The sequence below is a fragment of the Neofelis nebulosa genome, chromosome 11 (assembly GCF_028018385.1).
Source record: "Neofelis nebulosa isolate mNeoNeb1 chromosome 11, mNeoNeb1.pri, whole genome shotgun sequence".
In the NCBI taxonomy this organism is placed as follows: domain Eukaryota; kingdom Metazoa; phylum Chordata; class Mammalia; order Carnivora; family Felidae; genus Neofelis; species Neofelis nebulosa.
Genome location: NC_080792.1, coordinates 26,910,585 through 27,054,763, shown reverse-complemented (window position 1 = coordinate 27,054,763; position 144,179 = coordinate 26,910,585). Strand labels below are relative to the sequence as shown.

The 144,179-nt window shown below is 49.2% G+C and overlaps 2 long non-coding RNA genes and 1 other non-coding gene across 4 annotated transcripts; 2 read left to right on the top strand and 1 right to left on the bottom strand.

The window, feature by feature from the left end:
- The first annotated feature begins 12,396 nt into the window (after positions 1–12,396).
- On the top strand, positions 12,397–12,481 carry TRNAQ-UUG (transfer RNA glutamine (anticodon UUG)). The gene has a single exon. It is a non-coding gene; the product is annotated as a tRNA-Gln (tRNA).
- Positions 12,482–79,420: 66,939 nt separating this feature from the next.
- Positions 79,421–123,283, bottom strand: LOC131490112 (uncharacterized). The gene is made up of 3 exons (XR_009250950.1): positions 123,118–123,283; positions 80,880–81,065; positions 79,421–80,758 (listed from the first exon to the last, which is right to left on the bottom strand). It is a non-coding gene; the product is annotated as an uncharacterized LOC131490112 (long non-coding RNA).
- Positions 123,284–131,616: 8,333 nt separating this feature from the next.
- Positions 131,617–137,276, top strand: LOC131490111 (uncharacterized). Of its 2 annotated transcripts, XR_009250949.1 has the most exons (3): positions 131,617–131,975; positions 132,648–132,769; positions 134,365–137,276. It is a non-coding gene; the product is annotated as an uncharacterized LOC131490111 (long non-coding RNA). The 2 variants fall into 2 exon arrangements; XR_009250948.1 differs by having other exon boundaries at positions 132,648–137,276.
- The last annotated feature ends 6,903 nt before the right edge of the window (positions 137,277–144,179 follow it).

Below are 144,179 nucleotides of genomic sequence, written 5' to 3'. Positions count from 1 at the left end.
TACACCCGACATAATAATTTCTTTGACCTCCACCACATGAGTTTCTGAAAAGAACAAAACAGCATCATTCCCTGGCATTTACAGTTTAAACCTTTCCTATTCAAGTTTCTAACAAAAAAAGCCACCAACCCATTCTGGCCGTGATTAAAATTCATAGGCTTGCTGCAGAGAACAGATGCAGAAGCAATTTTAGGCCAGTCATATCCCAGGTCTGCAAAATTAATTTGACAGGTTTGCATTAAAGCACTGATCAATATCCACTTTAGAGCGGCAGAGGCTAACTGAGAAAAAATAAGTGACCGGAGTGTTACCAGACGAGAAAAAATGAATCTTTGAGACTTTTTTCCCTCTAAGCTTGCACCTACATCAGAAGTCCTGACCTCAATCCATTGATCGGCTGCAGTTAACATGACAAAAGGCCCAGCAGATAGACCATCGTGGCCTACCGGGGAACAATCGCCCGGATACACTAAATGTTTGACGGAGTGGCTAGACTCTGGAATTAGTCTTGGCTTTCAGAGGACAGCCCCCAACCTGGCCTTCCTGAGCCCTCCACCTCCCTTCCCTGACAGCCATTTGCACAGACCCAACTTTCCCCGAACTTCCTCCCGCGGATGGCGTGGGGATGCGGTCCCTGGGGAAGAGAGAGGCCGGCTGGAGGCTGTCAGGACCAAACCCTTCTTGAGACAGCACGCAGCAATGGAGGCCTCGAGCCTAAGTCAGCTGGGTCCTCCAAAGGGCGTGATTCAAGGGCAGCCAACTCTGAGAAACAGAAAGGCCCAGATGGACGGTCATTGCCCGCACTCGGAGGAAGAAGGACTCGACAGGCTTTGGTTTAATTTGATCACCTTGCTTCAAGTTCAGGGCATCCTCTGAGTCTAGGGGGTTTTGCTCCCTAGCCTTGGTGGCATACCTGCCTCTTTCTCATCGCCTGGCCAATTCGCATTTCACCAACAATTCAAATTCTCGAACGAGCATCCACTAAGGATGGGCCCGTGTTGGGCTCTGGGTACACAAGAAAGAGCCTCTCCCTGAGGCCCAGGTCAGCCCTCGCCTTCTCCTGAAGGCTGTCCTGGGGGATGCTCGGTGCACTCGTCTGCCGACACTCAGCTCTCTCATTGAGCATTTGGTCAAGTAGAGCCGTGCCTTCTCACAGAAAGATGATGTGAGCCACGAATACAACTACAGACGAAATTTGAGATTTTCTAGTAGCCACATTTAAAGAAGGGGTGAGGAAACAAGTGAACTGGATTTTAATGGCCTATTTAATTCAGCACGTCTGAAATCCTCGGTACCCTACATCGGTAGGGCATGCGACCAGATCTCGGGGTTGTAAGTTCACGCCCCACATTGGGTATAGAGATTACACGATAAAATCCTTAAAACAAATGAAAAAACTATCATGTCAACATGGAATGAATATGGAAAGTTATCAATGAGATCATTTGCATACTTTGGGTTTTGGTTCGAAGTCTTACAGCACATTTCAGCACATTTCAGGGGCCCGATGGCCAAAGCAAGAGAGAGACACTGACATGTACTGTCTGGGGCTCTTTTCTGAACATCCACAGGCAGGGGACCTATCCTCCCCTTCCTCACTCCCATCCTCACTACGTCGAACCCTTGGCATGAAAGTTGTTTAGCAATCAAACACCCCGTAGATAAAGCAGTTGTAATAGTCAAACTTGGGTATCAATAGTCCACCGGAGGCCATGGCCACCCTGCTCAGACAGACACGGGCCAGCGGCTTCCCAAGGGCATGGTGTGTCCCTCTCCTCCATTTAACCGTGCTACCAGGATGGTGTCTGGCCCGTAGAAGGTCCATCAGTATTTAACAAACATTTATCAACCACTTACCAAGTACCAGGCACCCTCCGAAGCATTTGGCAACTATTAACTCAATTAATTCTCCTAACAGCAGTTTACAGTGCTTGCTATTGTGAGTTCCCTTTTGTAGACAGGGAAACAGATGAGGGTAAGTGACGTGGCCGAGGTGTCGCAGCTGGGAGGTGGCAGGGCAGGATTCAGCCCCAGCAGTCGGGTTCAGGCTGCTTGCATTTCATCCCCGTCCGCTCTGCGTCTTGTTGATGTTCTTTGACACTCAGGCCACAGAGAGCCCGAGGACTGCCCAAGAATGGCAGAGCTCCTTTGGGTTCCTTCTGATCCCCGTGACAGCACCCAAGTCTTTGGCATCTCACCAGTTTTGCCCCTGATCAGTGACCTGCGAGGGGATCCGAGTCAGGAGGCCAGATTCCTGCCTGCTATGGCCTTGCCCTTGGAATGAACAGTCGGCAGATGGGTGGCCTGGGGTAGCTGACCTGGAGGCGCGAAGCTGACAGGCCGGGATAAGGGCTCACCTGCAGGTGTTGCGCTCAGAAGGGCTGTGTGTGCAGCAGAAACTCAAAACTCTTCGTCTTAACCCAAGTCACGGCCATGTCTCTGCCATCGTCTGGCCTTCTGCCCTTCTATCGGTCACGTAACATCTCCGTGCAGAGTTTTACCAACTATAAACCCCAAATAACACCTGTTCCACCTTCCACTAGGGGCATTTAGGATCAAACGATGTGACGTCTTTGGAAGAGCTTTAAAAATCATAACATGGTATGCAAATATGATTGTTGGTGTTTGTGCAATTATTGATGGTGGAAACACAAGAGCTGTAGGTCATGATCCCAGGGTCGCCGGGTCTATGTCTTGGCAAATACCCCTCTGGGATCCTCCCCCCAGCCCAACGGAGTACAGCTCCTGTCTTTAGAGCTTTTGATTTCGGGCAACTTTGCAGACATCCCAAATGGTAGAATCGCTTCATCTGATTGGTCTGATACATAAGGGGCGTGTCATCAATAGCCTAAGCAGATGCAGTATAAATAAGCATTCTGACAAGTGAGGGGTCTCTTTATGGGCCTTCCAAGGTCGCCTACAACTAGGTAACAGTGACTCCACTCCCATTTTGGATTTTTAAAAAATTTTATTAATGTTTATTTTTTTTTGAGAGAGAGAGAGCATGAGCAGGGGAGGGGCAGAGAGAGAGGGAGACACAGAATCCGATGCAGGCTCCAGGCTCTGAGCTGCCAGCACGGAGCCCGACGCGGGGCTCGAACTCACAAGCTCTGAGATCATGACTTGAGCCGAAGTCGGACTCTCAACCGACTGAGCCACCCAGGCACGCCTCCCGTTTTGGATTTTAATCTGGAGGCCAACAAGTGCTAATATTTATTAATTGTTTCACTTTTGCCGTAAATCTTCTGGAAGATTGTTCTTGAAGATCTGTCCGGTTGCGCAGAAACCAAATACTTGTCATGAGCGGCGTGACCCAGGCTTGTGACTTCCCTTTCCCTAGCTCAGTTTCCCCGTGTGTCAAATACAGGCATTAGGATCCAGTGCTCTCTGAGGTGTCACTCCGAGAGCCCGGAGAAGGGGCTATGTGCTATCATGAGATTGAAAGAACCTGGAAAATGAGGATGTTGGAACACGGGTGTCAAGTCATTAGCTTCCCAGGGGTGAATCAGCCCCCTTACCAGAGATTTCATGTTTAACTCTTTTACTGAACCTGATAGAGGAGGTATTTTTAGCCCCATTTAATAGACGAGTGAGTGAGGACATTCAGTAGTCTGTGGTGGGGCCGGGATTGAAACCAAGTATGTCTGGCAGCCAAGTCCAGATTCTTTTTCGTGAATCCCCAGTCCCCGGAGCCCCAGGATGCCAAGTTCAGCACACACACAGACTCTTTCATTCTTATCATAAAGACTAGATGATTTCCGCCCCGTCTTTCCTGTTCCACTGTGATGCCTTTGACCCTCCCCAGGAGAAAATGCTGCACGTTTGGTTGGATTGCCCTGAATGGGGGTCTCTTGCAGGCAGAGACTGGTGTAGTAAGGGGGGGGTGTTTGCAAAATTTCGGTTGGGTCCGGTCGGATTTTTCAGTAGTAGAGCTGAGTTTTCATGAGCCACCCTAGCTCTCTGTGTCCACTGTGATCAATGACTTCTGTTTATGTGATTTATTAGCACGTGTTGTCGAGCAGTGGGGGATCCTAGGCCATGGAAAAAGCCCAACTCCTGAGCCTCTGGGGAATGAACCTCTGTCTTCATTTGGTCCTCCCGCTGTTTGCAGACTTCTCCTACGGGCCAAGGTGCAAAGAATGTCAGCCCTGAGCCAGTTTCTGCTTTTTCTTGGTACCGTCTCTCCCTTGCTAGAACCCCAGAGCACAGCGGGCACGTGCCCGGCCCCCTAATTGGTGGGCAGGCAACTTCCTCGACCCACCAGACTCCCTGGGAGGGCACCAAATAGACGCCTTAGTTTTTCAGTGGATGCACATGGCTGCCGTTGGGGATGTATGTTGTGTGATCCTTGTTGAAAATACTGATGCAGCCACGAACTCAATTATTGGTTGTATTTTTCTAAGTGTAGTCACGCGTCCCTCAGCCATTCAGCAGAGGTGTGAATCTCATGGGCTTAAAGAGAAGCAGAATGTGGGGGGGGGGAGGGGTGGTTCAGTAACAGGGTCAGACCAGGGAGGTGTCTACCCATTAACCTCCCATTCTGGCAACCAAACAGTCATACCCAGCACACAAGGTGGGCCCCCGAACTTGTCACTATTAATATCGTCACTGAGGCGAGGCGGCTGGGGTTCATCCAAGCTATTCCGATGACAATATCATGGTTGCTCACACCACAGAAGCAGCCAAATAAGATGTGGAAAGCAAGGGTCTGTTACAGTGAAGAAATGGGGAGGAGAAAAGGGACAGGGCTAGAGTCAAAATACGTGCAGTGGGGGGGTTCTGGACAAAGGAGAGTGAGTTAAACAGCCTTGGGAAAAAGCTTCTTGTGTTTAAGCCATGCATTCCATCAGGCACACATCATTCATTCATTCAGCAAGTATTTATTTGGCTCTCTTAGAACAATCGGATTGGATCAGAGGACAGATTGTTGTTAACACCCGGGCAAAAGCGGGATCCACAGCATGTAGAGAGTGTTCAGAGGACGGAAAAGTCGCTTCCGCAAGAACAAGCCATGGAGGACTTCGGGGAGGAGGAACCTCGTGAGGTGGTGTTCGTGTGAAAGAGCAACCAAATGTGCTCTGCGAAGAGTATTCCATTTTACCTTCCCTGCCTGCAAAAATGCCCGTACCACCTTTTCCCACCGGCACCGATCTTGGCATTTTTGTCAGAAGTACTGGATTTCCCCTTGCAAGACACACGCGCACGCACGCACACGTCAGGGAACCCCCTCTGGGTGGACAAGGGCTCTGTCCGTGAGGATGGGCCCCTCAGAGCGTGTGGCCTCCAGGCTCGGGTGTGGGGGTTTTAGTCCAAGGGCTCTGGAGCCATGACCCCTCTGTTTCCCAGCCACGTGCAGGTTCCAACAGTGGCCAGCTGGGTCCCAGAGCCATGCTGTTGGCCATCAGAGAGAACAGGACTGCAGGGGACCAGTCGGCTGTGTCTTCCCTTTTCAGATGAGAAAACAAAGGCACAGAGAGGTTAAGAAGGGTGCCTGCGATGCTGCGGGTTTAAGCAGTCTCGCTTTGTTTTCTTCTTTGACTCCTACGTCCACCAAAAGATTGGCTGGGCCAGAAATGAGATACCAAAGCCCCTCTCCCCGAAACATCCAGTCTTCCTCCTGCTTCAGCTGCTGAGGGTCCTCACCACCATCTGTGCCAGCCCCCATCAACACCTGCTGTCCGGAAGAGCCCCCGCCAGGGCCAGCAGCTGGGTGCACGGCGGGGAGGTGACCGGGGAGGGAGGAAGTCGCCCTCTTCTCTCTCTTGCAGGGCGGCCGTTGCGCCCATTCCACAGTGCGGTCACTACTTGAGGCTCACGTCGTGGGTCTTGTCTCTGTGACATGTGTTTGATTATTGACGCTATCCGTCTCCTCTGCTAGACTGGAAAGTTCCATGGTGTTCGCCTCCGTTCCCCTGACACAAATGAATGAAAATTCGTGTCTCCTGGTCCAAGCCTTTTCGGCATCCTCAGGGAAGGCCAGGAAGGTGAGGGGACCTTTCCAGAGGCTTTGTCCCTGCTTGTATGCTCTGTGCCGGGGAACAGAGTGCTTCAGGGCCAATTCTCCTCACGGTGGTATAGACAGGCCCTGGCGTGTGCCCTGTTGAGCACAAGGACACAGCTGGATGGGCAGAAGCCCCCTACTGGCTTCTATTTTACTCCGCTAGCCTCACCAAATGTCCCTCCCCCTCTCCCCCCTTCCCTGTTTTCCCCTAGGTGGGATGGGCGGGGGAGGATAGCGAAAGGTGAGGACAGGGGTGAAGGGTGGAGGTTCCTGCCAAAATAAGGAGTCAGTCGGGCTGCTCTGGCTGAGGTCACTTGTAGGATAATCTTTGAAAAGAAGGTTCCAGCTCGTGGAATTATGGGTCGTACAACAGGAAGGGACTTCAGCCCCTGCCTTGCTTTGAGTCAAGGACTATCATTCCATTTTACGACGAGCCAGCTGAGGTGAGGAGGCCAAACCATCCTGACTTCAGGGAACTGAGGAAAATGAGTACTTCAAGGACCATTTCTGGGCCAGCGGCAAGACCACTGGCCAGAGTCACCCAGAATGAGTCCTGTTTATTCGTTAAATTGCCTGCATTTGTGTCCCAATGGGATTTGGAGGCACATTCACTGTAAACCATGAGTGGTTCCAGTGCATTCTTCTCACTCTTTCTGTAAATACAAAATGAATGCCAAATAACCATGTCAGGACCAGTTGTTTGATGGTCCTCTCTCCCGGTGCTTAATTTTATTTCACGACATAAAGTAAGGGGAGTTGGGGGCCGGTGGGGGGAAAGGAGCTGACTTCTGTCAAAGTACAGTCTCATTGGTTAACACCTGAGGGGCAGATGACTGAAAAGAACTTAATTCAAAAAATCCTTTAGGCGCACAGAGGCTTGCTTTCAACCAGTAAGAGTCAGACAGCTATGGAAAGAGAGACATCAATAAATAATCAGCCGGCTTAGACTTTTAAATGGGAATCCCAGCATCACCACCCAAAGGTAAATTGCATCTTTGCTGCTAGCCTCCAAGCAGGGCTTCATGCTTGCGTGGACTGGGGAACTTTGTTGCAAATGCAGCCTGGACCTTCTTTCTAAGAAGATGTATATATCCTATGCATATATACAATATATGTATGTGTATATTACATACGTGTTTCCCACATGTCTCATTCTGTCTCTCCTATCCATCCTATTTCATCTCTAATGCATATAGATATGAAAAAAGAAAGGTGTAAGCCCTCAGAAATCCCAAGTAACGTCTTGGGTTTTTCAGTTTCACTGTGGTTTTGGTGTAAGGCACAAGCCCCCCACCCCCACCCCTTCCGCTGGAACGTCACTCCTTATGAACAGCTGGGATGGGAGAGGGTGGGGTGGGCTCTCGAGCAGGGAGGACAGGTGCTCAGGTCCTGTCTCCTGAGCCCAGAGAAGTGCCTCCCCGGGCTCTGAGGAGTCTCAGTCCTCTCCCAGGAGTGATGCCATATTTCAGACTTGATGGGGATGTTTTTTTTTGACTGTACCCAGAATAACCCAGTCTGGTGGACTTGACTTCTCAGTGCGGAGTGTGGAGGAGGGAGCAGGCCCCTTGCAAGGTGGGTTTGAGCCCCAAGCTGTTAGGCCAGGGGCACCCCGGGGCCTCCATCACCTGCCCACGTGTTTTGTGAGGCCACCTTGGAACCAAGAGCCAGCACGCGGGTTTGTGGAATTGGCCTCTCCACGGGCAAGCAGTGTTTCTTACTGCTTGTAATTTCCTCCCAGACTGTCTACACCTTTGTCCCTTTTGAAAGCGAACTGGCCTGTGGTCTTCCTCGGTGCATAGGGCAGAGGAGCCCTTGAGAAATGGCTGTTTCTCTGCCTGTAGAGAGCACGGTACTTCTTTATTGCCTGGCGTTGGGGAAATTGGCAGCCACATGTCCCCTTGCCTCGGCCCTCTGGTGGGAGTGGGAAGGTGGGCCCCTCCCTGTGAGCGAGGGTCCCCACCCCAGCGCAGAAAGGAGAGGTCAGATGGGGGTGATGGGAGGTTTTTCTGGGGCCATCACGCTTGGTGCAGGGAGCGAGCCTAGCATTCTCAGCCCCTGCCAGCAAGAGGGGACCAAGGACAGCCCAGGGGCTTCCCTGCATGGTTGCACTGGCTAAGTCGCAACTGGAATGTTCATGCAGTAAGTGTAGGATTAATATACGCTGGATTTCCAAGCCCAGTGCCAACAGCAACAAGAACAAAAGGATGTAAACTATCTTATGAGAATTTTTGATGTTGATCACATGTTGAAATAACAGGAAGTTGGACATATCGAGTCAAATAAAATAGAATGTAAAAATACATCTCACCTGCTTTGTTTCACTCTTTAAAATGGGGCTACTAGAAACTTGAAAGTCACATGTGTGGCTTGCATTATACTTCTATCGGACAGCATTTACTGTTCACAGCGGGAGGGCTTCACATTTCTACACTCAAAGCTAAACGTCACTGTTACTATTTGCGATTCCCAAATAGCTTTTATAATGAAGTATTCCATACATACACGAGGCACAGATAAGGTAAAGTGCAAGGGAGGGAATAGTGAACACTGGTGTGCCCACCACCCAGTTTAAGCAGCGGGAACACCTCCACGTTCCCCTCTCTGACTCCCTCTCCCTCTGTCCCCGAGCACAGCCAGGTGCCTGATGAGGCAACTGCCCCGATGACGTGCGCACCGCCTCGATTAAATCATAATTTATACTTTGAGAAATTATTAAAAATGCAGAGAGTACCTATCATCATCTAACAAGCCCATGTACAACCACCATGCATCGATCACTACTACGTAGTTCTATGTGTTTCTTGTTAAATAAAATAAGGAAGGCGTTACAGATGAAGCCCGAGCTATGTCTCCACTGCATTGTACCTCATTCCACTCCCAGGTGCCCCGGTGGTATTTCTTTTTTACTTTTTTTCATGTTTATTTATTTATTTTGAGAAAAAAAAAATTTTAATGTTTTTATTTATTCTTGAAGGAGAGAAAGAGACAGAGCGTAAGCGGGGAGAGGGGCAGAGAGAGAGGGAGACACAGAATCGGAAGCAGGCTCCAGGCTCTGAGCTGTCAGCACGGAGCCCGATGCCGGGCTCAGTCACGCGAACCGTGAGATCATGACCTGAGCCGAAATCAAGAGTCAGACCAAGCCACCCAAGCACCCCATCTGGTGGTATTTCTGCAATATATTTTTAGGGTATCCTCAAAAGACAACAGCAAAGTCAGACATTCAGCTGGCACCAGGCCTAAATGGGTACAAAGAAGATTCTTGCAGGGCATACACATCCAGGGCAGAAATCAGCAGAATTTGTTTGTGTGTTCACGGTGAGAGCACCTGAGACCTACTCTCTTAGCAAATTTCCAGTATACAATGTGATTGACTATAGTCACCGCGCTGTGCATCAGATCTCTAGAACTTATTCATCCTACATAACAGCAACCTTGTACCCTTGACCAACATCTCCCCATGTCCCCACCTCCCCAATCCTGGTAACCACCCATCTACTCTCTCTTTCTCTGGATTTGACTTGTTTACATTCCACATGTGAGATCGTACAGTACTTTTCTCCCCAGGTCTGGCTTATGTCAGATAATACAATGTCCTCTAGGACATCCATGTTGCCGCAAATGGCAGGATCTCTTTTTTCAAAGGCTGAATGCTATTCCATTGTACGTATCTCCCTGCATTTCTCTATCCGTTCATCTATTGACAGACACTTGAGTTGCTTCCATATCTTGGCTAAATTGAATAATCTGCAATTAACAGGGCAGTGCAGATATTTCCGCACTGAGGTACTGAAGAAATCAGCAGATTTTAAAAGTAACTAGGTCTGGGGCGCCTGGGTGGCCCAGTCGGCTAAGCGTCCGACTTCGGCTTGGGTCATGATCTCACGGTTCGTGAGATCGAGCCCCACAGCCGTCTCTGTGCTGACAGCTGGGAGCCTGGAGCCTGCTTCGGATTCTGTGTCTCCCTCTCTCTGCCCTTCCCCCGCTCACACTCTTGTCTCCGTATCAAAAATAAATAAACGTTAAAAATAATAATAAAAAAAAAAGTAACTAGGTCTACTTCGTGGAGTCTGACTCTTACCTGTGGAAAGGCCATTAGAAACCAGTTACAGTGGAGGTCAGACAGGCTGAAGGGCTGGCCCAAGGTTAGGTGATATCAGAGCCTGGACTGGAACCTGGGTTGCCCGTCAACATTGGCTTCAAGAGAAGCTCAGCTGTCACTAGGTGAATCATCTGAACCATAATCCTCCCCACACCAGAATATCCAGGATAGGTGAACGGGATTGTGGGTTGTGTTTTCTAGAAGCTGAAGATAAAGCAGAAAACCCTCTCAGGTTGTGAGAAATAGTTCTTAGATGTCTGGGTCTACTTCCTCTGGCAGAAAGCCCCGACTACTTGGCATCACACAACTTTCTTGGCTGACAGTGGGTTTTTCTGGTCATTTCTCTGAAGACAGGGGTGCTCCCTGTCCAAGCTGTAGCTGGAGGCAAAGGAGATGAGGGGCCTGGATGCAATCCGAGATAAGCTTTGTTTTGTCTTTTTTTTCCCCTCTTTTTACTAGGTGTTCGATAACATTATTTTCTTGTGACTTGCTTCTAACCCAAATTGGAGTCATACCAAAAAAAAAAAAAAAAAAAAAAAAGTATCTACGAGGAATTTTGTTGAGTTCCAGTTAATAGCAGTGGTTTTGGTTTTGGTTTTGGTTTTTTACTATGATGATACCAGTGGCCTGAGTCAGCCATGATAGGATACGCACCACAGGAACATTCGAGCAAGGAAACTGTCACACTCTTTCCCATGAGTAGATAATTGAAAGACCTGATCCATGGGTGGCTTTGAACTACCTGAGGACTCAAAATGGGAGGCTCACTCTGGCTAACAATAACAAAGACAGTGACAGACACCCTGTCCCTCCAAAGTTCTACGGTCCATATGCGAGCTAAGACCAAGTGCTTAATGTGTACAAGCTGTGTCTTCAACACGACTGTAAGTATCTTGGGACAAGGACTGGGGCTCCTGACAGAGCTCGCCGTATCCACCTCAACATTCCGCACACAAGAGATGCTGAGCAAATTTTTGTGAAATAAATCAAAACAGCAGTACAATTAAGACCTACTGTCCTTGCAATGAAAAAGCCTATCCCAAGGCAGAGCAGGCGAGTTCCAAAGTGTATCTTCCTTGTTCTGGATGGAAGAATGCACTGTGAGGCCAAAAAGACCCAAGGAAACATCCACGGTTGTTTGCTCGGGGTGGGGGGGGGGGGCGGGAGCAGGCGGGGTGGACAGGGGAAGGCCAGGGAGAGAGAAAGAGCGCAGGGCACATGTGTTCTGCAGAAACCTCTAAACAATCAAAGCCACAAATGCCTCTTCTTATAAACACACGGTGTGAGGCAGATGTTTACCCGGCACAATCCAGAGAGAAAAATCCAGGAAAAGCCAGAGAGATTCACGCTCCGCAAACAAGGGATTTCCTGGGGGAAGGAGTGGCAGGTAATGGGTTCTGCAAATTTCTCCTCCTGATAACTGCATCACAGACCGAGTCCGAAGAGACTTTTTCTTCCTATTGAAACCTTATTTAAATACTGCCGCCTACTGCAAGCAGAACCGTCTGAATTGTATTGGCTGGCCTTGGCTATTCTCTCAGACCTTTATGAAGCAAGTGGAGGAAGAAAACAGGCAGCCGAGTGGCTGTGGGAGCGGGGGACGCATCTCACAGGGAATTGCCTTCCCCAAATGCTTCGGGAACCTGCCTTTCCTGCTTCTGACTGGTGGGCTTCAACCAAGTTAAGCCTGTGGGGAAAACAAGAGCCATGCCTCTTTAAAAACAGCAAAAACCTTGAGCATCCGCACAGCGTGGAAGGCCTTCTAGAGCCTTCCTCCTTGAATTATTTCCAAAACAACCATCTCAACAGCATGATGGTCTTTGCAAGGAAGTTGCTATGTGGGGCCCTTCTTCATTCTCACTGTCTCTCCTTCGATTCTTTTCAGGCTGAGCAAAGGGCTCAGGGCTGGGCCACAGTTTCCTGTGTGACTCAGATACATTAGTTGCCCATTCTAGAAAGGTTTCCCTTGGTTTCCCCATCTCTCAAGAGATAGAGTTCAATGGCATGATTCCTGACCCGCTGGCCACCTCCGAAGAGCTGAGTGTGCTCTTTCTCCACGAGAGGGCATGCCTCTTCATTCTTCCTCACTGTTTGTTTCGGTTTGGTTTTTGTTTTTTTCAGGAGGCAGGTCAGAATTTACCGTAGGGCCTTAAAACCAAGCCCATGTTCCTCACCCAACAGAGTTGGCCACTCCCGAGCCACGTATGACTGCATGAAACCAGCAACCTCTAGTCCGTGCCTCAAGGCAGCTGGCCAGAGCTGGAGCCTTCTTTAAATTTTTTTTTAATGTTGGGGCGCCTGGGTGGCTCAGTCGGTTGAGCATCCGACTTTGGCTCGGGTCCTGATCTCAAGGTTCGTGGGTTCGAGCCCCGCATCGGGCTCTGTGCTGACAGCTTGGAGCCTGGAGCCTGCTTCGGATTCTGTGTCTCCCTCTCTCTCTGCCCCTCCCTTGCTCATGCTCTCTCTCTCTCTCTCTCTCAAAAATAAATAAACATTAAAAAAAATTTTTTTTTAATTTACCTTCACCAACTTTCTCCGACAGAGAGTTGGTCGGGCATGGCAACAGCCTCCAGGAGAGGTAGGGACACCACCTTTCTGTGGAGCCTGGCTCGCTCTCCTTCCTCTCTCCATGGGGGCCTTTTCACTCTCATTTCAGACCTGGAAGAGTCAGAGGACCTCGCTGTTCGAGTGGTAAAGGCCTGGAGGAAATAGCAGTGGTCTTGATATTTCTGGTGTTTTCCATGTGGTCTGCGGCCAAGTGTGGTGTGTGGTTAGGGTGGGAGGACTGGGGACAGTGAGAGACAGCTCCTGGGGCCAGCACAGTGTTTGGGCTCTGGTATCACCCGCCAGCCGGGGGAAAGCCATCCCTGGGCAGGGCTGGGTCATCGGGGAGGGTGAGGGGGGCGGGGGGGGGGACCCGCCCCAGGACACAGCCCCATTTATTCACTGTCTGGGCTTGGTCTCAGCCAGTCCTTTGCTCAAGCTTGGTAAATCCTCCGGTCCTGTAGTCATTTTTATTAGCAATTGCCTTTTTTTTTTTTTCCTTTGAAAATGTGGTTCAACGAAAATGAAATTTCAGATGTGTGTGTCTCAGCATTGATTTTTCTATTTGTAATAACACACCCTGGCATATCTCCTTTGATATCAAGAGGATAAAATGTCCCTAACACCGTGCTCTCCATTCTGGGGTAATGGATAAAGCCTGTTTATGAGATGTCATTTATTCCACAATAGACAGTAAATAAAAGCCATTTCAAGCTTGGGTTAAATCAAAGCTTGTTCAGGATTTCAGCAGATTTGCAAATCACCTCGGGGACCTTCATCCGCTGCACTTGCTGTTTTCTTCCTTGCTATTGACTCTCGCTGCTCCCTGCCAAGCCTCCTCCTCTCCCCAGCCGCCCCAGCCCCGGACTGGTTTGGAAAGACAACGGGGCTGGCTAAGGACCTAGCCTGACATGAAAAGTTCCTTCCCTCCGCTTGGGGAATAAAAGCTTCGAAAGGCAGCAAGAAATTGAGATTACACCAACAAAAGCTAGAACGGCAAAGGGAAGAGGAAAAAAAAAAAAGTTCGCAGGAAAATAAGATGCAAACCTGAAATGGGGAAAGGATATGAAAGGCAGCGGCGGCTCCTTGTCACGTGCAGATCTTATGAAGGCTGTGTGCTGGGGGGAGGGGCGGTAAAGAAGGAGGGGCCACCTCAGGCATCCCTGCCCTAACCCAGGCCTTTGCCTGCACCCCACCCTCTTGGACTTCAACCCCAGCCCAGCCCCTACGTACCCCTGTCTTTGGCAGCCTTTGAGATCCAGCTGAGATCCCGACGCCTCCAGGAAGCCTTCCGGCCTGTTCCTCCGCCTAACCTCTCACATCATATTATTCTAGGTTTCCAATGAATGTCATCTTACTTACACCCACTTGTTTAGGAATGTGAATACTGTATTGGGGCGCGACTGCACTGTATATTCCTTTGAGATTTATGATAGGTTTTTAAAGCTGGGAGAGTCTGTCCTGGGCATCTTGTCCACTGCAGAAATCTCTCTATGGCATCTCCAAGGACAGTCAGCCCCGGGGCAGAGACCTCACAGCCTCAGCCTTCTGAAAGAGACTCTGGGGACATTTTCTTCTGTGAAGCCAAAGTCTTTATCCTATAGCCCACCCCTTCCTTTGATGCTATCCCTGCTTTCAGAAGGATAGTCTACTTCCCAAACAGCATTTCCACAGGGGAACAGGGTCGTGTCTATCATGTTCTAAACAGAAGCCTCAGTTGGTTTAAGTTTACGGCTGACCGTAAGATTCCTTACCCCACCATTTGTTGGCTAGTTTAGATTTAACAACCATGCCAACATGATGTGTTCAAATATTTCTGTGTTAAGATATTTGGTTCCTCATCCCCATTAGATACTTTACTGAGCAACAAAGAGCTTTGTCGAAAATACCGTTCTGGGTCTGTGAAAGGTTGTATTGCTGTATAATCTTTGGTGCCCCTCCCTGACTTCTTTGGGACGATTCTGTATCCCTGCCCCATGGACCATTTGACCTGCTCTAGCCAATGAAACGTGAATTAGAAGTAGCAAGGTACAGATGGGCAGCCGACCTTCCACAGACATTTAACGCGAGTGAACAAGGGGCCTTTGTCATGAGAAAGACACTCAGATCACCGTAATTAGACTGAACTGGTAAAGCAAGTTCCTCTAGGAAATTTCAAGAAGTTCTAAGCATGTTCTGTGCCCACAGGAGGCTGATAGTCTAATTGAGGAGATAATTACCGTCTCTGTCCTGTGCTAAGTTAAGTGGTAAAAATAGCAAAAGCTCCAGGGGCTCCAAGGAGAGGGGGGAAGGAGTATGAGTATATGAGTTAGGGGGCTTCCAAGAGCTATAGGGAAGAATGGGGTTTTATTCCCATCTGGTCAGGGGCCTGAGAATGAACTCACACTGGACAAGTCTCAGAAACGTCACCCACCTGTTGAAGGACAGGACTTCGGTGAACTTAGTCCTCACATGGAAGAATCTGGAACCTGGGGCCTGGCTCTCCTGGGGGTGATAAATGAGAGCGTGTTCCGTCCACCTGGCGTCACGCTCAGCCCTAGTTGACTTCTGCACGAGGGACTGCTAACAGTGACCTTGATGACCTCAAGGGGGAATATTTGAGCATCCATGTGCTCTTTCTAGTATCAAATCAACCTGTGGGAGTAATTGTCACGGCTAGGTATAAAATCAGCATGCTTGGGGGGGCTGGCCCCCTGGAGGCAGCCAGAAAGGTCCTCAGGGACTCACACCCCTGCTGTCGTTTCCTGCCCTTCACCTCCCTAGACTAGCACCGTTGACCTGGCTTCGTCAGCCTCATTCAACCCTCTCAACACCTTCACAGGGTGGACCCTGTTGCCATCCCCAGTTTACACATATAGGCATTGAGTCTTAGAAAGGTTAACTATCTCACTCAAGGTCATGCCATCACCAAGGGGCCATGCCAGGGCTGGAACGGTGTCCTGTGTGAACCCAGTGCTTTGCCCTTCACCAGCGGCTGCTGCGTGGAGCACAGAAGCCTTTGTATGATTGTTCTCCAACCCCCACCCCCACCCCCGGTCCCATGCAGAGAGCCAGGGAGGGGGTCTGCCTGGGGAGCCAGCACAGGGTCTTGGGGCTTGGCCATGAGGCTGACTCTCAAAGAAGCTGCAATGACGCAGTAGTTACGGATGTCTACAGGAATTATAAAGGAGAAAACGAGCAAGGGAGAGGCGGCTCCTAGATGCCCCGGTCCCTTGAATACTAGCTCTGTGCCACTGATTTCTCACAAGCGAGGCCTCTGTGTGCACTGTTAGAGCGTGTCAGTGGTTTCATCAGAACCCAGGTTTTGATTTGTAACCCTCCCTGCAAAAATGTGCTCCTGGCTGAAAGCTGGCTTCGAGGTCTGGCGATAACGGAGCCGTTTCCACGAGAAACTTCTACAAGGCACGGTCCAGGAGGGAGGACCCTCTCTTGAGTCGGCCTTCCAGGCTGACAAAAAAAAAAAAAAAAAAGAAGTTGGGTAGCAGACTTGGTCAGAATCTTAGAGACTCAGCTTATCTTTCAGAAGGCGTGCTCCAAGGGTCAGTTTCTTCATCAGAGACACACACAGAGTTTTGACGAAATTACGCGAAAACCGTTCCCAGCCATGGCGCTTTGGAGCGGTTCCATCTCTGCCAACTGCATCATGAATAAGAATTAATAATAACGATGGAGATAATGCTCGTGATGCTAATATTCCCTTGTGCAATGATGCTTCAGTCTCCTCACGGGGCTTCCACATACGTGGTCCCCCTGGATCGGCAGGCAGCCGTCGGATGGTCAGGAAGGAATTCTTATCCCCATTGTGTGAATGGCAAAACTGAGACCCCAAAGCCCGAATGTCCTGCGGAGAGGGGCCAAACCGAGTTCAGCGGCCCCCTCGCACACCAGCATGCAATCCGAACCAGGACTCAAAGAAGTCAAGTCAGCCCGCGCGCCCGCCATTCACTTTGATTTTTTTCCTCTGTTGTTTTAGAAGAATACGCATCATTGGAAACGGGTCCCATTTTCAGCCACATGAGGCTTGAGAAAAATAAATGTGAAAATAAAAACGCTATTTAATACAGGCCTCATTATTACTATTATTATTGCAAAGAGCCTATTTGGAACTGCCTAAGACCCTAAAAACTGATTAATATTTTTAGAGCATCAGAACGTAGTTTTTTTTTTCAAATATACATTCCTCTCTCCCAAATGGTTGAATAATCATAATCATAATCATTATCGTCCCCATCATCATCCCTTCATTAATTTCTTGCTTTGTACATAATTTCCCAGGAATTAGTGCCTTTGGTGTTCGAATGTCCCCATTTAACAGATGGAGAGACGGAGGGGCCAGAAGAGCATCTGGCAGAGTGAAAGGTCTGAGACTCACACTCATCTGCTCGAGTGCTCAACCCTGCCCCACTCTGCCCCCCACGGCAGGTGCTTTGCAGGGTTGAGGCTTTGAAGCCCCATGTTGCAGGGGCTCGGAAAGGAGAAAATGATTCGCTGTCAGGGATAAAGTGAATGCAGCAAAACCAGTCGCTGTCAGGACAGACGTTTCAGTGACGGTCCCTCCCGTCTCGCCCCGGCACACTGTGCATGGGGGCCCCGGTCCCTCCTGCAGGAGCCCCGTCCCATAAAGGCCTGGCCCCAGGGGCTGGGAGCCGAGCCGGGCGGAGCTCCATCCCTCCCACCGAGCAAGCCTTGGGCTGTCACTGTGCTGTTATTTATGAGTCCCCCTTTGCCCAATGAGTGGCCTCCAAGGGGCCCAGCCTGGGTCTGCTGTCTGGCCACACTTGTCACACGTCATTAGATGTTTGGTTGCCGCTGACCTCTCTGCCATCTGGCTGAGTGGCCTCGGGGTGAGGGGAGGCCGCCAGCAGCTCCTTACACAGTCCCCGAGTCTTTGTGGTGCTCACAAAATGGAAGGGCTGTGCTAAGCCACTGAGGCGGAGGCAGAGAATTGGAAAACAATCTCCCTGAGAGCGGGGGCCTCACTTGAGCTTTCCCAAATTGTCACCATCGCCATTTGCGGTCAAGTAATTCTTTGTGGTGGAGGCCGTCCTGTGCATGTAGGCTGTTCAGCAGCAACTCTGGCCTCTGCCTTCTAGATGCCTCCTTCTTACGTCGTGACCGCCAAAAATGACTCCAGACGCGACCGAATTGTCTGCCAGGGGGAGAGGCAAAATCACCCCATCTGGGAGGTACGCTGGGCAGCGGGTAATGGAAGCTATCAGCATGGCAGACCGGCAAGTCCCCGGATGACAGCCATTTATGGAGGAGCAGAGATAGACGGCCGGGGTTCTATGAACGACGCTTTGCTCAATCCCCAAGACCATCCGTCGCGTCGTTGGAATTCTTGGCCCCACTTTGTGGATGAGGAGACTGAAGTTCAGAGAAGGGACACGATTTCCTTGAGGCCACTCAGCTGGGAAGTGACAGAGCGGGGTTTGAGATCAGTTTGATGTCTGGTCCGGGGTCTCACTGGGGCTTCGTGGCCTGTCTGCTGTGCATGGGATCCGGAAACCCAGCATGTCGGCCTCTGAAGATTCTAGAATTGTACATCTGGCCTGGGGCGAACGGTGTTTATAGAATGCACTCCCACTGTTTCCACTGTCCCACGCAGACCCTCTTATCCCTGTAGCCCACATTCCCCAGGTCCCCCCCCCACCCAGCCCCTGGAGAGACCCTCCCCCACCTCACAACAGCATCTGATCCAGGACCCAGGGTGCTGGGAAGGGTTCAGTATCACCCCCTCCTAGGGATAGTGGTGCAAGAATCCCTAGGGAGGGGGACCCAGAGCACCTGCCGCTCTGAATGTCACAATTCAGTCACTTCACCAGGTTGGCAGAGAACCCCCGGGCAGGATACCCCAGAGCCCCTTAAATCACAGTGGATAAGCTAGGGGCGTCAGTCACCGTGAAAAGTGAAATATTCACATTAAAAACAAAATAGAGGGGCGCTTGGGTGGCTCAGTTGGTTGAGCGTCCGACTTCGGCTCAGGTCACGATCTCGCGGTCCACGGGTTCGAGCCCCGCGTCGGGCTCTGGGCTGATGGCTCAGAGCCTGGAGCCTGCTTCTGATTCTGTGTTTCCCTCTCTCTCTGCCCCTCCCCTGTTCATGCTGTGTCTCTCTCTGTCTGAAAAATAAATAAACATTTAAAAAAAAATTAAAAAAAAAAAAACAAAATAGAAATTGGGTGAGGTAGTTGCTATCACCATTTCAACAGTGGTAGGTGGAGTCTTTAGTTACGAGTCACATTAAGCTCTCTAAGTAAGTGGCGAAATGTCTGAACACCTTTTGCATTTGTTAGGTGACACAAACCTGTCCCCAGAGTGCCCGTCCCAAGTGTTGGATAGGTTTTGGAGTAAGCGTTAGGTTCTATATAAGCCAGTAAAACTGTCTACGACCTTGAACCCTTCTTGACCCTTCCCTGAATTGCATATCCTGCTTGCTCTCTAGAGGGCAGGAAGTCCCCTGTCGGTCCTGCTCCAGGTATAACTTGTGGTGAAGAACCCGGTTCTCGGACTTGCCCAGACTCTCGACCTTCTTGCCTTTGGCATAGACAGCTAATCTGAGTTTCAGGATGCACCAGTGACTCTTGCTTCTCTGATTTTGATGAACCAATCACCCCGTTTGTCAAATAACTAATCTGTAGGCATTTCTAATTTCTACTGACCCTCCCTACGGGACATACAGACTTCATCTAATGACCCCCCCGTAGTGCAGAGCCACACAGGCCATAACGGTCATATGATGTACAGGTAGGGCCAAAAAGGGACAAACATCTGCATCAGACGGATGCCAAAAAATGCTGGAAGCGGCAGCCCTTGCAGCTTTCCCCAAGCCAGAAGTCTCCAGAAAAGCTTTTACAGAAAAATTCAGGTTTGAGGCAAAAATTATTCACAACTAGGTTCAGAAGTAAGACAGAATGCGCTTGCCAAACAAAGCCACGTAGAAAGGACCAGCGAGTTATCCTGGGGATTGTTGGGGCTGGGGAATGGGGGGCACCTGCCAGGGTGGGGGATGGGCGGAGGTGTGCTCACATAGGGAGAGGGGAGAGAAGGTGCACGGGGCAAGTGTCTTCAGGTCCTCACGGGGAGCTTAGAAGGATAAGGGAGGTTTCAGGGGTAGTATTTGGCCTTTAGAATTGAGCCCTGAACAGCAGGTGAAGCAGGGTGAACTTGATCTGTTTTCCAGGCGGGACAGGCAAAAGGCAAAGTTTCTGAACGCCAGAAAGTTCTCCCTGCCCCTCCTTGTCCCGCGCTTGCCACGGGCTTGCCACAAGACCTCAAGATGCTACAACCACCAGAGGGGCTTCCCGGGTCATCACGTAAACACGCGATGTAATTAAGCAGAGTTTGGGGATTAGCAAATTGTGATACTTTAAAAACATGGAGGCTAATGGCACCATCTTCTTGTGCTGTGTTTTACACGACTCAGCAGGCCTCCATGGACTCACTTATCTGGCCCGCAGCATTGTGAAATGGGATGAGAAGGACGAGTGTGTGTGGATGCAGAAGAAAGTGGGGGTGGGGGCGAACTGAGGTCCGGAGAGGTGATGCCACCTGTCCAAAACCAGAAGGAGAGGCACCTGTGGGTCTCTTGGACCTTGTCATCTGTTACCAGGATGCTGGGTTTAGGAGGATGGTCCCGGGGCCTTGCTGGGACACGATCCAGGAAGTTTCAGGCCCTAGCAACTGTGCACCTGCAGCCTGCAGCCCAGCTCCCCGCCAAACAGGAACCTGTGGGCGCCCACAGAACCGGGATCCGGGGTGGGTCCAAGTGCGGGAACAAGAGGTGGTCACTCAGGGCTGGAGCCCCATCCACAGGAGCAGGCCACATAAACGGGAGCCAGGGCTGCCAATTTCCATTTTCATTGGAGTGGTTGGTGCTTAGTAATCCAGAAGCTTTATTTAAGGGCTGACCTCCGACCGGGCCTGTCACTCCAGTGGCAGGCGCCTGATAGCCACTGGAAATCAATAGCCGGCATGAAGGTCACTTCCTAGAAAAACTGGGGCTATCAACGTGTCAGTTCCAATGAAAGATTATAACCGAGCAGCAGAGAAGTTTATCTGTAGCTGAGAGCCCATCCGAGCCAGGCTCATTGTGGGCTCTACGTGTGCACCTTTGAGTATCTACGTGTGAGTATGCACGCACGCATAAACGTGTGCGTTGGTGAAACAGAGCATGTGTGCGCGTGACAGAACGTGTGCCTATGTGCTTTGGGGTATCTACATCAGCGGGCGTGTGGGTGCGTATGAGCGTGCGTTTGTGTGTGTGTGCATAGGCGTGCAGGGGTGTTTAAGTGCATGCAACAATGTGTTGTCAGGCAGTTGTCCGGACGCACTCTTGTGTATATGTGCGTTTTCATATATGTGTGTACGTGTGTAAGCGGCATCTGGATATATTAAGCATGCGTGTGCATGTGTATACGTGCATCATGCATGGACATGTGTGTGAACACCCGCACTTTTGGCATATGGGAGTAAAAGTGCATTTGACCGTATGCCCATGTCTTACCGTGACTGTAAGGCCTGAAATAACCTGGCCCCTGTCTACCCCCCGGTCTCACGTCAAGTCCCTGCCCTTCTCTCCCCACTCCACGCTGGATTCTTCCTGGCCTCCTTTCCCTCCCTCGCGGGTGCCGACTACCTTCCTCCTCAGGGTGCTAGCACATGCCCTTCCCTGAGGAGTGGCCTCCTACCACTCTTCCCATACCTGGGGCTCTCGATTTAAATGCCAGCCCCTTGGAGATACACCCCTGGCTAGCCTACGTGTGTTTTCTCCATGGCAGTTTTAATAACATTTGAGAATTTCAGTTCCTTGTTTAATCATTGGCCGTCTGCCTTTTTCCAGCCTCCCTTCCAGCTCCGAGGGGCTGAGCCCGTGCTGAGGTCTCCGGGGTGTCCGGCAAATAGCCGACACACCCTTGGCCTGTGTTCAGAGAAGGAGAATCCCATCGGTGGAGGAATCCCACAACGAGTCCTGTGACAACCGTCTGGCCTCAGTTTTCCCGGCTGTCGCATGGCAAAACCTGTTCCATCAACCCTTCAGAGTCAGATGAAACACGTATGGTAAAAACCTCGTGAGAAGCACAAGCTGCCAGAAATATGCATCATAGTTTGTTTGATTAAGAGATGAGAAAGTGATCTACAGGTAGGGCGAGCAAAGATAAGCCAAGACTCCAAACCATGATTCCATAGCGCTTCTCTCCAAGTCATTAATCTGTTTTAGACACACTCCCTAATCCAGAGGCCTCCTCGGGCCTTCATGAGCTAGGATCGCCCTTTCCTGCCTGGATACCTGTTTTCTGGAAAGTGTCCCAGTCTCTTTCATGAATGAGTCCATTTGGGGAGGGTGAAGGGGATATATAAATGTTTTCCCTTAAAGAAAAAAAAAAAGCCATATAGAGAAAGAGTCAACGCTACCCAAAGCATTGGATGGTTTGTGCCACACGGTTGCCATGGGAACCTAGAGACGGTACCAGGGCGGCTGGAGCTCCGCAATTATTCCGCAGCCCTTGACTCCGATTTGGGAGCTGGATTCTTGTCTCCACCCCAGCACCGCGGAGCTGGAGGGCCGTATGCAATCATCACCACCACACTCCTTGGGCCTCAGTGTCCTCGTATGTAACACTAAAGAATCAAGAACGTGCTAAGGGACCACTGCTCCCTTCCTGCTTTGCCTGCGTAAAATTCTAAGTCACAGGTTTTCCAGGCCTCAGGTTTTCGATCTGCTAAGTGGGGTTGCCTGCTGGAAGTGGTTGAAGGGAAGAGGTAGGAAATGGAGGGCCCAGGTGCGATGTCAGTTCCAATCTTCTGGAACCCACAATGGTAACACTTTATTCTTAAGACAGAGCGTCATGTGCAGTTGGAGGCCTGCGGACTGGGCGGCTGTCAGGGAGGACATCTTTCTTCCTAATTCCCAGCGAGATGAGCCAGCATCCGGCAGCTCTCCAATTGTACTCGTAGTGTCACAGAGCGTGCCCAGAGGAACAAACACACATAATTCCTTCCGTTTGCCGGACAAACACAGGTTAGGAAGTTTTGCTCCAATCTGGGCTTAGTCACTTGGGAGCTTTGACCTTATTATAGTTGTTTAAGCTTTCTAAGCCTCAGTTACCTCACTGGGAAAATAAAGATCATGATTAGACCCCAAAATATCAGGCAAGAATCACGTGGGCCTACAGCCTAGTCTCTGACCGATGACAGGTGTCTAAAAACACACGTCAGTTCCTTTGGAAAGAGGCACGTTGCCATGATGGAGATCTCAGAAGTTGTTCAAGAGCACTGCCTAGTGGGAGGCAGGTGGGAGCCAAGAGCTCAGTAGCCTCTGGTAGAGCTGCAAAGCCCTTCCTTGCAAGAGGACAAGGGCGTTGGCCTTATCCAAAGCCACATGCCCGAGGGAGGGAGCCTGGTACAGGACATGGGCAGTGGGAAGAGGCTGGTGGTCATGTGCTGTGGCCACAGACAATGGCTGCTCTGGGGGTCCCCAGGAAATAGGAGCCTCCCCTCACTGTGGCCAGGCTAGAGACATCAGGGGGGCCTGAGGGAGCCTTTAATGGGGTAGTGAGGGAGACATGTGCCAGGCCAGCTCGTGCAGAGTCTCTCAGCATCACCTGTCCCGGGGGCTGTCAGGGCCAGGCTTTGTGGGGGATGAGCTGGGCTATCCACCACCTGTTCCTGCCGTCAGGCTCAGACCATTGTGCTCTTGGAGTGAGAGGCCACCAAGGGCCCCAGGACCCTGTGCCAGGCTCCAACCTGGGGTGGGGGGTGGGAGGGGACGGCTGGCCTCCTTGGGGGGGAACCATCCCCTCGTAGGCCAAGGAAGCAGTCCTGACACCACCTCGCATCAGCCCTGAAGATGGCTTTTCTCCGTCGTGTCGTAAGAGGGTTGGCCTTTAGGGGCGCCTGGGTGGCTCAGTCGGTTACACGTTTTGACTTCGGCTCAGGTCATGATCTCGCGGTTCGGGAGTTGAAGCCCCGTGTTGGGCTCTGTGCTGACAGCTCGGAGCCTGGAGCCTGCTTCAGATTCTGTGTTTCCCGCCCCCGCCCCTCTCTCTCTCTCTGCCCCTCCCCTGCTCATGTTCTGTCTCTCTGTCTCTCTCTGTCTCTGTGTGTCAAAAATAAATAAACATTAAAAAAAAAAAAAAAGAGGGTTGGCCTTTGAAAGGGACGTTGCCGTTGCCCGGAAAGACTCCTTGGATGAACTCAAAGTTTATATTTGCTTTTTTATGCACTAGGTTTGCAAAAAAAGGGAGCCCTGTTGCTTTTCTTATAGAAATCAGGGCTGAGGATGCCTGGCAGAACAAAGAAATTTCCTGCATTATGCGAGGAACACAGGGTCCCCTGCAAAGCAGGCGGCAATAGGTGAAAGGGCGAATATTCCAATCGTGCGTAGTGGCACTGCCTCCAAGGCCTGAGACACTCTGTGTATTTTCTTCTATCGTCCTAGCATCCATGTTTGCCATTGTAGGCTGAGTTTGTTTCTGCCTTTTTCCCTCATGCATAAACATTTTCCATGCTATTATAATCTCTTTACACATTTCCTTCATCTATTCTTTTTTTTTCCCCCAACATTTTACTATGAAAAATTTAAAACTTACAACAAAGATGAAAATACTTTACGGGCAACGCCATATGTCACCACCTTCCAGACTTGGCTGTTATCACCTCTTCTCTCGATGGGTATTTATCAAGGCCCCAGCATATGGGAGTCCCTTGTTAAGCCTAGGGACTCGGCAGTAGATAAAACAGAAGCCCGGCCTTCAGTGATCAGAGCATCTGGGAGGGGGGGGGGGGCAGGCAGCCAGCCAGCCCCACATTTTCTTTGTTAAGGTGGAGCAATACATGGGGTCGTGGGGCCTGGGGGAAGGGCTGTCTCAGGCTGACAGGTGAGGACGAGGCCTGACAGGTGACGATGAGGCCTGGACACCTCTTTGCTGGCAGGTAGGTTTTCTCTCCCCTGCATTAAAATGATACTATCTAGACTACCTTGATGATACTTGGTCTGGTATGTTTTCCCAAAAGGATTGGGCCAGGTGTTGTGTTCTGTCTGCAGGGTGATTGGAGGAGGCACAAGTCCCCATGTTAGGTCTCCCGCCACCAGGAGCTCCATGCTGGAGCCAGACTGCCCTGTGCTGGGTTCTGACTTGTCCCGCCTACTACCTGGGTAACCCTGGGGGAGGGACAGGAGCTCTGGGCTTCGGTTTCCCCATCTGTAAAATGGGGATTAGACAGTTCCCCTTACAGGGTTGTCTTGAAATGAGATGAGGTGTTTAGAGCTTGGAACCAAGGCAGGCCAAAGCAGTGCCCTCTGTTTTTCTCCTGGCCATTTTCTCCTGTAGAATGAAAGCTTTGTGAGGACAGGGGTGTGTGTCCATCAATCCGTCTTCCACGGAGCTGGCTTAGATGACAAACGCCTCAACGATGGGACATACCTGCCTCCCTGGGAGGCAGCTTCCTGTGAGAGCTGGGAGAGCTGCTTCCTGTGAAATAGAAATTGAACTTTTGGGGGTACCTGGGAGGCTCAGTTAGTTAAGCAACTGGCTGTTTATTTCAGCTCAGGTCATGACCTCAAGGTTTGTGAGTTTCAGCCCAGGTTGTTTAATTTCAGCTCAGGTCATGACCTTGAGGTTGGTGAGTTTCAGCCCCCCCACATTGGGCTCTGTGCTGACAGCCGGGAGTATGCTTGGGATTCTCTCTCTGCCTCTCTCTCTCTCTCTCTCTCTCTGACGCTCCCCTGCTCGCTCTCTACCTCTCTTTCTCTCTCTCAAAATAAATAAACTTTAAAAAATTAAAAAAAAAGGAATTGAGCTTTTGATTACTGAAAGTGAGGAGCCCATGTGTCTACACAGACCACGCACAGAGCCGTCCCTAGGGGGCACGAGACACACATGTTACCAGATCATGACCATGGAGGTGGCGGGGGCAGCAACCTGAGCCCCGTGCTTACCTCAATGCTCCCCCCTCTCCCTTCCTCCATCCCAGCCGTGGCTGAAGTGACAGTAGGAAGGGTGGGGACAGGGAGGGAGGGTTTACTGAACGTTTTCCCTGAGCCAGCGCCTTACACGTATGTTTTCTGTTATGGAATTCCCTCCTAGGGGCGCCTGGCTGGCTCAGTTGGGAGAGCGTGCAACTCTTGATCTCGAGGTTGTGAGTTCGAGCCCCACGTTGCGTGTAGGCATTACTTAAAAATAAAATCTTTAAAAAAGAATAAAGAATTCTCTCTCAGATCCTATGAGGAATGTAATAACAGATGAGGAACCTGAGGCTCAGGGTTAACGTGATCTCAAGCCCTGAGCTGGTCGTGAAGTGCTCCCCTATGCAGACAGCAGAGAAGAGGAGAGAAGAAGCACTCATCCTGCCCTGTGGGGAGCTACGCCCACATCGGGACATCCAGCAGACCAAGGGAGATGCTTGGAAAACTGTTGAAGGAGAACTCCTACCAGAGGCAGAGCAGAAACCCTGCAGGCACTTACAACACCCACAGGAGAGGATGTAGCACTTGCCCGGAAACCCAAGGCGTGGGCAAACACCAGGGCAAGAGGAACGAGAGGCTGCCCCTGGTAGACCTTGGCACTGAGAATCCTGATACCCTGGAGAAGTGTGCAGGCAGACTGCAGAGACATGCCTTGGCCGAGCCAGATTATCTGGCAAAGCAAGTCCTATCGTGGTGAGCAACTTCCATATGAGGAGAGGTCTCCTCCTCCAGACAAGTGTCCCAAATGCAGCCCTCAAGGGCTTGACATACCTCTCTGGACTGAGCCTCAGATTCAGATGCACATCTTACATTGTGATGCAACACACACACACACACACACACACACACAGAGTTTCCTGAAACTCTACTTCACTATATGCGTGATGCATCCCAGCATTTTCTACTGTTTGCTTCTAGTTCTCTGCCCCTCCTGGTCGCAGCGCCCCCTAGACTGGTTTCACAGCCTGCAGTTTGACGGAGAAAACAGGTGCCGCCAGGAGAGAACTGGGCGCTCCGTGATGCGTTGCAGGTTGTGTGAGCTGCACAGGGCTCAGAGAAGAGAGACTAGAGAGGGTTTGGAGCAACCTAGGAAGGTTTCCTGCCGAGGAAGCAACGAGAGCTAGACCCAGAGGCATGGCTGGTTCTGTTCAGTTTAACAGACCTTTACAGACCTGTTACCGAGCCAGGCTGAGCACTTGGCCTTGGGGTGGGTGCAAACCCGGGGAGCATGAGTAAAGTATAGGGTGGATGGGAATGCCCATTGTGCAGAAGGCAGGCAGTAAGGCTACTTTCAACCAACAGTCACGCCACATATGTAGTAACATCATTCCGTTTGCTGGTCTAGGGACCTGCTGACTTGGCCAAGGGCACACCACTGGTACAAGGCAGAGTCAGGCCTGTAGGCTACATCTCCTGACTCCAAGCTTTATGTTCTTTAAAAAAAATTGTTTAATGTTTATTTATTTTTGAAAGAGAGAGAGTGCATGAGCATGGGAGAGGCAGAGAGAGGGAGACACAGAATGTGAAGCAGGCTCCAGGCTCTGAGCCGTCAGCACAGAGCCCGACACAGGGCTCGAACTCACAAACTGCGAGATCATAACCTGAACCAAAGTCGGACGCTCAACTGACTGAGCCACCCAGGTGCCCCTCTTTAGGCTCTTTTCAGATCTGACATCCAGACTGTCTGGATTCGAATCCTGCCTCCCCCATGTCAACTTAATTTCCTTCCTGAGGTGTCCGTTTCCTCATTTGTAAAGTAGAGATAATAATAGTACCCATCATATAAACTTGTGAGGTTTCATGAGTAACATTTGTTTTGTTTTGTTTTGTTTTAAATTTTTTTTAATGTTTATTTATTTTTGAGACAGAGAGAGACAGAGCATGAACAGGGGAGGGGCAGAGAGAGAGAGAGGGAGACACAGAATCTGAAACAGGCTCCAGGCTCTGAGCTGTCAGCACAGAGCCCGACACGGGGCTTGAACTCACGGACCGTGAGATCATGACCTGAGCCGAAGTCGGACGCTTAACCGACTGAGCCACCCAGGCGCCCCTCATGAGTAACATTTGTAAACCACTTAGAGTGGCACCCGGCACATAGACAGTGTCATTTAAATGTGAGTTATTGTTATTGGACACATATTTATCGAGGGCCGAATACAGACAGACCAGGGGTAGGGGTGGGGAAGGAGAGGTATTGAACACATAATTACACACATAATTGTACTTGTGGCATAATACTTATGGTATAAGTAACGAAGAGAAGTACAGGATGTTATGAAATAGAATAACAAGGGGTCCTAATGTAATCTCAGAGACCAGAGAAGGCTTCCTGGAGGAAGCGACATTTGAGCTGCCGTCCAAAGGACAAGTAGGAGGGAGTCAGAACCAAAAGAAGGAGATGAGCTTTCTGGGTTGAGGGACCAGCATGTTAAGGGGACTGTTACAGGAGATGAGCAGCATTCAGAGAACCGTTGACCTCCGTTCTGCTAAAGCAGTCAAAATGCGCCTTCCTGTCTCCTGTCTCCCCAGTCTATACCTGGCCAGTGCTCGTTCACAGGATTTGTTGAATCCATCATTTTTCAGACACAGGCGGAGACTCCCTGCTCACATACAGAGAATAAACCCAGGGGTGGATCCAGCTGGCGATCGGAGCGGCTGGGTCTGAAGGTGTGCCCCTGGCACAGCGTTCACCAATTCTCGGTTGCCTGGGTGGGGTGACCCTGACACCTGGTGTGCTCCCGACCATCCCACTGTCCTCCACAGGCCCCAGCAAGACTGTTCAGTGTGCCTCCTCTCACTTCCAAAAGTATCCCAGTTTGGATGATAAATTCGATGTTCATCTTGACTCTGGGACACATAGGAATATCCTGGTACCCTGACAGGTGCACCCAAGAATGCCACTTTGTAAACTGACTCTCTATTGAAAAACTTCCCAGTTCCTGGGGGTTTTCACCCTCTCAGTCCCTGCCATAAAGTCCTCACCATTTCCACAGTTGTTCCTGTCCCTTTTAAGGACAACTCACACTTAACTCTACGGTGGGACACTCCAGCCTGGCTACAAGACACTACTGTCCAGTGCCCCGTGGGCAGTAGGGTGGAGTGGGAAGAAGAGAGAAGGGCGCCACGGTGACCCAACTTCCTGTGAGCCCTGGCTCTGCCACAGCTGGCTTGCTGGCCCTAGGCATGTCACTTGGAATGCCCAGACCCCGAGCTTCCTTTTGTCGCAGGGGGATAATGAACACCTCGCCCATTCCCCTCGTGATGAGGGTTTGCTCCAAACAAAGATGAGGAGGAAGCTCCCCGTGTCCCAGAGTGGGACCCCGGGTTATGGTTTGGAGATACTGACAATGAAATAGCACACTGATCAGGCTAATAATAACAGTGTTTTAAAACACCAGGACTGCCCCCGCAAGGACGTTCTAGGAGAGAAGCCTGCACTTTCCTGCTACCCAGGCCGGTGACTGCCACAGCCTGGAATAAACCAAACTGTCAGCAAAGAAGGATGAAGAGAAACTCCTGAGTGGGGATGGACAGGAGGCTGTGTGGGCAGAGGCCACACAATGCCACTCTAGCTGCTGCAGAAGGCATCAAACGGATTCACCATCCTGGTTGCCTCTGATAATTTTTTTTTTTCCTTTTTGGAAGCTGGAGATCCCCGTGCCAAGCCCTCAAAGCAGCCTGCCTTTCCATGCAATAAAGCAGCAGTGAGAAAGGCTCAGAGTAATTAAGTGGCTGACGCACAGAAGAAGCCGTTACAAAGAATTGACTAAATTGCCCATTCATTAGCAGCTCGGCATGGAAGGAGAATTACAAATAGGCGGCGGAGCCCGCAGTAATTCAATCTAACCTTGTACTTACAGAAAACAATGAGATAATGAACAGAAAAATTACCAGGCACATATTGTATTTTGTTAAAGGGGCGGGAGGGGGGCGGGGGAGGTTGGGGGCGGGGGAGCGCAGGGCCGGACTGGCACATGCAAAGCTAATGGCCTCGCTCAAGCTGAGCAAACGTTTCTCCAACACAATCATACTTCTCAGTCTAAGGGCCTCTGGGGAGCTGAGATGAGGCAAGATCGCGCACAAAAAAATGTAATTTATAAGGCGTCTGTGGACTGGAATTTATCATCGGATCCGCTCGCCGCCGCTCAATTGATATGTAGTTGATTTCAAACAACACCCCCCGGGCGCCCAGAGGGAACATTTTTTAGATTTTACGCTTGGATATATCTGTTTAACTCGCCATTTACCAAAACAACGGCTGATGACAGCACAAACCAGTCACTCTGGAGAAAACACGCACACGCTCTCATACACACGCGCGCACACACACTGGCGTCCAAGAGCAGCAGCCGACATAATAACAGCAGACAAACCTGCTCAGCCCGGAGAACACTGCTGTGAATCTGGAAAGGGAGAAGGGAGGAAGAAAAATATAAATCCGAGAGACCTAGTCTTTCTCTGTGGCTTTGCAGGACTTAGTGCTTGGAGTTGGTGTTTAGAGCTCACGCGCTGGTTTTCACAGCTGACATCTTCCCCCGCTTTCTGGTTGAGCAGCTTGGAAAGGCTCCAAGCCATGCCAGCTCACCTCTTCCACGTCTCTAGGCACTGCCAGTCCCTGTCTGGGACCAGATCTGGTCTCACCTGGGATCCCCAAGACCCTGGACCTCAGTGGGTAGGAAAGAGTGGGGTCTCCATAGGGGGATGTGGGAAGGGACAAATGGGTTGCAGACTGGAGCACGGATGGACTCTTCCTGGGGCTCCCAGGGCCTCCAGATGTGGCGATGTTGGCAAAGAGCAGTTTAGAAGAATGTAGATGAGTTACACATCACTCCAAGGGATGAGAGTTCAGAGGCTGGGTCTACAATCACTTGAGGACAACAACCTGCCCAGGTTGGACACAGAAGGAAGAGCATCAAGTATGTTTCTGGTGTTAAAAAAAAAAATAATTCACTGCACACTTGCCAAAAATAGCAAGATCCATTTTATTCAAGACTATTGCAAAAGGGAAGAGACTAAACGCTCAACTCTGAATACAACAGCCCTGGTGGAGATTGATAGCCAGGGGGCAGGGGGTAGAAGAAGAGGGAAAATTACTAATGAGGAATTTGGCTAGGTGTCAGGGGTCTGCATATCAGGGGTGGAACATTCTAAGCAGGCATGGAGAGTTTCTTTGCTAAAACTGGGGTCTGCACACTAAGCAGAGGAGGGTTCGTGGCAGAGAGCGCTCTAAGGAGCCAACTGAATTTGATCAAGGGACTGCTTGTCACTGGGTCCAGGGAAGCTATGTGGATAAAAATCTAGCCATAGCCTGAGGACGTTGTCTTCCCACGGGGAGCCTGTGCCTTAGACCAAGTACCTAACCCAGTGCTTAGTGAGAGAGGAGGGACAGCTTGGAACAGTTTCCACCTGCAGAATCTGATAAACTCTGTGGCTGCAGAAGTGGGAACTCATTCCTGGACCACACACCCTCCATCAAAACAGACAGATCCCTCACAGCATCAGCTGTCAGAAAATGCTGGAAACACGGAACTCTGTGGGTAGCCTTGCAACTTGTCACCAGCCCGACCTCCAGCGGGGCTAGCGACCGTGACTGACCTGCCAGTAGGGGGCAGTCCAGCCCCAGGGGAAGGACACTGAGCTGGACATCCAGAAAAACCATGATTTTATCCCCATCGGACCACTGATTCACTGTGAGCCTCTCAGTACATCATCGCTTCCGGTCTCTTGGCCCTGTTCTGTGCATTTGTAAAATATCCCTAATACTGCCTGACCTTATGTCCATTTCACAGGGATGCTGTGATATATCTGGGAAGCAATCAGGTTACGAAAAGTCCACATGGATATTAAGCACGTCAAAGAATGAGACCAATAGTTCTCAAAGCCGTAGTTCTTGAAGTGTCGTCTAGGAATGGTAATGACAGCAGCACCTGGGAACTTAGAAATGTAAATTCTCAGGACCCACCCTAGACCTACTGAATCGGGAGGACAGATCCCAGCCTTCCGTTTTAACAAGCCCTCAAGATTCTAATGCAAGCTCAAGTTTGAGAACCACTGGTCTAGAGGATACAGACCTTTGCTGAGAGTATAAAGGGCAGCTGAGAATAATCAGGGGAACTGATCAAGCTTTTGTCTCCAATTGGATTATAACTTGTGCTATTAATCAAATTTTTTTTTAATTTCTTATTTAAAAAAATTTTTTTTAAGTTTACTCATTTTTGAGAGAGAGGGAGACAGAGCACAAGCAGGGGAGGGGGAGAGAGAGAGAGAGAGAGAGAGGGAGACACAGAATCCGAAGCCGGCTCCAGGCTCTGAGCTGTCAGCATGGAGCCCGATGTGGGGCTTGAACTCGTGAACGATGAGGTCATGACTCGAGCTGAAGTCGGACGAGCAACCAATGTAGTGCTGTGTACTTTTCAAAGCACTTTCCAATACTCAATTTCATTTGATACTTTAATTTATTCCCTGAGGTAGGCAGCAGGCAGCTCACATAATATTATCCAAGGAAGCAAAATGATTCAACAAGTTACCCAGTAACAGTCGGGGACGTGGTAATGAGGCAAATAAATGCAGGACTTTGCAATGCCCCACACTGCCTTTTAATCACAACATCATAGATCTTTTGATCTAGAAGGAATGTTACAACTGATACATCCTCATACAGAAACGTTTCTCATTTTTCCTATTGCTTAAGCACATTCCCATTTTGACCACGTTTCGGGTCACATCAAGTGTCTATGTGAATCCTTGACCCACGTGGACTCTGGAGAGCTGGGGAGGGTAAGTGGGCTTTGTCCTTAACTTCAAAGGAACCATGACCCCAGCAATCTAGCAAATACTAGAGGTTCCATTGTTACTTCCATTTTAAAGAGGAGCAAACCGAGGATCTGGTGATGAAGAAATTCGTCTAAGGTAACGTGGCTACTTAGGGCTGAGACCGGAAGTCAGGAATCCTGACTCTTGGGTGCAACTACCTGCTGGGAAGTAGAAGCAGGCTGGAAACACCTTCGACGTTGACTGTTAAATAACGCCTTCGTGTCCAGAGACTTTAGGTATTGACTCAATCTCCACTTACCTCTCTGATACTTGACCACACTCATGCTCGTGATATACCACTGTAGCAGGATTCTCGCACTCCGAGGCTTTCAGTTTCCAGGCAGCAACTTTTATTCGTGCCCGCACCGCTCAGCTGGGTTTGGACCCAAAGCACTGAGCGCCGAACATCGCACGCCATAGTTCTTTTTTTATATATATATTTTCTATTTCTTTGTCCCCATGTATGGTAACAGATAAACATGCAGTCTATTAAGTAGTCTCAGTTTACAAGGTCATGAGGGATGTTGTCATGTAGGTGCATAGCCACGTTACCTTGAAGTTTTCTCTCCCTTTTTTCTCTCTCCTTAGGGAGGGGACCCTACCACACCATGAGCCATGGAGTCTTGAAGATCATGTGGCCAATGGGTAATTTGGCTTAGGAAATCTTCCTGTACATTCCTTGTGGGCCATTCTGCCTCTTCTTGAATATCTGCTGTGATGGGGATCTCACTGTGGCACAAGGCATTTGGGAAGTGCTGTACTGAGTCATGATGGGGCTCTCAGAAAAAACTTTGGGGGTCTGGTGCCAATTATTCCCACCCCTCACCTCTACTCCCATGTGTTTCCTTTCTCCAGAAGCCCTTTTGAGATTGCAGAACCCTTGGGAAGTGTCAACTTAAGTCACCATTGGCTGGATGCCAGCCCACACTTCATGACAGAACCCAGAGAATTCCATGCATGGAGTTAGTAAGTGGTTAGCACGAGCCCTGTGTGGGAAGAAAACCTGTCATGGTCAGGGTCAGTGGAAGCTTCCTGTGACTTTGACATTGAATATCCTAAGTTGTCAGCTGTCTGCATACCTTGCAGGAACTCCCGCTCACCATCCCTAAAGTTGTCAGTGAGGAAGATGGTTCCATAAGCCTTAAGTAATCAGTAATGAGAGGCAAAGGAAGCTCTTGAAATCTTCCTAGGAAGGCATAGGGGTCCATCCTGAACCATGAACCTCTCTTGTTTTCTTAATCTTTCAATCAACCTTTTTTTTAAGGTTTTTTTTTTTTTTAAGGTTTATTTATTATTGAGGGACACAGAGAGGCAGAGCATGAGCAGGGGAGGGGCAGAAAGGGAGAGACACAGAATCCTAAGAAGGCGTCAGGCTCTGAGGCTGTCAGCACAGAGCCCGATGCGGGGCTCGAACTCGTGAACTGCGAGATCATGACCTGAGCCGAAGTCGGGTGCCCAACCGACTGAGCCACCCAGGCGCCCCTCATTCAACCTTATAATCTCCATTTGCCAGCTCTCACAATGGGACTAGATGTGGAGTACACAACAATTCATCCTGGGCAAAGGGCCAGCAATTAGTGGGATTATCAGTGAGTGACCATTCCCGGGATCATCTCGCCCCCCAAAAGCCCAAATCAGCCCTGTTCTGACTCAAAAAAAAAAAGCGTACACACAGAATTAATTGGATTGTATTTTTAATGAAGCTCTCATCCCATGCTAGGATTACTGAGTTACCCTTGATAGGGAGTTAAAGACACATTTTTATCGAGGGAAGATACATGATCCCGCTCTGACCTCCTCATCAGGCAGCTTCCTTGCACTTTCTCCGTTTCTGTCCACGTGTCCACATAAGCTGTGGAGGCCAGGAGGTGACGAAGGGAGCTTATGAGCCCACCCTGTGTGACCTGAGCCCCTGATGGGCAGGTTGCTTCACAGAAGGATAGCGCCAGGACAACTGTATACGCTAGTCAGTATCATTTTCCAGAGTAAAGAGGCCCAGATGGTGTGTGGGGACAGGTCTCACTCAATCGGCAGTGCCTCATTTCTTCAGTCTCTCCAAAACCAGTGCAGCCCCATAAATGGGTTTGTTAGACAACTGATATTTCAGCTCTGATATATTTTCCAATAATCATTGATGAATATCTTTTCGAAGTTTATTACATATTTCCACATCGTACAAATAACACTTGCCAAGCATAATGGAACCTTTTCTTCCCACCGTTACCACCAATATGATTGTGCATTAATATTCTGGCTCAGAAAAAAATGATATTTAGGTACTGAGGCTGTTTATCCCTGTACCGAATGGCCCCAGATACTAATATTTGGTATTTTGGAGTCTGAGCTTAATAATCCTGTCTCTTGCTGTCAGAGTTTCACCTGATATTTTTTGCTGTGATGAAGAGATATCGTGGCATGACAAGAAGGGTAGGCAAAGAGTCCCTAAGGCTAGAATGTGAGCTCAAGGAACATCTTGTCTTGCTAACCAGTTTCTAGAGATTGCAACAGAGTAGGTGATCAATAATTAGCGGATGCATAAATGAATACAATGACTTCGTTTCCAATTCTGGCTTCACTGCTTACTAGCAGCATCACCTTGGGCAAACCCTTAGTCTCAGTTTCCAAGTCTGAAAAATGGCAATAATGGTAATACCTTATTTTCAGGACCCTCACCAAGATCAAATTAATTAAATGAAAGCAGTGAGGGGCGTGGCCCGCTCCTCTGGTGTCAGTGACATTTGCGGCCCCGGCAACATTAATCAATGAGCCAAGAAACTTCATCACAGATGCAGTGTGTGTTACATCAGCCGGCTGTCTCCCAATCGGCTCACCTGGGCAGGTGACACGTATGCCAGGACCCGCACACTCCCTCCCTGAGGCCTGACCTCACCTCATCACTGCTCCCTGCCCCCAGGTCCCCCATGTGTCCCATCCTTGTGATCTTACCAGATGTGAGGAAGTCATCCATGTAAAGCTGGATGGGACTTACTCTGCAGCCCTTTCCCTGGAGATCTGGATTGCGATGGCTTAAACTAGAAGACTTGAGACCGTTTTCCCAATCGGAATTGATACAGATTTTGATCAGGGACAGATCCTTTGTTAGGAGCCTCTCAGTATCCTCAATCCCCGTAAAGAATTTTCAAGAATAGGAAATGTGCCTTTCAAAGAGGGAAAATGAAATGCTTAACCACCTAAAATGAGTAGCTGACAGTGGGGTTTTCAGGAAGCATCAGCAGGTAAAGATTATTTGGGCCCCGGGTGGACGGGTGGAGCCAGACTCAGGAGACAGAGGTCTCGTCCATCACTTCTCAAATATCTCAGTGAAAGAGGCTACCTATCTGGGCAGACTTTGTTCACAAAGGACAGGAACCCCGAGTGACACCACATGGAATTACACCCCAATGTCTGTCTAGTTCACCTGGATGCCGGGACAAGCTCAGATATCCCGACTCGTTTCCAGCTCATGGTGAGTTCCCTGCTCACCCCTAGAAGTCAATGCAGAAGTCTAATGCTAACAGTCTGGACACCTTTCAAGGAACTACTTTAAAGTCCTTATTACAGTTGTCACCAGGGGTCTTCTTATAAGGAAGACTCAGACATTAGTTACAACCACTATGGGCACTGGCACCATCCACACCCTCACGACTGCTCATCATCCATCATCCGCCACCACGAACACCACAACCATCACTTTCAATACCAACACCATGATCATCACCACCAACACCGCCACCAACACAATCGACATCACCAACACAGTCAAGATCACCACCAACACAATCAAGATCACCAACACAATCATCACAATCATCACAATCATCACAATCATCACACACATCACAATCATCACAATCATCACCATCACCAACACAATCATCGCCACAAACATCGCCAACAGTACAATCATCACCATCACCAACAAAATCATCACCACCAATAACACAACCATCACCACCAACACAATCATCACCACCAACACGGTCAACACCACCGATACCACCATCACCACCAACACCACAACCAACACAATCATCACCACCAATAACACAGCCATCACCACCAACACAGCCATCACCACCAACACAATCATCACCACCAACACAGTCAACACCACCAACACAGTCATCACCACCAATAACACAACCATCACCACCAACACAATCATCACCACCAATAACACAACCATCACCACCAACACAGCCATCACCACCAACACAATCAACACCACTGACACTACTACCAACACCACAACCAACACAATCATCACCACCAATAACACAACCAGCACCACCAACACAACCAGCACCACCAACACAATCATCACCACCAATACCACCAACAACGCAATCATCACCATTACCAATACAGTTGTCACCACCACAACACCAAAATCACCCTCAGCCTCAGGACTGGATTTGAATGAGTCCAGTCAGTTATGATCCCTGTGACCTTCTGAAATTTATTGAAACTCTCTGAGTCTCAGTGTCCCGACGATAATAACTTCTAGAGTTGTGAGATTTAGAAGATTTAGATTTAGAACCCGCCAGGGTTCTCGAGAACATCAATTAGATTTTCTCAGCTTGGAGAAAAGAATGTAAAGTTCATGTCCGGTCGGGCTGGCTCTTGGTCCTGCCTTGTCCTGCCATAGTGGGCTGCCTGTTTTGTTTCTTCTCTTGGTCTGTTTCCTCCAGCCCTGGAGACACGGTCAGGGAAATAGTGAATTTGCTGGAGGAGATGCATCCATTCTTGCACACTTGTTGTAACAGATACACACAACATGACAGCCAAATCTATCCTGCCAAATTCCTGGAGCCCGGGGCATTTTGAATAGACAAATGCCAAAAGTTAGGTCCCGTCCAGCTTCCTCTGACTCTTGCGCCATCTTGGGAACTTGCCAATTAACACTGACCCGGAAGAGAACATGCCCAATCAAGCACCATTGCTGGGTGGCGCTCTGCCTGCCATCCACCTCCCTCCCTCCTTCCTTCCCTCTCTTTCTTCCTTCTTCCCTTCCTGCCACCCGCTCCTCGCCATTAGTTCACAAACCGCCGCTGTGTGCCCGTGGCCCTGAACCCGAGGGTGCCCGCCCTGTCCGCATGCTCCCTCTTGCTCCGAGGCAGGCACGATGGCACCTCTGTCCCTCTGCCCACCCGCTGTCCTCTGGGAGGTCACAGCTCTTGGCAGACGATCAGTTGTGACCCGCCGGAGGCGCCACCCCGCGTGCATGCTGAACACCATCTTCTCTCCCTCCCGGCATGCCAGGCTCCTCTGATGAGGAAGGGGTAAAGACCCTCCAGGGTTCTCAAGAACATCAATATGTTTTGTATTTAATGTGCTGGCTCTGTTACAGCAAATTAAAGCGAGGGGGCCTGGTAGAAGGGAACACAGCCCGCCGTTCCTCTGTCCCTCGTCGAGCAGGAGGTTCTGGAAATGGCACTCCAGTGCGGGGAAGGAGTGCGCATTACACCCCCCTGCAGAAACAGAGCAGACATTAGACAAAGCCCCGAGTCTTAATGGGACGCATCCGGCAAACATCTGAGCTTGGGCCTTCAATCACAAACGCTGCAGGATTTAAAAATGAATAAACTTCACATTGGGTTTCTCTTATTTATCCTTTATGCAAATTGTCCCTGGGAGGACCCATTACGCGCACTGCATGGGGACAGCAGAGGCCGGCTCCGGGCTTGGAGGACCACTTGCAAGCAATTCCTGGCACGCCGGGCCCGTCCTGACGCTTTACGGAGGGAGAGAAAGTGATCGTAAAAGGGAAATAAACAGATTCAGAGTGTTTGGCTCACGCAGAAAGCACAGGCACGCACGCACACACACACACACACACACACACACACGAGCCACATGTGGACCACATTCAAACAGCCACGGCTGACACCAACAAGGGCTTCTGCACAGAGAGCACTTGTCACCTCCCCAGTTATTTTCTTCCGCTGCCGATGGGAGGAAGGGGGTCTGTTGGTGAGGTCGAAGGAAGAGATGGGCAGGACAGCGAGGGGCACACACGTGGTGGAGACCCCTGGTCTGAGCAGGCGCTGTGAGCCATAGCCCTGTGCAGGTGCCGCGCACCCCCCCCCCCCCCCAGCCCCTGCTGGGGCCCTGGTGGGGCTCCCGGGGAGCTAACAAGCTGGGGTAGAGCCAGGCAGTAGTGAGCGGGTCAGGGAGCTGAGGCTGTGAGCTCGGACTAAGGGAGCCAAGCGTAATCAGCCTGAACGTGGTAAGGCCAAGGGCAGGGACGCGTGGGGCTCTTAGGAGGAGGACAGAACCAATGGAAGATGGAGACATGAAGAAAACAGAAAGTGAAGAGGGGAAGACACAGACCACTCCTTGTTCTAGCGGAGCCGTCCCCTGCTTAGTCCAGGCCCCACGTTCAGGCTCCTGTAAGTGCAAAGAGCTCGCCAGCTGTCAGCTCCTCACTCATACTGGATAGAGGCCCGTGTCTGCCCCAGAGTCAACCCTGTGGCTTTGGGGTCTTCATGGTGTGGCATCCCCTTTTCCTCTGGCACAGAACAGGGACCCTGGTGGGTGTGCAACAGATGCTTGCTGACCGAGCAAATGTCAGGTAAACACTGGCTCTGAAGTGGGTTAAGCCAGCAGAGCAACCCGCTTTTGGAAACTGTCTGCTGGTCAGGCATAACGAGTGACTGAGGGCCCTCGACAGTTCTGAAAACAGAAACACTCGACTCAAACTGAAATCGGTCACCTGGCTCCCTGGGACCTCACCCTGGGGGCACCTTCAGCTGGTCCCCCCTCTGCTCCTCTGCCGGCTCTTGCAGGCTGGGGGTCACTCTCTCCGCTTTATAGAGCATCACGGGGAGATGGGGGCAAGGCCCCTTGCCTCCCCCGTTTCCACTCTCGCTCTCATCCCCAAGCTGTGGCCACCCGCTGTGCCACGGGGTCGGAGGAACCACCACGCTTTCCGGCCTCAGTTTCCCCCACTCCTGCATCCGTTCTGCCGACGCTGTTGCCCAGCTCACCGCTGATTTCCCCCAAGGGTCCTGGGGCTCATGTTTTATCTCCACCATCCCCACCTCCATCACCACAGCCAGCCCGCATCGTCCATGGGGTCCGCAGCAGCCTGGTTCCGGTGCCCCGTTCTGCCCAAGCCCAGCAGGGCTTCCTCAGCGAGGCACCGCTTTGTCCACCCGTCCTTCCTCTTGGCCCTGCTCGCCTCCCCGGGCTTATCACGTCCAGCCAGAACCTTTGGCTGATTCTTGAGGTTCTCTGTGGTGCCCTCTCACCACTGACTTAGACCCGAAGCCAACTGCCTGCTTAATAAATTAAATTCCTCTCCTCACCCAGCAAGCATTTATTGAGAACCTACTAAGTGCCAGGCCCGGTGCTCGACTGAAGAGATTCATAGATGCGGGAACATAGTCTGTCCTCGAGGGGAGCACAGTGCTTGGGGCACCCAGACTGGAGAATCAACTATTAAGACATAAGGTGATCTTTTAAATTCTCAGGATGGTTGGGGCAGGAGTTGAAACAGAAAGAGGGGTAGGTGCAGGGAAAGAATGTCTCCCAGGTGTATACCCCTTGAGGATATTGTTTCTTAAGTTACTAATGCGTACTTTTTGGAAAAGGCAGCGTATCATTTCCTGTCGGGGGTGAATGTACACGGACAAACGGAAAGAAAAGGGAGAGACATTTAAATTCTTTTGACTCACTTGCCTTGTGACAAACACCATGCCGAGAAATGTACACTTTTAATCTCATGTAAATGGTACAGAATTCCAAGACGTTAATGCTAAAAAGGACTTGGCATGATGACTGCAGGATAAGGCAGACAGGACAGTGTCTTAATTAAGATCCCAAGCTCTGGCACCGGATTGCCTGGATTCCAGTCCCATGTTGGCTGTGTGACCATTGGAAAGTGGCCTAACCTCTCTGTTCTTCCATTCCCTCATGGGCTAAATGGGGATAGCAATTGCACCTATCTTTTAGGGTGGCTGTGAGGCTCACGGGAGTTATTCTAAGCACAGCACATGGAACAGTGCCTGCCTCAGAGCTGGTGTTAGCTATTATTACTGTTCTAAGTGCTGTAGGTGTATGAATTCATGTCCTTCTTGCAGGACCCATTGGAGGTAAATCTATACATACTCATTTCCCAGATGGGAACACTGAGGGACAGAGAGGTTCATTAGTCTTTCCGAGGTCACACAGCTGATAAATGGAAGAATGCAGACACTTCAAAGGCCACTATTAAGTTCTCCGGGAGACCATGGGCACCACTAGCTAAGAAACCTCCTGGTTTAATCTTTGTCCTAAAAAAAAAAAAGAGACACAGAGAGAGAGAGAGAGAGAGAGAGATGCATTTATTGCAACAATTTTGAAAGCGCTCCTAAAAGGATTTGGAAGCCATCGATCTCCATCTGTCTCGCTTTGCAGGAAAACAGGGATTGAGTGACAGGAAGCGATCTACTCCAGGTGGCAGACAGAGTGTGACCCGAATCCAGGACTCCTTTTGGTCACCTCTGGTCTTTCCTCTGGGCCACCTCTATCCCTGATGCCTTCACGAGCCCTCAGGCAGATTTAAAACGTCTCCCTAAGTGTCCAAGATGATTAGGACCACGATGGGGAGGGTGGCTGCTGCTGCTGCTGGTCGGGAACCAGGCCTCCCCTAGAGGAGCCAAGAAGAAGGCCAAGGGGCCTGGTTTTGGAGGGAGACTGCCAAGGCTACCAGGGAGGCCGGGCCTCCACCAGTGCATCTCTGCAAATTCAGGGGAGTAATTTGCATAGGGAAAATGTAATTACTCAAATTGGAACAGGGCCAGGACCTCAAGGCCTGGACTGGGGAAGTGCTGGAAGATTCTTCAGAATATAAAAGCTGCCTCGTTTCTCTGCACCCACCCCCAAGCCTCCCCGGGTCAGGTCAGAGCAGCCTCGGAAATGAGAACATTCCTACTGAGACCCCTGCCAAGTGGTGGGGCCTCCTCCTTCCTGTAGCCTTGGGGGCTGGGAGGGCAGGAGCCAGGGAGACGCTTCTGGCTTGGGAGCTTGGATTTCTGTGTCCTCACGCTCCTGCCTGGACGAGACAGTGATGGTGACACTACTTAAGCTCTCAAGTCAACCGGTTTGTTTAGTTGGGTTTTAGAAGTCGTTGTTACACTATTGGCTGTCTGCTGTCCTCACTGGGAAGAGTTTCAAATCAACTGACCTTTGACCAAAAGAAGGAGGTAAGGAGCAACCCTCCCAGCGAGAAAGTCCGGGAGAGGAGTCTCAGACCACCTGGGACATCTCCCTTCACCTTGACGTTCCCCTTCACAAACTACGGGAGCCGAATTTTACTACCCTCACGCTCCAGACCTCTAGAACTCTACTCTTCCACAACCTTCCAGGTATTCCCCCAGGGGACTCACGGACACATGACCCACGTCAATGTCCACATACCACGTGATGAAGACTATCTCAGCCACACCTCCTCCCGCAGAAGACGGACTGGGCATTCAAGAAGACTGTGATACCCCGCCATTCAGTGCCAGCACACGGAACGGCAGGAGTTCATCTCTCCGTCCGTCTGTCCACTCAGCCGTCTGTTCATCCCTCCCTCAAGTAAGAAAGCCAGTGGGAAACACACCTGGCTATCTGGGCGCTCGGCGAGGAGGCAGAGGACCTACAATGCAAAGGTAATTAAGACTCATCTCTCCTTGGGTGTTCACCTTGAGTGGGGCCAGGATGGTTTCCTGCAGCTGCCATTAGCATGACGGTCCGGCAGGTGTTGTCCTGGGGTAACCCAGCCCTTACTTATTCCTTTGCTGGTGAGGGAATGTTTTCTTTAAGGGCTCCTGTTTGATTTCCGAAGCTGGCACAGGCTCTTACGGGAAACAGTGGGGGACTGTTCCACGCATGGAGAAGTGCCTTTGCTCAGGGCAAAATCTGCTGCTTGGTGAACTGCTCTGCCTTCCCTTCATGTCACTATGATTTGAGGGAGCCATTAAGCTTTAACAATGCAGAAAATAAATCCCCATTAAAATATATGCACCTTAAAAAAGCCTAGTTCTCAACCCAACCTGCCCTCCCCATCCCCACCTAGCACTAGCTTGACTATCCTTCAAGGCCAAGGAAGAAAACTTCTGATGCCAAGAAGCCTCCCTTGATCCTTCCTGGCTGCGAGTGATCTCTCAACCACCCATAGATGTTTATTTCTCGAACACTTAGGCTAGCATTTGATTCGGATCGCAACCGAATTGGATGAAAATGTGTGCTCTTCCAGAATGGCTGCCCAGTGGCCTTCAGATTTGTGTTCCTGTTCTTTATTCTCCTGCCCCATTCCTAGAAGGCTTAGGAGTGGCTCCTAAAATGTTTGTTGAACGAAGGAATGCGTGGGGCTGCAGAATTAGACATTTTCTCTCCGGACCCCACCCTTACTGAAATTCACGGCGTTCAAGATCTCTAGCAATGGCAGCATCCCCACGGAGCCCCCAGCAACACTCAGCTGGGCCCAGCTCCAGTCTGCCCTACCCATCGGAAACTTTTCCCTAGACTCTGATCTCATGTGGCTGGGACTTCCATTTGATCCCTCCTTCTGTCTTATTGACCTCTAATGTCATTTACCCTCTGCCGAGCCGCACACTTTTCATCTGGTTATCATTTGCCTCTCCAGCTGGAGAGTCAAGTCACTAAAAACCAGGACTTTCTCCCATTGTTCCCTTCAGAGACTAGAATGTGCTGAGAACACATGGGTGCTCAGGTTTGTCAAAGGCTCCGTCATCCCAGGGCTCACGATTTGGTCTAAACATCTAAGCAACAGATAGGCAGAGACTAACATTTTAGAGCTGAGCCATTTCTCCAGTTGCCCAAAAAAAAAAGGGTCTGGGACCAGCAAGGCTTTGGGGGAGAAATGCAAAATCCGGAAGCAAAGCTGTTTGCTCTATGGAGGATGCCATGTCCCCCGGTCAGCCTGGGGTGGCAAGGCCTGGCGTGGCTCTGTCAGTGCGTTACTATCTCACTTGCCCTCTATTCTTATCGGTCATTCCTTCTTTTCACATTAAGTGCCGGGTCGCTAATAAATAAGTTTCTGGTTCGTGGGAGAGGTAGATACGGAATCAGATAAATTGGTGCAGCCTGGTGCCGCTAAGAGATCTGCAAAAAAATGATACCAGAAGGAAACTTCTGGAGACTACGGCTACTCCCTCTGCCTGTGGGAGTTGATGAAATCTTCCAGAAGAGGTGCATTAAACTGGGCAAAGCAATTAGGGAAAGAGCTTTCCAGGCAGAGTATGGTGAGTGTGTTTGTTTCCTATTATTGTTGTAACAAATCACTTACTCATTAGCAGCTTACAACAACAGCAAACTTATTGTCTCATAGCTCTGGAGGTCAGCGGTCTGACAAGGATCTCACTGGGCCAAAACCAAAGTGCCCACATGGCTGTGTTCCTTTCTGGAGGCTCCACCGGAGACCTTCTAGAAGCTGCCCCAACCCCTTGATTCATGGACCCTTTCTCCACCTTCAAGGCGAAGTCCTTCTCAAATTGCATGGCTCTGACCCTATTCTGGGTTCCTCTCCCAATTTGGAGGACACTTGAGACAACATTGAGCTCACTGGGATGAGCCAAAGTCATCTTTCTATTGGATGGTCAACTGCCTAACAGCCTCGACCGCTCTTTGCCACAGAAGGTGACATAGTCACGGGCTCCAGGCACAGGAGCATGGACATCATGGGACAGCCATTATTCTGCCTGCCACGGCAAGGCCAAAGGCACGGAGATGTGCAAGGACCTGTTCTGTCTGGGGACAGAGAAGTGTTCTGAGGTCGACGTGGAGCGGTTAATGGGGAGAACCTGATTTATAAAGGTCCTCACATACCAAGCACAGTCTTGCTGTGGTCTTTCGCCCAGTGTGACTTTTAAGCAGGCCTTGTCCGTGCCTTGTCTTCTCAACAATCATCCCAGCAGCGGGATGGCAGTGGACTCCTGGCACAAGCCCCACAGGAGGAGACAAGGCCTGAACCAAGGTGGTGGCACGCAGGTGGATAAGAGGGGATAGGCTTGAAGCTATTTTGGAGGAATACTTGCCAGGAGGCCAGCCATAATGGAAGATTGCAAGATGTAGCCCAGCAAGTTTAGGTGCCAGTGGGGCACCCGGGGGAAGGAAACCACCCCCCCCACCCCGGCCAAGGTGGGTCATGAGCTTAGGGGATGGGAAAACTCCCGCTTACTTCACAAGGGCATTGTAAAGACTGATTTAAAAAGTCATTCCTGCCGATGCGAGAACAGCGGTAAACATACCGTCACTCAGCGGCTCATCACAGGCAAGGTGTACATGGTGTCCCCTCTGATGATACCATTGTGTGCTCGTCAACAAACGTTTTACTGGCCCCTAGGCTCCATAGGGAACCAAAGGGATCCCTGAGGAGTTCCTGCCCTTGCCAGGTGCCGAATATCACTGGGAAGCCAGGACACCTACGTCAGGAGAAATACAACAATGTAAGTGCTCAAAGCCTCAATAGTCAGGCCCTGAACCTGGGTGTAGAGAGGTGTCTCCTTGCCTCTCACCCCTCACATCCAGGGATCCTCATCAAGCCCTTTGGATTTTGTCTTCTATACACTTCCTGAGTCTGCTTCCCCTCCTACTTTAAACTCGAGCCTTTGTTATTCCTCATTCCAATTATTAAAAGCCTCTGAACAGGGCCCCCTTTCCTCTAGTCTTGTTCTACTCCCATCTATTCTATACGTGACAGCCCAAGAATGAGTTCTCTAACTTTAATCTGATCGTAACACTCCTCAGTCAGAGATGATTCAAGAAAACACAGGGAGAAAATTCTAAATGTGAGAGCGGGGAAGTCCTTTCTAAACGTGACACACAGCAGGCAGATCAGAAAAGAAAAGAATGATAGGCGTGAATACGTAAATTTAAAATTTTCTGCTTGGTAAAAAAAAAAAAATTGCCGTAAACAAAGTTAAAAGACAAACAGCAAATTAAGAAAAAAAAATTGTTTCAATATAAATGATGAAGCACGGATAGCCTAACTATATAAATTGTGCCTACAAATCAAATCAAGAAGAGAAAAACCTAACAACCCGATGCAACAGTTGGCAAGGGAACATGAACAGAAAATGAAATATAGATGGCTTTTAAACATATGAAAAGGAGCTCAATTCACCCTAAGAAAAAAATGCCAATTTCCTTAAAACCCGACGCCATCAGGAGGGGCCCATCAGAAAGTTCGATAATATGCTACACCGATAAGTTGGAGCAAACAGCCACTCTCAAATGCTATGGGTGGGCATGGCTACCATTTGGAAAGCTGTAAGTATCTACCGATTTTTAAAATAAAATTCTGGGCACCTGCATGGCTCAGTCGGTTAAGCATCTGACTCTTGGTTTCTGCTCAGGTCACGATCTCACGGCTCGTGGGTTTGAGCCCCATGTTGGGCTCTGTGCTGACAGTGCAGAGCCCACTTGGGATTCTCTGTCTTCTTCTCTCTCTGCCCAGCCTCCCCTAGTCTCTCTCTCTCTCTGTCTGTCTCAAAAATAAACATTTAGAAAAATAAAAAGCATATATTCTTTGAAAATTTCCATCTATAAAATGAATTTTGAGCTCAGCTACAGTTATGTATGTACACAGACGCAAATTTATATATTAGGATATTCACTACCAATATCCAAAACGTCTTCAACAGGAGACTGCCTCAATAAATCATGGTATGTATATAATGGAGAATGCTGCACAAAGATTAGGAAGAATGAAGGGGGAGAAAATGAAGGAAGCAGTGCTACATACTTCAGATGGAACTATCTCTAAGATACAGTCATAGCAATAAAAGAAATACATAGCATCGACTTTATGTCAGACAGTATTTAAAAAAATTTTTTTTTAATGTTTATTTTTGAGAGAGACAGAGACAGAATGCGAGTGGGCTAGGGGCAGAGAGAGAGGGAGACACAGAATCGGAAGCAGGCTCCAGGCTCTGAGCTGTCAGCACAGAACCCAACGTGGGGCTCGAACTCACGAGCTGTGAGATCATGACCTGAGTCGAAGTCGGACGCTCAGCCGACTGAGCCACCCAGGTGTCCCTGTCAGGCGCTATTTTAGATTTACATATAGGGGTGCCTGGGTGGCTCTGTGCTGACAGTGTAGAGCCTGCTTGGGATTCTATCTCCCTCTCTCTCTGGCCCTCCCCTTCTCTCTCTCTCTCTCTCTCTCTCTCTCTGTGTCTCCCAAAAATAAATCTTTTAAAATCTTTAAAAAAAGAAGATTTACATATTTATATGTAGTTTTGTATATATAGGTATTTATATATATTTAACTCATGTGATCCTTACAACTCTATAACATTGGTATTATTATTATTATCATTATTATTTTTCCCATCTTATAGATGAGGGAACTGAAGCACGTTTGAATTAAACAATTTGTCCACTATGAAGATGTATATGTATTTCTTTCTGTGAAATTTCTTTTTTCTTTCCGTGCTTCAATGTGGATATTTACATCTAATCTATCTTCCAATTCAATCATTTTTTTCTTCAGTGTGTGTAATTCATTGAATTCTTCCTTCCGGTGAATTTTTTTTTTCAGATTTGGAATTTCCATTTGGTTCTTTGGTTTTCTACTAAAATTATCAATGTTTTCTCTAAATTCTTTCAGCATAGTAGTCACAGTAATTTTTTAAAATTCACTTATTTATTTTTTTAGTAATCTCTAATGTGGAGCTCCAACCCACGACCCTGAGACCAAGAGTCGTGTGCTCTTCCGACTGAGCCAGCTGGGCACTCCTCATAGTGATTTTAAACTCCAGTCTGATAACTGTACCCCTTGGGCCCACTTCTAGTGTCAATCTCAGTCTCTCAGTCATGTCTTCTTATCTTACACACCCGGTTATGTTAGTGAGCGTCAGACTTGTATGTGGAAAAGTATGGACATAATTTGGTCTTCTAGATGATCTTATCTTCTTCCAGAGAGGGTTCATTTTTGCAGGGCAGTTGGGCGAGAAGCTCTAGCAATCGCCAATTAACCTGACTCCAATTGGGAAGTTGGATGACTCAAAGTTGGCCTTCAATCTCTGTGAAAACTGATCTGTTTGTGATTCACCTTTCTCCAAAGGTGGAGTGCATTGGGGTCTCAACCCAAAGCCCGGGTATGTAGCAGACCCCACCTCCTGGATGGGCTCTGAGCGTCCATGTTGATTTCATAGTCCTTTGAGTCTATAGAAAGCTCTGCTCAGCTTCCAGACCCTTAGTCACTAGTTTTGAAAGCATCACTACTCCTGAGGGAGAAACTGCCTTTACCTGTTGGCTTTATCGCTCTGGTCTTGCCCTTATCCCTCTTCTAACTTTTGGCCTTGAAATTCCTCAAGACCTTGAAAACATTCCAATACCTTCTAAGAGGTTTTCTTTCTTTCTTCCTCCCTTCTTTCCTCTCTTTCTTTCTTTCTTTCTTTCTTTCGAGAGCGAGAGAGTGTACACACACATGTGAGCAGGAGAGGGGCAGAGGGAGAGAATCTTAAGCAGATTCCATGCCCATCACAGAGCTCAACACAGGGCTTGATCTCATGACTGTGAGATCATGACCTGAGCAAAAATCAAGAGTCAGATGCTTAACCTACTGAGCCACCCAGGCTCCCCTCTGTCTTTGTTTTTGCTGTTTTTTTAAAAAAAATATTTTGTTTGGGGGCGCCTGGGTGGCTCAGTCAGTTAAGTATCTGACTTCAGTTCAGGTCATGATCTCATGGTTCGTGAGTTCAAGTCTCATGTCAGGCTCTGTGCTGACAGCTCGGAGCCTGGAGCCTGTTTCAGATTCTGTGTCTCCCTCTCTCTCTGCCCCTCCCCTGCTCATACTCTGTCTCTCTCCCTAAAAAAATAAATACACGTTAAAAAAAAATTTTTGTTTGACCTTTCTGGTTGTTTTTAGAAAGAAGGTTGGTTGAAAACAACTCAGTGCCCTTCAGCAGATAGACTTTTAATTGGAAAAAAGGTGAAAAAAGCACAGGGAAAATCTAGTCAAGAAAGCTTCCCAAGTCAGGTAATTGTATAGAGGAAACGTAACCTAGAAAAGTCATTTGGAATTTCTCAAACGAGCTGAATCGCAGACAGGGGACAAGGAAGTGGTGTGGAGATCAAGAACATCAGAGCCTGAGGAACAGAGGAAGAACGAAGTTATCAGAGCTCAGGAGCCAGGGCCGTCCATCCAGAGCCGGGACAATGGCTTGACCAGCAGAAGCCGGGACCACAGAGCCAGGAGCACCAGGCATGCTGCTTAAATGCGGGGAGGAAGAGGGAAGTCAGAGATCTTGATGATCCCCGCCTTCTGCCCTGCTGTCGCCTTCCAGTGCCTCCTATTGACCAAACTTCACAAGACACAATGGCCACAGCAGCCTGGGAAAAGCAGAGGAAAGCATGGGGTGAATCCTAGACCAAGTAGGCAAGCGACTCAGCCCCACGCACGCTTGGAAAGACACCTAAGAGACTAGAAACAGTGATTGTTTCTGGGGCGGGTGGAGGATGAGGTTTGGTAGCCGGGAAAGCTAGAAGACTTATGGTGTGCACGTGGTTACATAGTAACCATACACATACCCGTGAAAGGTCGCATTATACCCTTGCATGGCTCCCACCCGCCACGGCAACATTTTTCCAACCTCAGGGTGATTAAAATTACCCATTACCCTGAAGACAATGCACACTCTGATCGGCGGGTCTGGGGTGTGTTTCGGGAATCTACGTTTTAACAACCGACTCACGTGATTGTGGTGGTCGGTCCAAGTTAAGCACTTCTGAGACATGGTCGCCAGCGGGGCAGAATTCAAACTCCTTCAGAATGACCGCAAGTTCTTTCAGGGCATCCATGACCAGTTCCGCTCCCAACCGTTCCCCGTCACCAAGGCAGAGGCTCGCGCCTGCTCCTTCCTTCCACGATGTCATCCAAATTCTCAGCGCACTCGGTTCTAGTAATTTGTGTGTCTGCATTCCTCATCAGCACCCGAGGGCAGAAGACTCTTCTTCTTATTCATATGAGATCCCAGGAATGCCTAGCCTTGTATCTGGCACATAGGAAGTGCCCAATAAATGCTGGTTACATTGACTGGTGGTTTTCAGAGACGAGAGGAATCAGAGTCAGCCGAAGTGCCCAGAAAGGGTTTCCCAGAGGAGAAGCTGCCTTAGAGCGGAAGGGAAATGCATCCCAGGCTGAGGAAAGGGAATTCACCGAGGTACCAAAGGCAGGCAGGCTCATTTCTATTAGGGAGCAACCCTGGCGATGAATATAAAGTGCTTTGGTGTTGTTGTTGTTGTTGTTGTTGTTGTTTTCTTTAAGGCAAATTCCCTAAAACCACACTCTGTAGGTCGCGTATCCCCCACCCCCCCACCCCCTATCCGGGGCCATAACTTCCCCAGATGTTAATGAGTACTTCCAGCATTGATCGAGGGGAGAGAGACCCCTACGGGTTTATAAAACATGCAGATGACTGGTTTTTAACGAATGCAAAACGTCAAACAAAAGCAGCATCACAGGCTGGTTACTCATGCATAGTAAAGTTCCCAAGGAAAAAGGAGCAAATAAATAGGAAAAAATACCTTGGCTGGAACCATTCTTAATAGGCAATGGACAATTGGGAACAGCAGGGGGATGCAGGGACACGGGAGCAAATAGCAAATACATTTGGAAGATATCAGAAAGAGTGGGATCAAGGCAGCACCAAATGGCCCTCTGGCTTGTGTTTCTATGGGGCCTGTGTTCAGCCCTACCCAACATAAATGGACAGGGCAGGGCTTTTGTTTGTTTGGTGGGTGGCTGGGTGGGGGACATGATGGAAGGGGAAGAGCTGGACATATGCACAGCAAAAAGAAAACAGTTCTAGAAATAGGGTGTTTCGATGGGACTTCTATGTGTCCCATTTGGAGCTAGAAGCCACCAACTTGAACTTTGCCCTTGTTAAATATGGACCGGACTTAGCTGGACCCAGGTATTTGTGTTCTCACACAAATGAGTTAGGCTTTTCACGCTATTTCCAAATGTGGTCACATGTATGGAAAGTCACTCTATTTGTCTATGTAGATATGTGGTTTTTAAAAAAATTTTTTTAATGTTTATTTTTGAGACAGAGAGAGACAGAGCATGAATGGGGGAGGGGCAGAGAGAGAGGGAGACACAGAATCCCAACTTACTAGTTCTGAGAGAGAGAGAGAAAGAGCACAAGCTGGGGAGGGTCAGAGAGAGAGGGAGGGAGACACAGAATCCGAAGAAGGCTCCAGGCTCCGAGCTGTCGGCACAGAGTCTGATGTGGGGCTCAAACCCATGAACTGAGAGATCCTGACCTGAGCTGAAGCTGGACGCTGAACTGACTGAGCCACCCAGGGGCCCCTGTGGAGTTTTCTTAGGGCAGCGTTTCACCAAGTGCTCCCCTTCAGCTGCAAGGAAGGGGGAGCCTGTTCTGCAGTCTGCAGGCTTCCCCAGAGCGGTGAGCATAGGTGGAAAATGTCTATCAAATCTCACGCTGCATCTTAAAGTTTTCTGCAAATGTTGGACTCTGCCTCATCGTCTATCCACATTTGTTTTCATGTGAAGTGGTGTTTACGGTGGACACTTGATGCTTCCTCCAGATTCTCTTTACAGGACAGACACATTCACAATCTGACTGTCAGGAATGTGGGCTGCTGGAGGCCCACGGCCGTGTTGCCCACGGGGCACTGACCTAGGCTACATGGAATTGCCATGCCCAATGTTCTGCCCCATCCCGGGGGCTGGCCTGTGGCTGATGGATGGCGGGTAGGAAATACAAAAGTCCAGCCTCCTTGCCTCGACTTGAGACAGCTCTGAAGGGCCATCTTTGTGGGGTCGGCGGAGACCCTGCTTCATGGCTACCCCGTTAGAAGCCAGACCTTCCCTTCCGCTGGATCCCGCCTTCCTTCCTTACAGGAGTACTTTCTGAGAGCATTCTCCCAAAAAACTTTTTCAGAGCTCATTCTCAGGGAACACACTCACTTACGTTATGTTAGCGCCCCACCCCCACTTCTATCTTGCCACCGTCCCGGTCAGGATCTTGGCAGTGAATGGAGGTATTCAGCTGGGATTTTGAGCACAGTTGAATGATGAGCCGATTAACATATGGCCAGAGTTAAAGCAATCATCAAGGACTGGTGAGGCAACAAGAGACTGGCCATATCAAGGAACCATGACCACCTTTGGGTCTGCAGGGGCAAAGGGGTCGAAATGGTTTAAGTGGAGCCCAGCGAGGTGGGGGCTGCTGTGGATGGGGCACTTCCCATAGGGCCGTAGTTGTAGAGGCCTGAAGCCACGGCCAAATACATACCCCAGGGAACATAAGGAGCAGGGGAGGAGATACCCCACCCTCTCTATCCCCCCTACCCTTGATTTCTCACTGATGTCTCCCATCATTCAAATCCAGCTGGAAACAGGGCAATGTTCTTGATCTTTGAAGGAGAGCCGACCGGGACCCAGAAGAGTGGAAAACGGATGGCTCTGGGGAAAGTGGCAAAAAGGCAAATGCTAATACAAACTCCAAGGGACACAGCATGTTTACCAGTGACGTCACTTCCCCTCTGGCCTACCGCTCCATCCTTCCAAAGAGGGGTCCATCCTTCCAAAGAGCTCCCCGGTGCGGTTACAGGGGAGGGCCCCTGCACCAATTCAGGCCACATGTGCGTGTGGGTTGGGGGGCAGGCAGCCCTGTGGCTTAGGCATTGCTTAGCCAGGAAGACGGATTTAGAAGAAAGAGTTAGGGGGTGTGGCTTGAGCCCCAGTTGCCAAAACAACGTGCTTCTGAGTAGAGGAAATGCTCCTGCACGCATGCTCCCGGGATTTTTCCTCCTCGTTTTGTTAGGCCAACAGGGACACGAAGGCCAGAAGGGCTGAGGCAGAGGAGCTCCCAGGGAGGAAAGCAGCGGAGGGCATGAGGCTGTCAGGTCTTGAGCAGCAGGATTAAAAGGCAGAGACGGGGGCGCCTGGGTGGCGCAGTCGGTTAAGCGTCCGACTTCACCCAGGTCACGATCTCGCAGTCCGTGAGTTCGAGCCCCGCGTCAGGCTCTGGGCTGATGGCTCGGAGCCTGGAGCCTGTTTCCGATTCTGTGTCTCCCTCTCTCTCTGCCCCTCCCCCGTTCATGCTCTGTCTCTCTCTGTCCCAAAAATAAATAAAAAACGTTGAAAACAGCCAAAAAAAAAAAAAAAAAAAAAAAAGGCAGAGACGAAGCTGAGGTCAGTGCTCAGGTGATTAGAGAGAACAGCAGCAGTGTCGAAGGCTTTTGAAGCCAAATTAGGGGTAAAGCAAATGCCACTCCCAAGTGGCATTTTCCCCTCAAAACTGTCACAACCTGGGCCAGGCTTGTAGGCCAGTTTTCTGGTTTGGACCTGGCCATTTAGTAATTATAAGCTCTGGATTCCTGACGTCCACCAGCCCAGCAATGTTTACCAAGCACCTTGCCCAGTGCACTCAGAACGTTGCTGCCTTGACGGACGGACGTACTTGCCATTCCCGGGGGCCCTGCTTTGCTTCTCGAGGGAGGCCGTCCCTCCTCTGGGGCGCTGCTTCCACACCAGAGGACTGCTTAGGGCGAGCTAGGAATGAACACGGGAGGAAAGTCGGCCCCAGCATCCAGCACCTGCAGCCTGTCAGGTCTCACCAGAAGCCGGGTGGGCCCCATCCTGCTCTCCTGGTCTCGTTTCACGGCATCTCACTCTGCCGCCTCCAGGGGGCCTAGTCCTCCCCTCCGTCAACCAACCACATTAATCTCTTAGTAACAGAAAAGCTCCAGGTGCAACTGTCAGCAGAGGTGGGCTGGAGGAAGCGGTGGGCGGTGGGGCGGGGCCCTGGCGCCCGCCAATGTCCATCTTATCCTGGTCATCCTGGGCCTGGGCCACGTTTGCCAGACTCCAGCATCAGGGATGGCCACGCAACTGGTGGCCCTGGCCAGCGGAAGGGGGCAGAAGGCCTTAAACGGCCACTTTCAGGACTTGCCCCTTAGGACCCCTCCCCCACACGATTCCAGCTCTGTTTCCTCTTCCGGCCGTGGAAGAGAGGACGCTGATAACCTCGAGGGGTAAGGAGCCACCACATGGAGGGAGCAGAGTCCGAGAAGGACTGTGCAGGACAGAGAAATGGCCCCTCCTCGGCATTACCCCCTGCTGACCCCCTGTCACCTGAACAACCCAGTTAACTTTTATTGTCTTAAGCCATCAACTTTTGCGCTTGTGAACACAGCGAGCCAGTCCTAACAGAGCATGAAGCTGGAGAAGAAAGAAGCTGATGGGGCGCCTGGGTGGCGCAGTCGGTTAAGCGTCCGACTTCAGCCAGGTCACGATCTCGCGGTCCGTGAGTTCGAGCCCCGCGTCAGGCTCTGGGCCGATGGCTCGGAGCCTGGAGCCTGTTTCCGATTCTGTGTCTCCCTCTCTCTCTGCCCCTCCCCCGTTCATGCTCTGTCTCTCTCTGTCCCAAAAATAAATAAAAAATGTTGAAAAAAAAAATTTAAAAAAAAAAAAAAGAAGCTGAGGCCTGCGTGTTTAGGAGGCCTGCTGAAACGGGTGATCAAGAAATTTGGTATTTTCCTGTAAGAAAAAGGGGCTGTGGAGGTTTCCGAGCAGGGGAGGAGCCTAGTGTCCCAGCCGAAATGCTCTCTGGCCTGTGGGGGGACCAGAGTGGGCAAGGCTGGAGGCAGGGGGTGCTGGAGTGAGAAGCAGCTCCAGTGGTGCAGGGGGGTGGGGAACGAGCCCTGGGCCGAGGCTGGGGCAGGAGAAATGGGCTTGGGGAGGGGTGAGATTGCTAAGAGGCTCAGCAGGAAGGATGCATAGAAGCCAGTATGCGGCAGGATATTGGGCGGGGGCAGGGGAAGCATGGAGGAACATGAGGAGAACTGGGGGGGTTGGGGGAAGCCAGTTTGCGAAAAAGAGGATGGCCTCATGTCGGACATGTGAGCTCGAGCTGCCCGGTGCTACAGAAGGAGAGAGGTCCGGCCCCGTTGCATGTGACCTTGGCCCTGAGGAGAAGAACTGTGAATACTTCTCTCCTCTGGGCTAAAAGCGAGAAAGAAAAGACAGGCCATGTATAAATGTCATTAGCGCTTTCACAGTGATAAAAAAACAAACAAACAAACAAACAAAAAACTTTTAAAATAAATGAGGTGCTACTAAATAAGCGAATCACTTGAAAATGTACATGTGGGATAGCCGAGATAGATTAAAAAGCAGATTAAAGTAACATCTGTATATTAACATCGTCATAAAATGGAATGGTAATGGGGGGAGCGTGCAAGGTATTATAAAACAATAATCAGAAACATTATGTCAATTATTGAAAACCACATCACCAGTTGAGAGGTATTCCTTAGTCTCTGATGCTTCTGCAGCCATTTGTTCCCCGACTGGCTCTACAAGAAAGGCCTGCTCGATTTCTTGATAAACACCCCTAAATTCTATGACGATATATGCCCAGCTCAGGTACGGGGTTTAGTTAATTCTTCTTGTCACCAGTAATAACAGTTCTCATGACACGACAGCTGAATGCTCTCTCCCCGCCTTGAATGGTTAATGGCCCCATCCAACATGGCCGAAACCATCAGGAAGTAACATGGATTCCTTGTAGTATTGATAACAAAAACGGCAGTCATCAGCTTTGCATCTGTAGACCAAACAGATCCGTAGATCTGCTTATTTTTAAACTCTTAACCCACTTTCCCATCTGATCTTCATGGAGACCTGGAAAGCTGTGGTCTCATTTGAAGCCCAAGGAGACTCAGTCCAAAGGGTTGTGTCACTTGCTCAAAGTCACCCCCCAGGATGTTGGTAGGTTCTGCACCAGATCCCATGTCCCTCATCCACCCCCCACCCCGCACCCCTATACTTCTTTCCCTTTGCCCCTCTCAGCCCCTCCCAGCCTCTCCTGCCCCTCGACCTCCACTTGTCCTTGTGAGTCCAGGCCCAAGCAGCAGCTTCACCCCTACCACAGACCTTTCCTGCTGGCCTCAGCTCTTCCCTCAGGGCTAGTCAGCATTTCTCTCTCATTGGTCTTATTAGATGCCCACCCAGGGCCATTTTGTATTCCCTTGCTCACCAATTCCGCCCCTGCGCCCCATCCCCACTAGAAAATCCCCTTTACTAAAGGTAACAGAAAACAGAAGCCAGCAGAGAGCAGTCTCTTGCCTTCACCTCAGGTTTTCTCAAGGTCATTTTCCCACCCACCCCACCTGCCCCCCATTCTCAGACAAGTCCCTCCCCACCCCCCTTAAACCTTCTGCATGGGCCCTTGCTGTTCTGCAAATCGACATCACCAATAACCTTCCTTTCAAGGACCTCCCTCCCCTTTGATGGCTCCATCTTCCGGTCCTGTAAGTCTCCCTTGTCCTGCAAAACCATTTCTTTCAGCCTCACTTGTGCTCTTCTTCGGGCTTCTGCCTTACCTTCTACCACCGCTCATGAGCAAACTTCCATAAAGAGAAGGCAATTCTAGAGGATACACCTCAGTCATTGGGGGAGCTTGTTAAGAATAAAGATTCCTAGTTCCCCTTTAAGAACTAGAACTTCTTATTCTAAAAAGAAACTTCTGGGGGCGCCTGGGTGGCTCAGTTGGTTGAGCGTCCAACTTCTGCTAGGGTCATGATCTCACAGTCCGTGGGTTTGAACCCCACGTTGGGCTCTGTGCTGACAGCTCAGAGCCTGGAGCCTGCTTCAGATTCTGTGTCTCCCTCTCTCTCTGCCCCTCCCCCATTCATGCTCTGTCTCTGTCTCAAAAATGAATACTTAAAAAAATTTAAAAAAAAATACAAGAAACTTCTGCATGGTGAAAAAAAGTCCTGCCCAGTGAAGGAAACCATCAACAAAGCTACAATGCAGCCTTTGGAATGGGAGAAGATATTTGCACATGACATATCCAATAGAAGGCTAGTATCCAGAATCTATAAAGAACTTATCAAACTCAACACCCAAAAAACAAATAATCCAGTTTAAAAACGGGCAGAACACATGAAAAGACGTTTCTCCAAAGAAGACAGTCAGATGGACAATAGACACGTGAAAAGATGCTCAACATCACTTACCATCAAGGAAATGCAGATCAGAACTACAATGAGATATCATCTCACACTCATCAGAATGTCTAAAATCAGCAACACAAGAAACAACAGGTGTTAGCATGGATGTGGAGAGAAAGGCATCCTCCTGCAACTGTTGGTGGGAATGCAAACTGGTGCAGCCACTGTGCAAAACAGTATGGAGGTTCCTCAAAAAAGTTCAAAATAGAACCACCCTACGATTCAGCAATTGTGCTTCTGGGTATTTACCCAATGAATACAAGACCACTAATTCAAAGGGATATACTCATCCCTATGTTGATAGCAGCATTATTTACAAGAGCCAAGATTTGGAAGCAGCCCAAGTGTCCACGGACTCAAGAATGGATAAAGATGTGATAGCCCCGCACAAGCGCGCGTATGCACACACACATACACAGGAATATTATTCAGCCATAAAAAGAATGAAATCTTGCCATTTGCAACCACATAGATGGAATTAGAGAGTATAATGCTAAGTGAAATAAGCCAGTCGGAGAAAGACAAATACCGTATGATTTCACTCATATGGAGAATTTAAGAAACAAAACAAATAAGCAAAGGGGGGAGAAAAAGAGATAGAGAAAAGTCAAGAATAATTCTCTATAATTATAGAGAACACACTGATGGTTACCAGCAGGGAGGTGGGTGGGGGGTGCTGGGTGAAGCAGGTGATGGGGATTTAGGATTGCACTTGTCATGATGAGCACCAGCTGTCGTGTGGCAGTGGTGAAACACCATATTGCACACCTGAAACGGATATGAAACTGGATGTGAACTAACTGGAATTGAAATAAAATTTTTTTAAAGGTAAAAATAAAAGTATGGCGTAATCTGCACACTCGAAGTCCTAATCCAAAGAAAGAGGGAATGGCTATATCAGTATCACAAAAAGAAGACATCAGCGTAAAGAAAATTACTAGGGCTAAGGAGGAATTACAGAATCATAAAAGGGCCGTGTCAAGAAAGCCCCACAATCCTAAATATGTAGGCACCTACCAGCAGAGTTTCCTAATTTCTGCACAAAGTGAAGGCTGACAGAACTGAAAGAGAAGGAGAAAAATCTGTAATCACACCTGGAGACTTTAATATCCCTCCCACAGTTACCTCGAACAAGTAGGTAGAAAAAACACTGAGGATGTAGAAGAACCAAAGAGCTCTAAGAACCACCTTGACCTGGGATTAATAGAACACTCCATCAGAACACAACAGAAAGCACATTCTTTTCGAGTGCACGTGGAATATTCACGAAGAGAGACCGAAGAATGTAATTAGCTTGAACAAATCCAGAAGAATTGGAATCGCACAATGTTCTCTGGTCAGAATGGAATTAAAATTAGAAATCAGTCTTAGAAAGGTATCTGGGAGATCCCCAAATATTTAAAAATGAAGCAACACACTTTGGCATAAGCCATGGGAGTTCAAAGAGGAAATGTCAAGAAAAATGAGAAAAGAAGACATTTTTAAAAAAAAATTTTTTTTCAACGTTTTTTATTTATTTTTGGGACAGAGAGAAACAGAGCATGAACGGGGGAGGGGCAGAGAGAGAGGGAGACACAGAATCGGAAACAGGCTCCAGGCTCCGAGCCATCAGCCCAGAGCCTGACGCGGGGCTCGAACTCACGGACCGCGAGATCGTGACCTGGCTGAAGTCGGACGCTTAACCGACTGCGCCACCCAGGAGCCCCAAGAAGACATTTTTAAATGTGTGGAATGCAGCTAAACAGTGCTGAGAGGAAAATTTATAGCATTAAATGCTAGAAAAGAAGAAGGTGTTCAAGTCAATATTCTGAAGCTAGTGGTGGCAAACGATAGCCCGTGGGCCCCATCTGACCCGCCACCACTTTTTATAAGAAAAGTTATGCTGGAATACAGCCATGCACATTCATTTTCATATTGTCGCTTTCCTTCTAGGAGGCCAGCATTGCCCTAATGCCAAAACAATACCAGGCAAAGAAACTACAAGATAAGAAAACTACAGGCTAACATCTCTTATAAACATAGATGTCAAAATTCGGCGCAGAAGTTTGGTGACTCAAATCCATCAATATATATTACAAAAAGGATGATCCATCATGAATAAGTGGGGTTTAACCCTGCCATGAGGGGCTGAGTCCACATTTGAAAATCAATTAATGTGATTCGTTATATTAACAGACGAAAGAAGAAAAACCACATGATCATCTCAATAGGTACAGGAAAATCATTTGACAAAAGTCAACATCTACTCCATGATAAAAATTCTCAGCAAACTAGAAATGGAAAGAAACTTCCTTAGCTTGCTAAAGGGCACCTGCACAAGGCTGTACCACTGCATACCTTATTGGGATGGCTAACATCAAAGAAGCATGTGAAGATGTGGGCCACCTGGAACTTTCAAACATTGCTGGCAAGAATGCAAATGATACTCCCACTTTGATGCACCCTTTGGCAGTTTTCCGTAAAGTGGACCGTACACTCACCATATGACCCAACAATCCCACACTTAGTTATTTATACAAGAGAAAAGAGCGATTTGGATCGTGGAGAACCCGTATGTAAATGTTGGTAGCGGCTTTGTTCATAATACCCAAACCTGGATACAAACCAAATGCCCTTTAGGGAATGGATAAACAAACTGTGAAACATCTTTATAATGGAATACTACTCAGCAATAAAAGAATAAATTATTGATATAGGAATCAACATGGATGAATTGCAAATGAATTATGCCAAGGAGGAAAGACAGCCTCAAAAGGCTACATATTCTATAATTCCACTTACATGATGTTCTGGAGATAAACAAACCTATAGAGACAGAGAAGATCAGTAGTGCCCAGGTGGTGGGGGTGGGGGTGTGGGGAGAGGAGGTGACGCCAAAGGGAATTTCTGGGGGGCGTGATGGGCCCGTTCTGTATCTTTTTATTTATTTTTATTTTTTTTAATGTTTATTTATTTTTGAGACAGAGAGAGAGCATGAATGGGGGAGGGTCAGAGAGAGAGGAAGATACAGAATCCGAAGCAGGCTCTAGGCTCTGAGCTGTCAGCACAGAGCCCGACGCGGGGCTCAAGCTCACGGACCGTGAGATCATGACCTGAGCCGAAGTCGGACAGTTAACCAACTGAGCCACCCAGGTGCCCCAGGTCTGTTCTGTATCTTGATGGTGTTCACTTAACTCTAGGCATTTGTAAAACCCCATAGAACTATACACCAAAAAGAGAAAATTTTACCTTATGTAAAGTAAAATAAATAAAATTTAAAGTAACATGCAAACAGAATAACATCTAACGTTATGGAAACGTATAAAATTAAAAAAACAAAAATTAAACAAAAAGTTGACTGCATGGGAAGTCAGTGTTTAAATGTAAATGTAGGGGCGCCTGGGTGGCGCAGTCGGTTAAGCGTCCGACTTCAGCCAGGTCACGATCTCGCGGTCCGTGAGTTCGAGCCCCGCGTCAGGCTCTGGGCTGATGGCTCGGAGCCTGGAGCCTGTTTCCGATTCTGTGTCTCCCTCTCTCTCTGCCCCTCCCCCGTTCATGCTCTGTCTCTCTCTGTCCCAAAAATAAATAAAAAACGTTGAAAAAAAATTTTTTTTTAAAAATAAAAAAAAATAATAAATGTAAATGGATATTTGAAAGAGCTATATTCTAATTCATTTATAGCCATTAATTCCGTAGTTCATGACTAGTTAATCATATTATTAGATAGAAGGGCAGGGGCGCCTGGATGGCTCAGTCAGTTCAACCACCGACTCTTGATTTCGGCTCAGGTCATGATCTCATGGATCATGGGTTCAAGCCCTGAGTCAGGCTGGTCGCTGATAGTGCAGAGCCTGCTTGGGATTCTCTGTCTTTCTGCCCCTTCCTTGCTCATGTGCTCTCTCTCTCTCTCAAAATAAATAAATAAACTTAAAAAAGGAAAGAAAGAAGAAAGAAAGAAAGAAAGAAAGAAAGAAAGAAAGAAAGAAAGAAAGGTCTTAAGGCACAGAGACATTATACAGATGAGGTTCAACATGGACAGAGTAAACGTGACACAGTCTGGAATAAGGTACACTTCTGGTTAGAGCAGACCCGGGATATTTTCAAGGCTTCTGAGAACTTAACATTTCACCTTTTATTCCCCTCTAGATCCCGGGCTCATGATTTTTCTTTTTTTTTTTTTTTTTTAACATTTTTTTTTTTAAATTTATTTTTGGGACAGAGAGAGACAGAGCATGAATGGGCGGGAGAGGGGCAGAGAGAGAGGGAGACACAGAATCGGAAACAGGCTCCAGGCTCCGAGCCATCAGCCCAGAGCCTGACGCGGGGCTCGAACTCACGGACCGCGAGATCGTGACCTGGCTGAAGTCGGACGCTTAACCGACTGCGCCACCCAGGCGCCCCTGATTTTTCTTTTTAAGGGGTGGTCAAAGACAAAGGGACCCCAGTGCACATATGTTGTTGGTTCAAACAACATTCCTACAAGGTAGGCATTATTATTCCCATTTCACAGATGGAGAAACTAAGGCCAGAAAGACCAACTGACATAGTCAAGGCCTCAAAGCTAATAAAGGCTAACGTTTGATCACCCTAGTCTGCCAGCACCAAAGTACATGTAGTCGGGCCAGGCAGAAGCAGTTCCAAGCTTGCTTGCTCGTTGATCAGGAGAGCTGCAGGGACAGAGTGAAAATTCCAGCTTCATCAAGGAGGTGGGCCCAGATTATAAGAGGAGCCACGGGAGACAGAGAGGCCATTTTGGCTTTCCCAGAGTTGTTGCGGAGAATCGTTCAGCCTTAGGCGGGCAGGGGATTCAGCCGAAACACAAGGCCCGGCTCACTCATCCGGTTACATTGTTCCCGTCTTCCCCCTTCCCGGAGCCCTTCCTTCCCACTAAGGTGCAGATGAGGATTAATGACAATGGTGGACTTTTAGTCTCTGCCATCAACTAGTGTAGATGTCATATGACATCTCTACAATAAACCATACCTGTCAGAAACATCCAGAACACAGGTGTTCAGTCCCCAAAGGCCCCCATGGGCTGCATCTGACAAGCCTCTCAAGACTTGCATTCATTCACTCATTAGTCAGTCAGTATTTTAGCGGACCCACCAGCAAATTTATTAAGTGCCTACTATGTGCCAGACTCAGCCCAGAGGGCTACAGAAACCAGGCCCCCGCTGTTACCGTGGAAGGGGATCCACTAACAGTGACTCTGGGTGGGAGAAGGCAGTACTTGAACAGTGTATCACCTGCCTCCTTGGTTATTAACAAACTGAGTATTTCTTGAGAAGGAATTCTAATTTTTACCTACCTCGCAGAGATGCCAGAGGATCAATTAGCTGATGTTCATCGGAGACAGAACGCAGAGAAAACTGGAAAATGAGAAGCCCTATAAATGAGCCTCTTCTGTTATTATTGCCATCACCATCATCATCATCATTATTTCTGCCGAATGACTATTTCATCAAACTGTTCCTACACTCCTCGTCTAGTCTAGAGAATAAGCCTGAATGGAGCCTGGAAATTAAGGAGTTAGGAGAGGCACTCCTCCAAGTGCAGGGAGAGAGCTTTTCTCGGTTAGCCATCGAATCACCCTCTAAACTTTCCCTTCCTGCCATGGAGTTTCACACGGAGAGGGGCCTCATGTGGAAGAGAACTCTGGGATGGGGGGAAGCCCCACCCCCAAACCCCCAAGCACCCACATTGAAGCTGTCTTTTCTCCTTCTGTGTCTTTAGATTCCTGCCGTTCCTCTCATTCATGGAATTTGCCACCAAAGCACCAGCTCCGGAGGCTCCAGCTGAAATGGTCAAGGATTAGGTGTTAGCACAAACGTCAGAGCACCAAAGCCTGGGCCAGGAGCATGCTGAGGGAGAGAGGTGACCCCGAGTGCAGTGAGGACAATGCGGTCAGGGGAGAGCTGGGACAGCTGTCGGGCTGGAAGGTGCGCTGGAGGATGGCAGCCGCCGGGAGGAAGGAGCCCGAGCGTCCCTGCGTCATTTTCCCTCTGTCCTGGGACGGTGGCGTCCCGTGACGTTCGCAGTCACGATGCATCAGAAGGGTCCATCCCAGCGTTAGAGGGTTAAGGGGGGGCGCCTGGAGTCCCCCAGGGACACACACAGAGGCCAAGACTCCAAGGGCATTCCCAAGTCCTCCTCTTCACACGCGTAATACTTATTCGGGGCCTATCTTACCCCCAAGTTGGTAAGTTGGGCAGACATGGGATCCATTATATTGCATTTAAGCCTTGTGCCCAAGGTAAGAGGGGACGCTGTGTGTATATGTGCGTGAGCGTGTGTCTGTGTGCTCATGGGCGTGAATAGGGTACCTGTCCTATCCACTCTCATGCATTCACGCCTGGTCTCCCCTCCTGTAAACCACAGAGCCCATCTTCTACCTCTCTTTCCCACCCCCACCATCCTCGGCAGAGTATTTGGTGCAGAGCGAGCATTTCCTCCATACTTGATGACAATTTGTTGATTCCAAAAGAGTTTATAATACAGCAGTGACAGTCGTACCTACGTCGGTCTGGCTTTATTGAATTTTAAATGCCTTTGCGTGAGTGAAAATTAATTGTTCGTTTTTAGCACGTTGCCCACCTCAAAGCTCTTTCAATCCTCTTCACAGTCGGAGAAGGCTTCCGGGAGGAGCCACGACTTCACAAACGCATCCGGATAACGAGAGAGGACCCAGACCTTGGCCTCGTGTGATTCCCCCGGATTCCCTCACCTTCTACGGGTGGGAAGGTGAACGGACACTAAGACCCCCACACCGTCTCATTTGCCCTCTGTCTCGCCCCACCTCTCCCCTTCGAAAGTCTCGAGAAAGAATCACTCCACCCGTCTCCGTTTATGTTTGTTTTTCCAAAACACTTCTTGCTAAATGCAAAGTTTCAATAACAGGCAAATGATCATTTGGCGGATTACAGAGCAGTAAAAGCTAGGTGGGAAGCTGCACAGACACCAAAATATGGGGCGCATTTGGTGCTTACAGTGAGGAAATGAAATATTTAATAAGCCCAAAAATGAGGAGATGGGAAGCAGGTTTCCCTTCCCTTCCTTCTCCAGCAGAAATTAAACAACTTTTACACACCACGTAGTTTTCAGTAGAGGATGCTAATGATGTCCCCGATGCCCTCTTCATCTGATCAAACTGTATTGTCTGTGTCAGGCTGCCAATTAAGGCAGGTTTCTCCTACTCCACACACCTCCCAAGCCACCATAAAGGTTAATTGAATCATGTGCGGGCGATGCTCTGGTGGACAGGAGGCTTTAGGACTCCATTTTCAGACCTTCGGTGAGGAGAACGAATAAAAAATAGTGCGAATGTCGTGCCACCAAGTGGGGACTCCCGGGAGAGAACCAGCCCCTCAGTCCTCCCTCCCCTTGTGTTCAGCTTTCTTGTGTCGCTCCTTTCGCGTTCTTAGGACCTTCTTCCATTTTTGCTCCACTCTACGAAATGCCATTTGCTGAGCAAGACAAGAGTTGTCTGAGGCAGGCCCATCCTGGGGACGGGATCTGACCCAGATGGCCAGCCATAGCCTGGCTCCCCAAGCAAGCCTTCGACCAAAGACCTGCTGTTTCCAATGCACTTCCTTGACTTGAACATCTACTGCTCAGAGGGTCGTCTTTCCAAGACTAGATTTATGGGATTCTGGGTCTTTCTCAAGATGGAAATTATTGACTCAGATGAAGAAGAAACTATGGTTTTCAGAATTTGCCAAATGGGTCGCTAGAGCATAGAATCATGGACTGCTAGAGTCAGCAAGCTCCCTAGATACCCTTTCACTTGGTCTTCTTGGACCGCAGATGAGGACTCTGGGGTCAGAGAGGAACCATAGCTTTCCCAAGGGCACAGGGACATGGAGTAGGAGAAATGGTGGTAGAATCCTGGTCTCTTGAACTAAGAAAATCCACAGACAGAACTGGCATTGTCTGAGCCTGTTTGTGAATACACTCTATACCCACCAACCTCAGGGACACCCATCTGTATAAAAGTGTGGAATGTGCTACAAAGAACTTTATGAATTCATTAAATCAGATCCCCAGGGGCCTCCACTCAAAGGCATCCTAGTCCTGGGTGATGCTTTTAAAATCTGGATGATGGGCACCGAAGAGGGCACCTGTTGGGATGAGTACTGGTTGTTGTATGGAAACCAGTTGGACAATAAATCATAATTTAAAAAATCTATTTGCTCTTTAAAGTCTATTTGCTTTTCTGATTTGGTTCCGATTGCCATTTCCCATAATTCATCCAAGTGGGTGAAGCCCCCTGCTTAACGGGGCTGACTTCTTTGATTTGAGACGAGCCTTAAATTATGGCTGCTTTCAAGAAGACAGTAGACTGGAAAGGAGCCTGGATCCTTGAGTCACCCGTGGCTAGTAACTGTTACTTGAGCAAGAATACACTTCTACTGTGCTTAATATTTTGAAATAGGCACTGCTGCCTGCAAATGCTAAAATACACGGCATTGGCCTAAGGGTCAGATGATGAGCAGCAGGGAAAGAAACACCGGAAGTAGGAAAGAGGGAGCTCCACGTGAAGCAGCCGCCAAACACATGATGGAATTGTCACCTTCGGTAACTTGGAAGCCAGACTGAGATGCTTACAGAACCTGTAACCCTAAGGCAAGATGTTGAAAAAGATCCAGAATGATGAGCTTTGTGTATCTAAGCTATAAAAGAAAGCTGTGAGTTCTGGCATTGAAAAGCAGGGATAGAAGGGAATAGAGAGAGCCCAGAAATTTGAGAGTTCACACGGTTGGGAAGGTAGGCTGCTCCTGAGCCAGAAAGAGCAGGAGATAGGCTTCTCCCGTCCACTCAGACCTGTTGCTTCAGATGTCCTGGGGGGGCGGGGGGGTGGGTAGCTTTCGTTACCTTGGGAGAAAGAGACGTGAAAACATGTCTAAGAAATACGTCCAGAATAGAAGTTTTGTTGTGATTTCTGGTATGTGGAGTTGACCGGACAGGCGTAGACCAGAACTTTCTGAGGGAACTGTATTATAGAAGAGGCCATCAGCCGTAGGGACCCTATAATAGCTCCAGGCCTTCAAACGACCAAGCAGAAAGAGGGCTGTGAGAGCTGGCAGCCCCAGGGAAGGCATGCACGTCCACACACTTCGGCAGTGGCCGTGGAAGGTGACGGACAGAGAGGAACGTCTTAGAAAGTGAATCCAGAGACCATGGAGAACCATGGACAAGCGGGAACCCTGATGCCTGGAACATGGTAAATACTCAAGAAACTACAGTTTTCACCGTATTTCTTCAGCGATTTTTTTGCTTCTTGCTATCGATACTTTCTGCCCTATTTTGCTCTAACAATTCTGGGATAGGGTAAGAAGGGAGGAGGGATTGCTTGCTGACTCTAAGGACTTGAAAATCCAAAAGAGGACTAACAGGAACTGAGTACACTGAGTATTTAAAATGTACGGGGTAGCACTATCACTGATCCTGCAAATCAGGACACTTTCAAGATGGAAAGATGGCCTAATAAAACGGCAGGTGTTAACGGAAGATTGTCCTAGATAAACCGGAATGTGTAATATTTCTAAAATTGTGCCAGGCGCTGTGCTGGGTTCTTAAAATATTTTATTTAATTACTGAACTGACCACATTCAGGTAAGAGTAAATATCATTATTCCTATTTTGCACCTGGGAAAATTAGGTTCAGGAGAGGTTAATTAACTTGCCCCTCAAACCACACCACAGCTGGTGAACAGAAGAGCTGGGATTCAGACACAGGTCTCTGATCGCGAGGCTCCTGCCCGTGCCATTGACCTTCCTGCCGTCGAGCCCTCAGGATTTCTCCCCTTATGAAGCTCCTTTGCGTCTCCGCTTGTCTCTCTTTAAAAAAAAAAGTGTTAATGAAATTTTCCAGGCATCCAACTCAGGCATCCAAACCCAACTCAGGCATCCAAAATATTACTGAGATTTTTGAAGGCCCGTATACCACCACCCTGCTTGAGAAGCAAAACACGACCAGTCTATTTGTACTCCCCCATGTATTGCTTCCCAATCCTGTCTACCTCTTTCCCCCAGAGAAGCAGGAGCTATCCTGAGCTTGGCTTTGTAATTTCCACGTAAATAGTTACACTATCAACTCATGTGGATGTGTGCACAAAAGGCACACGGACTGGTGTTGCAGGTTTTTACGCTTGTGCAAATGGTCATGTGCTACGCCTCGTCTCCCACACCTCCCTTCCGTCATTCAACAGTAGTGAAACACTGGCTTGTCCGCGTTCAGGGCTGTGTAGTATTCCGTTTCGTGAAAACACAACAGCTTATTAATTTGCTCCCCTTCTGATGAATGATTAGGGTAGTTTTGACTGCCCACTATCGCAAACCGTGTTGCTAGGGATCTTCCTGTAACTCTGCCTCACGCATACTCTGCCAAACGTTCCGCAGAGTGTAGGCCTAGGGGCGGGGTGGCCGCGTGTCAGTGTTTGCACATCTCCAACTTTCTTAGATATTGCCAGGTTGTTCTCGAGACTGGTTTAGCAATGGAGCCTCTCACCAGTAGTGGGTGTGAGTCAGGCTTGCTTCACACCCTCACCAAATGTTGGGGTGGTCAGGCCTCTTTTGTTTGGCAATAATATCTTGGGTAATATTCTGAAACAGTGTCACGTGCTTTTAACTTGTATTTCCCTGCGTTTCTTGGATTACTCGGATTGCCCGTGGGACGGACCTTCTTTTCATAGGTTTCCTGGCTGTTTAGTTTTCCTCCTCTGTGTAGTAACAGCTTCCCCCTTTGCCCTGCTGCTCCTCTGTCCCCGGAGCTGGTCTTCTCTTAAGAAGGCTGCCTTTGTAAGAAGAAGTCATTATTCTTCCTCCTGGCTCTGCTGCGAGAGCCAAGTCTCCTGGTGGCTTAATGGTCATACTGTCAATGGCTCCAGAGAGAGTGTCAGGGGATGATATAAATACCATCAGGAGGGTGTTATGAATGTCCCACGATCTCACAGAATTCTTACTTGCAAAATCCACGCTTCGGGAGAAGGTCTCCCATCCTGAGGTCACCGGACCACTCCCACGGATCTCTTCTTGTAAGTGTCTAAAGTCCTCTACAGGAAACACTTTGACGCATGTTTTCATTTTAGCCATACTTTCAAAATTAGAGTAAAATAAACATTTTCCGGGCCATCTTGTTTTGTGGGACTTCTGTGGAATTAGAAGTGCTACGGTTCTGATTATAAACATCTTGGTGCCAAGTGAGGTTGGGCCTAATAGATAAATGGAGGTGGACCTAATAAGTCCATCAGTTAAGATGCTAAGGCTCTAATAATAGAACATCCATCTTTTTAAACATGACACTTAAAAAAGAGACATTTACCCACCTCTAAAGAACCCCCCCCCCCAAAAAAAAAAAACAGACAAACAGAAAACTTTTACTGTCTTCTATTAATAAGCATGGGGATAGGTGGTTCCGTGGCCAGTTCAGAAGTTCGGTCCTATCATCAAGGATCCAGCCTCTTTCTTTCTTCTCTGCCACCCAATTTCATACCAGCTTTCCAGACCCAGGCTTGTTGCCTCATAGTCCCAAAAGAACTGCTCCAAGCCCCAGGCATCCTATCTCCATATAACCAGGTTAAAGGGTGAGAAACCAGGGTGGGACTGTGTGAGTGCTCACCAGAAGAAGAGGAAAATCTGCCCCCTAGAAGTCCACCAACAGACTTGTCTTTGTACTCCAACTGGTCACAGGGCCACTCCTCCTCGCAGAGAACGCTGGAAAGCAACTATCTGGCAGCCTTAGCCTCTAGGGTAGAAGACAAGCTTTGGCAGCTTGAGAGGAAAAGGGGAGGATGGCTTCTGGGCGAGTACATTCTGTATTTGTGCCAAGCTGGAGCTACATGCTGTCACCATGTGCTGTAAAGCCAACAGTGTTGCAGAGGAATAAGTGGAGAAAACTATGAAAGAGATTTAATCATCATCTGGGACCTGCTGCCACAGGCAAACCCAACTCAGAATGCTGCGCATACGTTCAGTAAACCAAAGTCACCTCTTCTTTTTCTGTCCCCCTCCCCACCTCAAAACACCCACCCTTGGCAGCATAAAAGGCCCTGGTGGGCTCATGCAGTCTAAGTTTGTGCTTAAAGAAATAACACTGTTACTGCTTCCTTCCTTCTACCTTTCCTGAGGCCCCGCAGTTAATTCCCTGGCCACTTTGTCCCTGGTTCATTATTGAACACACATATGGATTTCCTTCTAGCAAACCTGGCCTTCCCCTGGCTTTCAGGTGCCGTTAAGGCCTCTCCTCCTGCGGACTTCATATATGGCTTCTCCCAGAGAGACCGCATTTCATTGCAGGAATAGGACTGCGTGGAAGTAAAAGCACAAACTTTGGGGTCAGACAGAATGGTTTTAAAATCCTGGCTCCAAGGGTAGAGACATCAATAGGATCGTAAGGATATAGTAGGAGTAATTTTATGCAAATAAATTCAACAACTTGGATGAGATAGGCAAACTGTTAAGAGGACACAAATGACAAAACTGAAGAAGAAATAGAAAATCTAAAGAGTCCTATATATCTATTGAAGAGATTTAATTAGTAATAATAATAATAATAATAATAAAAAGCTTTCCAGGGCGCCTGGGTGGCTCAGTCGGTTAAGCAGCTGACTTCAGCTCAGATCATGATCTCACAGTCCGTGAGTTTGAGCCCTGCGTCAGGCTCTGTGCTGACAGCTCAGAGCCTGGAGCCCGCTTCGGATTCTGTGTCTCCCTCTCTCTGACCCTCCCCTGTTCATGCTCTGTCTCTCCCTGTCTCAAAAATAAATAAACTTAAAAAAAAAAAAAAAAAAGCTTTCCAGGAAGTTTTACAAATAAATACCAGGAAGAAATAATGCCAATCTTCCACAAACTGTTACAGAAAATAAAGAAGAAAGAACACTTCCCAAGTTATTTTATGAAGATTGAGAGCATTGTCCTGACACCAAAACCAAAGACATTACAAGAAAAGAAATGATATGCTCATGAATACAGTCATAAAGATCCTTAATAAATTATTAGTAAATTGCATACAACAACATATAAGAAAAGGGTGATATACCATGACCAAGTGGGATTTATACCAGAAATGTAAGATTGGTTTAACATTCAAAAGTCAGTCAATGTAATTCATGATAGTAACAGAATAAAGAAGAAATACTATATACTTATTAAAACAGATGCAGAAAATGCATTTGAGAAAACTCAACACTCACTCACGGTTAAAAAAATAAAAACTCTCAATAAACAAGATATGAAAGGGAAATTCCTTAAACTAATAAAGAGTATTTATGAAAAATTAATAGTTAACAGCATACTTAACAGTCAAATACTGAATATTTTTCTCCTACTATTGAAAACATCAAAAATACATCCATTCTCATTACTCCTATTTAATATTGTATTGGAGGTCTTAGCTAGTGCAATAATTCAAGTAAAAAAATAAAAATCTTATAGATTAGAAAGGAAAAAGTAAAAGTGTCTTTATTTGCAGAAATAGGTGCTTAAAAAATCCTAAGAAATCTATGAAAAAGCTACATTTGTTCATACAAAAGCTCGTTAAAAATTATTCATAATAACTATTTCCATAATTGCAAAAAACAGGAAAAAATGCGAATGTCCATCTAGAGACAAGTGGATAAACAAATACTCAACAATAAAAAGAACCAACTGATTTGTGCACAAACATGGATAAAACTTTTTTTTTTTAATATATGAATGGATAAAACTTTTAAAACATGATGCTGGTTGAACAAAAGCCAAATACAAAAGAGTATATAGTGACTTCTGCAAAAAAAAAAAAAAAAAAAAAAAAAAATCTGATCAATGATGAAGAAAACAGATCAGTGTTTGTATGGGAACAGAGTGGGAATTGATGGGGTGGGGGACAAGGAAACCTTTTGGAGTCATGGAAATGTTCCATGTCTTGACTGTGGCAGTACTTACATGGATGTATACATTTGTCAAAACTCATGACACATATCCTTAAAATGTGTGCATTTTACTGTTTGCATATTACACCTCAGTAAAGTCTATTTTAAAAAGTCTTCTGTCCTCATCATTTACAGAGCGGCCTGGGTCAGTTCTTTCAACGTGCAGAGCCTCAATTTCATAAAATGGACACAATATTTACTTTGCAAATGTGTTGTGATGATCTACGTAAGGGTTACGGCGATCGAAATATGGTACTTGGGATAGAGTGAGTGAGCACCTAATAAAAACTAACTTATCATTAGAAAGTTAAAGCTGAAGTCACCAAGAGATGAATCCTTGATGGCAGAGTTTAAGATATCACAAGAAACATGGGAGATATTTTAACTCAGGAACCCTTGGTGTGCCTCCCAATGGTCATTTTTCCTAATTCCTCCAAGCTAAAGCTAGGTCTGGAACTGAAATGATACGATCTTATGTCTTAAAGCAACTTTTTTTCATTTGACTCCCAAAGCCATCTTTGGGAGGAGGTAGATCATGAACATATGACTCTACAAAGTGCGGGGAAGGAAAGGGACTTGCCCAAGGTCGCGCAGCTCAGTCGAGTCTAAAACACAATGATTGGGAGCAGCCTACTATGTTATCTAGAGACAGGTGGGGAGGAGGATGGGGAGGGAGGGTCTGGCAGAGCATCAGAGCAATTGCTCTGATTGAAGCATTTTACTTTAGGGATGAAGTGTCAAGCCCAAAGCCCACAGAGGAAATCAGTGGCAGCATGGGGCACCTCCTGAATCTCAGCCTGGGGAGTTCTTCCTGTATCTCCTGCCTCCCTCTCCATCTTGGAAATGGTGATGGACCTGGTACTTGCTTTTGACCTTCAACAGGGCTTAAGCAGACCAAGACGCCCTCCTCCCTGTGTTTCTCTTGTCTTTCTGGCAGTGTGGTCCTCTGTCTCCCCTACGGACTCCCGCCAGGACAAGCAAGTCGAGATGATGTAGGTCAGTGGCCTGTCGGCCCAGCTGTTCCGGCTGCCAGGGAGGAGTCCTGGCTGCCCCAGTCCTGGCTGCCAGGGAGCAGAAGGGGTGGAGTAATTAATTTCTATGCATATCATTGCCAGGATCACTTACCGATCCAAGGAGGGAGATTGGAGATGTCACCCCGTAAATTGAGTCAGAGCCTTCACCTCGGTGCTTGGCTGGCAATTTTACACAGTGCCTGACACAGTAACAAACACAGGGTACAAAAAGGCAGCAACTCCCCTGGGTGATGGACGGGGGGAATTGGCCCAATAAATTGTTCCCTGTAAAAAGCCATGTTTCCCTCATTAAAAGGCAGTGAATTCTCTATTGCTTTTCATTAGCTCTGGCCTTGCTAGACATGAGGTGTAATTGACAGTGTGGTTACAGGAGGTGGGCCCCGAGGTGAGGAAGACAAAGGAGCCGAAAAGAGATTCTTATTTATTAAGGTGGAGGTGACAGGCGGCTGCTTAATAAGTTTTTGGCGTGGGGGCCAGGAGATGGGAGAGCGGTGGGGTCCTGTGAGGTTTGCTCCAAGGACATTGTACCCAGGAGGCTAAAGCGCTGGCCAGGCCCAGGACAGAGGCATGCCTGGAGCAGTGGGGGCTGAAGGTCATTCGTGGTCATGAGTTGCACCCCCTGCCTGGGAGAGGACCAAGGTCAAAAGACCTGGGGGTCTAGTCCTGGATTTGTCACCGACCGGCCACTAAGCAGTCTTGGGGAAGTGACCACGTCTTCCCAGGTTTCAGTTTCTTCAGCTGACAATGGGAAGAATGGAATCGAGAGAGTTCCTGTCAGTGAAAGCTCCTGGGTTGGGGGTGGGTGGGTGGGGAACGGTGCAGGGGGTTAAAATGCTACAGACACACTTCCGATTTTTATAACCATTTCCTTTCTTAGTATGAGCATGGACCCAAGAATTCTGTTTTTCTTCCATGGGTTATAATTCTACCCTCACTAATCATTGTGGTGCTCACATTGTCCCAGATTTGGCCCCTGGGAGCCTTCAAGCCAGCCCCTGGGTCTCCCGATGTCCCCTCTGTTCCGAGAGCCTTTCTTTACCTTCTGGCACAAGCAGGTGTTTTAGGCTCATCCTTTACATCTTATACTTTCACACCCCAGCGCAGGTTCCTTTTAGTGAGTCCGAAAGCCAAACCAATCGAATAGGGGCGATGCCCCCATCTTTAAAAGTGAGGTATGGACCGCCTGTGAAGTACGTAGCCTCGCACACATCAAGGGTATAAGAAGGCTGAAGTCGAAGCGGCAAAAGGGTGTTTGGGGAGAGTGTGAACTGTGGGTGTGCTGGGAGGCCTGCGTCTCGTGGGAGAGGAAGGTGTGCCTCCCCTTGACCTCAAGTCTAGGGAGAGGGGCTTCCAGGAAGCACTTGGAGAGTGGGCGGGGCCCCCAGAAGTCAGAGGGCACTAGGCCGGTGTTTGACACGTGCCCAGGGTAACGAGGAGGTGAGGAGGCCACATGGTTGCGCTGGAGCTCCTCGCGCAAGGCAAGCCCAGCCAGACTGTGGGGATCCAGTGCCATGAGGAAGGTGTGCATGGCCCCACTCACTGCCCGAGCAAATGCATCACCCCTCACAGGCATTGCTACCCAGACAGTCAGGAGAAGCCAACTAACTGGGCCAAAGGCATATCCTGGTAGTAAAGGGTGTGGCCCTTTCCACCAACACTTCTCCCAGGAGGTTTTACATTCTCCTCCTTTCCCGCCTCTTCCTCCTCCCCAGGGGCGCTCAAGACGGGCCATCCCAGATGCCTGGCACTCCACGCCTAGTTGTCCTCAGAAGAAATACTGGCAAAACGGGAGCCTTAAAATTGAACAGCATGGAGTGTCCGATAATTAATTTGATTTTATACCCATTGTTTATTGAATACAAGTTTAAAACTACATGAAGGAGGCAGAACTGTGCAGCGTAGCATGAAAATGAGCTGGAAGCTTTCCAAGCGGAGGCCAGGAATCAGCAAATTGGTCAGCTGTACAAGATGGCTCCAATGAAGATAAAAGCAAGAAACCATGCTTAGGTTTCATCACCAGAAGATCCTACCTGAAAGCATTTGATGTCCCGAGCCCTGGGCTGTGGAGTGGCGTGGGGCTGCCTGACCGGCCAGAGTGGAGTCAACGTCAGCCATAGATCTGCGAGGAGACTGCACTGGGCATCCCCGAGCCGCAGGCGGGGAGGCAGGAGCCGTGCCACTCGCCCAGGTGGTTGGTTGATGGTTAACTTTACGTGTCAACTTGACTGGGCCATGGTCACCCACGTATCTGCCTAAGCATTATTCCGGGCGTGTCTGTGAAAGTGTTCCCAGAAGAGATCAGCATGTGAATCCGCAGAATGAGTAAAGCAGATGGCCCTCCCCGATGTGGGTGGGCCTCGTCCAACTCGCCGAAGGCCCGAATAGAACAAAAAGTGGAGGAAGAAAGGGTTCCCTCTGGCTGTGTCCGATTGAGCTGAGACAAGAATCTCCTGCTCTCAGCAGTACTGCTTCTCAGGCTTTGGGACTGAGCCTGGAATCTACGCCGTTAGCTCTCTGGCTCTCAGGCCTCTGGCAGCTCTGGCTTTCCTGGGTCTCCCGCTTGCCAATGACTGATCGTGGGACTTCTTGCCTCCACAACTGCATGGGCTAATTTTTTATAATGCATGTCTTACCATTGGTTCTGTTTCTCTGGAGAACCTGACAAACACAGCCTATCCAGATGCCATTTGCTCCAGATTGCTGGAAAGAAGACCTTAGAAAGCCCCTCTGGGCCAGGTCTCTGCCCTTTTGGGTTCTTTGGCTCCCCTGGATTTGAGCATCTTATAAGCTTCATGACCTCCTTCTCACCTGAATCCTAAATATAGACTTTGCTTTCTTCTCCTTTGCCTCCAGGACTTCCTGGGACCCTGACCACAGACTCAGGTCTTAACCTCGTCCTACCCAGTCCCCTTCATATCAGAACATCACCATCACCTTGACCCTTGATGCCCTGTTTACCTCCTGGCACCTTGGACGTGTAGCCTACGGTGGGCTTTAGCACCTAGTGGGACTGCCCAGAATCTGACTCACCACCCACGCATCTGGCTGAAGGCCCTCGGTGCCACCTTGACCACCAGCCTCCCAGCCTCTCCCCAGCCCCACCTCATCCCATCTTGACCTCGTATTGTGGGCTTCCGGCCTTGCCCCATCTCTTTCTTTCCTGGGTCCTTATCAGCCTGCTGCCTTTTTGGCCCGCTGTGGTCAGTGTCTGCCCAGCGCAGCCATATCTTCCAGCTGGGCCACTTGGCAAAACCCCTCCCTCTCCTGCCACACTCGCTCAACCTCAAGCCGGGCTGTCCTCAGTGATAAATGTATTGACTAAGGAGTCCAGACGCCCCTGTCCAGCTTAGCTTGGCTGCCAGTCCCTGTAAGACTTCTGATGCTGGATGACACCTTCTTCCTGAGGCTGTGTCCCACTTTGGGCCCCAGTTTCGGTAACTGGGACCACTGCTTGTTCTCCTGAGCCTCAGTCCTGATAACTGGCCAAACCCCGGCTTGTCTAGCCCTCGGGCCCTGCTTTGGTCCCGTCAGCCCCACCCTGGCTAAGCATTCAGGGGCTGCCATTTGGCAACATGGCGGCCACCACGTCTCTTGTTTAATTCCTGTGCAAGCCAGATCCGAGCCTCCACACCTCCTGCCGGGCTGTCCTGGTGCAGGCTGGCCTATCGCTGTGGACACCACCTTTTCCCATTGGCTGCATCCTGTCGACCCCCAACCCGAGGCCCTCCCCAGGGAAGTGTTGTGGCAACGTCTCAGGCTCCGCCCCATGGAGACCACCATCTGGGCAGTGATATTTAGTCAAACAGACTTTTCTAGTGACTAATTTCTACACCATCAATTCATACGACCACAGTGTTGAACTGAACGGATAGAAAAGTTAATGGCGAACACTCAGTCCATTGGTTTTTCCACGTGCATTCTCATTAGAGAGTAGAAGGCAGCAGATTATCAAAGCCTAGATCGTGTGTTAAGGACCGATTGCAAGAGTTAAGAGGGAGAAGAGTGAAGTCAGTCAGTGCAGGTCGGGTCAGACAGATTTAGTGCTTCCGAGATCTTTGGACCTTCACCTTCATTTTCTGTGCTGTTGGAGATGAGGACCTTGGTCTATAGTCTTCCACACCTAGAATAGGGCTAACATTATTGATTCATGCAAGGATGTGAAAACTCAGGGAATTCTCATACAAATTTTATGTAATAATTTGTCAATCATTCAAACATTCACTGGGTTACCTTCTCTGTCTCAGGCAAGGTGTTGGGCGCCGGGGATCTAAAGATTAACAAGACACGGTTGCTCAAGAAACGTGCAATCTAGAGAGGAAGATGAACTTGGTTGTTTGTGGTCAGCGCAGTGATAGTAATATGCAAAGTGTATTATGGGAACAGCAGGTGGGGGGTCTGGGGAAGAGGCAGAGATGAGGGTAATGACTACGGCCCAAAGATTCAATGTGGCTTCTTCATTAGACAAAAGGGGACAGAAGAGCTTTCCCGATGGAAGGAGCAGCATTAACAGAGGCATTAAGTGGAGCAGCAATTTGGAGGTGTGTGTGTGTGTGTGTGTGTGTGTGTGTGTGTGTGTTCAGGGGCATGGGAGAATTTGAAACCGATCAGGGTTCTTAGAGCACAAGGTTAAGGGCAGAAAATAACATAAAATCAGCCTGGAGAAGTGCAAAGGCCCAAGTCTCCTGTTAAGAAGCCGGGGGGGTGGGGGTGGGGGGGGGGAGTCACCTGCCCATAAGAAATGGGAAATCACTTGATACGGTAAGCTCAGGAGCGACATGGTCAGATTTGGTGTGACAATGCCCGCGAGGCCCAGTGGGTGGAGGAACAGGAGAGAGGCGAGCAAGCCATGAGGCAGAAAGAGCGGCGCAGGGGATTAACTAGCTGGCATCCACCTGAGGGGCCACGAGAAAGTGAACCAGGCGAGGCATGACGGCCCGGTGGCGGGTCAGGACACAGCATGGAAAGACGAAAGGATGGGGAATACGGAGAAGGGCACGGAGGCCATTTGGGACATGGTGACAAAATTAACTTCACCGCAACTGGAGTACGAGAGCAGAGGAAAGCTTTAAAGCAGCGAGAGAAAAAAAGAGAAACATTATCTTCGAAGAGCAGGAGTCAGACTCATAGCTGACTTAGAGCCAACTTCTCGACAGAAATCTCGGAGGCCAGAAGACAGGGAATAATGTATCCAAGGGCCTAAAGAAAACAGCTGCCAACAGAAAATTTCTACAATGCACATATCCTTCAGAAGCGAAGATGGAGAGGTTTCTGCTTCCTGGCGGGATACGGTAGCTCGAGGCAGGCCAGCATCCCCACCAAGAACAAGTAGACGGGCCAGAGAAGCAAGGACATCACTCTCCTCTGAAGGCGGTGGAGGTCTGTGGAGAAGCGGACTCCGGAGGGGCTGAGCTTCTGGATAGGAAGGAAATTTGGAGGTGAGCTGATTTTGCAGCGAGGGGAGTCTGAGAACGGGGGTTTGCATCAATGAAAGGCCACTGGCGGGCACCACAGAAACCAGCGGAGCTTTGGGGGGACATCTGGGGGGGACTCCATCTCATGGTCTGTTTCTCTCTCAGGTAAACTCATAACCCAAACTCCCTGTTGCACCAGCTCTGCAGGACAGATGGGGTGAGGCCTTGTCTCCTTCATCCCTGTCACGATGCCCTCCTGGATCCTGCCAGATGCCTCGGCCCAGATAAGGGTGGGTCTGGAATCTGTCCTCTGTCCTGGCCAGCTTTCCCCGGAGCTCACGGGGGTGGCATTAGTCCAGGAATGCCTTAGAGGTAACAGAGCTATTTCAGTCGAGTTGGGGACTGAGTATCAGGGGCATAGGAGAAGAGCTGGTTTCAGAAATAAACCCCCACGTGCCTGAGCGGCTCAGTAGGCTAAGTGGCCAACCGTTCATTTTCGTTGAGGTCACGATCTCACAGTTCTTGAGTTCGAGCCCTGTGTCGACTCTTTCTCCCTCTTTCTCTGCCCCTTGCCTGCTTTCCCTCGCTCTCAAAATAAATAAATAAACTTCAAATAAATAAATAAATAAATAAATAAGTAAGCAGGCCACCACACCTGAGCTAGGTCTTGGAGGCCATGATTAAGGAAAATCCAGAAACCTGAAACCCTACCTTCTTATCCCTGGACTGCACTTCTTCTCATGGCTTCCCTCATAGGCATGAGATTTTCTACTCTGCTTCTTTGCTTATTATTCTGCTCTTTCTGCCTGGGGTATCCTTCCAAGCCACTCCACCCCTTTCTAGCTACCCGTTATTTCCCTTACCAGCCCTACCACCACCATGAGACCATCCACATCCCGCATGGATGCCCTCTCTCCTCAACACTTTCAGACTACTTAATATCGTATGGTTGGTATTGAAACCCTCCGTGGACAGCTCCCAACTACTTAGCAGCCTGTAAGCTCCTTGAGGGTAGGGGCTCCAGCCCAGGGCTCCTCACATAATATACACTTGATACATGATGCTTTGATGTTTTCGTGCTTTGTGTCTTGTGAAATAGAGAGGGGATTGTCATCAAGGACTGGCTCCCCTCATTTAGAGCATCTGAGCCTACAGATACCTCCAAGGAGGGTTCATCTCAGGCCCATTCAGGTGCCACGTGTGATTTATAAATTCACCGGCCATGTATAATCTTGGACAAGTCACTGGACCTCAGATGGCAAAGTGTAACAAGAGAAAAAATAATTCAATGGCTAAGACAAAAGGGATTTCTACTTGCTTCCATGGATGATTAATTCAAGATCAATGAGATCAATGCCACGTCCTATGCCTCCTATGAGAAATCCCAACATTGAACCCAACAATAATTTCAATGTCAATTGACTGGGCTTATCCCCTCCCTATCCTTAGGTTCTTGTCCAGGAGCTGGCAGAGCCACCTCTTGTTATCCAGTGTGGCAGGCTGGATAATCACCCCCAAAGATTAGAATCACCCTAATCCCCAGAACCTGTGAATGTTACCCTATGTGGCTAAATGGACTTGGCAGGTGTGATTAAGGGTGATTACCACAAACTTAGTGGCTTCAAACAGCACAAATATATTATCTTTCAGTTCTGCAGGTCAGAATTTCAGCACAGGTCTCCCTGGGTAAAATCAAGGTGTTTCCAGGACCAGTTCTTTCTAGAGGTTCCATGGGAGACTCTGTTTCCTTGCCTTTTACGGCGTCCTTTCTAGCTTATAAAGGCCACCTGCCTTCCTTGGCTCATGGCCCCATCCTCCAAAGCCAGCCACGTTGGGGCTCTTTCTCACGCTGCCATCTCTCGGATGCCTCCTTCCAATTCCCCCTGCCACTTTTAAAGATCCGTGTGATTACACGGGGCCCCAAGGGATAATGCAGGATAATCCCTCTATCTTAAGGTCAGCTGATTAGCAACCCTAGTTTCCCTTTACCACATAACCTTACAGATTCACGGGTTCTGGGAATTAGAACGTAGACACGGGGGCAGAGGGTCGGGATGACATTATTCTGCCCGCCACAGAAGGAAGGTAAGGAGAACATTCCAGGAATGATGGAAAAGTATAAGCCTGTAGTAGTTGTTTTGAGGGACAGACAACGAGGGGACCAAAGACACTAGGGTTCCAGAAGGACAGTGGTGAGAATAAGATTAAAGAGGTAGTTTGGAGCCAGATGGAGGGCAGGATGCCAGGATGGTGAAGAGTTCTGCTGTATAAAGAGAGAGCAGGGTTATCTTGCTAGGAGTCTGGTTTAATAGCTACCAAGAGTAGTGAAAGGCAGGACCGCAGCGAGCCTCTGACATTGGCTTCTTTGACTTCATTTCCATCATGGCCCTGGGAGGGGAGGAGAAGGGATAATCCAGGGCACAATGTGGGCATCTGTGGGATAGGTGCAGGGCTATGACCAAAGCAGCAGGACACAGAAAACTGAGAGAAGGTGCCAGGAGGGAAGGAAGAGAGAAGGTGGAGGACAGGGCAGAGTTTAACCCACTCGTAACCGGCTCCCACCTTTTAATTCCCATTGAATAGGCCTGATTCTGTTTTGATAGAAAACATGCCCAGCGCATGGTTCAGAAGGCTATAGAATTGAGAGCTATTAAATACTAAAAAGACAAGGTGAGAAACAATTTGCAAAATCTCCTCTTTTTATAGACTGCAGCGATTGAGAAAAATTGAGTAAATTCCCCAGCTGCCTCAACTGCAGTCTGTTTCAAGATTCCATCAATTTTTTTACGGTACAATCAATATTTATGAATCCCCAAAGAAATGTCGCAAAGAGAAACCCGGCGCAACGTTTTCTCAGTGGTTTGCAGAGATGTAACAGGGGGGCCTAAATAACTTTTAAAATAATCTCAATGACAATCAAAGCCTCTTCCATAGCCAATATGGTTTAATGTCGGTGTTTATATTAGCACTGTTCTGCCCAGGGTGGGGGCAGGGAAGGGAATGCGCTTTGGTTAATCTGTCCAAAGGATGACACTTACCGTAAGATGATACTTAAAAATTCAAAGGAAGTGCTATATTAAAAAGTCCCTGGATTTTTTTTTTAATGCATTAAAATATCCTCCATTGGTTAAGCAATGGATTTTTTCAGTCAGCTGGAAAAAAAGATTTCTGGGGGAAAAAAAAAACAGACAAACAAATCCACATTGCTTTAATGGCTACTTTAGGTTTAATATCTAAACTTATTTAAATAACTCTGAGCCCTCCTGCTGAGAAATATTGAAAGTAATGGATTCCTTTGTGCGTAATCTCCCATTTAAATGTAGAGTTTAATTTCCCTTTCGGCTAAACCTGTGTGAAACTAGTCTTGAAATGTCCCTCTAAAAAAAAGAAAGCCCCATATAGAATATTTAGGGGGTTCCTTTATTTTATTTAAAATTGGTTTTGGGCATTAAAACTAAATAGTCAGCCCACAGTGAGCCCACAGACCCCCTAAGTTTATACCTGGAGCCCAAGCCGGGTGCTGGGGACTTGCTGGTACCCATGGGCCCAGATTGAACACCTTGACCTTGTGTAGATCAAGCACCACCTGTGACCTGGCAGACCTCGCCCTCAGTCCTCAACATTGTCCCCATTCTTCCCATAATGATAACACTGGAAATCCTACCATTGGAGCTTCCGCTCTGTGGCTTATGGTTTTGATTTCTGTTCCGTGCAAACTGCCTCAGGCAGGGTCATACATCTCGTGTGGATGAGGGCCATTTGGGGTACATGATATGCATAGAGTCCTATAATGTCACAATGGGAACTGAGACCTAGAAATTGATCGTGCTGCCCTTTTATTTGGCAGAGGCCCAGAGAGGGCTCAGTCAGTGTCAGAGGTGGGACCCGAGTCCAGGTGTCTTGGTTCCCAGGCCAAGGTGCTTTCTCCGCCAGGCGTATGTTCCACACCAGCAGACTCTGTGCCTGGCTCTTGCACACCCGGGTGTTAATTCATGTGCTTTTCCATCCTCGCTGCATACCTGAGAATTTCGACAGCACGTATGAATGACTATGCCTAAAACTGCGGGTATAGGTCAAAGCACAGTATATTTTTTGTAACTATTCCAGACCGGACAGGCATGAGAACACGAGGGTTATTACCAAAGGGTTCCTTTAGCTGTCTTCTCTGAGTTGCGCAGATAAAACTCAGGTTACAAAGATGCAACTTATAGGTGGCTCTTTCCACGACACCGCACTGCAGAAAACCAGCCATACCTGGGCGGGCTTGTCTCATGATAAGCTTCCACGCTGGCCGGGATAATTCATACGCAGTGGTACGGTTCCCAGCTGAGAGTGAGCACAAGGTAATGATGTCAGTAGATCAAAGACAGGACCTGGAGCAGATATTTGGGGGGATTTGATTCTGAAATCAAGATCTGGTTCTGAAATCAAGATCCGTTTCACAGACTTGTTGTGAAAACACGAGGGGCAAGCATGAGCCACGGGCTAATGTGGTCTGCTGATAGAAAGCTGTAGGCCCATTCTATCTCTCAGCCTCTAACACCACCTGTAGAACGGCCTCATGTGCCAAATGGCTTGGCCCTATAATGCGAAGGACGCCGTGAACTCCATGCTCTAACGCTTTTATCCCCAGCAGCCTAAGTCGAGGGTCATAGTGTCTAGTCGTTTCTACAAACAAAAACATTGAAGACTTCAGTTCAAATGCAGAGTAAGTACCCAGGGGAAACACTGCTGTTGTTAGCCATTAACACTTTAGCTAGAGTCAATTCTTCTGTCACCCAACAGGGCCTTGAAGACTGCAGAAAGTTACACTAGAAGAGGAGAGAGAGCCATAGGACGGATGTCAGCTGCCATCTAGGGAAGGGAGGGCCAGTCAATAGGCGATCCGTAAATCTTGACTACATCTAAAGAAAAACATGGATTTTACTGATGCCACTGACCAGCTTACCTTTGGTTTTTAATTGCTTGCAGTGCGATGAGGTTAAGTTAGCTTGTGTCTTACGTAATTTTAACACCCAAACTCCTCTCTTTCATCTTCTATCTTTCCAGTCTGCTGGCCACAGAGCCTAGAGTCGTCACCGAGAACCCAAAACATGCAGAGGACGCTCAGGGTGAGGGTGAGTGGCTCATGATCCTTGTCATTCTGGCCCAGAGTTAGAATCCCTGCTGGTGGTATTACTTGCCAATATACGGGGCCTGTGTTCACGCTGTTGGAATGTCTCTTAATTAAGAATCTTTTTTTGGTCTTATGCATACATTAATCAAGGTAATTATTGTAGCATTATTATTATTACATTGTACTTATAGAGCACTTACCTCCAAGGTGCTCAAAGTAGTTTATAGATTTTTTTTTTTTTAATCTAATGAACTCTAGTAGCCTCTAGGCAAGATGGAGAGCCGAGCAGGGATTGTTAGAGCCACATTGTAGTTGGAGAAAATGGGTCAGGCCAGAAGTGGGGGCGGCTGTGAGTTGCTGCAAAATAACTCACTCAGATTTGCTTCTATGCTTCCAGCCATGTTCTCTGATGCCCGGGGCAAGTTGGGGGCCAAGAAGAGGGCTGCCTTTGGGACACCATAGGAAATGTTCCTTCTCCATCTACAGAAGCCCACATAGCACCTTTAGGGCCCAGAAAGCCCCTCCAGGAGGGTTTGGACTTAAAAAACAGACCAGAAAGATCTGTTTCGCCTCCCTTTCTTCCTCTCTTTCTACTTGCCTTGAAGTCTGACCGAGTCCCCGAGCCAGCTGCTGCCTGGCGGAGCTGGAAGCGAAGGGTGTCAGAGAGAGGAGGACACTTCCCAGCACTTGTCGCCAGCTCCCCTCAATTTACTCCAACCGCGATGCAAATTGTCACGATTTCATGCATCTCCTCTGATGCTCTAGGTTCCCTGAGAGAGCACGGGGACGGCACGGAGCAGGCACCACCGTGGTCCAGGGCAAATCCCATTGCTGACCGAGATGGGGAGGGGACTTTCCAGCCCTCTGTAGCAGCAGGAGGCAGCAGCACCATGTAAGAGCCTTGAGCTCGAAGTTCCTGCACTTAGTACTGAAATAACTGGAACAACAGTAGGGTTGAGATGACAATCGTATACGCCTATATCCAGGCACAGATGGGTAGACTTTCTCCTCTCACGCGACTGCTGGGGGATGCTGGGCTGTTGACATCCACATTGTCGTAACTCAGCAGACTCTAGTGGTCGCTCGGCAGCCTGTAAGTAAATTGCGGTGCTTGCGGGGGAAACAGGTGTTAACGGACAGTGAGCAAAGAAAATCCAGTGATGTGTTCCGCAGCTCTGGGGTCTCTGCCTCAAGAAGACCCTCATCCATGACATTAAGCAGGCCCGATCCATAGCAACCCGTGTGTTCCCTCAACACAGAAAACCTCTCCCTTCCCCTCTCCCTCTCTGCCTAGCTTAGTCCAGCTGGTCCTTTACGGTGACGCAGCTCTGACATCACTCATTAATTTCACAGTTATTTCTTGCAGTAGTTCCTATAGGAATAGTAAATTATCCTGGAAGTTAGAAAGTTGTAACTTTCCGGGCCTGGAAAAAAAACATTACAGCAGGGGAAAGTGGCTAGGGCACTCTGGTAACGGAGGCGAAATTTTAATAGTGAAGGCCTTTGAGCAAAGACTTAAAGGAGATGGGGGAGGAAGCCACGCATATTGGTGGGAGAATATTCCAAGGAAAAGGAACAGGAAGAGCAAGGCACCAAGACCGGAGGATGGTTGACTCCCTCAAGGAAAAACAAGAAGCAGTTACTCTCCAAAAAGCAAAAGATAACACGTGTTGGCAAGGACGTGAAGAAATCGGGAAGCTTGTGCACCGTTGATGGGGGTGCACAAGGGTGCAGCGGCCGCGGAAAACAGTTTGGATGTTCCTCAAAAAGTCAAGCATAGAATTACCGTATGAGCCAACAATTCCACGCCCAGGTATATACCCGCACGAATTGAAAACGGGGACTTCAACAGATACCGGCATGCCGACGTTTATGGCGGCATCATTCGTTCCAAAAGGTGGAAACAATCCAAGCACCCGTCAATAGACAAGTGAACGAACAAACTGTGGTGTGTCCATACCATGGAGTATTATTCAGCTGACCACCATAAGGACTTGGGCTTGGACTCTGGCATGGAAGTCATAATGGGGGAGAGGGTGGAGTCGAGGAGTGACATGATCTGACTTTAATAGGCTTGTACGTCAAGGGCTAATGAAAGAGGCACAAGGACGGAAGTAGAGACCGATGAAAAGGAGGTGACTGCAATATTCTTTTTTTTTTTTTTTTTAATTTTTTTTTCAACGTTTTTTATTTATTTTTGGGACAGAGAGAGACATAGCATGAACGGGGGAAGGGCAGAGAGAGAGGGAGACACAGAATCGGAAACAGGCTCCAGGCTCCGAGCCATCAGCCCAGAGCCTGACGCGGGGCTCGAACTCACGGACCGCGAGATCGTGACCTGGCTGAAGTCGGACGCTTAACCGACTGCGCCACCCAGGCGCCCCGGCAACTGCAATATTCTAAGCAAGGGATGGCAATGGCTTGGGGGTGGCAGTGGAGGTGGGAAGAAGAGCTCGTGTTCTCGAAGTAATTTTCAGGCAAAGATAAACATAATCACTGATGAATGTGGGGTACGAAAGAAAGAGAAGAATGAAGAAAAAAATCGAAAGGTTTTTGACCCGAGCCACTGGGAGGGAGGTGTCAGTTACCAAAAATGGCAGGCTGGGGGATTAGGAGATCAGTGGGACAATGGGATGTTTGAAATGCTTATTAAACATCCAAGTGGAGGTGTCTGGCAGGCCGTTGAATACGTGAATCTTGAACTGGGAGCAGTTCCGACTAGAGTTACAATTGTTCTTCAGCATACACTTGAGACTAGAGGGGACCACCGAAGGAGTAGGAGGAGACAGAGAAGGAGAGCTCTGGGAACTGAGCCCTGAAGGATCCAATTCCAAGCTGAGAAGCGGCAGCCAGTCCAGCAGGAGGACAAACAGGAGTGTAGGGTGCTCTGGAAGCCAAGAGAAGTGTTTTGGCAGAAAGAGTGATCGACTGTGTTCCATGCTGCCGAGCGTTTAAATAAACTGGGACCGAGTATGGGCTATTAGATCTGGAATAGGATGACAAGAACCATCTCAGTGGAGAAGAGGAGGTGAAAGCTTAAATAGGGCAAGTTCAGGACACCTGGGTGGCTCAGGGGACTGAGCATCTGACTTGGACTCAGTTCATGATCTCGCGGTTCGTGAGTTCGAGCCCCACATCGGGCTCATTCTTGTCAGCTTGTCAGCGCAGAGCCTGCTTCAGATCCTCTGTCTGCCTCTCTCTGTCCCTCCCCCACTTGCGCTCTCCCCAAAAATAAGTGTCAACGACAAAATAATAAAATAAATGGGGCAAGTTCAAGTGAGAAAGGAAGGAGAAATTGGAGGCAGAAGTAAAGAGAAGACTTCTGAAGAGTTTTGCTAAAGAAGAACAAAGGATGGAGTATAGATGGAGGGGAAGCGGATGAGGAGGAGGCTAAGAAGGCTGCCTTTCCCGCTCCTGTCCTTCGTCCAAGTCACCAAGTCTTACAGCAATGTGTCCAAACACACGACATCTCGCAGCAAATGTTTGCTAAACCGAACTAAGTATAGATTTGACAGATAGTCACGTTGATGTACAGAGAAGTGAACATTGGTGGAAAAATAGAAACAGGGAAACACAAATCAAAACCACACTGAGATACCACCTCACGCCAGTCAGAGTGGCTAAAATGAACAAATCAGGTCTGGACCAAGGTCCAATGTCATCAAAGGCTCAATTCATTGGCCAAATTCAAGCCAATTGTCTTGAACTGAATTTGAATTCAAGTGGCAAATAGAGGGCTGCTGATTCTGCTTATTTCTTCACTTTCTGTCCCTTGTACTGAGATGTTTAAACCCTGGGCACTTGGCTCACAATTAATCCGCACCTCCTTTTCTGCCTGATAGTGAGAAGTGAAAAGCTGACCGTATCCTGCATAGAAAACTAAAAGCTAGGTGCGCCTGGGTGGCGCAGTCGGTTAAGCGTCCGACTTCAGCCAGGTCACGATCTCGCGGTCCGTGAGTTCGAGCCCCGCGTCGGGCTCTGGGCTGATGGCTCAGAGCCTGGAGCCTGTTTCCGATTCTGTGTCTCCCTCTCTCTCTGTCCCTCCCCCGTTCATGCTCTGTCTCTCTCTGTCCCAAAAATAAATAAACGTTGAAAAAAAAAAAAAAAACAACTAAAAGCTATAATTCTTAACTCTCCTCTTGGCCAAGTGACGCCTTGCCCTGGCCTCCAAATGTCACGTAAATATATCAAGTTGGACAACCTAACACTTAACTCTGTGCCAAGCGCTGTATTAAAGCCATTTGTATGTATTAACTCATTTCACCCTCTCGACACCTTTATGGAATGAGTTCTGTTACTGGCCCTGTTTTCCAGATGAGAAAATTCAAGCATACAGACATTAGATTACCACTTAATTAATTTGTAAGGATATGTAGATTATGAGGGTCCACCTGGCTCCAGCCAGATCTGAACCCCATCCTGACATTCTCTCGCTCTCCTCTGCAAGAGCATTAGGGTTTTAGGGAAAAGCACCAAAACTCGCTTTTACTCCCATCTAGTGTGCCAACGCTCTCTGTGTAAGGTCTCACTTAGCTGGAAGGAAAGAACCAGCTCTTGACTTCACCTTTGAAACTAGAACACGATTCTTTAAAAGATTAGATAACCATCACATGGGTGTCGCTAGACAAGTCATTAATGCCTAAGTCATAGGTCCCTCCCTCAGGAAATGAAGCCCCCCCTTTCCTGCCCCGTGTAGAGAATAACCATGGACAGTTTCAGACTGTGGGGCAGCAGGAAACAGCACGACCCAGGGCAGGGGAGGAAGGCTCAAGTCTGGCTCTGCCTCTAACTTCACAGATGACTAAGAAACATTCCCAAACCTCATGAACCCTCCAGTCCTTAGCTGGAAAAAAAAAAAAAAAAAAAAAGGAGATAGTTTTCTATACTCCACGTGGGCTACATAGTCCTCTAATAATTTCCTAGTTCTCCCATACTGGCACTCTCCATTTTCTGTGAAATGAAGAAAACAAAGGCTGGTTCGGTTCATTGGGATGCTTCCCCTTACGTTGTGTGTTACGGCTGCCATTGGCCATGGCGTCCCAGACTGTCTCCACCCTGGTCTCATCACTTCGTGCAGCTTGTAGTCTCCTCTAACGGGCAGAGGGCAATGAAGCCGTACCCACGTGTGCCCATGGAGGTACTCTGAACAAGGAACACACCTAGGGGGCCCAGATCATTTTTGAACAAGTAAGTTCGCTGAAGTCTCTTCCAATTTAGAAAACCTATAACTCTGGGAAAAGGCTGGCGTTTGTTGAGACCCAGGAAGGCATAAACAAATCTTTCAGTAAACCCAAAGTGCATTCAATAATCTCGACACTTCAAGAGAATACCATCACCCCCTGGTTTATACTGATTCAAAGCTCTGCAGGTCAAATTATGTCGCCTGGTGTAGCAGTGGTCCTGAGTCACCCTGACATTGAAGGAGGGTTCCCCTATTGGTGGTTCCATATTCACGGGCTGCCGCTTTCTTGATTCCACCAACACTATGGCTAAGGCCTTGACTTTGGGAGGATTGCAGTTCTGGGATGTTCTCACCTGGCTTCTCAGGAGGCTCTGATGTTCCCAACATGTACCTGTCCTCTAATCCCAAGATAGAAACTATATTACCCAGCCTTTATTCCTTCACATCCTTCACAGACGTATATGTTAATGTCTTGTTTCTTGCCTCCCTGGAAAGGTGCCACTCTACTGGGTTGTGCTCCCAGATGAGAACCAACACTGACAAATTATACCCAGCAAGATGAAAATCTTTCTAAAGCAGTTTAGGCTCTCCTGCCTTCTTTACTGAATAAGCTGAATGCAAATTAGGGTTTTTATTTAGTGGCACCTGGAAATACATTCAGAGAATGTAGAATGGCCCGTATGGGCTTTTCACAGAATGCCCAATAAATAATTACAGAATAGTAGGGCTAGAAGACTTTAGATTTTACCCAATATAGTGGCCAGTTTCTTCATTTTGGGCAGCTGTTTGGAACGTAAATGTTCTTTAAGTGTAGGAATAAGTAAATGAATTTGGGCTGAGCCATAACACACGAATTCCCCCCAAAACTAGGAGGGTACTTAGGGTTTGTCTCCTGCCTTTATAACCCTGAGTATATCTTTGAGTTTTTGGCCGCTTTCTGTCAGTGTCTTGTCTTTTCCCTCTTTGGGGGGCTTCACCTGTCATATTTTACTAGGGTCACTGCCTACCTCTGGGAGCAACTTCTCTTCTTAGTTCACTGATCCTAATATATTGATTATCCAGGAGCCAGATAACTGATCTTCGTTCACTGATGGAAAAATTAAGGGTTCCAGGGCTCTGAGATAGAGCTTAACAGCCTCTCCTATTGATAAAGGGCTTGAATTTCTATGCATCAGTAGGTGAAATTTACTTTGGCTGGGGCTTACCGTTTATTCCTTCATTAATCCACTATATATTTGGTTCCGAACATTTAGGACCACTTGGTAGTTGGATTTCCAGACACGTGAAATGTCCCTCCAGAAATAAAATAGATTATGGACTAGTCCATAAGAACCATTTCTATGTGATGTATCTAATGTGATATGAATGGATTTTAAGAGGCCCTCACCATACAAGGCCTTTGTCATATGGACAGCTCTAAAGTCCAAATGCAGAGAGGGAGAAAAAGATGATCATTTTGTCACCCTCAAATTGTATTTTATTAAATTTTTAATCCTTGGGATTTCTTTAATGCTAATTGCTTCTGACAAGTCCATTGAACCTGCCTGTGGGATTCTATTCACCCGGCACATCAAGGTGTTAATATTTCTTCATGTTGACACTTCTAATGAAGGTGCATGTGTGTTCTCCAGAAAAGAATTGCTAACAAGGCCTTGGTTTCTAGGGTTTTCTTCCCAGGGTCTTTCAATATAACCTACCAACAGCAAGTGGCAGCCAGGCCATTACTTAGAATCGGTTGTCCTCTACCTAAGTGCCTGCTGGCTCTTTGACTGCTATATAGTCATATCCTGATGTCTAAATATATAAATGTGCAAAGACAGTTAACTAGGACTTATTTGTGCCTTGGGAATTAAAAAAAAAGTAATTAACTGGTATTTTTAACGCACTTTCTCTTTACAGGATGATCTAGTTAAATGGTTCAGTTATAAGATCAGGGAATTTGGTACCTTTTGAAATAGCCCATCTTAAGTGGTTCCAAAGTTATCTTAATGGGCTGGTGGCTTGTGCTTTGTCTCCTGGAAAAACTAAATGAGAGGACAGAGCTGATCTGAGGAGCAGGTGCACCCAAGTGCACAAGGCAAGAGAGGGTCCCAGTCAACATCCACCATGATCAAGCAAGAAGTAAGCAGTTCACTCCCTGGGCTCAAGAATGTACTTAAAATATTATTTCAGATTTAGGAAAAAAATTCTTCCTCCTAACACCAAAGCAATTAAAATATCCATATTGCAATATTTAAGACATGGAAATACTTCTAATTTTTTTAGACAGCAAACTCCAAATTCTACATTTGGATCTGTTGGTCAGCCCACACTGTTAGATTAAAGGTCAGAAAACTTGAATTCTGGGTAAAGAGTGTTGCCCACTAAAATTTGCTTTGAATAAAGCATGCATGACAACATCACCTTGGCAAAAAAAAAAAAAAAATAATAATAATAATAATAATAATAAAGTACGTGTGGTGGCCCATCTCCAAGATACTCTCCAATGGACCAGGAGGTCAGACATCCTGACAGCAGCCTTATGAGAGACCCTGAGCTACAACCATCCAGCTAAATTGCTTTTAGATTCCTGACCCTCAGAAGCTGTGTGCTGTAATAAATGCTTGTTATGTTAAGCCACTCAAGTTTTGGGGGGCTATGGTCTTACGCAGCAATGTGTAAGTAATTCAGTATGAAAATAGTCTGAATCAGAACCCCAATATATGGATATGTGATTAGGCATAATTGGATGGTCACTGTGGGTCATTTCTGCCCTGTCATTTCCCCGGGTGATAATGCCCTCAGACCTCAACTGCCCTCCTCCATCTGGAAACTCTGCTCAGGACACGGACTTTCCAGGGAGCTTGTCAAAGCTGGTGTCTTTACTCTTCAATGGCTCCATTTATGGGAACCAATCCATTAAGGCTCATAGGAGCACCACCCATTTAGTAGCTTTGGGCCTGGTGCTTTAGGACATTAGTTCTCTGGACAGAAAAGCCCCTGGGTTCTAGAGGATCTTTCATGTCCTAGCATATGGTGCCCGCTGGGACTTCAACTTTGTGTGTACATGTCTGAGCAATTCTAATTGATTGGGACAACAAGGGACAGAAACCATATACTAAAGGAGCAATTGTAATGCAGATCCCACCCCCACCCACTGCCATCTCCTGCTGTTATGTTGGGTCAAATGTGTGGGTCCTGACATGTGCAAGCTGTTAAGATTGAAGAGTAAACACCCTACAGTGGGGGGAAGCAGTCCTCTGAAAATGACAAACATTTGGGAGACGGTGGCCTGACACCAGAAAGCAGGCTTTAGCCAAGTCAACCAAAGGATCAGCCAGAGTTCACGCAGGAAAGGAAGTCATTCCGCTTATATTAAGCCGAAAATGATTTACCCTGAGAAATCGCTGTTCGCAAAATTAGTGGAAGAGCTGAAAGAAGAAGCTGGAGGCTGGCTCTCCAGAATTAACGCCCTGAGCATGCGCAATCAATGCAGCTGACTGACGAGCTCGTGGAAGGTGGGAATTGGGAGCCCACGGTGGATCTATTGAATTTGAGAGCACAGCGTCCTTAGTGCGATCCAGGGGTGACGAGGCAATGCTCTCACACCACAGCTGTCTGTCAACACCCGCAGAGCTAGTGCTCATACCCAAAAGGCTCCTGCAGAAACCCCAGGTGTCCACACCATGCTTTCTTGCAGCGCTCGAGACACCCTCAGGGAAATTGCCCTGGCTTCCAAATGTCATGGAGGTATATCAAGTGGAATGAACTGAATTCTCAAACAGAACCCTAGCTGCGAGGGAGTCTCAGAACTGTAGGTTTTAACTTTCCAAGACTCTAAGATTCAGAAAGGCACATAACCAAGAGGTTGGAAAAAATGCCAGATGCTGATACGCCATTTCTAATGCAGAAAGCGAGCTCCTAAGGCGATTTCTAGATTTCTCTCCCTTCTGGGTGTAAAACCACGGAAATCTAGGCATGCGCTCAGGACATCTCAGAAGGCAGGGGTTGAAGATGGCCTCTTCAAGGGGGGTGCCTAACGGGCAGGCAAGGAGGTGACGGCAGTGATAAGAGCGAAGGCTTCTCAGAGGGAAGTGAGCCTTGCTGAACAAGAGTCGGCCGCATCCAACATGTAGAGATGCTTCCTCTATGTCTGGCTCATAGGACAGAGATTCAGCTTCACAAAGGAAACTGGCGGGCCTCCTGATGGAGGAAGCCCACAGCACGGGCTCTATCCGCCACCCCTATCCAGGTGTATGAAATTAAGCAAGACTCTGGACATCACTGGGCCCTCACTGCCTCATCCCCAAAGCTCAGGGGTTGGACCAAGGTTGCTCTGTGGTTCCTCCCACCTGTAAGGTCCACGAGCCCAGGTCTATGTTAGTGGAATAACCAGTGAGGGGTGGTGGTGGGGGGCACTGATGCCTCTGCCAACCTCCCTTCGAGCCGTGGCAGGGCCAGGACTAGGGCAAGATTAGCGAGGTGTCCAAGGTACAGATTTAGGGAGAAGCTCACTCTGCGGGTCCCACAAATGCTGACCCTGCACTTTTCTTAACTTCTGCACCCTACGTGCCTGACTCACCTCCCCCTGGTCCCAGCTTGGGAAGACAAAATAGGACACGTAGAGCCGCCACGGAGCAGTGGGGCACAGTCTTGGGCTCCTTAGGGGAGTTTTGTGAGATGGGAGAAATTCTGAACGGGAAGGTATTGCAAAGACCAAACATGATGACTTAGCAGTTGGTGCCAGCCTTGGGGGCCAGGTCAATGTTCCCCTCTCCTCGCTGAAGGTTTCCAAGGGAAATGTCCCTGTCTAGGAAGAGGCAACACAAGAAGGCAGATCTCACAGTCAGTGGGAGATCTCCTGACCCCATAACCATAGGCCAAGGCCAGGGGCCTCCAAACAGCCATTTTTCAGGACTGTGTTCACCCTGCAACATCCAACGGAAGTTAAACTCTCTAGAGATTAACCCACTTTACTCTATCTGAGCTCTGTCTCTAGGAACTAACTCAGCCTCTGCGCTCAGAGCATGAGAGCTTACCCAGCGTTCCTCCCACTCTGTCTACAAACACACCCAGTAATGTAGAATATCAAGTTAAGAGAGGAGAAGGGAGAAAGGGAGAAGAGTTAATTTAAGAGGAAAATTATCTCTGCTCTCTGGTAATAGAACCTGTAAATTAGGGCATTTAATTACCAAAGACAATTTGTTCATTTTGGATGCTAATATTTACATTAGCAACTGCTTTGAAAGCATGAAATCTGATGAATTGGCAAAACACTTTTACTCCTTTTCCCCAAATTAATCAAACGAGCTGTGATCAGGCTATTTATAAGTCTAGTTAAGTATATCTCCCTAGTGAGGGATTTTTTTTTTCCTCCCACCTCCTTCACATTTTGTGAGCTCTCACAGATACTCAGCTTTTCACCTAGATACTTGGTACCAGAGGATCTCAGTGGGAAGGTGTTTGATCTATTTCTATATTTAATGACACATTTCATCACAGCGGAACAGAGCATTGTGCCATCTTTGTTGAAATTATATTTCAGTGATAATCCCTTCCATTTGTACAACCCCTGGTGACTTCCGAGGGGCTCTTATGGAGATGAGCTCACCTCCAACGCCCACTGGTGAAAGTTGCAGCCTCAGACTCCGATGCTGATGGCTGATAGGTCTCTGTTGTCCCCCAACCCCACCTCCATCAAGAAAGCCTGGATGAGTAGGAAGGCATTAGCCTGGAAGGGAAAGGGGCCAATGGGTGGACCCAGGATGGACATCTGAGACCACCGTCAGAGCAAGACCTCCTCTGATGCTGGATGTTCTGATCTCGGATGAGCCTCTTGCCCTGATTCTTGACCTTAATACTGACCTACCCGATTCTGGCTGTTGACCTTGATGCTAACCTACCCTACTCTGATTGCCACTCTTGTTTAGTCAATCCTCGCGGGATCTCCTCTCCTCAGCCCAGAGACCTCAAAGGAGATGGCAGAGATATCAGATCCATGGTCCTCTCCCTTCACTAATTCCTCCACCACTATCGACAGAGAGCCCAGACTTATAGTCATAGAGCTGGGAGGATCCTGGAGAGACCACCTGGTCCAGCGCACTGACATGTAAGGATGAAGCAATTGGGACCCAAGATGTTAAGGCTGGATGTAGACCTGAATGGTGCATCATGGAGACACAGTGAAAGAACTTGAGGATGGGCTTGCTTGTTGGACTCTTTGACCTTTATTATTTTATTTTTATTATTATTTTTCCCACAGTCCCCCTCTCACCAAGGCTGACTCTTCAACCTTTAATATCCCTTCTCCCAGCCCTGAGAGGACCCACTCTGATGCAAGACTTCTCCCAGGTCCCCAGCACACAAATGGTGGCTTTGAGAGCAGACGGGATGTTAAGAAGGGTGAGGAGAGATGGAAATGATGTCACCAGAGCCCCTGGCCTGGCCACATGGGATCTCAGTAAAATCATTTTACTGATCAAAAACTCAATAGGTATTCATGTGCTAAGAAACTATTATGTGCCTAGACTGTTCTAGGTGTGTGTTAAGGGTGTAGGGGAAGCAGACGGGTGTAAGACACATGGCTTGCCCTCAAGGCATTGACGGTCCTGTTAAGGAAAGAGAAGTGTGACAAGTTAGCTAACCATTCAGTCCGGACATGCCAGGAGGTACAGAGAGTAAGTGCAGGGTGAGGAGGCCGGGGGTGGGGACAGATTCTTTGGGGATGCATAAGCAGGTGTATCAGTCAGAATAGGGTAAGTTACACTGCGGTAACAAATGTCCAGAACTATCTGTGGCTCACAATAGCAATGGTTTGCATCTATTTATTCTAACTTGCTCTATGTAGATCAGCTGCCTTGTTCTCTTCATTTTAGAACCCAGGCTGAGGCAACAGTCCCTCCTTAAGACATTTCTATTTGTCGCGGTGGCCAGAAAAGAGAGAACTGGCTGGTAATGCTTCCGCTTGGGTGTGTTCCTTGTCATTTCTATTCACATTTCATTGAGCAAGTCCCACATTGAGTGTCATTCCATCTTATGACCAAAACAAGCAACATGGCCAAGCCCACTGTCAATGGAACGGGGACATACAGAACTTATTCTTGAATAATAATACCATCTCCTACAGCAAAGAAAGCTTCCTGGGGAAGAAGTGACATGACATGGGCTTTGAAAGGCAAATACAATTTAAAGAAGAAAGGAAACATGACATTAATTCAGAGAGGCAGCGTATTCTAGAAGTCTAAAGAGTGGGCTCTAGAGGCAGGTTGCCCTGGGTTGAGTTGTGTCTATACCTCAGTTTCCTTATCTGTTTTATGGGAACAGTAATAAAACATACCTGATACTTGTGAATTCATACAAATAACCATTATTTTTGGAATGGTGCCTGGAACATAGTAACTAGATACCAATAAAAATATACTAAATAAACATACTTGATACTTGTGAATATACTAATAAAACATACTTGATACTTGTGAATTCATACAAATAACCATTATTTTTGGAATGGTGCCTGGAACATACTAAATAGATACCAATAAAAATACACTAAATAGATACCAGCCCTTATTATTTCAGATTTTGTGTAAGCCCAAAGGAATGAAGATTCAAGGTATGTTTGGAGGAAAACGAGGTGGAAACCATTTGCATAGAAGTAAAGGAATTATGGTAGACAAGACTAGCCTGAAAAACAGGTAGAATGAAGCCCAACTATGGGGGACTGTGGGTGCCCAGATGGGAACCTTGAACTTGATTCTGACCCATGACTGTATGTGGTCATTTGGAGGAGATGTGATGGTTCCCATTAAGGCCAGACCAGCCCTTCTGCTGCCACAGGGAAATGGCGGTCCCAAGTCACCAGGCACAGGGCAGGGCTGTGTCCCATCTCTTTCTCAGCCTGGCCTGGTGACCTTGCACGAGTTCCTTGACCTGTCTCAGTCCTGAATCTCCTCATCTGTGAAAGAAGAAGTGGCCTTGCAGGTCTGTAAGGGCCCTTCTGGCTCAGCCATCCCTATGAGGCTTCTAATTGCTATTCTCCGCTCTCTCCCAATCCGCATGGGGCCTGGAGTTTTCAAATGCTCCCTGACACCCCTCCCTACCAACCTCTACCCGCTCCCTCCCACCCCCTTTCCCAACAACTCAGGCTTCTTGTTTCCCAGGAAACCCCCCCCCCCGTTTTGCCAACGGCGCCCAGAGCACAAAAATGCAACCCAAGCAGTCCAAGTGAGCCACGGCCCCCCTCCCCACCCAGCGGAGCACAGAGGCGCGGGCCGGTATTTAATTAGTTTGCAATATTACATATCTTTTAAATCTTTTAATCCATTTAATAAAAAAAAAAAAAAGTTAAAACACATACACACAACTAACCAACTAACAATGGCCCCAATTTGTGTTTTGTCTGACGGGGAATAATATTCATGTCTACATGAGGGTGGCATGTAATTAACATGTCATAATCAAAATGACTAAGTTTGACACATTATAATCACTGCATGGAGATTATAGCATAGCCAGGGGCGATCCACACAGCCTATCTTAATATCATTTGCATAATGAAAGCATGGTGGCAGTAATAGCTTTTTTCTCTTGTTATCATAATTTCACCCAGGGCTGCAAGGGGCTCCCGTACTGTCAGATGTTGCCTGCTAAAAGTCATTGTGACTTGAAGAAGGCAGCGAAAGTGACCCAGAGCCTTCCCCTTGGAACAATAGCTCGATGGCTGGCCTCTGATGAACCGAGTGGGGCAATACAGGGGATGAGCCCCCAGAAGACTCTCCTACGAACCCATACCCGTCAGACGTCGGGACAGTCTGCTCTCCCCGGGCCCCTTGCTTGCAGTGGGTATGAGATTTCCTCCTGATCGATGACAAGTACTGACATTCTTAGACACCAGGCAAAACTCGGTCAGATACGCACATCGCCCGAAGCAGACCCCTTGTAGTTTAACAATTGTTTGAATGGGACTCCTGGCCATCTAGTACCGCAGTGCTGACGCTGAGGTCGGTCAGGGGTCTACAAGCCACACAGGCCAAGCAGAATGGCCACAGATGGCTTCCGTAATCTGGACGAGTGCCTCATGGAACCAGTCAGGTGCGGGAAAGTATGCGAGCGCACCACCCTCACAGATGCCCCCTAATTTGCCATAGGTCCCATTTAAACCTGCCATTCTTGCAACTTCCGGCTCAGCCTGCTCCCGTGGCCCCCCATTCCTTCTCCCCCACCTCCTGCTGCCCCAGCCCACTCGGGCTTTCCGGAAACCTCAGCTGGAAGCCCGTCTTCATCTAACCTGCTGGCACCTGCTTAGACCCACCCGGACCTCCCAAAGCACCTTGTACAGTAATTACATTGCAGTCTCAGAGAATCACGTTCCTTAGGACGGGAGGCATTTTTTTTTTAATTGGGACCTACCTTTGGAAATCATACCCCAAACAAACCCAAAGCATAAGAAAGACTCACAATCACCTCTAACAAAGTAAAGGGGGGGAAATGCTGATTTTACAGTGAAGAGACCTGGCAGACATCACCTTCACCAAGCGATCAAGGTTGACATCACCAGTGATAACTCATATCCATAGCACGTACCTGTGATGATACGATGGAAAGGGCACTTCGTTTCTCTGGTACTCTCCCCCCAAATTCACAACTCCGATCTGTTCGTGCCGGAACATCAGACAAACCCAAACTGAGGGACAGCCTTCAAAATGCATGACCAGAACTATTCCTAAGTATCAAGGTCATGGAGGAAAAAAAAGCGGGGGGGGGGGGCGGGGGGGAAGACAGGAACTGTCACAGATCCCTACGGGAACACAAAGCGGAGAGGATGACCACATGTGTCACGGAATCCTGGTTCGATCCTAGAACCAAGAAAGTTCATTTGTGGAAAGACTAGGGAAATCCAAATAAAGCCTGTAGCGTGCCTAATAGGGTGCTACAAGCATTCATGTCCTCCCTTTGGATAAATGCGCCATTGTTACGTAAAATGTCAACATGCGGGAACATTGGGGGAAGGGTATGAGGGAATTCTCTCTGTACTCTCTTTGCAACTTTTTAGATTATCTAGACTTTATTAAAATTAAGTGTTTGCTCATGTCCAGTGGGGGTTGCCAGGGGGCGGCCTGGCCATCCACCTGTCTCCTGAAAGACAGGGCGCTGGCAATCTACACGTCGAGGCCAGCCAGGATACCCTTGCCAGTCTCTCTCTTCCTCATGCCCCCACCCTCGTGTGAGCCCTTCTCTGTACTGCCTTTCCCACTGGCTCCACGGTCCCTAATACGTGGAAGCCATCGTCCTGTGCCCGCCCGGAGGTGCACTTCTGGATGCGATGCGCCTGGATGCTAGTCACGTGGCCCAAGCGCTAAGACCTTTGTTGCCAAGTCAGGGCTGTTTTCCTCCCTGCCAACCCCCCTCCCCTATTTGGGGGGCTTGTCATTCACAGCTGCCTGCCAGTCATCCGGGTCCTGGGGAGGAAATGAGGCCGAGGAACTCAGGCGCAGAGCCCCCCACTGCGAGGGAAATGTTGACTCACAGCCAATGCATTTTAACACAGGGAAACTCCCAGCAAAGCCAGAGGGCTGTGCCTGGGCTCCTGGGAGCACTACTTTCTGTTCTTCTGAAGGCCTGGAATTAATGTCATCGTTCCCTCCTGGGTCGGAAAACTGCAAGAACCTCTCCACCACTACGGGGGGCCCTTCCACTGACCAGAGGGCCAGTGTGTCCCCCTGCTCACTTTCACCAGCATCCCCTTACTGAGAAATGGCCTTTATGTTGGCAATATTGTTTGAAAAGCAGTGAAGGGCTCCCTCCCCCTCAAAAACATCTTCTGTCTTCTTTCCGGGCGCCTAGAATGACCCCGTTTGATGTGGATTCCTTTGAATTCAGAATGGTTTTTATTGCTTAATCTTCTCTCTAGGGTTCTCTCTAGGGTTGATTGCAAGGGGCAGATCCACTCAAACTCTCCTAAGCAAAATGGGGGTGCGGCGGTTAACTTCTAGAGCAGAGGATAATAAGAGTGGCCTGGCCCCATCAGGACCACAATGTCCTCGGTAAGCATTGCCTAGACTAAGCCTGTGACTCCTGTCTTCTCTCCTAGCTCAATTTGACTTTTCCCTCACAACCCCTTAGCACAGCTAATAATTATACACTGATTCTTGGGACTATTTGTGTCTCTTCTCTCTTCCCATTAGAATGTGGGCTCCGAAAGGTCAAGGGCTGGGTGCGTTTGGCTCCTCTTGTGCCCTTGGGACTCCCATGGTGCCCAACACAGAGAAGAAGCCCGATGGATGAAACTAAACCCAGAGAGGGAATAAACGAACAAGAGGTCAGCCTGGCTTTCACGGAGACAGCGGCCCAGGGAGGAGGAAGGGGATGTGGCCAGGCCCTCTCCATCTCTCCTGGGAGACAAACAGCCAGCATGACACGGGACCATGCAGCCCCATGTGGCCATCATGCTTTAGGAGCGCTCCAATAGGGCACTCTGTCCCTGCATTGCAAGATAAAAAATCAGTATGCCTGAAAAGCAAACTGAATTCTTCCATGTTGGAATGCTGTTTTCCACTTCAATCATCAGAGAGATCAACTTCCCCAAGAGACCCTCCCTCTGATTAACGTTTACCCCCTGCAAAGGCTGAACAGGTGATAAGTGTGGACACCCATGTCGCAACCAAGGAGAGCTTGGAACTGCTGTGAGATGATTTCCAAAGGAAATCAAAGTTTTGATGGTGTGGAGTCATGTAACCAGTTCTCCCCAAGATTTGTAGGACCACCCATGAGTGCAAGAAACGCGGGCTTGGGTTCACCTGCAAGTAACAGGATACCTATTTAACGTGGCTTAAATATCCGTGTATTTATCTCACAAGAGGTCAAGAGCCGTTGCCTACCTAGCATATGTGACAACGAAATGAATCACTTTTTAAGACTTCTCTTTCCGACAAAATCATTTTCAGCATACGTTTCAAAGCAGCATATTTTATTACGTATTTTTAAATGAACATTGTGCTCGGCCTGGAGGTGAATTCAGAGAACGCTCAGAAACTTCGTAACAGTCTGAATCATCTTGCTTCGCCTGAGTGCAATCTGTGACCACACATGTATAAACATCTCTGTATGTGTTAGACTCATAGCAAACAATGATGGCACAAAGTCTGTAAAAGTAGAGAATCTGAACTTGAGTTACTCCAAGTCTGTCATTCTATATGACCACACAGAGCTTCCGAAGTTGCGTTTAATTTTAAAAGGACAGGGGGCGCCCGGGGGGCTCAGCCGGTTGAGTGTCTGACTCTTGATTTTGGCTCAGGTCGTGATCTCACAGTGCGTGAGTTGGAGCCCCACGTCGGGCTCTGCACTGACAGCGAGAAGCCTGCCTGGGATTCTCTCTCTCCCTCTCTCTCTGCCTCTCCCCTGCTTGCACCCTCTCTCTCCCTCAAAATAAATATACAAACTTAAAAAAATACTTTAAAATGTAAAAGAGTGAAGCAGAATGGTAGGGGTGACCCTTTACAAACCACACCCAAATGGATCTGAATCTAGGGAAACCCTCGCCGGCTTACTCAAAGCAAATGCCTGTAGGTCAGTCCACGTGGGTCCTGTCGGTGACCGGCTGTGGCTGACATACATTCAGACCCCATGGTAACCGGCACAACCACTCAGCATTTGGACTAATGAAGGACTTCCGTGGGGGAGGAGGAGGATTTCATCACTGGCATTTTTTGGAACTGTTGGCACAAAAGCAGTCTGATTTCCAGTTGGCTTTATTACCGTTTTAAATTCTCTGCAGACCATGCAGCCTTTAATTGCCTGCAGGCAGTGCGGGTGCTTTCCACCTTTGGTGAGCTGCTGGTCGGGAGGAATATGCTCCAGGGTCCAGCAAGGCATCAAGGGACCCCAGTTCTGTCCACATCTTCCCTCCACCAGCCTTGGCCTGTTGGCTTCTACCCTCACTTCTCCTCTCAGTCACCAAAAGGCTGCTGCCCCTCCAACCATTACATCCACCTTCCAGCCACAACAAGTGGGAAGAGCAAAGGGACAGGGGCAAAGAATAGTAATAGCCAAATCAGTCCCTTTTTGTATATATTTTTTTAATTTACAAAGAGTACAAGGCACTTTTATCGTTGTTGTGCAGTGCTGTGAGTTTTCAGAAGTGCTTTGAATTGGCCACCACCATCAAGAGATGGAACAATTCACGGATTGCCCCTCAATTCCCCTGGGGTGCCCCTTGGGAGTCAGACCTTCCTCCCAGCCCTAAACGCTGGCAACTTCTGATTTGTCTCCTTTCCTACCGTGTGCCTTTTCTGGAGTATCGTACAAACGGAATCAAACACTTTGAGTCTGACTCTTTTCACTTCCTCTCATGCCTCTGAGATCCAGTTCATTCCTGTTTATGCCATCATACGTTCCATTGTATGGACGTGCCACGGTTTTATTCATGCACCTGTTGAGGACATAGGGTTGTTTCCAGTTTGGGGCAATTATGAATAACTCTGCCGTAAGCACTCACACACAGATTGTTGTGTGAACAAAAGTCCTCAGTTCTCTAGGATAGATGCCTAGGAGTGGGATTGCTGGGTCAGACGATTAGAGTATGTTTAACTTAACGAGGAACTGTCGAGTTGTTTTCCCGCGGGGTTGTGCCATTTTGCATTCCCCCCAGCAATGCATGAGGGTTCCAAATGTCCTGTATCCTCACCACCACTGGGCATTGTCAGGTTTTTTTGTTTTTATCCTTTAGACATTCTGGTAGATTTGTAGGGTTGTCTCATTGTGGTTCTAATTTGTATTCCCTTAATGACAAATGATGGTTGGCAGGTTTTCATGTGCTTACTTGCCATCAATATACCTTCTTTGGTAAAGGGTCTGTTCAAGACGTTTCTTCCTTTTACTTGGGCTGTCTTTTTAATTGTTGGATTTTGCATGTACTTCATATATTCTGCTCGATACCTTATTTGCAAATACTTTCTTTCAACCTGTAACTTGAATTTTCAGCCTCTTAACAGTGTCTTTCACAGAGCAAAACTTTGGTGGTGTTGTAATCCAGTTTATTCTTTTATGGTTTGTGCTTTTGGTAACCCAAAGTCACAAAGATTTCCTCCCATGTTTTCCTCTAAAAGTTTTATGGTTTACATTTTAGATTTAAGTCTATGATCTATTTTGAGTTAACTTTTATATAAGTCTTGAGGTATTGGTCAAGGCTCAATTTTTTTTTAAATGTTTATTTATTTATTTATTTATTTATTGAGAGAGAGAGAGAGAGAGAGAGAGAGAGAGAGAGAGAATCCCAAGCACTGTCAGCACAGAGCCTGCTGTGGGTCTCGAACCCATGAACCTTGAGATCGTGACCTGAGCTGAAACCCAGAGTCGGACACTTAACCGACTGGATCACCCAGGTGCCCCTGGTTCAATTTTTGCTTATGGATGTCCAATTTTTCTACCATCGTTTGTTGAAAAGACTATTTTCAATTGACTTATCTGTGTACCTCTGTCAAAAATCAACTGGCCACATTTGCTTCCTGCTCTGTTCCATTGGTCTGTGGTGTCTATTGTGACACCAATGCCATGTCATGATTACTATTACTCTAAAGTAACTCTTAAATTCAGATACTGTGAGTCCTTCACCCTGCTCCTTTTCAAGTTGTTTTGGCTACTGTGGTTGCTTTGTCTTTCCATGTAAATTTTATAATCAGCTGAAGAATCTCTACAAAAAAAAAAATAACAAACCTTGTTCATATTTTTTTATTGGCATTGTGTTAGATCTACAAATGAATTTGGGGAGAGTTGATATCACAAATGATACGGAGGCTTCAAATCCATAAACTTAGATACTTCTCCATTTAGCTCTTTGATTTCTTTTATCTTAGTTTTGTCATTTTCAGCCTATTTTTATAATATCTTGCAAATATGTTGTTAGGTTTGCACTCTCTTTTGCAGCTATTGTGAATTGTACTTAAAAAAATTGTTTTTGGTTTCTAACTGTTGACTGCTATATATAAAAATACGCTTGGGTTTTTGTTTTGTTTTGTTTTGTTTTGTTGGCATATTGACCTTGCACTCTGCGCCCCTGCTAATGCCACTACTTAGTTCTGGAAACTTTTGTACATTCCTTGAGATTTTCTATGTAGACAGCATGTCATCTGAAAATAGTAACAGTTTTCTCTCTTCTTTTTCATTTTATATGCATTTTCTCTTCTCTCTCTCTCTCTCTTTCTCTTTTTTCACCTGGTTGCATTGGCTAGAACTTCTAGTTCAATATTGAAGAAGATTGATGAGAGTGCCCATCACTGCCTTCTTCTTGATGTTAATGGAATACCATTCAATCTTTCATCATTGAAAATGATGTTACCTGTAAGCTTTTTGTAAATGCTCCTTTTGGAGTTAAAGAAGTTTCCTTCTATTACTAGTTTGCTGAGTTGTGTTTTGTTTCCATGAAGGAATGTTGAATTTTGTCAAATGCTTTCTTTGCATCTGTTGATAGGATCATGTGGGTTTTCTTCTTTAGCCAGTTAGTATTATGGATTGATTTGATTTTCTAATGATAAACTAGTCTTGCAATCCCAGAATACACCCTACTTATTTGTGATGTGGTATTCTCTTACTATATCGCTCAATTCAATTAGCTAATATTTTTTTAGAGATGTTTATGTCTTTGTTTATGGGACATTGGTCTCTAGTTTTCTCAAGTTTATCTTGTTCATGTTTACTATCTATAATCTCCATTCTTCTACTAAGTTCCTCCGATGAATTTTTTTAAATTTCCATTTAAATTTCCATTTCCATTCCTGTACTTTTCAGTTCTAAAATTTCCATTTGTTTCTTTTTTTAGAGGCTCTATTTCTTTGCTGACACCTTTTTATCTTTTCGTTCATTTCAACAGTGTTTGGCCTGACTTCATGGAGCATGGTTATAATAGTTGCTTTATGTCTTTGTCTGATAATTCCACATCTGTGTCATGTTAGGGTTGGTGCCCGTTGATTATGATTTCTTGAGAGCTGCTAAGATTTTCCTTCTTCTCTGTATATCAAGTAATTGTGTCCTGGATATCTTGAATCTGATGAGATTTGGGGTCCTGTTGACATGGATTGGAGATTGTTGTTCTTGTTGATAATTTGTTTTCATAAGCAATGAATCTGGTTAAGTTCAGAATGCAAGTCCTGATCTGCCTTCTTGGGGCTGTGGTTCCAATGTTCATCTTCTTCCTAAGGCTTTGCTGTGCCTATCCAGTCCATCTACCATATGCATAATTAGGGGCCAATGGGGTGGTGGTCTACCTTGTAGTTCAGTTCTCGAAAGCTTTGCTTTGTTGCATTGGGTCAGTTTCATATGTGCACAGCCCAGAGACAATCCCAAGGCTTCACAGACAGATTTAAAACACCTCTTTCTGAAGTTTCCCGCTCTCTATGATTGCCGCCAAGAAAGGGCTCTTTTCCCCAGCACACTGGCTAGGAAGCCAGGGTTTCAGCTGTCACATAGTTATCATGATTAGTTACATCTTAGGGTGAAATGACAAGAGAAAAGAGAGGGGAAATGGGCATTACTTCTCACATACATTCTCCAGACTGTGGAAGTCCCTTTTCCCAGTTCCTGTGGTCCAAGAGACAGATTTTCTCTGAATTTTAGGTGTCTGTGAGGCCATCTCTGTTGTTATTGCTGATGCTACTATGGCAGGAGTATGGCTTTGTGACTTAGGCTTGCCTTGGGGCAGGGCCAAAAACTAATGACAGAAAGAAAATTAAATGGAAACACCACTACCGCCCTACTTTCTATCCCGTAGGAGCCCCCTTCCCAGTCCATTAGCCAGAGGGAGAGTTTTTCCTGTAGGTTTTTTTTTTCTTTTGTCTGTGCCATTCCAGATTATGGCTGTCTCAGAATCCGAGCCAAGATCCTATGGGAGGAGGATTCACCATGGTATGGATCATTCTTTGAGTTTTGATTACCCCAACTCACTATTATTATTTTCTTTTTGAAGTCCTCAGATAGTTGGTTTGTATATTCTGCCTCAGGTTTTCGTCATACTTTGTGGGAGAGGTAGGGTGGAGTATTATGACCCCATCTTCATTAGATCCAGAAGTGTCCAATCGGTCTCTTTGTAGAGAAAAAGCAACGACTTTTCTGGAAACTCAAGAGAACCAAAAAATCTCTTTAGCCATAATTACGTCCCATGTCCCTGGCCACCCCTGGCTGGTCGGTGGCTAGAGAGAAAGAAGTTGTGGTTGGATGAGCCAACAACAGTGTTAGTCCACCTGGGAACGTCTGGTCCAAAGTTTGGACACAACGGCACTAAAAACTCTCATTCCAGTTGATTATCTACTTCTCCTTTCTGATTCCCCCTTGCAGAAAACAAGTGTCCAGGTTAGGTCTTTGATCTGTATTTGTTATTTTCAATGGCAAACTTTAGCAAGTCTGTGTATCTCAGATGGCTGGGCTGTTTCTAGAATGGTGGAGGACACAGTCAGGGGAGAGGAGCGTCGTTAATTGTAATTTATTCATATTATTAACCTAAAACTTATTTTAATTTTAGCCTTTGATGTTGAGATGTTTCTAAAGCGTCTGTATCCACTTCTTGGCTTTAGTAATGACAAAAAAAAAAAAAAAATGGACTAGCATGATATCTCTCCTGTCCGAGAAGTATGGAGCCTGTGATGGTTAATTTGATGTGTCAACTTGGCTAGGCTATGACGCCCAGCTGTTTGGTCGACACACAAGTCTAGACATTACTGTGAAAGTGCTTTTGAAATGTGACTACGTTTTAAATCAGTAGACTTTGAGTAAAGCAGATTATCAGTCATAATGTGGGTGGGCCTTATCCAACCAGTTGAAGGGCTTAAGAGAAAAGACTTCCCTGAAAAGGAAGAAATTCTGCCTCTAGACTGTCTTCAGACTCAAAACTCCAGTACTGATAAACTCCTGCTGGCCTCCCTTGCACATTCCAGACTTGTCAGCCTTCACAATTGCGTGAGACAATTCCTTAAAATAAAATCCCCACTCGTGTATGTGTGTGTACGCGCGTGCGAGGGTGTGTGTGTGTGTGTGTGTGTGTGTGTGTTTAGCTTCTATTTCTCTGGACAACTCTGGCTAACACGCAGCCCAGAGCCCCAGGTCACTTCCAGGCTGGAGGTAGAGATTAGCTTGAATAAGTATTAGTTCCTGATGAGCCCGATGAGGGAATTCACTGGGTTCGTTTTAGTTTTAGTGATAAGCACCTCATTATTTTGCACCTTGTGATTTGATTTATTTCCCCCCAAATGATATATTATTAGAAATAAGGGGCTGGGGCGCCTGGATGGCTTAGTCAGTTAAGTGTCTGACTCTTAATCCCGGCACAGGTCCGGATCTCACGGTTTCGTGAGTTCGAGCCCCGCATCGGACTCCGTACTGACAGTGCAGAGCCTGCTTGGGATTCTCTGCCCCCCTTCTCTTTCTGCCCCTCCCCCATTTGTGTTGTCTCTCTCACTCTCTCTCAAAAATAAATAAACTTAAAAAAAATTAGAAATAAGGGATAACCAGATACACCAGGGGTTGCCAAGAGTGGAGCCCGTTTCTGACACAACTCCAATTGTGTGTGTGCATCTTTCACACTGCTGTTAGGTTTTTAAAGTTGGTTGAGAGGACAGAAGCCGAGTATAGACACACACACGCGCGCGCACACACACACGCATGCACACAGTTGATGCTGATTAAAGGTTTATGAGAAGCAAGAAAATCTGATAGGCTTTGGGCAGAATCTGACCAGTTTTAAGTTTTCCATCCCTAAGCCGTTAAGCCCTCACGAGCCATTATGTTTGTCCTTGGCATGGAAGGGAGACTAGGTCGGGGAAGGTAAATGGCAAGACCCAGAGTGTTTGAGACGATCATCGGATTTGTGTAAGATTTACTCTGTTCTTTAAAAAAGATCACGCATGCACACACGCACACACGTGCACACCCACACACGGGTTTTCTGCACCAGGCAGATTGCGGCAGCAAATCCGATGTGTGGGTGAGAGTTGTGAGCCGGAGTGTTGGTAGAAGTGCACGCCCGGCACGTGACGTGGCCAGCCAGAGAAGAAGCTTCCAGAAGCCGTCCAGGCCTCCCAGCGGCAGTGCCACCCACAGGAAGTTGAACAGGTCCAGCGCTTCAAAGAAAGACCTTCCAGTTCACCTACAGCTTGACCTCTAGAGATTCACTCCTTCATGCCTAGACCCTTTCGGTCTTCGGAGTTCCCTGAAAGTCACCCCCCCTCGCCCCGCCGTGCAGGTGCGTCGTGAAGGACTAGCCTGAAGCCTGGGTGGTAAGAGCAGCCTCTGTGTCTTTAGCACTTCGTGTCGGGCACGCCGGACGCTCACGTTTCTCGTTTAGCCTCCAGCTACGGCCCCAGCTGTCAGTGCCCTTTTCCGCCAACCTCGGGAACAAGTTCGCTTGTCCCCACTAACGCCACCTCCTCGCCTCACGCTGTGTCCACAGCCCATCCACTCCACTGGGCGAGGGCTGCACGTCACCAAAGCCACTCTTGTCGGCGTCACCCAAAGCTTCAGGGTTACGACGTACAGGGGCCGTTTTTCTGTCTCTTGGGTTTACCCTCCCTCCCAGAAGCATGGCCCGGGGGCTTCCACGCCATCCCCCTGTCCAGGATCTCCACCGCCTGGCTGGCCACTCCTGCTCACCAGCTTTCGCACTCCCTTCTCCCCTCGACCACGCTGCCTAAGTGCTGGAGGGACCCAGGGCCCGGCCGGGCCTCATTCGTTTCTCCGCTCATATGTCTTCCTGACACCAAACTACACAGCCCCCTGGTTCACCCGCCACCCACTTACGGACCCCTCATTTGTTTCTCCCACCCTAAGCTCTCCCCTGGGCTCCGGCCAGTCTCATGCATCCAGCTGTGTCCCCAACCTCTCCGCCTCAATATGTGACAGGCCTGAGGGACTTACCCCAGGTCGCACAGCTAGCAAATGGCCTTGATGTGAACTCAAGGACGTCTGATCTCAGGGCCTGCCTTCTTAACCACTTCTGGACCAGAATCCACGCAGATGGCTATACCCTCACTGAGGGAAAAAGGCATGTCCATTCGCAAGATTTGGCCAGTGGCCTGGGACATAATTATTCCATCATTTCTAGCTCTGGGGGGATCACCCCACCCCCATTTCAAACAGGGACAGCAGTGCCAGAGGAGACAAGGAGTCACCAGGAAACCTGGCATCTCTTCCTGGAGCACGAGATCGACTCCAAGGTGGACACTGAAATGTGGGGAGGAAGGCAGGCAGGAGAAATCACTTTTCTACAAAAACGAGATGGATATAACCTGGGGAGCAAACAAGATACACCTTCGTGCCGCCCGAGACCTGTCATCTGAGGAACACGGTGTTAGGCCGTCAGAAAACAGAACAGAAGAAACATCCGTGAGACGCCCAATCTTGGCCCCCACGAAGCTCAAGGCCTGCTTTCCAGAAGCTTGTTTCTTTCTTTTTTTTTATGTTGCTTTATTTTGAGACAGAGAGAGCGCGCGTGCACAAGCAGGGGAGGGGCAGAGAGAGAGGGAAAGAGAGGATCCCAAGAAAGCTCTGTGCTGCCAGCGCAGAGCCCAGTGCAGGGACCCATCTCGGGAGACGTGAGATCATGACCTGAGCCGAAATCCAGGGTTGGACGCTTGACCTACTGAGCCACCCAGGTGCCCCCAGAGGCTTGTTTCTAACGCCTGCTTCCATCAGGCTTCGTGTTATGCCAGACGGTTGGTACAGACATTCAACCAAAGTGTCGGTGCACTTTGGAAGCAGATTGATGAGCACAGAGACTTTTGGGGTACCTCTGGTGTCTTCGGCTAAGCAAAGTAAGTCTGGAAAGGGAAGATGGGATATTTCCTGAAAACTTCACAGACGAAGAAAATAGAAAACCTTTGAGAAGTTCCCGGAAAAACGATGGCCATTTCCAAAACAAAGTTTGCTTCGGACTTACAAGAAACTGGAGACAGTTTTGAAAACCAGTGGGAGTAGACAGGGAACACTCCTGAACTTGATCAGGCTGATCAAGGCAGTGACAGAAAGGCAGATCTGAGCTTCCCCCGCCCCCCTCTCACCCGCCCCCCGGATAGCGTGGCCAGCAGAATAAAACCCAGGGGCTGAATGCATTTCTTCTCTCAGATCAAGGCTATAGCTTCTCCAGGTTGAAGGCAGAGGTATAAAGTCACAGGCTCCAGAAATTCTTGGAAAAGCCCTTGCTAAATGGTCAGAGGCAGCTTCAGATTCTCATTTCCCTCTCTGCCTCTCTGAGTCTGATGACTTCGAGCCCTGGCCATCCCAGCAAGCCACGGCTTTCCAGGGGGAAGCATAGGCATGAAACCTCCAGACGCCAGTTCTCCTTCACCTCCATTGTCATGAGTTTCAAAGCAACTGGAAAGTGAGCACATTTGGCCCTCCTATAGATCACGTGTGGCCCGAAGTTTGTTATAAGCCATCGAGTCCCATCCCACACTGGTTATGCTATATTAGGAGCAGGATTCTGATGTCAACCCTACTGGACTGGAGTCCTAGCTCTACAAGTTACTGAGTGGCCTTTGGCAGGTTACTTGATCTCTGTTATTTTCTGAACTGGCAATAATAACCGTGCCTTATCAGTAAGGTTGCTGAGAGGGTGCACTGAGATAGAGCAGGGAATTATTAGCGCAGCGTCTGGGAGCACAGCAAGAAGTCAGCAGGCAGAAGCTGTCATTGTTACTAGCCGTGTGTTCTTCAGCAGCGTCTGGCCAGTCACAGTGAAGTTCGAATCCACGGTGTTTTGCTTGTGACTTAGGTGTACAAAGCATTGGCCAGGAAAGATTGAATCACGCCAGCGATCTGCACATTCACAGGCCTCACCTGCACCCTCATAGGCTGATGGCCTCCCCTAAATCCCTGCTCCAGAGAAGAGCAAATCCTTCCTTCAGAGACTTGGGAATGGAGACACCAGCAAAGAACCCAGAGCTGGGGCGCCTGGGCGGCCCAGTCGGTTGAGCGTCCGACTTCGGCTCAGGTCATGATCTCTTAGTTTGTGGGTTCGAGCCCCACGTTGGGCTCTGTGCTGACAGCTCGGAGCCTGGAGCTTGCTTCAGCTCCTGTCTCCCTCTCTCTCTGCCCCTCGCCCACTTGCGCTCCATCTCTCTCTCTCGTAAAAATAAATATAAATATAAAAAATATATATATATATATACATATAAATATAAAAAATAAATATAAAAAAATAAATAAAATAATAATTAAAAAAACCCAGAGCTAAAAACTAGGGACTCAGATTCCAGACCCGTTGGCAAACGGGTCTGGGGGCCAAATTTCTCCAGCCGCCCACTTCTGTAAATAAAGTTTCACTGGAGTAGAGCCCCACTCATTCACGTCCAGAGTCCTCCGTGGCGGCATTCACGCTCTCACAGCAGAACTGAATGGCGGCTTTGGAGACTGGATGGCCCTCAAAGCCTGAAACATGTACTGTCTGGCCCTTTACAGAAAGAGGTAAATCTTGAATCCATTCGAGTTGGAGCATCTCTGCTCTGGAGTTCTGAGGGTATATCTTATTCAAATGTAAATCTCCACACACAATGTCTGGCACACAGCACGTGTTCCAAAGGCACTTGCTTCTTAAGTTATTAAAAAGCTGTTACTGAATATGTGTTCTTGCAGCGTCGTGCACACATCAGAGCCAATAAATGGAGGCTTCTTTGACCCCTCAACCTGCAAAATTCCAGAGATGTCTATTTTTGTCTTAGTTGATTTCCCATGGTCAGTGGCTCCTAACTTCAGTTTTAAGGTTTTCTGCCTCTGAGACCTTAGTCAAGTTGCTGATGATCTCTAAACAGCCATTTAAAAAGCTCTTCTATAAAATGAACAACCTCCTTCCAATCTGTCCCTTGAGTTAAGGAAGGCTTTTTCTACATGGGGTCTCTGGGCATGTAGACTCCTGTAGGCACCTGCCCTCGATGACGAGGGTCTGAAACAGTGCCTTCGTCCACATCCAAGTTCTCATGCAGCTCCAGCCTACCTCGCTCAGGACCACCTCCTTCTGGGACCATGAGACCCCTTGCATGAGAACTCCAGAGAGGGGACGTGACGTGGTCAAGGTCACCTGAGGAATTTCAAAGAGTGAGAACAGAAGTCTAGGTATTCCTGATCCTTAGTCCCCGGGTCACCCACATCTAGGCTTCCTGGAGAGCCAACATTCCCCAGAAAACCTCCTTAGTTCGTTTGTACCATCAGACCACAGGACCCAATTTTTTCCTTGGAATTCATGGTCACATGGTTCCAAGCAAAATTAAAAGAGAAAAAAGCATGAAATTCCTCAAGTTCACTGGCGTAACTGACCCCTGAGCGTGCGTGCACACATACCTGCACCATTTCCAGCCTTGCCTAAGACCCTACAGAAGAAGAGCTTCTCTTCCCTTCCAATGCCAATCCATCCATTGGGGTTCAGCAGATCTGTGTTAACCATGTCTTTGCATTTCTGCATTGCTGATATGTTGACCTCCGGGGATTTGCTGAGTCTGGAAAGGCTGCCCCTCTAGGGGCTGGCCAATGCCCAGAGATAATAAACAATGCACCTCTGAGCATGCTTTTCACATATAAACCAGGCAATCCAGAGTCTACACCCCCAATCCCTCTGGGCCACTAAGTATACCAAGCAACTAGGAACAGCCTGTAAGCCCCAGGACCTGCTAAAATTATTGAGAATCGCCAGTCCTAAAACTGCCTACTCCCCCTTGCTCATTCTTTCCTGCAGAAAGCACAATAAAGGCTCTTGTCCACAGTTCTTCTCCTTCTGCCTCCAGATTGACCCCGGCGCTTCCCTGGATCGTTATTGGCATGACAATCTCAGCATTATCTCCCCTGTGACGTCTTCCTAACAGCCTTGACATCCCCAGGAAGTTTTAGGAGAGCTTTCTCTCATGCTCCCACTGTAGAGTGTATACAACGCAATTGTAGCACAAATTATATTGTATCATATAATTGTTTCTGTATCTTTTTTTTTCCCACCAGACTAAAAACCGCTTGAAATCTGAGACTATTTCTGATTTTTGTTGACTTCTGACATATACGAGATGTTGGATAAATATTGAGCCAACAAATGAATAAAATGAGATTTAGTTCAAGAACGAAAGAAGCTACCAGTGTATCTTGCACCCATACCCCATGAACCCACCCTCACTGGTAGTCGTGACAGATATTTATTAGCACCCACTGCATTCCAATCATCCTGTTAGGAGCTAGAGCTACACCAATGAATAAAATAAACACAGCCCTATCCCTGTGGCATCGCAATCTCCCGGGGGAGGTGGACAATTAAAAGCCATTACAAGAAAGTGTTGAAGGGTGTTCAGGGAGCTGGAAGGAGTCCTGTCATCAAGTGCAAGGCAACGAGCGATGAAGCTGGAAGGAAAATGAAGCCGGATGGCAGAGGGCTTTGTAAGCCTTGCTCCAGAATCTAGACTTTCTCCCAAAGGCAAGAGAGGATCACTGAATGCGTGTCACTATCAAATGGGAGGAACCCCAATCGCACTGGCTTCAGCAGAGAGAGCTAGTGGCACCTGTAGTTGAAACTGTGGGGGTTGGGCAGCTTTATCTAGAGGTGATCTGATTATCTAGAGGTGATCCAGGAATCTGGCTCAGACAAGCCACGGGACCTGGCTCTGTCATCTCTCAGCTCGGCTTTGGTCTCTTCCGGGAGCTGGTTTCCGCCTTAGGCTCCACATGTGGGGCCACAGCTACGCTCAACTCACGTCCTCCAGCAAATCCTTTCTCAAAGGATTCTTCAGGTGATTTACGCTAACGCCCCGGGCCTGGCCTGGCTGGAGCCTTCCATCCCCGACAACCACCGCGGCCGGGAGGGTGAAACGGGCCGATCTGTGGATGAGACGGTTTGCTGCGTCCACCTACCCCTAAGATGTGGGCTGAGAGAGCTGCTGGTGGGGAGGGCTTGGGGGTGGAGCTCCCTAAAGGAAAATCAGAGATGTGTTGCCAGTAGAACGATGCCCGGATGCTGGGTAGCAAAAAACAGAAACAAAACCGGAGACCCATCACGAAAGATTTTTGGCAAGGAGCGACTTTGTTATTAGATTTGTAACTAAAGACGACCTATCACCAGGGCACACCGTTGTGGCCGTGTGGGCAATGGTGGGGAATCCACAAGCAGGAAGGACAGTAGGAGTTTGAGAGGCTCAAAGAGACTGCTTATGCTAAGATCCAGAATTTGGTTCTATAAAAGGGTCTGGAGCTCAGGAGAGCGACATGAGCTGAAGATACAGATCTGGAGCCACCAGGATATAGATTACAGAAGGCCGCTAAAGCCAAAGAATGGCATGGGATTCCCACCCCCCCCCCCAGGCAGGGAATGTTGGGGGACAGAGTGAAGGGCTGGCTCAGAACCACCGTGAGGACCAACGCCTAAGGAGCGTGCCGAGGAAGAGGGGCCAAAAAAGGGAAGAGGCCTGAGCATTAGGAAACCAAGGGAAAATGAAGTCATGGAAGCCAAGAGTGGAGAGGGTTACAGGAAGGGGGCAAAGTCAGCAAGACCGGATGCTGCCAGGAGGCCAAGCAAGTACTGCAAAGGGGCCCATTGGATTCGTCCACAAAGGGGTCCTCTTACCCTTGGGAAGGGCAGTTCCAGTGAGGTGGAGGGTGAGCGGGCAGTGGGATTGCTCTGTGCAGAAGCTGGGTTCTGAGGACCAGAAAAACAAAACAGGCTCCCTGAGGGGAGTTGGTGGTATCGTGATGTACACGGAGGCTGTGCATTTACAAGGAGGCACGCAAGGATGCGCGCTCTCTCCCTTGCACAACTGACAACTATGGGAGGCTTTTGAAGCCACACCCCTCACTTACCTCTTTTTTTCTCCCTTTACTCCTACGGAGACAAGATCAAAGCACAAAAAATTTTATAAATTTTTTTTTAACATTTATTCATTTTTGAGAGACAGAGAGACAGAGCACAAGCTGGGGAGGGGCAGAGAGAGACAGAGACACAGAATCCGAAGCAGGCTCCAGGCTCCGAGCTGTCAGCACAGAGCCCCACGCGGGGCTCGAACTCACGAACTATGAGATCATGACCTGAGCCGAAGTCAGATGCTCAACCGACCGAGCCACCCAGGCGCCCCAAGTGGAAAAGGTCATTCTAATCCAGTGCTTTATTTCCCCAGATAAGACTAGATCTACAGTAATTCAACAGCTCGTTCAAGGTTTCAGAACAAGCTGCTTGTAGAGCCCGGGACTTCTGACTTCCGGGCCAGAATTTGTCCATTCTCTCTCCTCCCTGTGTGCTGAAGATGCCCTGATATGGGACCCCTGCAAGGTCTGCCTGCCCAGCTGGGCCTTTGGCTTGAACAATCCTGTTCTAATTGGATCCCTTGAGGCTCTCATTCTGCGACTTGATGTGTTAAGACCCTACTCCCACAAAATCAATGCATGCCAGCCCTTCCCAGTATCTGCCTGCATTCTAATGATGCCTTCAGTGCTTTAACCATGAACTTGGGGAAATCTTCTGAGGGTGGGGACTTCAGCCTTGGGTGAAGCAGATATTTGGGAGAAAGTAAGGCATGTTGGTTTTTCTTAAATCCTTCTGGGAAACGTGCGTGTGCGTGGGGGGTGGGGGTGGGGTGCTATCTGGAAAGAACAAAGGCTGTTCAAAGCCATATCCCAAACAAGAGGGTGTGTTTTCCCATTCAGAAGGCTTCCCTACCTGTGGAATGCTCAAGCACTCGCCACACCAGCTTTCAAAGCAGATGGGTATTTACTGCGCACAAATGTTACATTGACTTTGGAATGTTCTCACATGTGCTCTTGTGGATTAATGAGCTCCTAATATTGTGATAATAATCATTTTCCATAAATATGCATAGTCAGCCTTTAAAAGTGTCACGTGGGGTAATTATTAGCTGTCTGGGTGCTAATCGCTCAGGGAAAATGTTTACTTGCGTGTGAAACGGAACCTGTGTTTGTTTTGTTAAATGCACTGCCTTACAGCAAGCCCAGAGCAATTACCCGCCTGATTTAAAGGGACTTGGATGCCAGGGAACCAGAGTTGAGGGATGAATCTGTGCCAGTTATCTTGGGGCCTAATCCAGCTTTCAAACCTCATTCACAAGGGCCTGTGATGTGTTTGGCTGGATTTAGTCCAATAAAAATATTCTGAGAACCTACTGTGTATCAGAGATCTTGGAAAGGGCGCCATCTTTGAAGCTAGTCGAATGAGCCTAAGTCCTGGCACTTTCTGCCTTGGGGTAAGATGATTAACTTCTCTACCTGAGTTTGCTCATCTGGAAAATGGGGCAATATCCACCCTCTAAGATTTTTAGGAGGTTTAAATAATATACATAAAGCACCTAGCACAAAGCCTGAGATGTGTTAGGCCTTCAGCAAACATTAGGTCTTTCTCTCTTCTCACACACACGCTACGGCAGACACATGGATAATAAATGTAGAGCCCACACCTTCCTGGATCCTTCCAAGTCAAGTGCCCATTAGACCAAGTCCAAGGAGAGCGTGATGAAAGACATTCTACTACTTGGTGGAGGATGCAGAGGTAGGAGAGGTATCATCTACTTAGGAAAAAATCAAGAATGAGTTCAAATCTTCAAGGAGACTTGGTCTTGCCCACCGACAGAGAAGATGGCCTGCTTTGGACATCTGCATTGTGCCCGTCACTGATGCCTCAAATTTTTCCTTTTGTCAACTCATTTCTGTGAGGCATTACACTTTCCTCACCCACCTCCCCCACCCAGGAGTGAGACAATAAACCCCCAATAATTCAGGGTGGAGAAATGCACCCCAGTTATAGGGCAACAGGATAAAGGGGGCTGGGATTGAGGAAAGGGGGATTTCAAAAGGCACGGAGAGGGGAGACGAGGGGAGAGAAGACCGTCTTGTTATATGGGCTGCCCCAAATTGTCCACGTCCCTCCTGCAGGCCAGAAAAGAGAACGTGTGAAGGACAACACAGGAGGTTTTAGAGTCCAGGCCCGGAAGTGGCACGCACACTTCTCACTGCCCTCCATCGGCCAGACTCAACCACACGGCCTCAACCAGCTGCAGTCAGGCTGGGAAATGAAGTTTAGGAAGAGAAGAAATGGGGGTGTAGTGACAATTGGCCATGTGATATAAAAGTCAAAGGGCCAAAGGGAGAGACCTGGAGGGAAGGCCAGGAGCCTAATGTCCAGATCTTACCCGGTGCAGGGTCAGTAGACTTGAACATCAGAAGAATAGAAAACAAGTGTTTAAGGATTGTTTGCACTGGAACCAAAAATAATCGTATAGCTTCAGAGATCTGTCAATAAAGGGCCTTCCTATGGATTGACTCCTAGTCCTCAAAATATGTGTTGAAGCCATAACCCCTGGCCCCTGTGAATGTGACCTTATTTGGAAATAGAGTTTTGACATATGTAATAAAGTTAAGATGAGGTCATTAGGATGGGCCCCACTCCAACATGACCGATGTCCTTATAAGAAGGGGACACGACAGAGACATATGAGAAGCTGGCCATGTGACAATGGACGCAGACATTGGAGCGCTACATTTCTAAGCCAGGAATGGCTAGCAAATACCAGAAGCCGGAAGAGACAAGAAAGGATTCTCCCCTACAGGTCTCGGAGGGAGTGTGGCCTCACTGACACCTTGATTTCTGACTTCTCGTCTCTAGAACTGGGAGATGTCAATGTCTACTACCTTAAGCTGCCTGTTTGTGGTCCTGTCTTATGGCAGCCCCGGGGATGCTAATCCACTGGGCTAATCCCCGGGGATGCTAATCCACTCTCACTGGCCCAGGGCTCAGGACGAGTCGATAGGAATGGAAGCCAAGAAAACTCTTGGCCTGGATGAAGCAGGAGAACGTCTTGGCTGGGATCTTGGGAAGAAGACATTAGATGGGGAAGAAGCAGTTGGCCATGGAGGGATTTGAACGTGATCTTGCCTGCAGTGTAGAATTACCAGGAGGCTCTTCCCAAGGCAGGCCTGGAATCTACCATAGCTTGCCCCTCTCCCACCTCTTCCCATGTGACCAGGGGAGGACCCCAACCTGGTCTTGACGTTAAAGGGGGTCTTAACGTGAAAGACTTTAAAGAGACAAGAGTTGACTCCTTCTCCGGCGTTGCGTAGCCAGTATTGCTAACTTCTAGAAAATAGAGGAGCCCCAGGGAAATCTAATAACAGCCCTACTTAAGAGCACACGACAATTATTACCTCCAACTGTGAGGGAGGCTGAGTAATTAAAAAGGGTTCTTTATTTTGATTAAAAAGATTCCTTTTAGTGTTTCTGAATCTTTAGTGAAAGCCTAGAACTCTATTTTTAGACACAAAACAAGATACGTGGCCAGGGGCACGGGTGTAATTTAAAACACGGGATGAGCATTTGTAACCTGAAAAATGAGCACGCGCCCCCAGTGGCCCCCAGATCGAGCCCAGCCCCACCCAATGGCTTTCAGAAGGCACAGCAGCATGACAACCCCAACCCCACCGCCTGGATTAATAGGAGGCCCAAATTAATTGGTTTTAATCACTATAAATTTCCTTCCCAATAAAATTTCAAGAATTTCCAATCATGCTGATTTATATGTGTAATTAGAAATCCATTCACAGATGTCACACTGCTAGGTGGTGGGTAGTGTAAGCCCCGGCTTAACTCCAGCTAGGGGCCTGAGCCATGAAAAACGATAAGGGGGAACTTGGCAGGAAGCTGGGACACAGAGCACGCCCCCACCCCTGGAGGCTCCACCCCCAAAGTCACGCGGGGGCCATTGACCAGCAGGCATAGACTTCGCCTTCTCTGGCCCCCAGCCCTTCCCGGCCTGGACAGGAGCGGACCAAAGGGGCTTGGCGTGTACCAAACAGGCTGAGCCGGGATAAGTACATTGGGTGAAGCCACCCTCACAGCCCCCAGGCCTCCCTTCTGCCCAGAGCAGCAGTGAGCGTAATCACCGTGGGAGGAGAGAACCCCAAGAAGAGGGAAAATCAGCCTACCTACAGCCCCCTTCCGACAGGCAGATTATTGTCTTGGCAAACTGTCCATTCTCCAGATCAGGCAAATGCAGGCTTGCATGCAGGATTGGCCGGCACACTGGCTGGACTTCGAAGTCCTGCTCACGTTCCCTCCTCCTCTGCGGCTCCTATCCCTTGGGCCAGGGGCCCCGTGTCACAGAGGGAAGTGGGAGCAGGGAGGAGAGGACAGAATGGCTGCATCACCCTTTCCCCTCCGTGACCAAAAGGAATGGGAAAGTCTACAGGTGAAGGGAGAGTCATCAAGAGTTTTATGCCAGAAATTCACCCGGATGGAGACTGGTGGGGAGAAGAAAGGAAAATGGAAATGGGGGCTCGGAGAGGCTGTGTGGCTTTTCAAGATCACTCGGCCAGCACAGCAAAGGGAAGAAGGGAAGGAAGTGGACGTTTATTGAGCATCTATCAGATGCCACGTGCTCTTTGTGGGTCCCCCTCGCTGGAACCCTAGTGAGTCCTGGAATCCTAGAAGGACAGAAAAATGAGGCTCATATAAGTCAATATTAAATCTCTTGCTCACAGGGTCACAGCAGGCTGGAACCAGAGCCACGGGCACTCACCCCAAACACAGTCAGCTTTGCTGCCATCTCTCACCGCCCCGGGGCCCAGCTGCTTCGAGCATCACCTGCAGGGGAGTGGGTGAGGGTGGTTAGCAAGCCGGGGGTGGTTCACAAACGTCGGGGCAAACAAGTTACTGTTTGGGCTACAGCAATCTATGTCCCAGCTAGGCTGCGGCAGCCTGCAATTTGGGACAGAGCCCCATGCCTCTCTCTTCTCCCACCCATTGTCCCATACAGGGTGCAACTTGGAACCACTTTATCAGCTTGGCTCTGAGTTTAGGGTTCAGGGCAAAGGACGATGGGTTTTTGAGGTATAAGAAGACTGTGGCACCAGGAACCGCTCACTGAGGGAAGACGCAAGGGGCCATTCATTGGGGAGCTGGAGGGTGTTAGACCCCAGTGGGAGGGCATAGCAGGATCAGGGCATCGATAAGAAACGCCCTTTCTCTTCCGCTCGGTTTCGGCATCGACTGAGAAATTAAGACACAAGAGCCTGCCAGAGGGAATCCAAAACGACCGAGTTCTTAGTAAAGCCAGCTTGGAAATACGACTTGAGCCACCAGGCCCTGCTTACTTGACTCCCGAATTAGACACGGATCCTCTCCTCCCAGGTACGGCAGTGGGCCTCCCCCACACTGGGCTGGACCTGCCTCTGTAAACTGCCCGCCGGGACGGGGAGGTGAGACCGCACCTGCCAGCAGAGGCCAAGCTGAGAAGAGAATGGACGCACGCTTCCATCTGTAGAAGCCAGCCCTCCCCTACGTCCTAATGCTGGCACTCCTGTCCCGCGGGCCAGGACGGGAGCTCTGGAGTGGCTCCCCCTACACGCTGGACAGGCACGTTGACAAAGGGAAGGGGGCATTGGTGGCCCTGAGGTCAGACCCTGCCAACTGTGCCTGCCATTCGTGAAGACCCACCCTGGTCTCTCTGCGGACCACAGGGACCACCACCTGGGTCTCAGAACCACACCAGCCCTCCAGTGCTCCCCCACCCAAGCCCACCCCACGTGACACAGACACACTCAGAATTGTCTTCGATAGTGCTCGGTCTGCAAAAGTGATTGGTCGGCTTGCCCACTAAGCCCGCCTCCCCAGGAAGAGAGAAGAAGATCATCTTTGTATCAGCCTGATCCTTTAATGTGCCTCAAAGCTGCTGCTCGGGTCTAAAGCAGACCCCGGCCCGAGCAGGGAATGGGTGGAGAGGTCTTAATGGGGAGATTAGTGTCTGCCCAGGCCGTGCCAGAGCAGGGTCCTAAGAGGAGATTTTAGAGGTTGGGCAATTTTTAAGGGCTTAAATGTTTGATAATGTAGGGCTCAATTGCATTTATACATGTTGGGGTCTCGGCAGCAATGTACCACCCCGGGCGTAATGGATGTTGCAAGATTTGATTTTAGTAGTTTAAAAATACCCAAGCAGTCTGCAGGCTAATGGCCATTGGACAGACTCATTAGTGTATCAATAATCGTTCGGCATTCTGAAATCCTTTTAATGCTCTGGGAGAGCAAGAAGTGGGCTGTGGGAAGGGAAGAAGGTCATGGGGGAACTTGCGAACCAGTTAAACAAGCAAAGACAATGAATGGCCTGGGCGTGCTCTCCGCCACCCGTGGACTGGTTTAGACAGCAGTCGGGTGGGGGGGAGGTGGGAGGGTGGCGGGGGTGGGTGGGGGGAGCTCTTTGTAACTGCTCGGGGAAGGGATGTTGGGGGAAAGCTGAAACAAAGCCTCGTGCAGCCCGGTCACAGACCAGCAGTTGAAATGGATTCTACCTCCCCCTTGCTCTAGCCACCTTGTTCTTTGCAGCCTCATGGTTTCCACATTTTCTCCTCCTCACCTTGTCTCACGACCTCACCCGGTAGAGTGATTGCCTCCAAACCGCTGACTTCCTGTCCGTCCATCAAGTTCCCATCTCTGCCCAAGCCCTCGCCTCCTTTGCGGGCCACTGGGCCTCTACTGTCGCCCATGACCTAGCACGTGGTTCTGTACCATTACTGTGCATCGCCCGCCCCCCCCCCCCCCCATTGACATGTGAGTTCCTGGCCAGTCACCGTCCCTGCCACATGCTAGGTGCTCTGTCAGGCTTCCAGATTCCAGCTTCCAGATCAAGCTCTGGAAGGATGAATAAGCCTTTGCAGTCTGGGTGGTTAGTTGCGAGGCTCTGCCGTTTGAACGGGAGACAAAGATTTCCTGCAGCTCCTAAGCCAGGACTCCAAGGAGCAGAGCATATGATCAGTTTCTCATTTTGTACCTTAGGAGTCCAAGAAGCAGCCTTAGGAAAGAGAGAGTTCTGAATACCTTTGCAGATGAAGTGTTCTATTGTCAAAGATGCTCTTCAGTTCCTTCTAGAGCAACGTCACTTCTGCATGGAGCACTAAGCGGTAGGGACCAGCAAGGTCTAGGCCATGGCCAAGACACCCCTCTGCGTCCTGCTCACTCCCACCCTGGCTGGAGTCTCAGGGGACCTAGCTGGGCCGTGGAGGAGAGGGGGAGGGGATGGAGGGCAGTGGGGAGGGGATGGAGGGCAGTGGGGCGGTGATCTGCACAGAATCCCTGGCCTGCAGCCTCGCTGAAGAAAGGCCCACGGAAACCTCTGAGCACTACTGAGCCTTATCAGTTTGGCCCCAACGAGGGTGCCTGCTGGGTCATCACTGTGCTGAAAGAAGGACCTCCAAGACACCTGCCCCGCACATCTTGTCCACATCAGAGCACCAGCCACGCTCCCAGCTTCACCCTAGGACAACCTCGCTGGGCAGGGACCAGGTCTGAGGGTCTCCTGCTCTGCAACTCAGGGAAACTGAGCAAGGACAGAACGCAGTCAAGAAGCAAACTTGAAGTCAACATTACTGCTCTAGGGGAACACGGTGAGTTAGCTGGATTGCCTGTCTCTCCCCTTGTGGCAGTCTGGCCTCATTCTTCCCATGAGTCCTGAGCAAAACTTCCTCCTGCTGGAAACAGCCCCTGCTGAGCTGCGTCCCACCACTGCTCATCCATCCATCCATCCATCCATCCGTTCACCTGCTCATTCCATCCTTCCTGGGCGCCTTCCATATCCTGCTCAGCCCCTGTCCTCACTACATGTTTGTGAGCACGAGTGTGTCTGCTGCCCATCTACGTTTTGCTTCCATGGTTTCTGGGGGTGCCCTGGCCCCCCTTAGATCATAAGCTTCTTGGTAGGACACCCCATCTCTAGGCTCTTACCACATCTGTCTTTCATCCACTAAACTTTGAGCACCTCCTTTGTCACAAAGGTAAATAAGAACACACAGTCTGGTGTGGTGATGGATGCATGGCACCATCCATGGGGGGACTACAGGGGCAGGGGAAACACAGAGAAGGAGTCCACTAAGATGGGGGTCTTGGGGAGGCTTTCTGGAGGGGGTGGTAAGGGAGCTGAGTCTTAAAGGATGGGCTGCAATCCCCAGGCACAAGGGGCGGGTGTGGGGGGAGTGGTAAGGTTTGCCAGGCAGGGGGCACAGGAGCGAGGCCAGGAAGATAGGAAACACCATGGGCTATTGGGGGCCCACTGACTGGAGCTTGGCCTTGTGGGCAGAGAGCCAGGAGCGCTGAGATGGCGGGAGAGGCAGGGGGCAGATCCTCTCCTCACTCAATCTTAGTGATCCTCTCCTCACTCAATAAATAGATTTATTCCACAAATCTATTCTCAGCCAGGGCTCGCTCTAGGGGGCGAGGACACACCAGTGCTCAAAACAGACAGTGCCTGCCCTCCTGGAACCTCATTCTAGTGGATGGAGAAAGTCCATTCACACATACACACACACACACACACACACACACACACACACACACACGGGCGCCTGGGTGGCTCAGTGGGCTGAGTGACCAACTTCGGCTCAGGTCATGATCTCACAGTTCGTGAGTTCAAGACTCACGTCGGGTTCTGTGCTGACCGCTCGGAGCCTGGAGCCCGCTTCGGATTCTGGGTCTCCCTCTCTCTCTGCCCCTCCCCCACTCTCTCTCAAAAATAAATAAGCACTAAAATTTAAACACACATACACACAAATAAATACATAGTGTGTTGGGGCGGGGGGCAACATTTTACAGCTGTCAGGGGAGGGGTCTTATAGATGAACACTTTCAGTAGATTACTCCAGGCGCTGGCCTCCTGTCCTCACTAAGCAACCGAGCTGGTCGGACGAAGACAGACAGACCCAGCTATCTCCAACCCCACCTTCAGAAGTTGTCCTTGAGAGCAGCTCCCACTGCAGGGAAAACTAATAAGGCCGGCATTTTATGATCCCCCTACCTCTGATGGCCAGAGGCAATTTGAAGTCAATAAAAGGTACGCTGCTCCGAGGGTGTTTTATGGCTCGTCAAACCGTAAAACCCCATGGCCGTGTGACCAAGGTGCTAGAAAGGGGCCACCGAGTGGATTCAACAGCCTCGGTCCAGGAGGACTTCCAAATTAGGATGGCGATCGACCAATTACAGGAGGAGGGAGCAGATCTATGAAGGAAGCCCCCTGAGCTTGCTGGCTATGGGGCCCAAGCTTTGGGAGCCCCCTCCCCACAGACCGAGCCCTCCCGCTATGATTACAAGAACCCTCGAGAATCCCTCACCTTCTGCTTCAAAGCACGCCTCATCCTGCCCTGGGATGTTTAAAATCCCCTTCCCGTGGGCCCAGGTTTCTGGCCACCAGAGACCTGTGGCCTAGTGCAGTTGCTGCCTTTCGGTCTGAAACTCACTCCACCCACCGCCCATTGACTGTGACCTTGAGCTAACCATTCACTGCACTTCAGGCTTCTCCTTTTTCAACAGGGGTAATGATGCCTCCACGGCTGGCTTGTTTAGAGACGCTGGCACCCAGAAAAGGCTCAAGACTCAGAATCTGTTGCGACAGGAGAGGCACCACTTCAGCTGAGCGAGAACTCAAGCCCTCACATCTCTACGCGATGTCACCGAACGCCCTTGGGACATTTTCTAAGAACGTCCATCCGTCCACCCACCTACCCACCCATCCACCCACCCATCCATTCATCGATCCTTCCATCCTTGCATCCGTTCAGCAACAAACACTGGTCACCGTCTCTGAGCCAGGCCCTATGCAGGGGCACCATGCTGAGCCCGTACCAAGCCTCCACCGGATGGAGGTTACATTCTAGTGATGGGAAAGAGGTAATCCATGTGGGAAGCTCAGGTGGGAGTCCGTGCCATACAGAAAGATGTAGCAGACGTAGGAAAAGGAGGACACCCTGTTTTCAAGGGGGTTGCATGCTAATGACAGGAAATGGACAACGACCCATGAGCAGATCAAATACGCGTGGGTGTGCATGTGTGCATGTGTGTGCACACGTGTGTATGTGTGAGTGAATAAATAGGGTGCCCTGACAGAGAATAATGGGAATGTCACTTAGATGGAAGTGACAGGCCAAGGACTGAAGGACGGAGAAGGAGTAATGGAGAGAGAGAGTCCAGGCAAGGGGAAGCCCCTGCAGTGGGGAGAGGGACAGAGATGCTGCAGAGAGCCGGGATGTGTGGAGGTGACAGGGGCGTGGCAGGAGAGGAGGGAGGAGGCAGAGAGAGCCTGGCCTGCCGGGAGCACCGTCTGTGCCCAACCGGCCCCGCGTCTCACCTGATCTTCGCGGTGCCTCTACTGTCCCGTTGCTGCTGTGACAAATTTCCGCAAACGTAGGGGTTTAGAGCAACACGAACTTATTCCCGTACAATTCTGGAGGTCAGAGGTCCACAACGAGTCTGGAGGGGCTGAAATGAAAGTGCTGGGCGGGGCTGGTTCTCTCCGGAAGTGCCCGGGGAGAATCTTCCGGGCGCAGAGGCTGTGATGCGCTTTTTGGTTCCTCTGTTCCCTGCTTCCGCTGGCTTCCTGCTCTCTGACTCTGGCCCTTCTGCTTTCCTCTGAGAAGGACCCTTGCGATGGCATTAGGCCCATGGAGATGCTCCGGAGTAAAGATCGGTCTGAAGAGCCTTAACTTAATCACATCAGCCCTTGAGTGTCGTGTAAAGTAATATGTTCACAGGTTCCTGGGCTCTTTGGGGGCCATCATTCTTTCTGCCACAGGGATGTCTGGTGGTCCACGTGTGGCTGGCAGGGGGCTGAGGAGGGCTGCAGTTTCCGGGGCCCCCGGGGTAAAGTTATAGCTTTGGACCCTAAGCCAGAGTTACCTCTCTCTGCCCACGGGGTGTCCTTTCCACCCTGAGGTCACTTCCTTGCTCTGCCATGGAGTGAAGAATTCTCCTGGGGGACGAGCCACCCCAGCCCGACCCACCCGCCCTACCACCATCGAGGCTCAGGCACCGCCTCCCTCAGGGTCTCCGTCCCGGGGCCCCAGCAGCAGCAGTTCTCTGGAGAGGAAGTTCTCCTCTGGCTGTCCTCACCCCTTTGTGGCCTGTAGGAGATTCCCCTTTCCCGGTGCCCCCGGAAACCAGCCTGTGGCCCTGGCTTGGGGGCCGGGCCCCTCTCCCAGCCTGCCACCAGTCACCTCTCCTCGGGGCCCCATTGAGCCACGTCACCTCCACTCCTCACTGAGGTCTCACGTCCTATGGGCACCTTCCCTCGCCCTCTACTTATTTAGCCAATAAAGAGGTGCAACGGCAGGATGCGGAGACACTGAGGACCGCTCATCACAGGTGGGAGGAAGAGGTGGGTATCAGGCAATTTTTCAGGGAAGGATGGGGGTGAGGACTATGGGAAGTCAGAGGAAGGACACACAGCTGGACCAGGTATGGGGTGGCAGGGGGTGGGGGGGATACATTTCCGGAGAAGGAGGCAGCAGGTGAATCTGGCTCCAGCCCTCAGTGACCCTCCCTGCTCGGCACCTGGTGAGACAGCACCCTGGCTTCCTTCAAACAGTCCGTGTGGGTGGCCATTTTGAGGGAGGGATTCTGGGCATGACTTCAATCGTGCAGGGCAAGACAGCAGGTGCCTGCACGATCTGAGCACCTGCCTGCTCAGAGCCAGAAAGGTCTGGAAGGATGGATGTAGAGAGGTGGAGAGGCAGTGGGCAAAGGGCCAGGCAGGCCCCTCCCTTGGCTACCCCCTTCTCTGCCCCAGCTAAAACCGACCCACCCACCCCCACCCCGCCCTCATCGATTTTGTAATCACCAATGCCCCTGGCTCCTTCTCTTCCCACCTACGTAAGCCAGGAGGCCTGGGCGGCTGCTCCATCAGGCATTAGGTTCAGGCATTAGCTGGCCTTGTGGCTCTTCGGGGAATGCTAATGCACCTGTTCTTTCTGGAAGTCAGTTCCCGCTGGCCCTCCTTTGCCATCTCCTTGACTCTACCCGCCCCACCAAGCCCTCGCTGACCTCTGCCAGAGTGTTCCTGAAATGATGGGCCATTCCATCTTCCCTCATCCCTACTTTGCAAAGCCTAGGACACGCGTCCACGAAGCTGCCCTCGCCTTACCCATGGGTGGATCCGAATCAGCGGTGGGCCAGTAAAAGGGGCAACCACCAGCTCCCTGGGAGGAAAAGCCCTGATTTGTAGTATTGGCCAATTTCTATGGTGTGAATAGCCCTACTGTGGCCCATGTCAAGTCACCCATGGACTGCACGCAGACTTGGGAGGGGATGCCATAGAACTGGCTCCAGCACACGCCCAGCCAGGCAGTGTCGAAGCGACCCGCCAGCCCCACGGCCTCGCGCTGCTGTCTCCAGCAGCCACTGCTGTGCATGAGGGCAGGGCCTCTCTGAACCGGGATGAGGTGTTAGGGGTATGGCCTTTTGAGTCAATCTGATCTAGGATGAAATCCCAGTTCTGCCATTTAATAAAATGGATGGCTTTCGGCCGGTTGCTTAACCTTTTCTTATCAGTGAAATAAGATTAATGTGACTTGTATCCCAGACACGTGAGCATTACGAGCTCCGTGTACAAGTCACTTCGCACAGTCGCCTGCGTAGGAGGCATTCGGTAAATGTAGGCAGCAGTGGGGGAGTGAGACCCGCGGAGCACGGTGCTGTTTGGGAGTCTACAAGCAAATGCTGAAGGACACCCGGCACCCGGCATAGTCTCTGGAACACTGTCCGAGCCCTGTGCAGGCCTCTTGAGAATTAGGTGGGGATTGGATCTTTGCCTTAAGATTGGAGAGACGTTACCGCTGTATCTCATTCGCAAACAAAAAAAAGATCGTCTGTACATACAGAGTGAGTGATCTTGCGACTTCATTTTGCGATGTCAAGGGCATCAAGAAGCTCTCCTGTCCCAAATAATACTTTTCGCACCTGCTCAATGACACCGGAAATTCCGCCGTGTGGCCTCATTCTAACACCGAGCTGGCAGCACGCACGCAGATGCAGAGTCCGAGGTCACCGGAGGCTTGCTAGCCAAGGGAGGGCACTGGGTGTAGGGGACTGTGTGTGTAGAAGGCGAGACCAGGGGAGGGGCAGGGCTCTAGACCAACGTGACGGTGTCCCAGTTTTGCTCAGACGAGCCCCAGTCCAGAGGGAAGGTGATGACAGTGGCTCCCGGCACCTTTGTTATTTGGGAGAATATTCAGTCTGGGGCAGTAGAGGACGGACAGAGACCCACGCAGCTGGGAGCCGGCACACGGGCAGCATGGGCAGTGCAGGATCCAGGTTGGGGTGATCCCTGGGTTCCAGAGGGGCTGAGAATTTGCTAAGAACACAGGCTAGTTTGGTTTCCTTAAGCTCACACGTCACCTCCAAGATCCTTTCAGTGACATCTGTGGGCAGGGGGGAGGTGGAAAGAGCAGGAAAAGTAGCAACAGGAAGAAGGCGTCACTTAGGAGTTTGGTTTGAAATAAAAACTCTTACCCGTGTCACGAAGTGGGGCCAGGAAGTGATAGGAGAGGAACCCTGACTTAGAGGAAACGCTAAGCAGGAAGAAGGGGGAGGCGGGGAGGCAGGAGGAAGGGGAGAGGAAAAGGCAAAGGAAAAGGGAAGCCATGGAATAACCCCAGGGAGGGGAGGAGAAGAGGCAGGGGAGGCAGCAAAGGGAGAGGAGGAGGAGAGTGGGATCTGCGAGGGAGGAGGGAGAGCCGGGAGGGTGAGGGGCACGGGAGGCGGCGGGAGGAAGCGACGGAGAGAGAGGGCTGGAGACCTTGAGAGTCTTACATTTTGATCAAGGCATGACTGATAACATTCCAGCGGACCATCTTTCAGCCCCCTTGTTTGATGACAAAGCTCATCCCCCGTCCGCCATCCATTATCGGTTCTCCCTCCCCGAGGCGAGGGCATCAATAATGCTCCCTCTCCGCGATGCTGTGCCTCCCCCATGCCGCACGCAGGCCTGGCCATCGCTGGTGGGCATTCCCGCCGCACATCATTACCGCCCGGACCCCATCCCTCCCCCCACCTGCCTGGCGGCTGACCACCCTCCCCAGATGCCTCACTCCCGCAGGGAGCCCCTCTGCGGAGAGCTGGGCCCCGACCCCGGACCAGACGGGCAGCCAGTCTCCACCCGGGCTGCTGGATGATCCCTGACATCGTGGTACCAGGGCTTGATTTTTAAAAATGATTGTTTAGTTTTGTCTTGTGTTAATTAAGAGGGAGGCTGAACTTCCCCACTCTGGTTGGCTCCTCCAAGAGACCTAACAGTTTGAATTTGAATGCAAACATCCTCAAACATCTGTTGCCGTAATTTGGTTGGATTAACTGTCTAGTTTGCTGGGCCATCTGCTGTCCTCCCCAAACCCCATCACTGCTCTTACCCCCGCTGGGCTGGTATCTCACCTGGCTGCCCCTCTACAGGTGGAAGAAGGGGCCCAGAAGGTAACCCCAGGTCAAAGCCACAAGTCTTCTTCCAGAAAAATCTGGAAACAGGCTGGCCAGGCCCGACCAGGTACCAAATGCCAGCAAGGGGAACCCGAGGAGGGAGGGTCATGTCTAGGCAGCTGGGAGGCCAGACCTCAGAGCTGTGTGACCTAAAACAGGTTTCCCTCCAAGGCTATCTGAGCCTTTCTCTCCAAGGCCAGAGCTGCCGTGCCAGGATGCTGGGATGACGCCCTGAACGGCTCTAGGAGCACTGTTCTCTATGAAAGGCATCCCTAGAGTTGTACAGTAGACAACCCGTGCAGCTGTATTGGGCAACTTTGCACTCAGTCCCTGCAGAAACTGTCTTGAGCTGACATCAGGCTCCCAAGCTCCCTACTCTGTCTCTGCAGAAGCACAGCCCAGGATGCCCAAGCTGCTGACCACCTCAGGCAGAGGGCTGCCTCCCAAACAGGATCAAAGGCACAGGTTTCAGGAGTCCTGCAACCTGCTTCAGAGGCCTCACTTGGGGACACTGCGCTGCCATGTATGACCTCAAGGCTCGTTTCAGTGGAGTCCCAGCCGGGACGTATTGCTTGGCCTTGCACTTGAAGTGGGGCCGGCTCAGGTAGAGTGAGGCAGCAAAATAAGCAAAAGAGAGCAGGGATTCGGATCCTGGGATTTGCTCTTCCTCCGCAGCCCCCTCACCGGACTCGTCCTCTCTCCCCCCACTCCCCTCCCTGCGGCCAGATCTCTGTTCCACGGTCCCCTTCGGCTGCATTCACCCCGTGACCCATGCCATTTTCTGAGCCCGCATGCCTCACTCCATCCCTGCCCATCTCCCAAGGTCCAGGTCAGGTGCCTCATCCTCCATGGGGACCCCCAGAAACGATCTCCCTGTTCCCAACGCCCATGACCTCTGTGAGGGCCACCCAGGTAACAATTGCCATCTACTTCCTCGTATTACTTTCATTGCTTTTCCATCTGCACCCACGAGCTCGTGCTTTGTAAGCACGCACGGCTGATGAATGGATGAGGGAATGAATGAAACCGTCTGACATCGGCATAGCAACGAAGGCCCCCGCACCCCTGGAAAAACCGAGTGCATATTCCACATGCAGATGTGGGACCTACAACCTCCCAACACCTGTCACCGATTCCAGGGTGTGCACAGGTTGGTGACTGCCACCGGGAAGGGGTCCATTTCGCTGGATGCCGCGAACAAAGTCAGACAGTTAATAGAAACCTATTTCTAATTGCTTGACATATAATAGATACACCTCCAACCAGCTGAGACCGCCGGATCCCATTCAAAGCCCTGCTTCCTGGCTTACACCTAAGCCTTTCATGTTTTATTAGAGCTCTGCACATTTCATTTCCTTTTATGTGCAGAAGAAAATGGACCCTTGGTTCTAGGACACTCACAGCACACTTTTACTTGTCAAAGGGCAGCTCTGTAGGAAGCAACCCCCCTGCCTCAGATTGGTGAATTCGGTTTCAGCAAAGGTGGAGAAGGCAAGGGTCACTCTCTACCCCACAGTCTCATCCAGGAGTATCAAGGTCCCGACTGCGTGCAGGCCAGGGACGGATCGGATGTGGACAGGACAGGGCGGCCCTGTTCCCCGGCTTGCGTTCCTGCTCACCGCGAGAGCAAATCAGCACCCCAACATCTCCCAAGTTAGGAGCTGCCGCTAATATCTCAGCAGAGTGGAAAACCCAGCCAACTGTGTCCCAAACAGGGCTCTTGTGGCAGTCCCGTGGGTCCCTGCCTCCCTCAGCCTCTCCCAGCCTGGACATTGAGACCAACCACAGCCACACTGGCAAAATACCAGCAACCTTGATACTCTCCCCAGCCTGGAGCAGCCTGGGATCCATCACCCTGCTGATGCTGGGGCACTAGCTGGGGCTCCCAGTGGCCCTCGGCTCCAGAGGGGGCCGAGCGTGGCAGGATTTTCTCGGAGCAGCACGAGGGGCTTGTCCCCACGAGGAAGCCCAGAATGGTGCATGACGGGTGCCACGGGGCCACGGCAGTCTGGTCGCCTGAAACCACACCCCTAGTCACAACCACACCCAGGTTCCTGCCACAAATGGACTGCTCTTCCCAAAACGTGGCACGGAGACGCGTTCGCCTCAGACGTGACCCTTGGCCAACACCCAAGACTCTGTGGGACCGGACTCCTCAGAAGTGGACCTCCAGGACACTGGGGCACAGGCTTGTGGCTCTCTGTAGCTGACCAGGGACTTCAGCCTTCACTCCCTGTGCCGGGACCAGCGATGATGACAAAGCCCTTGGTTAAATCTCCACGTGTTGGCAACAGTGAAGTTTTAAGCTTTATGAAACCATGGCCGTGTGTGAGGGTCCACCTTGTTGTGTATCACCTGCGTTCAGTAGCAGGAGCCTCTGAAGCCACCTTTGAGTCTCCTGCATGATGAGTCACCTGTCCCAACCACATAGCACCATGTGGCAGAGGGGCATTTCACCCCCAGCGTCCAAAGCCTGGGGAACCTGAATGAACTGTGTTAGCCCCACGGGTCTCCCCGGTGCCCTCCTGGCCTCGCCGCTCCGTGTTGGGACCTCCAGAAGCAATAAGAGTAGAAGAGGCAATGACCTTCCCAGTCAGACAGGGTCGTGTTTCTCTCAAGGGTAAATGAAGGGCTGGTCTGCGAAAGCCTCCAAAAATAACAACTGCCGTTAAAGCATTTTAGAGAGAGGGGATAAGGGTAAGTATAGAACTGGACCCAGACCAAGGACAGCAGCCCCACTGGCTCTGTGTCTGGGAGGGGAGAAGCCACAGAGGGCAGTGAGCCCTGTCACCTCACTTTAGCCACACGAGTGGGCAGGGGCAACGTGAGCCCCCTCGTCAGCCCATCGTCACCTTAAAACCTTCTGTAGATCACCAGGGCTCTTAGGATAAAGACCAAAATCCTTGGTGGGCCTGGTCCTGCCCACCTCCAGCCTCCCCGTGCACCAGGGATCCCTGGCTCAGTGCAACCCCGGTGTCCCCCCGGCTCTCCCGCCCTCTGCTCACATGCAGTCCTGTGCCGTGTCCCTGGGGGAGCCTTGTCTGAGCTCCAGAACAGATCGCAGGCACGGCTTCTCTCTTGTAACCGTTGCAACCACCGGGATCTTTCTTCCGGTGGTGGACTATTTGATTAAATATGCCTTCCTCTGGACTGTCAGTCCCGTGAAGGCAAACTGTGCGGGTTTCGCCGCGAATGTTCTCCTCAGCAACTAGCACCGTGCCTGGCACAGAACAGACCTGTCTGTTGCACAAGTGAATGAATCCAAGAAAGCTTCATTAAAAAGCAAAGGTTCAGGGGCACCTGGGTGGCTCAGGCGGTTGAGCCTCCAAGTCTTGATTTTGGCCCAGGTCAAGATCCCAAGGGCAGGATTCTCTCTGCCCTTCCCCGACTTGTGTGCACAGGTGCACACGCTAAATAAATAAATAAATACACACATACGTAAAAGCGAAGGCTCAGAACTGGTGAGATGATGGGCTGGGCCAGACACGACCTGACAAACTGCAGGCAGGGGCAGGCTGTGGCTTTGGAAGCATGAACCCCAGGCTCAGATTCTCTGACCTTGTCCAGCCCCACCCTGACCCCAGGGCCTGGTGCCGCACCGTGCACGTGTCTGCAGTTGACAGTTCGCATGGGACAAAGCGCTCTCGTTATACAACACGCTCCAGGGCTATTGTCAAACAGTCCCATTTCTCAGATGAGAAAATGGCGTCACAGGTGCTAAGTGCCAAAGTCCAATGTGAGCCTAGGGTTTCTCCCTACACATGGGACATCATTTTTTTCACCCGCACCCAACATGTAAACGATTCCCTTAAACCCCTCTGAGCACCATTGTCCACTCTCCTATTTTCTTCGACCTCGTGACTTAACATATTTTTTATTTCCCTACTACCATTGTAGTAAATATTTCAAGATAGAGGACCTAAGTGTGTTTTACTGAAAAAAATGCTTTGGGGTGCCTGGGTGGCTCAGTCGGTTGAGCGTCCGGCCTAGGCTCAGGTCATGATCTCGAAGTCCGTGAGTTCGAGCCCCATGACAGGCTCTGTGCTGACAGCTCGGAGCCTGGAGCCTGCTTCGGATTCTGTGCCTCTCTCTTTCTCTCTCTCTGTCCCAACCCACCCGCATCCTGTCTCTGTCTCTCTCAAAAATAAATAAACTTTAAAAAAGAAAAAAAGTTTTATTGAATGAAGTCCAAAGCTTAGATTCTGCTCATCCCTCTAGTTAATTGATAACCAATTGATAATGTTCGATTTATTATCCCCATTCAGTCCCATCCTGCCAGACCTCCTGCTTCTGGATGACTGTTCCACCGGCCACATGACAAAAAGCACACGTAATCTTTCCGTTCTTTGTCTCCAACCCCACATTTTCCAAGATACTCGGGCTTTAAAGGCATGAAGACCTCATATCCATCTCCATTATCCTGTTGGTGACAGAGTGTCTCCCAAAAATCGTGTGCACTGGAACCTGAGAATGTGACTTTGCTTGGAAATAGAGTCCTTGCAGATGTAATCAAACTAAGATGAGGTCATTTGTATCCTTACAAGAAGAGGAAAAATTTGGACACAGAGACTCACACGGGCAGAAGGCCATGTGATAGAAGACAGATCGGAGTGGCCATCTATGTGACTAGGAGCACCAGGGACTGCCAGCAGTCACCAGAAGCGGGAAGAAGAAGGGAGGATGGAGATTTCCGAGGGAGCACAGCCCAACCTTGATTTTGGACATCCAGCCTCCAGAAGGGTGAGAAAACAAATTTCTATTGTTTCGAGTTACTCAGTTAATGGTGCTTTGTTACAGCGGCCCCAGGAAAGTAACAAAGTGACCATGACAATTTTTTTCTTTGCAACCCTCCTGAATTTTACCATTTTCCGCCTTCGTCGTTATTGAACCCCTCCTGTATGCAAAGCATAAGGTTAGGCTCTGGAGAAGCAGACCTCACTAAGGTCAGGGAGTACAAATCCACATCCTCAAGAAGCTTAGGATTGAGTCAGAACTGGAAGATACATCTGGAAACGGCCCAGGTTAAAAAAAAAAAAAAAGTGTGCAGCGAGGGCCCATGAGGGACAAAATATTTGCCAGGGAGTTCAGAGGACAGGAGAGTCTCTGTAAAGAAGGTGCTTTGGAAAAGAGAGATTTAAGGCACATCTTTAAGGATGACATCGAATTTTGCTGAGTAAAGCTGAGACGGACGTGACGTGGAAATGCAGAAGTATTCCATTTGGGGAATGGCCAGCCTGGCTGGGGTGGGGAGTCGCGGTAGAGGTGGCTGGACAAAAGGAAGGAGCCTGGATCACAGAGCCCTGGGATGCCACACTTAAGGCTTAGGGCTGGCCCCGAGAGGTGGGGTGGAGGGCAGGAGAAGAGCACTGAAAGCCTTCTGCTCTGGACTGACGTCATCCCGTCATGCCTTAGGGCAGCGGCCAAGCGGCGGTTGTTACCGATAAAGTCCTGTTGAAAGAACCAATAGAAACGATGGTTCTGTAGTTATGCGTTGGAAACACACTTCTCCGCTCTACAATTGGAGTAACCACACAGTGAGTCCACTGCATTGTTTCTTCCCAGACAAGACTTGCCCTGGCTCTAAGGAAGTGAGCTGGGGGAAATTTCGGGCGGGAGACGGGGCACTGAGTCATGCCATGGTCTGGGCATCGGTCAGAACAAAGAGAAAATAGCCCTGTGTCACTGCAAAAGTGGGATTCCCGTGATCAAAGTGCAATGTGTACCTCACTTTATCTAGCACATGGCTCCAGGGGAGTCTAAATGCTGGGCTTGGGAGAGCCCTGTCCTTCCAGATGCCAGGACAAGTGCCCGGCTTGCCCAGGGACCCTCTCATTTGGCTTCTGCACAAGTTCAGCACTGGTGTTTAACTTTTCTCCCTTTTTTTTTTTTCTTCCTCCCTGTTATTTAAATGGTTTTAAACATGAAACTAGGCCAGGAAAAGGGGGTGGCATTGTTTTAATAATTAGCAATTATGATCGCTGCAATATTAATTGCATATTTCCATAGCAAACACGTCCCCAGAGGGCCAGGGGGAGTGGTGGTTAGAGACTGCCAGAGCCTAAAACTGGAATTCCTGAGAACAGAAAGAGGAGAGGAAATCAACTTCTTCCATTTAAGCAAATTACCACGGGGACTGCAGGGCCCCTCTAATTAGCCCAGCTTGCAGGAGCTGGTGAACAGGCTGGTGGGAAGTCTCGCTCGGTACCGCCGGGCCTGCCCGCGCAGGCCCCTGCCCCGTTATTTCTTTTATTTTTGTCATTTGGGCAAGACAGCAGCTTGTTTCCAGGGGGGCAGCTGGGCCGGGCTGGAGGCTGACACTCCAGATCTCAGTGCCCCGGGCCCCCAGGCTGGGACCCCGGGTTCATTTGTGCAAATCCTGACCACAGAAGGGCAAAATGGGACAGGACCGCAGGCAATTCCGCGTGGTGGCGCTCGAGGGAGGCTGCGGCAGGGGAGGCCACGGAGCCTGCCTTTCCGATTCTGTGACACAGATCGAGGGGTTCAGGGTGGAACGGGGGTGGGGGGAGGAAGAAGCAGAGGGCGTGGGAGAAGCAGGTGTGACGGGAGGAGAGGGAGAAAGGAGGGTCCCCAAGGGAAGGTGGTGCTGTAGAAAGAAGCAGCAGCCGAGAGGGGCAGGCAAGGGAGTAAGGGGGCCTGAACTGCAGGCATAGGAAAGAAATGAGGGAGAGCGGGGTAGGGATTAAAACGAAAAGGCAACGGAGCCGTCAGGCCGAAGGTAAGATTAATCAGAGAAGACTTCCTGGAAGCGGGGTCCTTCATGACTGCTTCTGGGGCTCTTTCTAACCCACACACCTCCTCCCCAGCATCACCTTTCATTAGCCACTGAGTTCTTAAAAGCAAACTTCCTAACAGAGGCAAGCTCCGCCTGGCTGTGTCTGTGGCCAGGGTGCCATCTCCCAGAAGGGGGAAGAGTCCCATCCACCTGCTCCTGGTCTGTTTCACAGGACACATGGTCTTCGTTTTAAAGTATACTTGCTAAGCAAAACTCCAAATTCACAAATAGAGACGTTACAGGGTAATAATTCTCATTGTAAAAGGGTTCCCCCTAAGGTGCCTTTAAATGGGGGGGGGGGGACCCTCCCCCGTGCATGGAGGCGTTTGTTTACAGATCATCGACTCCTCGATGGAGAAGCTGGGAGGCTTGACGGAGAAACTTACGCACAAAATGTCTCTGGCTGCTTCCAATGGAAAAAGATAAACAATGAAAATAAAGCGAATGTGCTTCAAGAGACGGGAATCCAATCGTGCAACGGTAATGATAGCGATAATACTTGATGCATACAAGTGCCCGTCGTTTCGCAGAGCTCTTCATGCCTCCTGTCCCCCGCCCCAGCCCCTGTCAGAACAGCAGTGGGGCCATCACCCTGTGCATTGGCAATGCCACAAGGAAGGGCAGAAATCAGTCCCAGTGGGCAGGTGAGGATACGAGGCCCAAAGGTCTTAGTGCCTACCTGAGGTCACACCTTGCACAGGCAGACTCTGAACCCCGCCCACACTTGGTGTTTCTGGGGTTGTTTTCATCACCTCTTGCCCCCCGTGCAGGCGAGGGAGGGATTCCCGCCCTAGGATGATAGGGACAATGGGACACACGACACCCAACACCAGACAGGTGAAATGGAGAGCAAGCAGTCCCTTGGTCACAGATGCTCAAATCCCGAGAGCGAGGATGTCTCACGCTGTGCAGAGCCACCCAGGGGGATGCCCTCGGGAACAGAGGGAACAACAGGGGCTGTGGAAGGCAGGCTTTGTAGTGGAAAGAGGGCGAGATGCCCCCTGGTTCCTGAGGGAAGGTGTGACCCGCTTGTTTGAATCATTCAGGGATGAGCATGACCAGAATTGGCCCGTGGATAAGGACAGTGGTGTGGTTGGGCACCCTTATCTGTGGAAGCAGGGTGAGGAAGGGAACATTAGTTTAGATGCTTTGGGGTCCTCCCAATTTCACCAGCTGCCAAAGCAGCACCTTAGTCAGACTTTAATCTCAGGCCCCGCACCACAGAGGTCCCCTTAGGGACAAGACCCCGTACCCGTCAGCACCCTGGACAGCCCATGTTTCAATAACATGGCCAAGGGCTTCTAAGAAATGATACCACCCAATGCCCAAACCAGGTCAGGAGATGATGTGTCCCCAAGGCAGCGCAGGGCCAGCGGCTCTGTCCCAGAGCAGCTTCCCCCGCCCCCACCGCCCACCCTGGGCTGGGCTGGGTGGGTTATGGGAGCCCCAGCCCATAAAACACATTCCCCTCCCACCCCTCCCACCTTCCTCTGTTAACAAGTCTGGAAGGCTTTGCTCACTCTGTGTGTGTACAAACATTACCCGGTGTATTTTTGATCTTACTTATCCCTGGGAATCCATCTCAAAGCCGCCTTTGGAAACTCCTAAGCAGGATGTAATGCGTGGATTTCAGCCTCTGCTCGATAGTTTGCAATGTAGTTATTCCCCAAGCCTTAGCATGTGGGAGGAAAACAACCGAAGCAGAAACATGTTTAACCAAACAGCAGCTTAGGGGTGGGGGGAGATGGGGAAGGGAGAAAGAAAGGGAGGGACAGAGAGGGGAGGCCCTGGGCAGCCCTTGTGCCTGCTTCTTCCAAGAACTTGCTAAATGATTTCTAGAAGCTGCCTGCCTCAGCCCCAGAACTGTCTGGGCTTCCTCTGGCCAAGGGTGCCTGCCGGGTGCTGTTGGCAGAGGGAACTATGGAGGGAGGTCCAGGGGCGAGCAGCAGGTAGAAACATGGAAAAATGCTCCTGCCAGAACATTTGAAAGTACTTTGAAGTTTAAGGAGAAAAACATAAGGACATAAAACATGATTCCACTACAATAACTCTACGAGGTAAGCATGACTAAGGACAAAAATTAAACGGCGATCAAGAAAAATCAAAGTGCTTTGTAATAACTGGGTGGCGGGTGGGACGTTGATTTCCCCCCCCCCCCCTTGGAGAAGTCTTCTATTATAATAATAGTGTTTGGGTAATTATAATATTTTGGTGTGATTATAAATAGTGTTGGGGTAACTGGTAAGAATCAGGAAGGAAAAGAGAGTGTGGTATCACCCCTCTGAGAACTAGTCATCCAGATAAAGGGGCCACTTGAAGCCATCACGCAAATATCTCTTAATTAAAAGAAGTCAAAGGGAATGCTGGGTAGGCTTGAAATTAGGGATTGGTCTGTAAGCAGAGGTGGCTTCTGGAAGGAGGAAGTGCCAGAGATAGAAACAGCCACACTGAATCTCTTTCAACCCACCCTCTAGGCAGGTCAGGCCTGCAGGAGTGATCGGTTTGTCCCGGTGTCTTTTATCCTTTGTGGAGGGCCAGCGCCCCACCTCGAATCACCTAAAACCAGAGCTTACGTGACCGGGTCCGAGCCACCCCAGGACAGGAGGCTGCAGCGGGACAGACGTAGGTGAGGAAGTCCAACCTGCAGCCACCACGGCCACCAGAATGGCGTGGGAGCCTTAAGGGATGAGACGAGGCTCTCACCCGCTCCCTGCCGAGCTCTGGGTGCTCAGTACGTTTCTCCAATACACGTCCACACTGGTGGCCACGCGTCGAGATTCCAGAGATCTCCGGACCCTGTGCTGAGGGTCTGGGAGAGGCGGCAGCCATGAGAGCTCCAGTGCCTTCGTCAGATGGATGCCACATAGACAGCGGTAACTATTTACTGGATGGAACCGGGAGGAAACAAGGCCATCAGGAGTGCTTCGTGGCTGAGGCATCTGACACAGAGGTGACAAGGGCTGTGCTGGGCCTGCAGCTGTAGCCCCTGAAGTCTTACCCAGTTCCTCATAACCCTTGATCCCAGCTCCCACCACACATCTCCCAGCGCCACTTCTGTGCCCGGCCAGCTCCCCGGATCCCACCTCTGCCCACCCCTTGCTTATCACGAGTCAGCACACCCTAGGCTTCTGGTGAATCGCTGTCCCCCACTGAATCTGTGTAGAGGACTTTGCACTGTAAAATCATGTTATACTGTATTGTATTCTCCAATATTGCTGTTATTATACACTCCAATATTACTATCATCCCCAATATTCTTATTATTATCTCCAATGAGTGGGTTCGTGGTCATTATAAGAGTAGATATCTGCGTGTGCACGGGCCACAAAGGTGAACCGAGGACGGGTCCGTGCCTAAGGGCCAAGTCCATCTGGATGGACAAGGTCAAAGGCCGAGGAAGGTCAGAGCTGAGTTAGAACCTGAGGAGCCAGCTGGCGGCAGGCAGGAAACAGCAATGGTGTGGACAAGCACAGGTGTTCAGTACTTCCCTGCTGAGCAGAAACGCACCGCGGATGCTGATAAAGGGGCGAGAGTGGCCCCGGACGAGAGGGCGCCGAGGACGGGCAGCTCTCGTTTCTGCTTTGGCCAAGTGCGAGTCCCACTGAAAACTAGGAGACGCTGCATCCCCTGGAGGGAAAGAATGCTGGCGACGGACAATAGCCTCAAATTATTTTGGACGTGAGTGGAGGCAGAAAGGAGTAAGTAAATAGGCAGATGAAAGAAAAGGAAATTTGAAAAGATAGAAACGTCAGAGCTGGGAAGGGATATTAAGGATTGTTCTGGTTGAACCTCCAAGTCGACAGACGAGGACATCAGGCCCCGCGAAGCTGCAGGATTTCCCCAAGGTTAGCGAGTGATCCAGGATTCATCCCTAGACCCGTGTCTGTCCGCTCCCCTTGTCTAACGGCAGGATGTCATTTACCGTCTGTCTCCTCCACAGAAATATGAGCTCCCGGAGAGCAGGCACTGTGTCAGTTTTGTCTCTCCAGCACCTAGGACGCTGCCCGGCACATAGTAGGTGCCCATCAAATGGGATGGAATCCAACGGATGGGATGCAATAGAATGGGTGGAATAGAATGGGTGGGATGGAATGGAAGAGTTAGCAGAGCTGGGACTAGGATTCTGGTGTCCTAATTTCCATTTGACGGGAGAGGCAAAAGACAGCTGCAAATGCCCTCCCTCCTGGCCTCCCTCCTGTGGGATGCTTCACCTCTGTCTCCACTTCCCTTGTCTCCAGCCAACTGATCTCCCACCCCAAGCAAGTAGGGAAAGGGTCTCCAGCACAGGCTGGGCTGCTGGGAACCAGGAGCCAGCCTCTTCCCTTGGAGACGGAGGACAGAGAACCAAAGTCCCCGTCCTGGGTGAGAGCAGCTTTGGGAAGTGAGGGGCAGTTGGTTAGCCAGAGGTAGAGAGGCAGACCCCAATCCAGGTCGACTCTTTAGCCAGAGAAACCAAGAGAGACACAGAAGGCAGCTCAGGAAGTAGGGCCAAGGGCCACTGCTGAGCCCGTGCTACAAACACAATGCCACTTCTGCTGCCTGCTAACTTCTCTCCCGAGGCCCACCGCAGGGTCATGGCCAATCCGCCAATCCCAGAGTATTTACTCGACAGCCTTGGAGAAACTGGGAAGGGGTATTTTATGGCAGCCACAGTGACAAGCCCTCCTAATTCCACGATTGCATTAGGCTGGCAAGACACACGCTCCCAGCACATAACCTCCATTCTCCCCGATGCTGGGGCACTGGATATCTGTCCATTTCTGTTCCCTCCCCCGTGACGACCAACCCCACGGTCACCACTCACACGCCGTTGACTCTTTACTGTTAAACCTGCTCCCACTCGCAGAGCCCAGGCCAATTATCCTCAGAGTGACTCTTGGCCAGTGACGGAATCCAGGCAGTGCTTTGGGGGCTGAGCTGGACAGGATCCCCTTGTCTGGTTGTCCTGTCCGTGCTATGTCCCGGCCGTTGTCGGGACTGCCTGCTTAGTCCTAGAGCCGTTCCCTGACTTGAGGAATCCGTGTGCCTCCTGGCTTTTTGACACGTGCCTCACATTGTCCCCAAGTCTCTGTTCTATTCATCTCCCTCTCTGACACTCACCTCCACCGGCACCCATCACCATCACACCCTTGACTGCCCACACCACCAGGAGGAACCCCGTGACCTCCCACTGCTGTGTGTTCACCCACCCCCTCTGCCCTCCTGGGCTGCAGAGCCCCTGCCTGCGTCGCGACTGCCATTTTCCGGGTCCTTGCCCCTCTGGTGTTGCTCCCAGCCTTGCCTCGGCGCCACCAGCTCCGACTCCCTATCCAGTCTGCCCACAAAGCCCGCCATCCAATATGGCTCCCCTCAACCACCCCACCCCTCACCTGACCGGGGAACTGGCCACTAGCACCCACTACTGATTGCCCAGCGAGGGTGGCGGGGTTGAAGGGAAGAGTGCCAGCAGAACAATGGGCTGTTGACTATGAATTCCAGTCCTCCTTCCACCCCTGCCTGTTTAAACAGTTAGAAGACAGGCTTTGTTCACTATGTGTGTATACACATATTAGCTACACCACTGCCTATCCTACTGATCCCTGGGAATTTGTTCCAAAGCCGCCTTTTGGAAACTCCTAAGTAGGATGTAATTCGGCGGATTTTATGTTCCGCTCACTGGCTGGCAAAGTCGTTTATTCCGCAAACCCCTGGCACATCAGAGAGAAAGACGATGCATGAGAAATGGGGCTGTTCTATGCCCGTCCACCTGACGTGGCCCCAGCCTGGGCTGCGGAAGACGAGACCCCCTTGGCTAGACAGAGTCTGGGGAAGTTTCCTAACGTCAGAACTTCTACCTTCTCGGCTTCGATACCGCGGGTTGTTAGGATGAAAGAAACAGGCTGTAAATGGCGTTGAAAAGCAAATTGGATTTGCTTCCCCCAGCCGATACAGCCCTCGGTGCCGCTTGCCAGAGGACGCCGTTTACCTCTCACCTGAAGCAGCCATTTGTCATGTGTCAGAGAATCTGAAATAAAATTCCTTTGTGTACGACTGTCTAATAAAGGGGTTCTTAGCGTTAATAATTTACTCTAAATGCCATGCACACATTGCTTCTCTCGCACCTTCAGTCTAAGCTCTCAAAGCTGAGAGGTGGGCAAGGATTTCTGAAGATCCCAAAAATGTGTTCTGGAATAACATTTACACGAAACATCCACCTGCTTTAGATGCGAGGCCAGTGGCTCCGCTTGGAGGTGTTAACATGCACCAGGAGAGCCATCCGCTTGGCGGGGAGGAAGCTTAAATCCACGGAACCCGGGAGGGGAGGGGACAGGAGGACAGGCTTGCGATGCAGAAGAAAGAGAACAGGACAGGAGCGTTCGGGCACCATTCGACCGTATCTGTTGAGGGACTCGACGCGCCAGGCTCTCATGCTTGACAGCAGGACTGTGGGCATAAATAAAGCCAAGGGCTTCTTCACCTTCGAGACCTTTCTGGAATGATGTGGGGCACAAATCAACAAACGTCGACAAACATACTCAGCTTTGTGAACGAGGTGGATGTGTTGCCTGTTCTGGCCCTCCCCACCCCAGCGAGGGGGTGTCCTTCGTCTGGCTTCCTTTCTTTTAGAACCCTCAGCGTTATCATTGATGTGGGTGTCCTAGGAAGTCTGAGGGGTTATAACAAAACCCTATAGATGGGGTGGGCGGCTTAGACCACAGACACTTATTTCCCATAGTTCTAGGGGCCGGGAAGTCCAAGATCAAAGTGCCAACAGACCCAGAATCTGGTGAAGGCCCGCTTCCTCCAGAGGAAGAGAGAGAGAGAGAGGGAGAGTGAGAGATGGCTGTCTTCACATTGTGTTCTCACATGGCCAGAGCAGAGAGACAGAGGGCAAGGTCTCATGTCTCTCCTTGGAAGATCACTGGTCTCATTCCTGAGGGCTCTGTCCTTGTGACCTGATCACCTACCAAAGACCCCACCTCCTGATAGCATCACATTGCCGGTTAGGTAGGATTTCAACGTACAAATTTGGGGGGGGGGGGGTGAGGAGGGGTGGGGTGGGCCACAAACATTCAGTCCATAACAGACTGGAAGGTTCAAGGTCAAGGACTAATCTTTTTTGTCTCTTCATCTAGCACAGTGCTTGTCAAACACTGACCCACAGTGTAGACAACCTCAAACCCTATGAGACAGGATACTGATACAGTGATCAGTTAGGGACACAGCATTTGGCTAAGTGAAGTGTAAGGGCTGGTTTTATTTCAGAGAAGTGAGGCCTTAGGTGACAGCCACCTGTCCTGGGGTCCTAGCCACAGGGAGGTGTCCCCAGAGGCCCTGTGGCAGCCTGCACAGTTTCCACATTTCCAAAAATGGAGGACACAGCCGCCATATCCAGGGTCCTGGAAACTCTGCCCAAAAGCCAGTTCGATGCTGAGGGGCCACTGGTTTCCTCCTACCCCAAGGATTCTCAGTCTCAGAAGACACGGCAGGACTTTTGGCACCCTCATTGCCTCCTGACATGGTACTCACATTCTGAGAGGTTCAGAGCTCACCCTCCCTCTCGCAGGGCTCAGTAGGGACAATCATGGCTGGAATTAAGCAAGGGAGGCAGAGGGAGAAGACTGGGGAGGACCCGCAGAGAGAAACAGGTGCAGGGAGACAGGGGATCGCTTCTCCGGGCACCCAGGAGAATATCGTTCCCAGTCCAACCCAGAAGTGGCCTGACAAAGGCCTTTTGTTCCTGAGTCAGTGCTCCGTCCCTTACAGGCGAGAGTCCGGCCTGAATACACCACCCAACAGACCCCTAGGTTCGAGGCCCTTAAGAAGTGGCTGGGACCAGAAGAGGCCCAACCTAAGAGGTAAGAGGTGCGAGGTGACAGGTGACATTTCCAGGAAGGATGCGAACTTGGGGAAGGGGCAGCGCTTTGAAAAAAGGAATGAGAACTTTGAAATAAGTACAAAACCCAATGATATCCTTTATAAATCTAAATACGCACAAGGTGGGAACATTAAAGGGGACCAGTAAATATTACTAACGAAGTCATCGCTTTCTAAATAAATTTATTGTGTCCTTGCAGACACGAAAAGCTGAAGATGGGAGTGGAAATCTTAATGTGAATGTTTTTTCCAAAGTCATCATTTTTATTCTTCCATTTTCCTTTTGTTGTGACGAGGTCCATTTTTCGTTCTTGCTGTTGCTTATTTATATCAATCTTTGTTGTTTTTCATCCATCTTGGCAAAGGATTGTCTATTATAGTGGCCTTTAAAAAAGACAAAAAGCTTTTGGTCTTATGAATTAACTCTTTTTGTTTTCTCTTAAATTCGTTTGAGTTTTCATCTTTATTACTTCCTTCTGTTTATTGGCTTTGGTCTTGTATTGTTTATCTAATTTCTTGGGTTGAGGTCCACTTATTTTCAGACTTGGTGTCTTGTCATTAATGGATCTAAGGCTGTAAATGACCTTCTGAATGCCCATACTCCGTATATTTTAATATACTGCGTTCTTGTATTTGTTCTAATAATGCAATTTCCTTTGTGATTGACCCTTTAATTTGATAATTATTTAGAGGACTAACTTATTTAAATGAGAGGAGCACAGATTTTCTTTCTGCGATCATTTTGCTGATGATTTCTCATTTTATTGCATTATGGTTACTGAATGTGACATTTAGGAAAGATAGTGATCTTTAGAAAGATATTGATATTTTATTTGTGACCTAACACATGGGCAATTGCGTGAATGTTCCAGATATGTTTGAAAGGGGTTGGCGTTCTCTATTGGTTCAGCATATATCACACATTTTGATGTCATGACCCTTGTTAACCATGTTATTTGTAGCCTTTATATCCTTACCTAGTTATCCTGTTGGTCTGCAAAGAGCTAAGTTAGAGCCTTTGATCTGATGCTGTCTTTATCTGTTTCTCCAAGGAATTGCTATCAATTTTTGCTTTATATATTTTTCAAGTTTTTTATTATGTGCATAATGGTTTATGATTGTTATATATCATCTGAACAGGAAGTTCCTTTCAACATAAACTATTCCCCTTTATTTTATTTGTTATGAATATTGTTCTTCCTGTGTTTTGTTTCATTAACCTTCCCTGATATACATATCTTTACATTTTTCCTTTGATTTTCAACTTTTCTATTAGCTTTATATGTGTATCTTGCTGGAAACTTCATGAAACTGGATTTAAAAAACCCAGATTGAGAAGAATGAAACTCATTCACAAGGATCGCAATTACTGATACGTGTTGTTATTCTAACGATGCCATGCATGTGTATCTGTCTATCCTATTTATCAAGCTTTCCGGTTCAGTTTTTACCCACTTTTCTGCCTTTTGCTAATTTGTTTGAGCTGTTTTCATTTGATTCCAGTTTTCTAGTATACAGAGACCATACCCTAGATTTCTACTTTTCTAGGGTTTATGCTTAAAATTTCGTGAGTAATCCCTTGTACCTGCCATAACGACATCTACAAACAATCAATAGCTAGAGTCACCCGAAGCTCAAACTGAAAACAAACCACCTGCCTATCCCTCCCTCCCCACCTCTGCCCGGCTACTTCCTATCCTGATTCCTGACAGTGCCTAAGATTTTTGTTCTGCTTTTTGCTTTTCCTATATTTTTACAATAAACAACAGGCTGTACTGATTTCTCTTCACTTTACTGCGTCTTCCTTGTAGATGCATTGTTTGGTACTCGGTTGCATGTGAGACAGTCAGTTGTATAGAATCCGTCTCAACTTTATTCAAATAGATTTGGGGGGAGGGGAGGAATTAACATGTTTTTATGCTACAGGCATTGAGAGTTATTTGAAAGTGTTTTAAGAGTTCCTTTGCGAAGGAAAATGTAATATTTTGTTCATGTTAATGTTAGGAATAGGTTTGGCTTTGTTTAACAAAAAAGCCCGCAGAATAGTAGCTTAAAAACATCAAAATGTATTTTTTTTTTCTCAAGTAAAAGAAAAGAGGGAATCGGTACAGGTCTAGTGTGGTCACTACGTGGTATCAGGTACTTGGACATCTGCCTTGTTGTTTCATAGAACACGGTTTCTGTTCCCAAAGCCACCTCATGCGTCAATATGGCTGCTGGGACTCCAGCCATTACATATCCAAAATAGCAGGAAGGAAGAAGGCAGAAAAAGAAGAGCTTCCCATCCTTTGAAG